Source organism: Peromyscus eremicus, chromosome 3, assembly GCF_949786415.1.
Source record: "Peromyscus eremicus chromosome 3, PerEre_H2_v1, whole genome shotgun sequence".
In the NCBI taxonomy this organism is placed as follows: Eukaryota; Metazoa; Chordata; class Mammalia; order Rodentia; family Cricetidae; genus Peromyscus; species Peromyscus eremicus.
This window is the reverse complement of record NC_081418.1, coordinates 145,952,206-146,096,384: the sequence shown is the minus strand read 5'-3', so window position 1 is coordinate 146,096,384 and position 144,179 is coordinate 145,952,206. Positions and strand designations below refer to the sequence as shown.

General features: G+C 41.4%; 1 protein-coding gene across 1 annotated transcript; it reads left to right on the top strand.

The window, feature by feature from the left end:
- The first annotated feature begins 41,183 nt into the window (after positions 1 to 41,183).
- Slc15a5 (solute carrier family 15 member 5) lies at positions 41,184 to 141,974 on the top strand. Its single transcript, XM_059256983.1, has 9 exons — positions 41,184 to 41,557; positions 47,042 to 47,264; positions 60,458 to 60,627; positions 75,006 to 75,229; positions 82,327 to 82,513; positions 92,796 to 92,978; positions 102,222 to 102,353; positions 137,698 to 137,806; positions 141,682 to 141,974. The coding sequence occupies exons 1-9, from the start codon at positions 41,224 to 41,226 to the stop codon at positions 141,824 to 141,826; spliced, it is 1,707 nt and encodes a 568-aa protein (XP_059112966.1). The 5' UTR covers positions 41,184 to 41,223; the 3' UTR covers positions 141,827 to 141,974.
- The last annotated feature ends 2,205 nt before the right edge of the window (positions 141,975 to 144,179 follow it).

The following is a 144,179-nucleotide window of genomic DNA, read 5'->3' as shown; positions in this document are numbered from 1 at the left end:
CATGGAGTAAGAGGCAGGTTGCAGAAGAGAGCCTTCCACTCAGAGGTTGTAGTTCCCGGTCCCATCCCCACATTTGGAATGACCAGAAAGCCCTGTTTTCTACTTGCCTCAAGCCAGCCTTCTTGCTACAATTATTTCTGGATCCCACAGAAGGCAGCAGAAAACAATCAATACTGCTGTGAGTTATAAAACACAAAATATTTTCAAATTTGGCCCTGGTAGCTCTCGGTTTCCTCCAGAGGTGTCAGCACCTGGATTCCTCTTCCTTCTGGCAGTGACCCAATGGCAAGCTGACCGACTATACTCCTAACACTACTTAAGAGCCTTTCCTGCAAAGTGCAGTTTTCTGCAATTACTTTTGTTTCCATTGACTAAGTGTAGATAATCTTTTCCCGGGGCAATGTGGAGATGCTTCCACACAGTTACATTACAGGGGAGACGGCAGTTGATGAGAGACGAATCAGCAAAAGTCAGAGAGAAACAGCAGTGGGAAAGACACTGGCACATCCCCAGGGGGTCATTTTCCCAAGGCTGCCCCCGACTCCTGCCGCCCAGACCTGCCTTCCCACTACATATCATTACGTGGCTCTCTCACCTAATCTTCTCCCATTATCTCTAGAGTTTGTTTGGCTTCTCCCACACAGATTGAAGAACAGGTTAGAGACATGACATGGGTCCTCATCTGTAGGCTAATACTTGTCCCATGCAATAAAAGCAGCCAGCACCAGTGTACATATTTAAGAAGTTCCATCTCCATTTAACTCTATGAGTTTGTCACCATGACACTTGACCCATGTACCAATTTCCCCCAAGGCTTGGTTCCTAGTCCTAACTCTCTTTTATTATCTAGGATCACACAGTGTGCCATGCACTGTTCGTTTCTCACCATAATTCATATGTTCAAACTTTATCCTCAATGTGATTGCATTTGGGGTGGACATAATTAGGTAAAGATGGAATTTGTGCCCACATTAGAAGAGATATAAGACACAATTTCTCAACACACTGTAAAGATCTAGCAAGAAAATATCTGTGAGTGCATGAAGAGGAGGTGCCTAGCCATGAACCCAATCAGCTTGCACCTTCCCCTTGGACTTCCCAACCTCTAAAACTGTGAGAAATAAAGGTCCATTGCCCACATTCCCAAGTCTACATTGGCTATAGTAACCCATACTTGTATCACACCCACACCTAGTTTCTTGACATCAATTTCTGACCACATGACTATACACCTCTTTAGCTCTCTGGATGTAACATTTATCTTTAACCTTGGGCTACATACTACCTCTTCTCCCCTTTGAATAATCTTCTGATTTCAGATTCCTTTCTAAATGCATTCCCTGTTCTCCCAGCGCTGAAGCTGGATTAACGCTCTGTTTACGATGACTTTTCTATATGAATTCCTTTGTTCTCCCAGTGCTGAAGCTAGATTAATTCTATCTTAGAAGTTCTGATGAATATTTAAAAGAAAATTGAAAAGGTGACTTTACTTTCCTAGGAGTTGTTTAGGGGGCTCAGACTTTTACTGTTCCTCTTTGTCACCCATTAGAACTAGATGATGAGCCCTTATTGCTGAAGATACCACACATTAAGATATGGAGAAACCAAGCATGAACTGAATTGGAAGCTTCCTTCCTGCTGGTGGCCTTTTCTAGTGCCGAAATGTACTGTGCGGGCCACTGGAGGAGAAAAAGCATCAACAATTTTACAAAGTTCTATGCCCTATGAACTCAATGCCAACCTGCTGAGCAAGATGTGACCACTGGTGCAACCATGGCACAATTGTTGTGGAAATAACCAACTGCTCTTCGAGTGAAGTTGAGGCTTGCCCCATAGGAAGGAATACATGCCTTTCAGAACCCATGTCTGGAGAAATCACAGGCCCTGAAAAAAACTTGTTACTGTTTATTTATTTATTTTTAATTATGCACATCTATGTGTGTGAATATGTACACATATGTACACAGAGAAAGGTGCCCTTGGAGGCCAGAGGCATTGAACTCCCCTGGACCTGGAGCTATAGGCAGTTGTGAGCTGCTTGACATAGTTGCTGGGAGTTGAACTCAGGTCCTCTGTAGCAGCAGGAAGTACTCTTAATTGATGAGCCATCTCTCCCACCCACCCACCCCCGAAGACATTTATACCATCCCTCTAAGGCTTAGGGAACATTGGAGAAAAGATAGCAGAAAGAAGAATGTAAGAGCTAGAAGAAGTAGGGAAGGTTTGAGAAATGTTATCGTTTCAGGGCATGATACAATTATTGCAAATATGATCTTATAGCAGCTGTAATTGGCTGGATTTGGCCTGCACAAGAATGGATTTACCACAGTCAATCATGGATTGGGGAGGAGTTCATCCTCTCCCTGAAGAACAACTATTGGCTAATGATGGATTCTGGGGGGAGTGATGGTCATGGTCTTCAGTTGTGTAGACATGTTGAGCCCACCAGACTCCAATAGAAGGTTCCAAACCAGTGGTCACACAGACAGTCCTGGATAAAATTAGTGGGTCGCAAAGCAAAACAAAGACATCTATGTGGGGAAATGTCTTGGTGGGATGGAGATGAGAAAGTGACAAGAATGCATTTTATACATTATGAACTTGTCAACAAACAAAGTTCAAAAGAATGTTTCAAAACAAAAAGACGAGGTCTGAGGTGTAGCTCGGTGACACAGCACTCACCTGGCATTTCTGCAGTATGGCCTTGGGTTTTATCCCCAGCAATAAAACAAAATATTAAACAATAATAATAATAATAAAGTCTACTTTACTATTGTTGAATAACCATCAGGTGTTAGGCACTGTGTTTTCAGTCATTATTCAAATGCTGGGAAGAGAAAAATTATTTTGTTTAGCATGGGCTGATAGTAAGTCAATTCACGAAATACCTGAGTTGTGCAAACACTATCACACTTATTTATTCGTTGCTTGGGGAGCCACCACTGATCCAACATTCCAAATGCCCTTCCTCTCACCCCCAGGGTTCTAAGGCTGTCTTCTTGCCCCCACCCTTTTCCTCCCCATGACAAAGGGAATCAAAGCTTGATGCTGGCAGTATGTGGCCAGTATTGATTCTTGGTTCCTGGTGTACCACATGGCCTGCCAATTATTCTTCAATGCAAGCCTCAGCCTGTCAGTGTCGTCTCTCATGTACAATCAGATAACTGAAGCTCTGGGACATTTCCTTATGCAAAGTCACAGTCACATAATCAGTAGATGACAGAGAATCAAAGCCATTTCTTTCTGCCTTCATAGACCATTGTTTGTCCTCACATAGACAAGCCGTTAGGAACAGAGGTATTTCCAAACCTTGTCTGATAAGAAAAGAAAGAGTTTGGTCAAAATTACCCATTCCTGTGTCCCTGCCCCTAGAGATTCTGATTCAAATCCACCACATTCATGGCTACAATCACTTCCTTCAAGAAGGTAGGTCCCATGGTTAGACAAGCTTTGGTAACACTACACTGGGATTCCTCTTTCCCAACAACAGTAATTTGAAACACACTAGCTAACAAACATCTCCATGTTTTAAAAGGACAAGTAAAGACTGTCACAATACTGGGATTACAGGAAGCATTTTTGAGCAGAAGAGAATATGTGTTTCAGAAGTTAGGCTCCTTGTACCTATTTCAGGGGTACAGGTGCAATCAAAAGTAGAATGGTTCTCTGGTTGGTCTCAAAGTATCATTCATGGCGGAAACCACCAGAATGAAGCATCAGTTTCGGTGGTTCACAAAGGGAGAGGACAGACTGGAAGCTAAACTAAGAATAATTCTGTGAAATGGAGGAAGGGGATCCTGCATTGATGGTGGAAAGTCTTCAGACTCTAAAAACTGTGAGTTGACCCAAGTAAGGCTTTAAGGTATGCTTTGCAGGACAATAACCCATAAGAAAAGAACCTAAAAGGAGTTAAGTGTGCAGTATCACCTGGGAGAGGGGACCCCTCCCTGTGCTGTCTACTCCTCCAGTCGCGCTGATCTGTAATGTTCTTTTCTACCCAGGTTTGGCAATTTGGCCTGTCACATGGGTTCTCTCAGCGGCAGCTTCTCCTTCCTGACATTTCTCTCCCACTTCTGATGTTAGCAAGAGCTAATCATGGAACATTAAAAAAATGTGTCCAGGAAAAGGCAAGCATCACTTATTAATTGCACACAGCAGGTTTATGAAGCAATTCTCTTCCACATGAAAGACCTTGGGGAGAAACTAGAGAGGGGAAGTATAAGAAGAAAATAGAAAAGCGATTGTCTCCAGTCTGGTCTTTTAATGGGAACTGATTCATTAAATATTTCTGAGACCATCAGAGTCATCTGACTCAATAGAACCTTCTAGATGTTCCTCCTGACTTGTAAATCATCAATGAGCAGGAGAAACTACGGGCGGGAGGGGGGGGGGCACTGAGATTTACTACCACAGGACATGGCCCAAGCTGGGTTGATCCTCTTCCAAGTGACAAGCCCTGCCAAAGGCTTAAACACCTGCTACATCTCTCTGCACATGTATTCCCTTAGACAACTGAGAAATGTCTCGCTGGATAAACCAGTAAGTAAAATAAACTGCCAAACACAGCTTCAGCAGAGGCTGATAAAATAAAACATTTAAATGGATTTAGCCGAATACGTCCAAACGGTACATCTGATGATGCAGGAAAGGCATGGCGGCAGGAGCCTTAGAGAGATGGACAATAGAAGGCCCCCCCCCCACTCCTCTTATTCCGAGGCCAGCGCCTTCTCCAGTGGCATCCTCACCACCCACAAACAGATGACTTCTTACCCCGAGGTGAAGGAAAATAAAGCAAAATAATAAATAATAACAGCGAAGATAAGCCTTAAAGTCACCCAGAACAACGGACTCAGAATGTGAATTCATTTTTGTGAATGCTGAAGCTTTTCTCCAATTGTTCGCCTGTTTATTTTCATTTCCTTGCAGTGCTTAACACCTGTATGAAAGTCCCTGACTGAAGAGGTCGGGCTCAGCTAATGAGGTGTGTCAACACAATTGGAAGCCCATTTCTAAATGAAAATTGCCCGACAAGGAGAGCACAATTGAGTCAGACTAAAGAGAGCATTTGGAAGGCAGCAGGGGTGGGAACCAGTGATTTTTCTTTAAGAAGGGGCCTGGAAGGTTAGCGCTGGCTAGGGGAGCAAGGGGCTGGCCTGGAGCTATGGGCTAACATGGTAATTCCCCTCCAAATTAGTCATCTTTCTCCAGGTTACCTTGGTAGATAGCGAGTAACGGCTGATATAATCCCTTTCCTAATTGTAAACCAGCACCAGCCTAATTATATTCCCATTTACCCCAGATACTCTAAAATCATAGGCTTTCTATTTGCTAATTCCTCTTATTCATGGTTTTATGACTCCGGAGGAGGCTTTGGGGAGTATGAATTGAAAACCAGTGCAGTGAGTTCGTTCTGTGTAGGCATTAACTGTGAAAAGGCAATGGCATGGGGGAGGGAGGGGATGGGAAGAAAAGGCTGCCTGTTTATTCTAGGCTGATTTCAGTCTGGACTGGAGGAGTATTAGAAGCCTTGCCAAGCAAGCTCAGGGGTCAAAGTCTGAGTTACAAGTTTACACAGCAGGGTGACAACCGCTGAGCCTCTATTTCCTCTCTAGTACTTGGAGTCACTCTGCATCAACTCTCTGCCCTTTACTCTGCATCAACTCTCTGCCCTTTGTTTTAGGATGTATCTTATCTTTTCCATCATTGATATGTAAGATCCATGCAATTTTTGAGAACTTATAAGTCATTTCTCTTTAACGGGGTCTCACTACATAACCCTGTCCTGCCTGGAACTCACTGCATAGCCCAAGTTGGCCTTGAACTCATGACCCTCCTACCTCAGCCTTCTAAGTATTGGAATTACAGGCATGTGCCACCATACCTAGATGATTCTATATCATCTTAAAACTAACACAAGGAGATACCATACACCAAAGCTTATTGGGTAATGCTAAAGGATCTCTGGCGTTAAGAGCTAATAAGTAAGCCAAATAATTCAGGCAGAAACAAGTTCATTTACATTTTTTTAATCATATTAACTTCATATTTTTTCCACCCATCCTCACTCCAGACAATATAAATGACTCTAGTCTTTGACTGGAGAAAGAAAACTTAGAAAAGTAAGGAGTGGTGTATAGAAGAAGGAAGTGTGTGTGTGTGTGTGTGTGTGTGTGTGAGAGAGAGAGAGAGAGAGAGAGAGAGAGAGAGAGAGAGAGAGAGAGAGAGAGAGAGAGAGAGAGAGAGAGAGAGAAAGAGAAGAGACCAGAGTTTGGTTCCCAGCACCTATGTAGGCAGTTCACAACCACCTGGAAGTCCAATTCTAGGAGATTTGATGGCCTCTTCTGGCTTACATGGGTGTCTTTACACATGCTGCGTATACACACACTGAGATAGGTAGATGATAGATGATAGATAGATAGATAGATAGATAGATAGATAGATAGATAGATAGATATACAATTTTTAATTTGTAAATTCTAGAGGTCAACATTAGGTGACATTATCATAGGCCAGGCATTCTCAGTCCTTCGGAGACTCACCAAGGTCAATGCTATCTCACTGGACAGAGAGGTGGGAACAAGACGAAGGGTGCCAGCGAGCGGTGCTCTACGAGAGTTCATCTCTTCCTGGTGGTCTGTAGAGGACTAGCAAGCGATCGACGGTCAGCTCTTGCTGGTGAGATTTGTGCTCGACTAGAACAAAACTGTTTACCTCAGAACGTTGGACGCAACTGAGAATAGCCATGTTATTTCACTCACTTTTTGTGCTACAGAGCCAGGAAGGGCTCCTGCCCAGCATGGATCCCCATTCGGCGTTACTTAAATCAGCAAAGAGAACAAATTTAATGGTTTCCTATGAAAATAATTGCTTTAAAGCAGTCAGGTTATCTGTATTTTTGTGAGTTTTTTGTTCTGTTTTGTTTTTCCTGATTCCTTATCCAGGTCAGGGAACATTAAGAAATTGAATTTAAATTTGAAGGCTGCTTGGTAAATATGGAATCAGAGAAATGGAAATTGCGTGGCCTCAAGAGAGGCTCCTCTCATGCAGCTGCAAAGCTTGGTGAGTCATTCCTCTTCAGTGAAGGGTTATGTTTGCCAGTTTAATCATATATTTGTACTCCCTTGTCAAATGACCCTCTTGCTTTTGAATGCCACTCCTTCTCTGTAAACACATTCATTCATACCCTACTTTTTATTTTTATGGATTAAAAATACTACTTCTCTAATTTATCAGTGAACTCCATATTTGCATTTAATTTCCATGATTATTTCCCTTGCTAATCTCTAAACTATCCTCTCAGCTAACTAGCTGATTTTACTGCTTAGCCTAGAACCTTCCTTTCATCAACTGCCTTGTTCAGATTCTCAATATCATACTTCAGTATCATATGACTTGGTACACCATGGTCATAAGGCAAGTGGGTACAGACATGTAAAACATATGGTCAGTACTAAATGAGATCACATACAGAGTAAAAAAGAAATTGAATAAAAAATATTGTTCTTGTTTTACTCATTGATGAATAGGGCTAATCTGGAGTAGGGTGGAAGGCAGTCACATGCACAGGCTCTGAGACAAGACCCTGGGGCTCCTACTCACCCAGAAATTTGCAAGCCATGTGGTCCTAAGCAACAACTTGCTCATCTCCTTGGTGATGAATTCCTCCTGTATGAATTGTGATGTTAGTAATTGCGTCTATTTTGTAGTGTTGTGCTAAGAATCAGATGAACTGATATATTGAAATAATCCTGGGCAACATTGTTTCCACTATTATTATACACTGCTTATTCAGTTGGTAGGATACATTGAGGCTGGGGATGTAGCTCACTTAGCATCACAAAGTCCTGAGTTCAAGCCCCAGCGCTGTATAAATGAAGTCTGGTGACACATATCTGCAATCCCAGCACTCAGAAGGTGAGAGCAAGAGGATCAGGAGCTGAGGATCATCCTTGGCTACATAGAGAACTTGAGACTAGCCTGAAATACAAGAGACCCAGCCACAAACAAAACAAAATAAAACACCTTTAAAATAAATATATGGGGCTCAGAAATGTCTCAGTGGTTAAGAGACCTTGCTGATCTATCATGAGGACCAGAGATCAGATTCCAGCACCCACGTCAGGCAACCCTCTGAAATTCTATTTCCAAGGGATCTAATGCCCTCATCTGGCCTCTATAGGTATCTGCTCACACCCTTACATATACATTCACACAGATACACATGCATATAAATAATACTTTTATTGAAAAAGAAAAGTAAATAAACCAACAAAAAGTAGTTTAGATTGACTTTTTATTCCATTTCCTGGAAGTACGCACAACTTGCATATAGTCCTTATACAGATGATCTTAGTCACCTTACCCTCTGACTATTAATCATGGATAAGTAGATGTACAGTTGTCATTGACTATAATATGCATTCTTATTTATTTATTCCTATTCGTTCACTCACTCAATAAACAAATACTCACTGAGTGCCTCCTCTGTGATGGTTCTTTACCGCTTGGAATATAAATATAGTAAGATAGAAATATAGTATTTGACATCATGAAGCTTGCAGAAGAGGTAACATACAAATACAACAACAAAATGGTAACTAAAATTATGCTGCCACAAGTAAAGTATATTTCATTCATTTTCTCATTTCTTCCACACAGCCAATCTGGAGGCATCTGCTGTGTTCCTGCTAGATTTCATATATGTAATAAGATAGAATATTAATGAACTAGATTTTCAAAGACAATGAAGGCGAACCAGGGAGCACATGGCAGGTCACAAATCAACATGGTGAACACAGAACCTGAACTGCAACCCCTGCTCAGAAGCTCAGAATATTCTCTCTCTCTCTCTCTCTCTCTCTCTCTCTCTCTCTCTCTCTCTCTCTCCCTCTCTCTCCCCACTCTCCTTTCTTCTCTCGCCCTTCTTCTTCCTTCTCTCTCCTTTTTCTCCCTTCTCCTCTCTTTTCCCTGCTTCTGTCTGTGCCCCCCTCCCTTTTCCCACTGTCTGTCACTTCTTGCTTCCCTCTCAGTCCTTTCTCCTCTCTCCTCTTCCTTTCTCCGCCTTTCACTCCCTCTTTCTCATCCATCACTTCTTTTACTCTGTATCTAGCTTCACTTCTCCCTCTTGTGTTAATGATCCACAGAATTCCAGAGGCACACATCTTCTACTCAACAACAGAAATGCTCGTTTTGAACACTGAGCTTAGACAAGGCAGTATGGACCCTTCAGGACCCAAGGCTGCTGCACTGTTGCTTCTGATGGCATATCACAGCCATGCCTGTGAATAAATGTGGCCTCAGCCAGGAGAGGATAAATGATAGATGATCTGGAAGAAATAAATGACAGGGTTGTTAAAATGTTTTAGGGCAAGGGACATTCAAATAAATGCTACCAGGTGATTTATTCTCTAAAAGGTGTTCTGTTCACTGTTGAAACACACCTATGCGTCTGCCAGAAACATGGCTGTAAACAATCTGTGTATAAAAAATTTACACAGCAGCAAGCTGACCTAAGCCTTTCATTTACTAATGCCACCACCTCAGCTGCAAGGGCAACTTTGCACATCCTTTCAGTAGTTCAGTGCCTGGACAGCCAGAACTACCCGAATTAGGAAGTACTCAGTGTCTACAGCCTTCCCTCTGCTGGCCAGGTTGGTCAATCAAATCTCCACTGGCCATCATCTCAGCAGGTGTGGGGATACCCTATGATTGCCTGTCTTATCCTTACTTAGCTCTCCTATTCTAATCCTCCTCAAAATCAAATATGAAAATCTTCTCCCAGAGAATATCATATACCTACCAATCACTTTTTCCTGTCTACATGAGGACTCCCATAGTCAACCTTCAACAAGACTCAACTAGAATTTAACGTAAAGTGTAAGTTCTAACACCTTGTGGAGAAGAGTGAGTGGGAGTAAAATGGAGTCAGGGAGGGAGGAACGAAGTATAAGAACATCTGTTACTGAACTGGCCCCAGCTTTGCAAGGAAGCCCAGGTAATGACTCTTATTCACAAGACAGAGTGGACATTCTGCTGGGAAAAAGACAGGAGAAGACACAGCTCTGATGAAAGTGTCCATTGTCTGTCACTAGTACTGTAAATCCCCATGTCCGTCCTGGTTTCCTCTCCCCACTCCATTGCCAATGGAGAAGATGGAGGCTTTACCTACCCACTCAAACCTGCCATCAGCACCGAGCTTCTGTGGCTTCCTATGGAATTCCAGCTCTGAGGTAAAAACTATTCTGATGCCCAGAACTATACTCCTGGGGAAAACTTAAACAACTAGAAGTGTGAGGAGACAGGTGACATGCAGAGGCCAGCATGCAGGAAGCCCTTGCTTGTTGCAGGTGGACATGAAAAGTAAGACAAACAGGTGAGCATCGTATGCGGAGGCAAGAAAGACAGGATGGTGTGGGACGACGCATACACTGAGTCCAATACAGTTTACTCAGTGCCATTCAGATATGTTCATGCCCCCCAACAATAAAAGACATTTTATATGATTAATATATCCACACATCTTGCACAGAGGAGAGCTACTTGTCCAGTCTCCCCAACTGAATGAAAAAAGAAGAGAAAACAAGAACTCAGCCCTCTCTGCTTAGTGACAGTAGATGCCATAAGAGCAACTACCTGAAGCTCAGGCTGCATTCCCTCCTTACATAATAAACTGTATCCCTCAACCTAGAGGCTAAAAGGAATCACTCTTGAGTTGCTTTTGTCGGGTATCTTGAAACATCAGCAAAAAAAAGCAGCTAATGAAGTACCAATCGCCGTGATGCCTTTTGGGATGCAACATTCCTGCTGACTCACTCTATTATCCAAATAATGTGGGTAGATACACACATTTCCACTGAGTCTCTCCTGTCCTAATAGACTTTACCCCACAGGTCATAGAACCAGCAACCGGCCTTTACCAACATTGAAACCTATCTCTATATCTCAGATATGCTTCAGGAGACTTGACAGGTAATCACGGGTTGGCTCCATGAACCCACATGACCCTCCGTGAGTCAGCATTTGCCCAGGAAGACTCTTTCTTCCACCTGTCTTCTGTACACCTTCCCTCTGACCTGAATGATTTGCCTTTAACTTCACATATGCTCAGACTTCATATAGTTCGGCAGCCTTTAGTAGTTCCCTTTCACTGAGCTCTGGAGAAGAAGTATATGCCCTATATTGGGTTTTTAAAGTGATATTCACTGTGCATCATTGTGGTGAATTCTTAGTGTCATTCATTGACTTTCTGCCTAATGCAGCTGTGATAAATGAGAGTCTACTATTTAGAATCCTCTTGCCTCCACTGTTTTGTTATAGCAAACTGAATGGATGAGGACATCAGTTGAATTGAGAGTATTCTTCTTTGACAAAGAAAGAATGGGGCTCTTCTGCCAACGAGGAAAACCAGAAGAACATTGGGACTTTAGATTCTCCAACCTGTGTGCTCCAGCGCATGGGGTCCTGCTTTAACCTATGAGTCATCTAACTGGTGGAGGACACCTGACCCAGCTGAGCAGCTAGTCTTCTCTGCTGGGTTACTCTGTAATGAGATCTTGGCCTGACTTCCGGGACAGTCTTCATGTGAGTGAAGGAGATGAGAATCTCCCTTTCCAAACAGCTTGAAAACCAGAGTTCCCCACATATGGTTGGTTCTCACTATGTAGATGTGGGAAAGTTGGGTCCCAGGACATACTTCCTGCTCCTGACAAGACTAATCCTACTAGAAGCACTATTAGACCAGAGGACTGGCTGTGGGAGAAGTTTATGACCAGCTGGGATATTGCTGAGTTTTCTCTGGCCAGGAAGAAAGACAAATAGGTGAGAATGGGGTTGGCACAGAACAACTGAAGCAAGCATGGGCTGATACATAACCCTGGCTATTAGAATAACCATCACCATGGAAACTGTCCTATAGCTTCAAGCCTGTTCAGTTGTCAGATGGTTGGTTGGTTGTTGCCATTTTTCTCTTTAAACACTTCCTTGTGGTTGAGCAGGAGATAGTTTGATAGATAGATAGATAGATAGATAGATAGATAGATAGATAGATAGATAGATAGATAGATAGATGGCAGGCGGACAGACAGAGAAAGAGAGACAGTTAGACAAACAAATAGGCAGAAAGACAGACAGATAGACAGACAGACAGATAGAGATAGAAAGACAGGCAGATAGACAGACAAAGACATACAGACAGACAGATAGATTAATAGATACATAGATGCCATTACTTAGGCAGCATGTGATAGGATCTTCATATGGAAGGAATTGGACAGATAAAAGATAATGGGGAAAATAACGTAACAAGATTACATTTTAATTCCATTTTTAATCAAAAAATCATAGAATATAACAAAGATCTCTTAATCAAAATAACCAAGAGAGGCTTAGAACTCAATCAGGACCAGTAGAAAATGTTATGATGGATGGAAAGCACACAGAAATCTTGTCCACAGCCTCTCTGTAGCCTACATAGAGGAAAGCAACCTGAATGGCATGCAGAATATTTGGTAGAAGGAGAGTGATTGACTGCGCAAAACCTAAAGATGATGGCAACTTTCAGGCATGGCTTGCCAATCTGTGCCAGTTCAGCATTAACCTGAATAGTGAAATTGGGCTCCTGTAGCTGTGTCAAGAAGGAGGAGGAGTGGCAGTTCATCATTACTGTTTGGAAGTACACAGCAATGGCTGAGTTTAATCTGAAACAAAGCATCATTCACCAGGAGTGAACCTGGAGTCTCTGGAGCAGTTTCTGCCCCTCCACAGAGCCAGCACTTAAGCAGCTGGTTCTGTCTGCTGGGCTCAAGAGGGGTGCTGTGTTCTGCTGCCCAAGTACACAGCATGTTTCATGACCACATATGAACCAGAATCAGAGCTGTGTGAAATGGTCCTAATCAAGGGTCCGCAGAATGCATGTATCATGCAACACTGGAAATATCCCTTGCCAGAAAATACATCCCTGCCAGTAGAGCAATCACAGACGGATGATAATAACTCAGAGCTCAAGGCCTTCTGGGCTCTGGCTGGACCACACGGGAGTACCACTGCCCCACTGCAGGAAGAGGTTCTTGGTTTTGCTACAAATGGAGAAAATAGGTAAAGGACTTACTGAACTTTTACAGATGTTGTTTGTAAGGTATCTCTCTGCAGAAGGTAGAACCATCTTCCATCCTTCCTTCCTCCTTTCTTCCTTGTCTCCTTTCTTCTGTTGCCTTTTTTCCTAGAAAAGGACTCAAGAATCCCAAGCAGGCCTCAATCTCACTGTGTATAGGAAAATAACATTGAATTTCTGATCCCAATCTCAACTTCCAGTTTACTGTGTTTATAGGTCACCGGAACAAGTTATTCTGAGTCTTATATATTATACTCCATGCTATACAGTTTTGTTCATGTCCCTAACAATAAAAGGCATTTTATATGATTAAGATATCTGCACATTGTCCCCAGAGGAGAGCTACTTGTCCAGTCTCCCAAATCCTGCCTATCACTTAGCTGTGGTACCTGGACACCTGAAAAGACAGTCTAAGAGAGGAAAGATACATTTTAGCTCACAATTTCACAGGGTTCAGATCCAGCTTACCTGGCCTAGAAGCTTGAGCAGAACACCATGACAACAGAAGCATGTAGTGACAGAGGTTCGCACCTTAGAGCAGCCAGAAGGACAGAGCAAGCAAGGATTGGGTGGACACCACTCTGGTGGCCCCTCTCATCCCAGTGGTCCCAGCCTCCTAAAGTTTTCATCACCATCATAGTGCCACCAGTTGGGACCAAACAGTAATGCATGCCTGTGTGTGTGCGTGTGTGTGTGTGTGTGTGTGTGTGTGTGTGTGTGTGTGTGTGTGTGCCTTTGGTGGGAATTCCAGGTTCAAAATATTTCAGAGATCCCTCTGCATTAACTGACCCTGTGATCATACTGAAATTTGTATCTCTTTCTTCACTCTCCCATTCTAATTTCCCTGGGCCAAAACCCAACTGAACAGTGTTTTTGCCCTCATGGGATACCTCAGACCAAAGTGGTGGCTAAGGTTTCTTATTTAAGTTGCCACAGCACACCAAAGACCAAAGAGTAGACAAAGAATCTCCTTCTTTCAGGACATGCTTCTTTTCCTGTTCAGGAACCCGAGTTCCTGAGAGTCTTCTGAGTAACATCCCGCCCCTGCCGCCACATCCTTTAGAGTAACTCCTTCTTGCCTGATGACCTGCTGGTGTAGTAATCCAGTTCTGAATGGCAGCCACAAAGGTTCTTGCAGCCTCTACAGAATCAGATGCTTCCTGGTGACCTCACACACGAGAAACAAAGGTGTGTTCACTTTGTACCACTCTCAGGCATCTGTCCCAGATGGCCTTTCCTCATTTTTCTACTATTATGCCCTGGTTCACAGCTTCTGGTGTAGTGTACAAACCCAATGGTTGTTGGCTTGGAGACAGTCTGCACAAGTCACATACATGGGCACTGGGACTTTGAATGTGCAGTGATCCTGTGAGGTCATCTGTCTACAGAGGGTGTATGGGCAAGCTGAACAGGGCAAGAATGGAAAGCAGTAACCCTATTACCTTTAAGTCTTTATTAAGTTTAATATGTGTTGTGATTTAAAAAAAATTGTCCACACAAGCTCATAGAGACTGTCACCTGAGAGGCAGAAGGATTTCTGCATTCAAGGCCAGCCTGCTCTACAGAACGAGTTCCAAGATGATCAGGGCTACACAGAGAAACACATCTGAGTGTCTGGGTCACAATCGTCATGGCTGCTTAATTGCTTCTCAGGAACTCAAAGGGAGTTCAAACTGATTTGAAACCACAAACCCACCTCCTGGGTCTGTACAAGTGTCCAGTAACCGACATTTGGATGCTGAAGACCAAAACGTCATCTACAGAATATGCTACCTCAGGGCTTTCAAAGCATGGATATTGTGAAGTGTCACAGAGACCATTCCCAAGGCTGACATCAATTCCTGATTTCTGTCACTTGTAAGTACCTTTCCCCATGCCTCATCCCACCTTTTTTCTTTATCCCACAAACACCATTAAACCCCATCCTCAGGAAGGTGGAGTGGAGACTTGCTCTCTCATCTGCACATGACTAAGTTCTCTCTCCTCTGCGTGTCTCACTGTTCTGTGATTGGCTTTCTTGGGCAAAACAGACCTGGTGCTGTAACAGCAATCACCCCTGGAAATACTGCATTTCCCTAGACTAATCATGAGATGCCTACTATGTACACCAAGGGACCCAAATGCTTTGGATAAGATGAGGGGTGTATCAGAATCCAAAAGAAGTGGCTACTGCATTTGCTCATTTGCGTACCCAAATAAAACATTAAAATTGACCTGATGAGGTGATCTTATATGTTTCTTTAGGCTCATCATTTTCCAAGGCTCGTTATATAATTTCACTTTAGTCTCCAGCTCTTTCAATCAAAAAGTAATAGGCCAAAAACAAACTAAGAATATAAGCAATATTTAGATCACTGTAGAGAGACTTGTCTCCCCTCCCAGTTAATCGACTGAGCCAGGAAACCTAATTAGTGCTCCAATCACTTCACACTTAAAAGCGTCCACTGTACATTAGGACAACCTCATGGTAACTAACACTGTGCATTAAACCTACATCTTGTTCACTAGCAAGGAAATCATTTTTAATGGAAAGAATTCCATTTTAATGTTCTGTAAATGAGGCATTTATTGGTATACAAGAGGGTCAGAGGCCGGGCGGTGGTGGCGCACGCCTTTAATCCCAGCACTCGGGAGGCAGAGCCAGGCGGATCTCTGTGAGTTCAAGGCCAGCCTGGGCTACCAAGTGAGTTCCAGGAAAGGCGCAAAGCTACACAGAAAAACCCTGTCTTGAAAAACCAAAAAAAAAAAAAAAAAAAAAAAAAAAAGAGGGTCAGAAGAACTAATTAGGGACTCCTTAATCACGTGTAAGTGATGTGGTTTTCCCAGGTCAGCAATTGTGATCCCTAATCCCCAAGTAGAAAACTAAGATGCAGATGAATACCAGAAACCTGAAAGCCTGTGGGATTATCCAAGTGTCCCTGAGCTCAACTTAAATGCCAGGCTGTGAAAACTGCCTCCAGCAAAGCAAGTGTAGGTCATATTTGTCCTTTTGAGTTTTATGGGATCCCAGCAGCTGAAAGCCTGCTTAGTTTTTCTTAAAAATAAGCTCCCCAGTAGTCTTTATTTACTTTATGAACTTCTATATAAATACCAAAAAGCAGCCAGGCGATGGTGTCACTTGGCTTTAATCCCAGCATTCGGCAGGCAGAGGCAGGTAGATCTCTGTGAGTTCAAGGCCAGCCTGGTCTACAGAGAGAAAGAGAGTTCCAGGACAGGCTCCAAAGCTACACAAAGAAACCCTGTCTCAAAAAACAAAAAACAAAAAATTCTATATGTATACCACAAAGCAAAATCTTTCCTCTTTAAAAAACAAACAAGCCAAACTTTATCCAGCCTTCATGGATACTAATTACCCAGCGTGATCAATTGCTGCTTTCTTCTTGTTTATACATAGCACACTTTATCAAATGTTCCTCAACACAAGACCATCCTACCCATTTATTTTATTCCCTGTCCCCAGTGATGTGAGAAAAGGGAGTAATTTTGGAACCTGATAGCAAAGCCCCTGAAGATATGAAAACTAGTTCAACAATCACTGTACAATTGCTTCAGGCAAGTAAGATTTACCCCAGCTATGAACATCTGGCATGCAACTTTATTTACATAATGAACTCATCCTCAGTATTTACTTCAAGATCCCCCTTCTCTCTCCCTCAGGGAGGTTCCAGAGTGTAGGTGAGCCATGGAAAGCCGATCCGAGCCAGACGGCGGTAACCCCTTCAACCTCAGTCACTCTTGCTGCAAATGCTCCGCAAATCAATCTACCACAGCTGTCACTTCCATTGTTTCAATCTGAGGTTACTTCTTTCCCACAATGCATAGAGTGTGAACACATATTCTTTAAGGACTACGGTCATGTTCATCACAGAAACACCCCCGCTTATGGCATCATTCTCTGTTTCCCTCTCTGTTGCTGTGATCGGACACTTTGACCAAAAGCAACTGAGATGAAAAGAGGATTTATTCCACCTTACACTTCCATGTCACAGTCCCTCATTGAGGAAAGTCAAGGCAGAGCTCAAGAAGGAGCCCAAAGGCAGAAATCATGAAGGACCACTGCTGGGTGGCTGACTCTCAGGCTCACGCTCAGCTAGTGCTCTTATATAGCCCAGGCCTACCTGTGTAAGAACAGTGCTTCCCACCATGGCCAGGGCCCCTCCCACATCAATTATCAACCAGTCCAATTTCTCACAGACTTGTCATCTAGACAGCAGCTTCACTGAGGCTCTCTCTTCCCAGGGGACTCTGGCTTGTGTCAGGTTGACAACTACTAACCAACACCATGAGCGGAGGTACTGGTGGAGGTGGAATGAAGAGCTGATGCTCTGTTTGTTTTGCTTTAAAAAGCACAAGGCTGAGAACACAGCTCACTTGCTTGGCAGACACCAGGGCCAGGACTGTGGCAAGCGTGAAGCAGGAGCTGGCCTGAGCCTATGGGATGCATTTCATGATCTGTGGATGACAAGACTAGAGAGATGAGCCTGCTCAAGCCCTCTGGAGCTCAGAAAATCAAAAGTGAGTTCGAGATAGTGAGCATGAATCTACATAATGTGAATTTACATTGCTTAAGTCTGATTGTTTTCATGCCCTCGTTCTTCTTTTGGAATATGAAAGTATATGTCTTTTTTTATTTTATTTTATTTTATAGGAGCCCACAGTTAAGAGACTTTGGAGCTTTTAAAAAGATCTTTGGCTTTTAAAGTGTTGTAAATAAACACTGTGAGACTTTTAAAAGTTGGACAGTATTTTATATGGTAGTATTAACTTGAGATCTTAGAACAAGAAGGAAAAGGTTACAGTTTAACAAGGATGTGTTTATTTGTCAAGTCGACAAGAGTTGGATAGTGTGGTTAGCTATTGTCAGCTTGACACAACCTAGAGGTGCCTGAGAGAGGAAACTTCAGGTGAGTAATTGTCCAGATCATATTGGATGACCCCCAAGGTTGACCTTCTTCTTCTATATGAATACAGATACCCATGGACACACTTGCACCCATACCCACATGAGCCCTACATGCATTTATGCACACACACACACACACACACACACTCATATACACACTTGTGCACATGCGTGCACGTGCACATGTTGTAAAGAGACTGTGTTATTGGCATTACATAGGAAGAATAATGGACGAAATTTGAACTCTAAAATAGTCTCATATAAATAATTTGAAGCAGAAATTAGAGATCAGTGGAAGGGTCATGACAGTTCAACCTTGGTCTCCCTGTTCCCTGCCCTTCTACTCTGAAGAATATAATTGGGTTATCTACAAGACAAGAAATAGGTTTAATACTTAACCCTTATCATATACAAAAAATCAGTTACTGCTTTTAGATTTAAGACAAATATGAAAGTTCAAATTATAGAAACTGTAGGATAAGATATAGAATGCCTTTAAGCCTCAAAGTACAGAAAATTTCCTTAACAATAAAACCCCATAATATGAAGGTGTGTTATCATATTAAATTAAAAACTGACTTCGGCTTCCAGACACAGCAGACCTGATGTACATATGAACTCACAGAGACTGTCAGCACACACAAGACCTGCATAGGTTCAAACCAGATGAAACACCAGCACTAAAAGGGGAAATGGGCACAAAATCCTACTCACATTCACATGCTCAAACACACACAACTTTGAAAAAGGGGAAAATATGGACATTTCATAGAGAAGGTGCCACAAGCGACCTAGTTTATGTGAAAAGCTGTCTATCCTTATGGTGATCAGAAAAAGGGATACAAAACACAAATTAAAACCACAGTGAGAAACAAGTTTATAAAAACTTAAATGACAGTACTACAATTTCAGCAAAGCCAAGGTGCTGACCCTTACACCCTGCTGGTAATGGTCTAAAGACATCCAGCCTCCTGATGAGAAGTTAGCTTAATGTATGTTAGGAAGCAAGACTGTACAGAGATTGGTCCTATGATGCCACAGCTCTGTCCATGACCACCTCCTAAATATCCAAGAGAAAGTCTAGCCTATGAGGGAAATGATCTTATACAAGGTTGCTCCTCACAGCCTTAAAACAGAAAATGACCTCACTGGCCCTTAGCAGAGCAATAAATAAACTGCAATATACTTGTGCTAGCTAGTTTTTTTTTTATTAAGAGATTTTCTTTTCATTTTACATACCAACCACAGATTCCCCTGTCCTCCCTCCTACTGCCCCTGAACCTTTCTCCCGAGACCACCTTCCATTCCTACCTCCTCCAAGGCAAGGTCTCCCATGGGGAGTCAGCAGAGCCTGGTACATTCAGTCAAAGCCCTTCCTCCCTGCACCAAGGATGTGCAAAGTGTCTCACCATAAGCTAGCTTTATGTCAACTTGGCACAAGCCAGGGTCATCTGAGAAGAGCAAACCTCAGTTGAGAAAAGGCCTCCATAGTAGTGGCCTGTAAGCAACTCTGTGGCATATTTTCTTTTTTTTTTTTTTCTTTTCTTTTCTTTTTTTTTTTTTTTTTTTTTTTTTGGTTTTTCGAGACAGGGTTTCCTTGTGTAGCTTTGCGCCTTTTCCTGGAACTCACTTGGTAGCCCAGGCTGGCCTCGAACTCACAGAGATCCGCCTGGCTCTGCCTCCCGAGTGCTGGGATTAAAGGCATGCGCCACCACCGCTCGGCCGGCATATTTTCTTGATTGATGATTGATGTGAGAGGGTCCAGTCTACTTTTGATGGTGTTGTCCTGGCCTGGTCATCCTGAGTTGTGGAAGAAAGAAGACTGAACAAGCTATGAGGAGCATGTGGAGGCCCATAGAGGCTCCCTAGTAAGACTTTACTCAAGGTCAGAGAATCTGAGCTCACTTTACCCAACAGGGCTGCAAAATGGGAAGATTTGGCCGTGGACATGGTTACCAGGTGTTTTGAAGGGTCTACACTTGACTATACATTGTGCTTTGATATTGAAAGGGGGAGGTCTTTTGCCTTGCCCCTTGGCATTGTATAAAAAGCCCTTTAGAATAAACCTTGAAGCAACTAGGTATTGACCCAGGGCCCTCCCGAACTGTCCTGTGTCTCTCTGTCTTTCTTACCATCTCCTCCTATATTTCTATCTAATACTTCCTAATTCCTCTCTCCTCCCCCCAAGAACCCTTCAAAAGGTGGAATCTGGTCTCCAACAGGAGCAAGCCAGTAAGCAGCACTCTTCCATGGCTCCTGCCTCCAAGTTCCTGCCTTGGTTATTGCACTGACTTCTCTCAGTGATAGAGTGCTATCAAGACAGGTAAGCTGAAACAAACCCCTTCTTCCGTAGGTTGCTTTTGGTCATGGTGTTTATCACAGCAATAGAAACCCTAAGACAATGTTCATCTGATTAAAATAAAACATAAGAGTGAAAATTAATTGGTTGCTACTACATAAATCAACACATGCACCTGATGGTGTAGATGACTGCGGTGGTACATGAGAGATGCGAGCTAAGTCTTGCATCTGATAAAGATGAGTCTCTCAGAACTGGTCACTTCCTACTCTTCCATGGGCTCAGTACTGTTCATTTTTCTTATTCTTTTTTATTCAGATGAGTTTTACTCATTTTTGTGTGTTATGTAGTTCTTAATAATCAAATACCTTCTTAAAGAATAAGACCAAACTTTAAAACTCTTTAAAAAAATCCCAAAAGTCCTCCTCAAAAACCTCGGTCTGAATTGTTTTAATTGGGGTGAACCACTGAAAATCAGTGCCCCTCGGCAGTGTTCTTTCAACCAAAGGTAAGTACAGAATAAAAATAGAAACTGGGCTGGGGAAAGGCTCAGTGGTTAAGTCCTGCCAAGTGTGAGGACAGTAGTTGGAATTCCCAGAATGCATATAAATACCAACTGGGTGAGGCAGCTAGCCTGTAACTCCAGCCTCTCAAGGTGAAACTCTGAGACAAGAAATCCCAAGAGGAAGCAGGCTAGTGAAATTAGCTGCATCGGTGAGCCCTGGGTTTGTCTGAGAGATCTTGCCTTCTGTTTGAATATGGTAGGAGGGCAATGGAGAATGATTCTGGCATCAACCTCAGGCCTCCACATATATGTGCACCCACATGCATTCATACCCACACACTGTTTGCCTACACACATGCAAGCACACATGCATACCCACCCCACACACATGCATACACACAAACACACATACACACACACACACACACACACACACACACACACACACACACGCTGGGAAGGGACACAGAGGCTGCTCATTGGCAAGTTCAGATGCAGGGATTTCAGGAGCAAATGCATGTTCCATCAAGACCACTACCACATCAGCTTGCTTAACACCATGTCCCTAATACCTCATGTAGGTTACAGCAAATAGTACATGTAGTCGGAAGATTTCCTGTGTCCCATCCTGGACGGGACAAATCTCTCCCATTTGCATCCCCCAAGTAAACACACAGAGGCTTATATTAATTTTAACTACATGGCCATGGCTTAAGCCTTTTGCTAGCAAGCTCTTATATCTTAAATTAGCCCATAACTATTAATTTATGTATTGCCACATGTTCCATGGCTTTACCTGCATCCCATTGCATGTTGCTCCTTCGGTGGCTTGCTGGCATCTCTCCCCACCTTCTTCCTGTCTCTCTCTTTGAATTTCTTGCCTGCCTCTAAACTCCTTGCCATGGGCCAAACGCCTTTATTTATCAACCAATCAGAACAACACATATTTGCAGCATGCAGAATGTACAGCATACATTGCCCCATCCAGTACATATTCAATAAATATTTGCTGAGTGAACTGATGAGAGAGACAAACCATGGGACTATAGGCTAAACTCTTAAATTCCATTTAGATAACCTTTGTGGGCTGAGAGTTGAGAGTGGACTACCATCCGTTCATCCATATTTTAGCACATGGGAGAAGGGATAGAGAACTAAAAATAATTTCCTCTAAAAAAATGGAGCATTTTAATCACATTACCTTTGCAAAGATTTGGTCATGTGACCATGCGTAACTGCAAGGGAAGCTAGAAAAAAAATTACATCTTTAGGTAGCCATGAGTCCTTTTAAATTGCTGTGAAATTTTCTGTTTCTAACAGAAGAAAGGCAGTAATACAAAACTGCAAATAAAAATGTCTCCTCTTCCACCCAGTTGCAATCTTCTTACTATCTCCTTAAAGATACTCTATAACATGAATTTGCTATTTAGGGTTTTTCATGAAAAAGTATTAACTTCAGATTTTAATCATTTAGTGCATGACATCGTTTCAGATTCTGCATCAGTTTGAAGGATTTTTTTTTTCCCATTAAACGTTTCTGAACTTTTTTCTCTTGTTAATACACTCATCTACTTCACTTTATTTAACTGCTACTGGACAGTGCTTATCATGTGGGTGTCATGCAAGCTGCTTATTAATTGCTTCCAAGTTTTTTCTGAAATTCTGAGCTCAGAAAACAGAGAAGTCTAGGACAGAGGGACCCTTTCTCTGAGCTGAGATTTGTAAAGAAACAGCAGATTTGGGAGAAGGGAAACTTATTTTTAAACTCCTTTATAGACATTTCTTCCTATTAAATTTCATTTTCCACCAAAGTGTTTTCTTCCTTGTTTTGCACTTCCTCTCTATGTATGTATTATCATTACTCCAGAGGATGAATGTGCGTGGCCAGCCATGGTAGTAGCAATCTGCAATTCAAACCCCTGTTTCCCTCACTGCTCACAATTCCTGTTCCCCCTTCTTCCTGTCCTCTTTTATTCTTTTTGGTGGCTCTCTTACACAACAAAACCCACCAACCACCATTGACTATTCCTATTCCTTGCCTCCACATTGAATTGTGCATCTTGTTTTTTAAGATTGGGACATATCTGAAAATATGGCTATAATTTTGAAAAAAAAAATTCTCTGGAAGTGTGACTGAGCTCTGTACTTCAAGCCTCTGTGGTTTGCTGCTATCTGTAACAGGGTGCTTTTTGCATGGGGAGTAAGGGTGGGTTTGGGGAGGGATAAACCCAGGAATGGCCGTGTTTCCTGTTTGAAATATAAAGAAGTCTATAGCTGACATTCTCCTTTGTGTATGAGGTTCTGAAACTTCCCTGATGCATCTCCTCTAAGCATGGATAAGCACTGATTGACTCACATACTTCATGTGTTTCAGCCACTTTCATACTTTCCATCTCAAGCTTGAATATAGTTGACAGAGGGAGCACTAATTAGTTAATGATATTTAATTTTGCATATCTAGAGAAGGGCTTCGTGGATATTGATGCAAATATATGTAAATATATGTAAAAGTAACCAAATTAATACTGCTGTTGTACTTCTTTCAAAGGGATCAGAGCCTGTTCTGGATAGAAACAAGTTAAAATACCCACCTGCCTGCAGAAAAAACCTCCCTCCACCCCAGTTAACTTTGCTCTGTCTTACTGGGATGGGGCACTCTTGTGATCCTAGCATGTGGGAGACTGAGGCAGTAAGATTGCCATGAGTTTGATGGTCCCCTAGGTTACATGGTGACATCCCTGAAAATAATAATAGTTAGTTTTTTATCTTTTATGTAGAGCTGTTAAAAGAATTCCATATATGTATAACAATAAGCAAAGAAAAAGAAGCTATCAACTTGAGAGTGGGGGTATGGGAGAGGTTAGACAGAGGAGAGGAAAGGAAGAAAGTGATGTAATTCTATTTCAATTAAAAACATATGTTTTAAAAAAGAGAATCAGGATATGTTAGAATATGACGCACAATAAAGACACCAAGCCAAAGTATTTTTTACAGAACAGATTAGTGAAGAGGGCAAGTTCTTTACTCAGAATCACAACGTGGCTTGGGGCACATCGAGGAGTGAACTGCAGGACCTCTGTGCAGAAAGCACTTCCTGCCCTGGGTTTCCACAGGGACATGATCGGTCCGACTTTTTGCAGACCTGAAATACACCAGGTTATGTGCACTAGACCTTCCTGCCCACACCATATACCCTGTCTAAACCCTAAATCCTCAGACTCTGTTGCCTTTGGTGAGTTTCACAACAAAGAGAGGTATAAAGCAGTATAAACCAAATAATGAAGCTTCAGAGTTCTCAAAATGCAGCTTGGATAATTTATGATTTGTATGGTAATTTATTTAAACATATCCTTCTTGCTAGACAAATAAATTGTTTTCGGAATGGTTTCTATTACAAAAATAATACAGTGTGCTTATGTAAGCATGTATGTTTATCTAAAAAATATTTTTTTAAACTGGGAGAAAATATCCTGGGGAATAATGGAAGTTTGAGGAACTGGATGCAGGCAGATGGCATTACACTTTTACAGACTTTTGCTCAGCACTTAACATCCCTTCCACACGCATGCACTTTGCTTGCTCTGAAAACTTAATTAATGTTGTTGATCAATTAATTGCAAGCAAGAGGGGAGGTGAAAGCCTCAAGAAGACCTGTAATATGGCTCTAGTATGCCACATTTACATATTATTCACACAGCGGGCACAGTTGAGGTGCCTCAAGTAATGTTCAAGAATATAGTTTTGTATATTAGAAGAAAAAAGTTTAAAGGACTTTATAGGTCAAGAGGAGGCTGTTGAAAGGATTTAACAGATTAATAAGCAACAGTATTAGTAGTAGCAGATGTATATTGAACTTATATGGAACTTCTTATTTAATGTCATTTATAGTAATTTATTGAAAATTAAATAAATATAATGTGTACTTTGGCTTCCTATCTCCATGAAAGGCATATTAAATATGTCTTAGGTGTTCACATACGTTTGCCAGTCTGTCCACATCTACTTGGACAATACAGTAGTCTTCTTGGTAAAAAGAAAAAAGAAATGTAAATTGTTTTGGTAGTGCAGTGCACCAAGACATACCACATATTACATTAATTAATCCCCCTGCAACAACCATGTGAGTATCACATTACTGTTTCCCATAAATAAATGAGAAATTGAGATTTGGAAATGCCAAACATCTTTGATATTTCAAAAGTGGAAAGCTGGAGATTGGGTTTTCGAATTATAGTCCAATTGGCTTCATCTTCCAGAAGTCTTCTTTCCTTGGTGCTAAAAACCGTCCCTGTTGCATGGTGAATGAACTATGGGAAGGTAAAGTGAGGCAAACAGTTCCTTAGGTTGGGCCTCCAGTACAACTCTGAGGGTTATCTTAATGGAGAATACCAACATCAACCCAGATAGCAATAGCAATCCCTCTAAGTAGCCAGGTAACACCCTTTGCTTCCTCCTATGAAATCACTCCCAGGCAAAGCCTTTCACTGGAATGCTGCAAACTACAAATGACTGCCAAATCCAAACAAATATTTTAAGTGTGTTTAATAGATCAACACAGTATACAGTAATTTGCTCCCAGACCCCAGAAATCATTTGTTTGAATCTGATGTCTATATAGTCAGATTGAGGTGTACACATGAACTTGGGCAGGAAATGGCACACACACATACACACACACACACACACATACACACACACACACACACACACGCACACACAAAACAACGTGCATTAAAGATGTTAAACCAACTTCAATTGTGTGAGGAAAGGAACAACTCATTCTCCAATCACTATTCCTAACTGGGTTATTATAAAGGCTACATCTTCAAGGATCTTCACAGAGGAAAATAACCCTTCCCTCCACAGAATACACCCAGTATGTGTAGGCACTTCAGGATTCAGCTAAGCAGGGACTATGAGGAAAACGTAATATAAACTGAAGGAAGACTTTTCCTCTTCTAAAAATCACTTCTATTTGACAACAAAAGAGTCTCCCAAAGGAAATAGCAGAGAACCTGTTGGTTCTTCATTTAAAGTCAGTGGAGGAAATGCCCAAAGGGAACAATTTTGCCCCAGCTCCCAAGAGGAACAGACTCAATGTGAAACCAATAATTATTTTCCATCTCTAACTTTGATGGCACAAAAACCAGAGTTATATACTTATTTGATCCATTGTTGAATAGGATTCTACAGCAACATTTCATACCGACTGATCTGCTAATTACATGTGCTGGGGCAGCAGCCAAGAGTCCATTACTGTGGTCCAAAGGGAATTTTAAAAAAAAGGAGGTTTTAGCTTGGATCCTCAGGAGCATGGCCTTGGCACTATATGGAAATTTTCATTATACCTGAGGAGTGTGTTGAAGTTCTGAAGTACAAGATTTTCCACTTGAGAAGAGGAAAAAAGAAGGAAGGTGGGTGTGTCTGCTGATGTAATGCTGATCACAGTGAAGCCCTGCAGTCATTCAAGTTCATGTAATCAACCATTCAACCAACAAGTCCCTTCTTCCATGCTGTCTATCCAGAGAGAAGTAAGGCTAAGGCTGTATAAAAAACAGAAGGAAGAGAAAGACACACAAGTAGATCATAACGAAGCACCAAAGACCTCCACCACAGTGTTACCGAAGGACAATCGAGGCACACTTCACCTGCCTCTGACTGGGGCATCCAGACACCTTTTCTGGGAGACAAGACACTGGAAATAAATAAGGTTTATATTCCAAGATATTTAGTGAGCTGGAGAGGGCAGTATTCATGAAGTAGTAGATGAAATAAGGAAAGGAAGGAAACACTGGTGCTCCCACACAGACTCTAAGTTCACATTGCTAGAGCTCTGGACACTGAGAAACAGGGAGAAGACAAATGAGGAGGGCAAGGTGGGTCTTCTCCGGGAGCACGGACTTTGTTATGGAGAGTGGCGTAGTACACAAGAGGCCATGCAACTGACTAGAGAAGGGACCATGACAAGAAAAGGTGGAGCAGATGAGCAGATTTATAACTACAGAAAGATATCAAGTATGGATGAGGCGAGAAGGGTAGAAAAGAGGCCATGGTCTATAAAGTATTTAAGAATAAAATGGATAGGGCCTGATGATTGGTTGAATGTAGAAGATGGTATGGGAGAGATATCTGAAAATTAAATTAGAAAGACAGAAGGGAATTATAAAAGGTAACCCTTGGCCTTAGGGCTGGGACCTGACTTAAAAGAAACTGGAGCTGAGACAACCGCTTAGACTATCAAGTGCTTGCCTTGCTGTGTAAGCATGGGGACTTTAGTTAACTCCCAAGACACAAGTGAAATCGCCAGGCATGCATGGTGACACATGCCTGTGATTTCATTACCAGGGCAGTGGGGCAGGAAGATCTCTGAGGCTTATTGTCCAGCCAGACAGACAGAATTGCTGAGTTCCAGCTTCAGTGAGGGACCCTGTCTCAGAAAAATATGGTGATGAGTAATTGAGGAAGATACAGGACACACATGCACAACACACACATACACACACACACACACACATGCACACACACACCACAAACACACAACACAACACACACAAACACACATGCATACATCATACACACACCACATACACACGAATACCACAGGTGCAACACATACACACCACACACACACATACAAACACACACTATATACACACACACCACACCAACATACATACCATACACTAACACACACACACAAACACATACAAAACAACACACACATAGCACATATACACACACAGACACATATACCATACCCACACACACATACATACACACATACACCACACACAAACACACAACACAACACACACATACACACCACACACAAACACACTGCACATACCATATGCACACACACACCACGTATACACACATACCAAAGATGCAACACACACACAACATATACAAACACACACACATACAAACACATGCACAACACATATACACACATACACACTACACACACACACACACACACACACACACCATACCTACATACACACTTAAAAAATAACCAACAATAAGAAGAACGGACAACATGAAAACACAACTGTGGTCATGACACACGAGCGTGACAAGCACTACATGATGACTCCAGGTAAATCGCTCAATTTGTCCAGTAACCTCTCCAGTCTGTTGTATTGCTTCTCTGCTGCTGGCTTTTCCACTAGATAGCTCATACCCATATGCTCTAAGGAGAAATGTCTGAGCACAGTTTGGCCAACTGCGTTTAAATCTCCATCCACAGGTGCTTCCTGGGCTGTGCCTCCTTTAAAGCCAGATGTTACATCAGTCCCATCACACTTTCAGGCCCATCATTCCTGTTCTTATGTTTCTATCAGTGTCTCCAACAGCCTGCAGCAGAACGGAAAGAGCCCATCCAATCTGATCATCCTGCAGGACACTTCTGATACAAATCAGCATTTTCATTACCTAAATCTCAATTTTCAGTTCAAAGTGCTTGTGTATAAGACATCGCACTTGCTGCCGTTCAGAATCTCCGACTCATGCAGGTTTCCTGTGAGTGTAAGTTGTGAAGATGATAAGGATCAAGACATAATTTTGGTAGCTATTTGGACAGACGGGCAATGTCAACATGGCCTTTCTATTCTCATTTTTACTAATCTGCCCTGACATATAGATTTTTTTTCATTCATTTAACAAATACTCGTTGAGATTTATTTGGAGGCCCTAGGAATGCTGCTATGGGGATAGGGGAATACAGAAGAAAAAAAAGCCTACTGTTGTGGGAAGTAATTCAGTTCAATTAAATAAAGGGGGTGGGCAGATGAGTGGGCAGGTGATAGATAGATAGACAGACAGACAGACAGATAGATAGATAGACAGATAGACAGATAGATGACAGAGTATGTGTGCATGGGTGCATATATGGATGGATAGGTAGATAGGTGAATGGATTGATGATAGGTAGAATTGGGACCACTGTGAGACTGTATCCAATGCCATTCATGGGGTGTGGAATTTTCAATATCAAAATAAGAAGAGTCCCAGCAAGTTAGGGCAAATTGGTCACCGTTGAGTAGCAAGTGGGAAAGTGGTCCGCTTTTTTAAGGAAATTCAGTGTAAAGCCAATTGAGAAAGTGGTCTCTCAATAAAAGCTTGATGGAAACTAAAATGCTAGGCATGTGGATATCTGGGAGTGAAGCATTCTAGAGAGGGAAATTCAAAGGAAAAGACCACAGTCAACATGCTGGGCTTGTAGATTCAAGGTGAAGACATGTATTACAGGTGGACTCTACTTGTAAGGCACAAGGTACAGAGTGATATACGTGCAACCTGCAGAACCATGGTTAGTTAACACAGTTGTTGTTCAGCTGTTCATCCAAATAAGTGCCCCTCTGCTTCCCAACTGTCTTTTATGGGGCCTCTACAAACTCCCCACGGACATAGAGACATATGATGAGGAAAAACTTAAAATAAGAGGCTCAAAATATGAACCAAAGGAGATTAAATAAAATTATATTTGTAGTGAACATCTAGAAAAACAGCAGTAAAAGATCACATCAGAACTCAGACTGAAAATTTATTGTAGTTTTCCTTCCATATTCTTTGAGCCATTTCAGCATTGGTAATAATCACAAACCCAACATGAAACCAACCAGCATGGTTTCCCTCATACATAGTTCTGGCACTTACAGGCTTAAAGAAGACTAGAACATTCAGTGAATGCTTGGTATGACCTGAGTAAGTCCTGATTTAATCTGTATCAAGATTAAGTCAGCATTTCTCATGAAAAATAAAAATGAGCGTTTTTCTCATTATTTTCAAACTTGTTGACAGCTAGCTGGATAATTCACACCAATGAAAATCTTTAGTCCAAAAAGAAAGGCTCTGTTTGAATTAATAGAATTGTTGTTTTAATAAGCTATGCAATCATACCAAATTTCATATTCATTTTACACAATGAAAATAGAATCTACATATTTGGTTGGTGTGAATTCTTTAACTAAAGCTGGACAAGGTCAGGTCTTCTTTTTCTTGGTCATTTTTCTACTCAAGGATACAGTGTGGCCTAACATGCACCAAGTTTCAACAAAAGTCCCTTTTCTCTCTTTCTTTTCTTTTTAAATCCTATCCTAAGCAAATTCCTCCAAGGACTTCTTCAGAGTTATCTGTAGATGGGAAAGGCAATTCACAATGCAATAAAATTTATAGCTCATAAAATTATGAATAAGCCGAACGTAAAAAAAGAAAAGTTAAACTAGGTTTAAAATGATTTTTATAATATCAACCACATGAATTGACACAGAAAATGAATCGCAAATGTGAGAAATGCAACAGCCAAATGCTATGTGCTGTCTGCGTGTTAAATGGGGACAGTCAGCACAGCACAGAGAGAAGCTTGGGAAATACTCACTGATTTCTCTCAGCAGAAATGGCCAAAGTGAGGTCAGGGTATTTTGTTTTTTTGTTGTTTTGTTTCTTAAGCATATTAACTAGATATGCCTGCAAATATACAAGCAAACATTCTTTTTAAAAAAGAAGTATCTGTAAACTGGGAGGTGAAATTATATGAGTCAGCCCAATTACTGCTGGTTTCATATCAGAAAAATAAAAATACAAGAAATAAAGAATTAGACATCATATAGGCTGGAGAGATGGGACGTGGTTAAAAGTCCTTGTGATTCTTCTAGAGAACAGAGTTCAATTCCAAACACTCAGGCTTTGGAACCCACAACCTCCTATAACTTGAGCACCAACAGCCCAACACCTTCTTTCCACCTCTGTGGGCGCTCATACAGCATGTGGTACTTACTCACACAGACGCATACATATAAGCATACATACACACATACACACACACACACACACACACACACACACACGCACGCACACGCATGCACACACACACACACACACACACACACACACACACACACACACACACTAAAAACAAACCTTAAAGGGAATTAAACCAAAAAATTGAACCTCACTGGCAGGGAATTCACCTAATAGGCTAAGCAGGATGACCAGAAAGCCCTTGTCTCTGCTTGGATTTCAAACTCATGCCACCACACCTGACTTTTCCTCACATGGGTTCTAGGGTCAACTCAGATTCTCCAGCTTATAAGGCAAGCACTTAACCCACGGAGTTATGGCCCTAACCTCATAATGTTCTTTCTTAAAAGAAGTTCTAGTGCTTAGCTATATAAAAGAGCTTCTGGGTTTCCATTTTACTTACCTACTCACACTATGTCTGAATTAGTTAGCTTTCCATCACCATGACTATATTTTTAGAAAAACAATCTAAAGAACAGTAATTGTGATTCTTCTGTCCTTATGAAAAAAATACCCTGACAAAAAATAACGTAGAGGAGAAAGGATTTATTAGGCTTACAGTTCCAGAGGGCTAGAGCCTATCACAGTGGGAAGGACATGGCAACAGCCAGAGGAAACATGGCAACAGGCACAGGTGGTGGCGCACGCCTTTAATCCCAGCACTCGGGAGGCAGAGCCAGGCGGATCTCTGTGAGTTCGAGGCCAGCCTGGGCTACCAAGTGAGTTCCAGGAAAGGCGCAAAGCTACACAGAGAAACCCTGTCTCGAAAAAACAAAAACAAAACAAAACAAAACAAAGGAAGTCACATTTTCACACACACAGAAAGCAGGGGTACAAAAGAGGATGCTGGGTGAGGCTATGGAACCACAAAGACCCCCACTGATGCATTTTCTCCAATATGGCTCCACCTCTTAAAGCTTCTGTAACCTCTACAAATGCTGCCACCTACTGAGGACAAAGTGGTTAAACACATGTGCCTGTGGGGGACATTTCTCATTCAAACCCACACAACAAGGAAAATTTATTTTGTCTCATGATCCAGGTTTCCATTGACAGCTGGTTCCACTGCTTTTGACTGAAATGAAAGAAAACACTGTGGGACTAAGAACATGTGGCATAAGAGGCTGCCAACCTCAGGGCAGGCAAGAGATCCAATAAGAAAGAGGAAAGGGCTAGAGACAAGCTGTACCCTTGAGAGATATTCTTCCTGTGACCCACTTCCTCTAACTAAGCTCCAACTCCTAAAAATATCTTCCCCTGTGAACATCAGTGGAGTTTGGGAGATTGGCAGCTATGATCCAATCACATCTCAACACTACCAGCTAGGGGGAAACTCTTCAACACACGACCTTGTGGGGATACTTCATATCCAAACAAAAGAACCATGGAACGGTTAGCCACAGCTCCCTCAGAATATAGAAGGGGGTCTTAGTCAGTGTTCTATTGCTCTGAAGAGACACTATAACCTCAGCAATTCTTATAAAGGAAAGCATTTAATTGAGGCTTGCTTACAGTTTCTGAGGATTAGTCCACATTCATTACAGCATGAAGCGTGGTGGTGCACAGGCAGACATGAAGCTAGAGAAGTAGCTGAGAATTCTACATCCACAAGCTGCAGGCATAGAGAGCCACTAGGCCTGGCTTGGGTCTTTGAAAGCCTCAAAGCCCACCCCCAATAGCACACTTCCTCCAACAAGGCTATACCTATTCAAACAAGGCCATGCCTCCCAATCCTTTCAAATAGTGCCACTCCCAGGTAACAAAGTATTCAAATATATGAGCCTAAGGGACCATTCTTATTCAAACCACCACAAAGGGTAAGGAATATAGATATCCTAGCCAGAACTTTTGATCTCCATTGGGTTTTGTCCTGGGTAACATTCTTGTCTGATTGACTACACATAACTTTTTCAAGACAACCTCAACTGTTCCATTGGCTTTAATGATCATCTGTATATTAATGATTCCAAATGAAGATCATTATCATTCATATTCTTGTGCCCCAGGCCAATATATTTATCATTATCTCATTTTCCCTCTGGAAACTTTGAATAGAACATCCAAATTCAAAGTAAATATTCATCTATAACCTGCTTTTTCTTCTAGATTCTCCAAACCTGTTAAATATCCCTCATACAAATCTATGTGGGCTGAGGGTCAGGCAGCAGGAAAATGAAGTCAACATCTGTAAATCATCTGTTCCCATGCCAATGGACTGACAGATTCAGACATCAGTGCCTATAATATGTCTACTGAGCTTCTGTCATTCTGATTTTAGTATTTCTGGGTCTCAAGTCTGTTGCTGTCATTTCCTCCATTTTCTTCTCTTTGTTTGAACTGTGAACCCTGTTTATGAAGCCCTTTGAAGAAGAAATTAATGGGTAAAAGGACTTCAGGAGCCCATTCATTTCTTCTTCATTCTGATCAACAAATACACAGGGAGGAAATCCACAACCTGGAGGAACAGAGGGACTCTATAAGTCATTCCCAGTCACAGAGCAAGCCTAGCATCCTATGCTTATTAACTTCTCGGTTTAGTTCTTGATGTCTCTCTGAGTGGGAATCATGGTGTAACCTTTCCCACATGACAGACACTTTCTTTAGGCCCCAAACTGTGTTCTCAGTCTCAGAAGATATCCTTTCCCATTTCTGAGCACTTTGAAAACACCTTCAGCACAGGATTGAATGTCAGGGAAACATCCTCTCATTAAAGATATCAGAACCATGGTTAGGACCAAGTCAAGTCACTACACTTGAGTCTTACCAACTTGACATATTGACTACTTAGTCCTTTCAATTTCAAAATCCCATCCACAACACTTTCATTTCTCCCACACTCTGAAAGCAACTCTGTTTTCTGTCTTAAATATCAAAATCCTTCAATTTGCCCTTTTTCACACCTCACTGAGTGGCCTCAACCATTCTTTCAGTTCCTTGTACAGTGCATAACAGTAACTGGCTGTGCTTCCCTGGCCCAGCTGCATCTCCTCATCAGAAGTGAGTTGTCAAGGTGTCTCTTTTTGCCCCATTGTTACTCTAAGGCTAGCCGCATGATGCCTCTTCTGAGCCTCTTACATACATTTCCAGAGTGACGGATTACATGAATGTGTCACCACACCTGGTTTATGTGACACTTTGTACATACTAGGTAAGCACTCCACCAAGTGAGCTGCATCCCTCACCCTGGAGGTAATCTTATCACGACTATTCGTGCATATATGGCATATCTAACATATCTGATCCACTTACTATAGGAAGGGGAAGGTTGGCTTCTTACTATCTGGCAGAGTGCCTGGCAGAGAGCAGATGCTCTATGTGTGTTGAATTTTGATTGGTTCTAAATGGTCTAAATTGAATGATTTGTTACCTAAGTTTATGATGTATATATGCCAGCCTTATGCTGTCTTGTCTTATACCAAATTATTATGTAAGTCACAATCTATTTTATGGAAAGCAACTATGAAATGCTTAAATTCTGCATTTTGACCAGTTGTGGAACTCTGTAATAGTCTCGAAGACAGAAATAAGCTTACAACTAAGGGTCAGGGCAAACCATGGAAGAGGGATCAGGAAGACTGTAAAAGCTAGGGGTTCAGGAAACTTGTTGCTAGGTAGTGTCTACTTGACAGGGAAGATGCACGATGAAACCTCAACAGTATGGTTGTCTGAACACGACCAGCATAACAACAATATCAGTTGACATGCTAACATGGACAGAGGAAGTTCCACATGTTCCCTCCCCTAGAAGAAGAGCAGCAGGTGGTCAGAGGCAGCTGAGAGAGGGAGAATCAGTTTTCTCCAGGGATGTGTTTCCACGCAGGCTGTCCAACCTCAAGTGGTCAGCCCTGGAAACATGTATATACCAACAATGCTAAGTAGACACAGTGGACTGCATATACATGCATTGTGGAAGGAGAGGACTTAAAATTCTTTTAGAATTGTGTGATCTAAATATACACATAAATATCTATGCAAACTTGCTATGAGACTCATCATATGGACCAGACAAACAAGACCTTACCAGTCCTATGAAACAGTTCACTATTCCTCTCACAGTCCCCCAGTTGTAGAGAAGGCATTGTGCCTATTTGTACATTTTGCTTCCCAGTACAAAAGTCTTTTTCTGAAATCTGTGTCAGGAGCTAGGAAACGAGTTAGCAAGAGACGCCTCACTCTCTGAGATAACTTGTTCTAATTTTCTCATTAGTAAAGACGACATCATCATAAAGAATATCTGCCAACAATCTGATATAAAAATGTACATGTGTCGTGAAAAATAATTGCTCTTCAATTACCACTGAATTATAAAGCCGCTACACAGGTGCAATAATACATGGGCCCTGCAAGTATGAAAAACTGCGAAGCTTAGGTAATTATGTGTATTTCAGTGAAGACCCTAGAATAAAATTTTCAGTTTAAAGAAAGAACAAAGCCAGAACCAAAGAGCTATTTATAACCATATATTTTTAAGTTTTCTATTCTTTCTTCTCTCTATATTTTGAAAAGCCAGGGATAATTTTTTTTAACTCTGACCTCCAGAAAGATAGGGAAATAATATCTCGTCCTCTGCTTCCAACTGTACCCACAGGGACAGTATTGAAAAGATAGAAATCTAGACAGAACTATGATAATTGCATTTTTAAAAAATAGGTAAATCTTACTTATGCCCTGTGCTTAGTTTATGAATATGAAGAGTAGAATTTATAGGCAGATGGCTCTATCACGACTGTGGGAAATATTTCTTATAAATGACTAGTCTTTAGCAAGGGAAATTAGACTCAGACAGCAACAGTCTTAAATACCATCCAGTGCACAGTCTTTACTGCAGGGAAGAGAATACAGCCGTATAAAATGAGGTTCACCACTCTGACTGTAGTTACTGCAGAACAGTCTACGGCCCTACAAAATGAGCTTCACAACTCTGACTGTAGTTACTACGGAACAGTCTACAGCCCTACAAAATGAGCTTCACAACTCTGATTGTAGTTACTGCAGAGCAGTTTACAGCTGGATTCCTACAACACTGCAGATTTGAGTAGTTATGCGTGTGGATGTTTAACTACATCTTTTACTTTCTAAGTCAAATGGCAAAGTTCTGTGATGGACTTTTACTCGGTTACTGATGAAATAAAGGCTGTTGAAATAAAATTGGACTCACAGCGAAGGGGCATGTATTTTGTTGTTTTTAAGAAAAGTTATTAATTAGTTCAATTTGTTTAGACCCACCACTGATGACTGTAGCAGTTTTAGTTCTTTCACTGTGACTAAAACCTTTTACCAACAGCAACTCAGGGAAGGGAAGATTTCTTTTGCTTATACTTCCTGGTTAGTCCATCCTTGAGGGAAATCAGGCTAGGAACTTCCAGCAGAAACTTGATTTTACTTTTTATTTTGAGACAGAGTCTCACTATGTTGCCCATGTTGGCATTCAACTCATTCTGGAGATGGGGCAGAACATATAATCCTCCTGCCTCAGCCTCCTAAGTAGATTAGATTACAGGTTGCAACACCAGGCATATCAGTATGCTAAATTTTCAAGTGTCTGGTATGTCCCATGAGGCCACCACTGTAAGGCACTGGGCATAGACTAGTAAGACCCAGGCACTATCCAAAGCAGAGGACAAGCAAAGGTAAGTATGAAATTGTCCCAAGTTTCAAAGAACTCATGGTTAGCAAAAAGAAAAAAAGGCATGCAGACTAATATACAGTAATATACCATTATTGAGATAGAGCTGTGCACAATACCTTACGAATATGGAAAGGGTCCCCAGTGCCATTAGGACGGGGCAGGTGAAGGACACCTGCTTGGGGCCACTTGCCCTGGACAGGTAGAAGAAACCACAGGCTTGCCCAGTGCCATTATGGTGGGCAAATATATGATGGGGTATGGGAGACAGAGAGAGGCAGAATGGTTCATGTTCTATGGAGAGAAGCAGAGCTGAAGAGGCAAAGGTGGTGAGGAACCGGCTGATGTGGGTGGCCTACTTGCTACCCGGGGCTGTGGTGATGTCCAGGCCTGGGCCATGGGCCATGTCTCCATGGACTTGCTGCAACCACAATCTGTGTTGATGTCTCTGGTTCCTATTACCACCAAAGGCCATTAGAATAGGGCTGCACAGAGTTGGCCCTGCCCCTCACTGGCTGCAGCACTCAGGAGAGCAGGTCCTGCACCTCGCCTGGGCAGCACATAGAGCTGACCCTGTCAGAGGGTGTTTGAGCTGGCTGTGAGGGCAGGAGAATGGGAGAGATGGCCCCACCCCTTTCCTTTGCATGTAGTGGCATGGCCAAGGGAAAGATATCCTCCCCGGCCCCTCACCACCTATAGCAGGCAGGAGAACTGGCCTCAGGGGCATGAGAACAGGAGAGCAGGACCTGCCCTCAACAGCTGCAGCACTCTGGAGAACAGGCCCTGCACCTCACCTGGGCAACACAGTTGCACTGACACTGGTGGTATGGGTGTGGGTGAGCTAGCCCTGGTGGTGAGCATAAGAGAGAACTGGCAGGCTCACCAACCCAGCTATCACCCAGGCCCAGAACCAGGGCTATGAGTTGACTCACCCCAATATCCACTCCATCTATAAACTACTGGAGCACATGAAGGGGTGGATCTTGCAAGCACAAAGCTACAGGATCTCCATGACACAGGGCAACAACAGGATATCCAAGAGGAGCCCAGTGAGAGCCCAGTATTGATAGTGGAGCAGAAGCCAGAGGCCTCGAACCAGACCAATGTCTCATTGCAATGAATGAAAATTTGCAAGTAAAGATGTATGGACTAAAAGGTATGTTGTGTGACTCACTGTGTCACATTACAGCTTCCATGATGAGATTTTTCTTTTTCTATTCTTTTAGATTTTATTTTATTTTTTGGTGGGGTGAGTTGCAAGGGTAGAGGACAGATACAAAGGAATGGAGAGATGAATGGGATTGGGATGCACGATGGGAAATCCACAAGGAATCAATAAAAACTTTAAAAAAACAAAGGAACATGGAAAGGATAGATTCTTCCTCCTCCAGAAGCTATCAGTTGTCAACAGTTCCTCAGCTGGGGGTGGGACATCATCGCCCCTCTTCTCTCTTTGCTGGGATCTTGCCTTGCTTGAGCTCACGCCAGTCTTGTGCATGCCGTCACAACTCCCATGAATTCGTATGTACAGTTGTCCTGTTGTGTCCAGAAAACACTGCTTCCTTGTAGTCATCCAATACCTCTGGCTCTTAAAATCTTTCTGTGCCCTCTTCTTCAGCGATCACTGAGCCTTGGAAAGGAGAGGGTGTGATACAGAGTCCCATTTAGGGCTGAGCACTCTACAGTATGTAGATCCTGGTGGGTCAACTAAGCTACAGTTGGCGGCCACACACCCAAGCAGAACTGTACTTATTGGTGATTTTTGTTTCTGCCCTTAGGAAAAGAAAGAAGGGCAGGGAGAGGGGACACAAGGTTGGGAGGAAAGCAAAGAGAGGTGGAGCTAGAAGATTTGGGAAAGTGGGGGTGAATATGATCAAAACACATTGTCTGAAATTCTCAATAATAAAATAAGTAAAAATTAAAAACATGGATAGGATCTTATGAAAACTCATAGGAACACTGTGATTATGCACACAGCTGTGAGTATTAATAAAACCATAAAAGACGAACAGTGATTTCATAGCCTTCTTAAAATCTACAAATCCCCACTCTACATGTTTATTTTTGTGTATATGTAGATGATGGTGTGTGTGTGTGTGTGTGTGGGTGCCCATGTCATGCCACGGATATGGAGGTCAGAGGACAACCTCGGGCATTAGACCTTGCTCTCCACCTTGTGGCTACTACACAGGCTTCAAAAACCAACACTCAGGTCCCAGACTTGTGTGGTAAGGGACCTTACACACGGAGCCATGTCTCCAATGTTCAGGAACAGTTTTATTAATAAAAAGGATGACATTGAAAATTTCCTGCTAAGGTCACTCTCAAGAGCACCTGACACTTGCGATTGAGTGTGCTCTGTATTTGTCACTGGGACTTGGTAGAAAGGGCTAGAGAGACAGTTCAGTGGTTAAGAGCACTTTCTGCTCCTGCAGAAGACCCAGGTTTTGTTCCCAGTATCCATAATGAAACGTCAACCATCTTGAATTCCAGTCCTGGGGGACCTAATGCTCTCTTCTGGACTCCATGGACAATAGAAATGCACGTGGTGCAAATATATGTAGGAAAAATACTCATACACATAAAATAAGCAAACTAATTAATTAATTAATTAGCAGGGTGGTAGGAAAGGGAAAAATAAGGTGTTTTCCATTGCTTCTGTTCTAGATATATATAGTATGTATATATATAAAATGTATATGTATAATCTAGCCTTCTGACTTCTCTCTTCTGCACAAACAGGACCTGGAAGATGGCTCTATATTTCCCAAAGATTCACTGCTTCAAGTAGCTGAGAAATACAAATATAAAGGGACAAGCAATAACAGGCATTTTTGTGTGAGATCTGTGACATTTCCTCAGTCGTCTCCACTAAGCTTCCTCTGTGACTTTCTGATACAGGCTTTGTACACAGTTGGTGTACCAGATACACAGTCGAAGGGAAAGAGCAGGGCTACCGCTTGATTCTTCTCCCAATTCAGTGAAATGTCCTTTTACTAATTACCTTGTCCTTATCACAATACTATCGGACTTTCCCTCTGCACCAGAAACTCCAGGAAGCCTCGCTTCACAATAAGTGGTCCTCTGCCCTCTTGAGGGTTGCTGAAGCAGGCATCCTCCATAGTTCTCACGGATGAAAGTTTTCCAAAGCACAAGTTCCCAAGGAAGAATTCGAGCATGCTCAGCAGAGGTCCGTGCCAGGAGCAGAACTACTTTGCTTGAGAAAGGACACCACTGAAAAACCTTCTTGGGAGGCAGATTATATCCGCAGTGAATGGCTCCTCACGTGTGGGGCAAACACAAGAGACAAAAGCTCTTGGCTGGTAGTAAGGTTAACTTTCTGTGGTTTCTGTGGTTTACAAAAACCACAGTGGTTTTTTAACTTAATCAAACTAAAGATTGGAAGTCCTGAGTCTTTTACAAAAGGCGGGGAACCAGGAGGGTCTACATTTTCACCAGGGCCTCATTGAAGGCCTCTTCTCTGTCCTGTCATCTGGGTGATTCAGATTCCATATGTCGTTCTTGGATCATTCTACCCATGAATTTTAAAACTTTGATTATTATTATTATTATTATTATTATTATTATTATTGTGAGTGTGTGTCTCTGTCTGTCTGTCTGTCTCTGTGTGTGTGTGTGTGTGTGTATGTGTGTGTGTGTGTGATGTGAAGCATATGTGTAGTCATTCATGCCAAGGTACACATGTGGAGGTCAGAGGACAACTTTTTGTGAAATCAGCTACTTCCTCCCACTTTTATGTCAGTTCTAGGAATTGAACTCAGGCCCCTAGGCCTGCAAGGCGTCTTCATACTCACTGAGCCATCTCACCAACTAATGGTGTGGGAACCCAGAGAAGTTCACATCATGGAGGCCAGGAAGCATAGAAAGTTAAATACAGGAAGGGACCTGGACAATATACAGCCCTCAAAATCTTTGAGGGCTGTATATTGTTTCTTTGGTTTCATACCCCAACATGAAAATAAGTCTTGTTTGTTAAAGTTTTACAAGTTACCCAGTAGTTCCAGCCACTTATCTCCCTGCATCCCAGCAGCTAAACCCCAAATGGTGAGATGTTCTCATCCACTGCTGCTTTTGTTAGCCTGGTTGGTGCTCTCTTGCTTTCCAAAGTAGAATGCTTGCCTCCATTCGCTCGATGGAAGGGTTAGGATACTAGATTCAATATTCCCCGAAGCATGTGTAGGCTGGTTGCTGACTGCTGATTAATAACCAGTGAGCCAAATGGCACCTTTTGATTCTGATTTCCTTGGAGAGACTGTTCTACAAGCAAGGGGTCAACCTAAAGGAAGTGGAGTTTATTTAATATTTTCCCCTTTCATTAGTGAGCTTAAATGACTTCCTTGTAAACTCTGCTCGTTACCTAAATGTACTAGCACTTTTGTTTCCTAATTAACTTTCTTATCAGAATCCCAAGCAAAAATAACAAGAAATGTAATCATGATAAGGTACCCTGCCTCCTCAAAACAGATTTCCTTTTGCACTTTATCTCTTGGCACTGTTCTGGCTTGTTTAATTAAAATATCAGAAATTATTAGACTCAAATTATTTCTTGATCTGGTGCTCAAATTCCCCTGAAAAACTGTTTCTTTTGCCTCCATATTTAAACCTTTATCTGTGTGAGGCAGATGAGCTTTCATATGTATGCAACTGGATTCACGTAATTCAATATAATTTTGGAAGAAACATCTAATTTAGTCTCTAAGTAATTAAACAAACAAATCAGATTTGGCTATGCTGAGCCTTGGGTGTTTAAATGTTCCGATCTTCTTTCTTGGGCTTGTAGATTGCCAAGAAGAATAGCATTAATGTGCAAAAAACCTGAAGAAATTTTAGCATGGAGCTGTGAAATTCAAGAAAGCCATCTTATTTTTTTTTTCATTAGAGGAATGGGGTAAAAAAAAAAAAAAAAAGCCACCAAGGCCAAGCAACTCACATAAGTAGGATTCAAGGGAAAGTAGTCATGCCCGTTACAGACTTCATCATCGCTGATGAAGAACTAGCCTTACACGGAGGCCCTGAGCAGCAGAAGACAGTGAGACCTTTTGGGTGTTTCCAAGATGGAGTTTGCTTGCTTCTGGTGGAGCTGTGCGAGAAGTTTGCCTTCTTTGAAGTCGTCTGCAACATGATCCCCTTTTGCACGGGGAAACTCGGCTACTACAGCCACCAGGCAGCCATGCTCAACTTGTGCTTTATCGGAGCCTCGGTCCTCACCCCCCTGTTTGTGGGGTGGCTTGCTGATAACTACTTCGGGAGGAACAAACTGGTGTACATATCCTTATTGCTACATTTTCTAGGTGAGTGTCCCCTGCTAACTGGATTTATTTATTTTTTAAATCACAGAGCTTAATGTTTTTGTTAGAACTTTTAGGTTATTTTATTCCCACTCTGCTCTTAGTATAAAATATAATAAGTGAAGTATATTGTTTCAATTTATTTCACTCTGTATATTATTTAGGCTTAGTAGATGTCTGTATGCTGTGTTTTCCAGGATTTTTAATACCTAGAGCATTCTGATTACTACATTTTTGTTAATTATATCTTTGCACGTCAATCTGCTGTACACCTTTGAATGCCCTTGCTTCCCTCTTTGTGCTCCAACTGAAATTTGTGACAGATCCTATATGAAATATGAAATTCATTTGCTTCACAACTAGATGAAATATGCTAAAAAGGTCATGGAAGTTCATGTAGAATAACTAAGAAGTGTTTGGGTTTTATAATTAATCATATAGTAATTAGATTTCATATAAATGTATTCAGCTACAGTAATACGATTTAAAGATAAGTGAATTCATTCAGGGCATTATGATTGTTTACATAAAGAAAAATAAACATACTCCAGAAGGTTGGGAATACTTAATGAGGCATAAAGAGCAAGCTGGTGATAGCCTACAAGTGTGGGAGGTGTGGGGGGTCAGAGGACAACTTTTGGGAGTAGGTTTTTACTTTCCATCCTGTTTGAGGCAGAGTCTCCTTGTTTCTGCTGGAGAGACATGTCTGCCAGAGTAGCTGGCCTGTGAGCTTCCAGTCAATTCTCCCACCTCTGTCCCCTAGCTTAATATAGGAGCACGGAGATTAAAGATGTGTGCTATCACATCCAGCATTTCCCATGGGTTCGGGGACTGTGAGGTTGCATGGCTAGCCCTTTTACCCACTGACCCGTCTTCCTGGCCCTGGCTCACAATTCAGTGATTCTTCCTGGAAAAGCAGGAGGAGGTGAGGATGGACACAGCAGCTGTGAAATGGTTTCCTTCCACAAACAGCACACACAGCCACACACAGGAGGCTGATTAAATGGAGACTCAGAAAGTCTCTGCACGGTGGTCTAAGCAAGAGTGAGGCACAAGACATGAGACCCTGGCGGCCATTCCCAAACGGCATGAATGTGGTGATGAAGGACCTGAGACAGTCTCCCAGGTTCTGAGCTGAAGACCCTGGCAGGTGTTATACTGATGATGGGGAGTGAGTAGGGCAGTCAAAGTGGATGGTGGCTGGCGGCTGGTGAGGAAACAGTGGATGGTAGACAGCAGGTTCTAGAAGCCCTGGATTTCGAGCAGGAGTAAACAGTCATTCAGGAGATTGATGACAGTGTGGCTTGGACTTGTGTTCATCGCTACTCAAGTTATGTGAAATAAAGACTGATCTAGGTGACAAGTATTCCTCCAAGCTTCAGGAAACGTCTCTTGCTACCTCCTCTGTGGCCATGTGTTGTTCTGAGGTCTGGGAAGCAAGCGAATGGAAAACAATGAATTCCTTCTGACCTTGACTTTCAAGTGAGGAAAGAGAGAGAATCTCCTGGTGAAGAGGTTCTCTGTCAGTGTGAAAAGAGTGGAAGACCTGGGTGAGGGGACAGTGGCAGGCCTGCTATTGTGTATCAGGGAATGCTTTCTGTTAAGTAGGTAAGCCAAGGTGGGAAAGATAAATTCTTGACTAAACAGAACATCACACCACAAGCGTTCAGTCACTTTCTTGTCTAATGTTATTTTGATCAGTCTGGACTCCTGTGTAAGTCACCACACTAGGACAGAAAAGGGAGATCTTAACTTTGGAATTTTCCAAGCAAAAAGAACTAGATTAACTCCCTATGTGCTATTGCTGTTGTTTGGTTATTTTTCCTCTCTCTCTCTCTCTCTCTCCCTCCCTCCCTCCCTCCTTTCCTCCCTCCCTCCCTCCCCCATATTGGGTATGGAAGCCAGGATTCACACATGCTCAGCAAGCGCTCCACCAATGAGCTACATCCCCATCCCTTTTTACCTTTTTATTTTGAGTCAGGGTCTCTCTAAGTTGCGCAGACGGTCTTGGAAAATGCTGTGCAGCTCTATTGGGTCTTGGAACTAGTCCTCCTACCTAAGCCTCCCAGGAAGATGGATTACGAGCCTGTGGTGCTGAGCTTGGCTTCGCTTTCTTCTGTAAGTTATGTCCCAAAGTTTTCCACTCACAGCTGCCAGGACATGATAACCTGTTACTAAATAGTAAGGATTCTAACCAAAGTAAGCCCTCTTTCTGAAGTGATACCAATTTAGATAAAAAATGCAGCCTTCTCCTTAACCATAGACTATCTACTGAGCTACCAGTAATCTGTCCAATTCCAACTCACATATCATTTTATCAATATGACTTCCTGAAAAAGAATGAATTCATATAGTTTCTATTGTCTAAAAAATAAACTCAAAATTTAGTTTATCAGACTTTTATAATTTATATGAAATTTAATCCCCTATAATGATCTATGCCAGCTTCCAATGACATTGAGATCCTTGCTACATCCTACTTTTCTCTCTTCCATTCATTTTCCTCTCTGTCTGAAAGAGTTAACTGCCTCAAGTTTCCATTATGTACCTGAGATTTTGAAAACTCTTGCTCTTTTGTCAAGACCCATGTTTATTGTTGCTCTCTCCATGTTTAACTATGCTGTTATGAAATACAGAGGATTGCATGGGTTGGAGAGACTCATAGCTCAGTTAGTAAGTGCTTACCTGCAAGCGTGGAGACCCCAGTTCATCCCAGAACCAAAGTTCAAATGCATGATGTGGTGGTACCCAATTGTAGTTCAACACTGGGAGATAGATACAGGCTGCCTGCTCTTGTGTAAGAGGCTTTTCCTAGGAAGCACACACAGACATACACACACACACACACACACACACACACACACACACACACCTATTCACCCAAGATATAGAACCTATCACAATCAAAGTAATAATTACATCAAAATTCAATTCAGTGAACTAGTGCATCTTTATTTGTGGTTACTAATAGGATTATAGGTGCAAGGTGATTTATAGGAGCAGGAATGACTCAAACGTAGGGGTACTATCAGCATACAGCCCACTTCAACCTGTGTGATGACATGAAACACACATCCCTAGGGCTCTTTACATGACTTAGACAGTTCCCGGGTCAGGGACTCTTCTCTCTACATCTCAGCCTGCTCCCCAAGCACTTGATCACTGCCTCTATGTCTCTGGAGAGGCGACTTGGTGAATCTTGCAAATTTCATTTTTCCCTGGACATGTGAATTTAGTTCACCTCCTGGGTCTCCTGACCTCCTCTCTCTCTCTCTCTCTCTCTCTCTCTCTCTCTCTCTCTCTCTCTCTCTCTCTCTCCTAGAAAGAGTGTTTCAATTCAGAAGAAACCATTACACACCACTAGCCTACTTGGCAAGTGCTGAGATGCCCCCATCTCCAAAAACAAAGCAGGTAGCTCCTGAAGGATAACACCCCCCAAATCCCCTGGCTTCCACAAACATTTACACACATGTGCCAGGGCACATCCATGCACACAATCTATATGACTTCACTCATACTTCTGCCGTGCACCTGTTCTCTGCATAAGTGCTTTTTCTGATGTACCCGCTCACTCCTGAACTGCTCCCCACCACCTCACATAAGATATGACAGCACTTTTCACAGGGCTTACAGATATAGGCAGATGACTTATGCAGGACACAATGGCACACATCAAAGAGAGAAATTCTTATCAAACATATCACAGATTTGTATTTTTATCACATCAGTTTTACTGAAGATGAAAATGAAGTCTTGATCTAATGAAATCAGAGTGTTGTGACATTTTCTCGAAGGACAGAAATAGAGCATATTTTGGCTTACACAGAGGTATCATATGGTCTAGAAGTAGATTGTCCTTAAATAGGTGGTCACTGCATGGACCAGCTGAACTGAACATGCTGTTGGACAGCCCTTGGTACTGCCAAACTTCACATCACACTTCTAGAGAAGAAGATTAAGTAGTAGAGAAACATGTTGCTTCACATCTGGCTGACCTTGAAAGAAAACACTACTTCAAACTTTGAGGGTCCACTCTTAAGGTAAATTAGCCCATTGGCTCAATGACAATCAAATGAATGTATTCTACACATGGTAAAGACATGTAGAAAAGATGTTAAATGCTGTTCCCAACTTATATTTCTTTATAAACTTCAGAACCACTTTATAAAAATTCATACTAAAAATGGTAATGTCAAAGTAGTTGAACAGAAAACAAAAAGTAGTCAAATGGACAAAGTAACATTAACAGTGCTGGGGATGTAGCCCAGCAACAGATTGAATGCCTAATGTGTGTGAGAATTTGGGGTCCAGCCCTGGTACCACAGGAAAGGAGGAAGGAAGGAGGGAGAGAGGGAAAAAGGGAGGGAAGAAGGGATAGAGGGAGGAGGGAAGGGAAGAAGGGATAGAGGGAGGAGGGAAGGGAAGAAGGGATAGAGGGAGGAGGGAAGGGAAGAAGGGATAGAGGGAGGAGGGAAGACGGGGAAGAGAAGGGGGCAGTACAGGAAGAGAGCTCTAACAACTGACATCTCATGTTAGGTTCAAGAGTAAACAACCTAGCATACGAAAATGCTTGACAGGGAAGGGACAGGTTAGCAAATAATGGGGCTGCACAGTAACTTCCATTTGATGAGTAGAATCTTCAAGTGAGGGCCCACAAGGTAAAAGTGGGAAGGATGCTCAAGCTTCTCTTACCACTCTGTATCCTACCTCTGACTGGTCTACATGGTCCAGGACACATTCCTGTACCCCTGCTCCAGCTTCTCACCTCTCTGTGTATGCCAGGAAGGCTCCATGAAGCTGTGTAAGAAATGAGAGAAACAAGGACATACATGGCCAAAAAATGACCTTAAACTGCTGACCTTTCCACCTTCACCTCCTGAGAACTAGGACCACAAGAATACTCTGCCAGACACAGCAAATGTCTTGTTTCCCATGATATAGTTCTGAGCCATTTTAGTGTTGTTAAAAATTATCATCATTTGTTCATACATTCATAGAGAAAAGATGGTTTAAGCTGGAAGGGAAAAAATAGAACCTTGGATTAGTTAAAACACACAAAAAGAACTTTCTTTTTTATATAATTTCTTTGTATGTATAAACTATAAGTGAATGAAAATTTTATGAGTTTGTTATTTTTAATTATGTGTGTGAGAGAGTGGAGGATGTGCATGTAAGTGCAGCCCACGAAGGACAGAGGGGCCTCTGATACCGGACAGAGGGGCGTCTGATACCTAAACCGCACAGAACTGAACTCGGTCCTCAGCAAGAGCAGTACAAGCTCTTAACCACTGAGCCATCTCTCCAGCCACAGAATTTTCACACTCAGGAAATCCAAGCCATCCCTGAAATTGCAATGATCAGCATACATATGCGAGTAAGGCATTCATACAAGCATGAACCTTTCAGAGGAAAACGCTTACTTATGACGTGCTCCGGTGAGTCTGCGGGTCCGTGCCATTCACATTCTCCTTTTCTCTCTGCCAACAGGCACTGCTTTGTTATCCGTGCTTGCTTTTCCCTTGGAAGATTTCTACGGAGGCTCTTACCCTGTGGTTAAGAACGTGCCCGTGGAGGAGCGGGCTGGGCTGTTTCACACAGCACTGCTGACCCTCTGCCTGGGCACAGGAGGAATAAGAGCTGTCGTTCGTCCACTGGATGCTTATGGCCTTCAGGAACATGAATCGAAGAAGCCGATGTCTTTTTTTAACTGGTAAGTGACACTGATTAGGAGAAAAACCAGAATAATAGTATCCTCTCCTTGTTTGGGTTTTCTCACTGTGCGGTCTTTCTCATTAGTGGGGCTGGGTAAGTGAAAGTGTGGTGACATCTGTGACAATGGTTCAGTCAACAGTCATGGTCAGGGCTGGACACGTGGCTCAACAGCTAAGAACACTGGATGCTCTTCCACAGGACAGCAGTTTGGTTCCCAGCACCCAAGTCGAGTGATTCACAGATGCCTGTAACTCCAGCTCCAGGGAATCCAGTGCCCCCTTCTGGCCTCTGCAGGCACATACACACACACACACACACACACACACACACACACACACACACACACAGGCATACCGACACATACACAAACACATAAATAGAGAATAAAATAAATCCGAAAAAATAATAATGATCAGGTATAAATCAGAACCAGCAACTTCTCAAGAAAAACTGATTAATTCATCCTCCAAGTAAAAAGACATACATATAGTGGTTTGTCACAACGAACAAAATGTAGCCACTGAGCCACATGCCATTTGCAAGTCTCACCTCTACTTACCACAAGCACCTGCCCATTTCTCTCTGGCATATTCACATCTGAAGACAGCACTAGGACTTTCTCAGACATAACTGCTGCAGACAGAGACCTTGGAGCGTGGTTGCAGATGCCCTCCCCAAAAAAACAGGAGGGGTAGCTGTAGTAGTTATGTTGACTTGCAGCTGAGGAGACTGTCAAGGCTGGTAAGTCCACAGGTCAGGGTGAAGAGGGGTACAGTGAAAAGGAGTATTTCAGAACATGTTGGACATCTGCCAGTATCCTTGTTTCTCATCAGCATCACCACAACACCTGGAGGACTTGATGTGTTATGACAACTGAACTATCATTCTCTGACTCTTTGTACCTGGCCTGGGGAATACGAGGGTATGTGCCCACAAGTACGTGTGTGTGCAGGTTTGCACATGCACATGTGTCCCTACAGGGACCTGAAGTTAGGCTCTGGTGTCATTCCTCAGAAGCTATCAAGTTTTTTCAGAAAGGGTCTCTCAGTGGCCCTCTGGAGCTTTCCAATCAGGCTAAGATGGATGGCCAGTAAGTTCCAGGGACCCGCCTATCTTCACATCCTTAGAGCTGTGATTACAAGTGTGCATCGCCACACCTGGTTTTTTTACATGGGTGCTGGGAACTGAACCCAGGTCCTCATGATCACACAGTAGGCACTTTACCTCCTGAGCCATCGCCTCAGGCTCCATGTTTTTTAAAAAAGAACTAGTTTATATATTGTGAAACAGAAATTCTAGAAAACAATTGAGATTTTGAAGTTAATGAAGTGTTGTTGGTTGTTTTTGCTCTTTTGGCAGGGGGGGCCGCCACCCAGCTCCCAAATAAATCACACACAGAGGTTTATTCTTAAATATGAATGCCCAGCCTTAGCTTCGCTTAGTTTCTAACCAGCTTTCCTTAACTTATCCATCTGCTTTTTGCCTCTGGGCTTTTCCCATTCTCTTACGCTGTAAATCTTACTCTTACTCCCTCCCTGGCTTGCTGAGTAGCTGGGTGACTGTCCCCTGGAGTCCTTCTCCTTCTCTAGCTCATCGATCTTTCCTTCCAGATTTCTCCTTCTATATATTCTCTCTGCCTGCCAGCCCCACCTATCCTTTGTCCTGCCTTGCTATTGGCCAGTTCTTTATTAGACCATCAAGTGTTTTACACAGGCACAGTAACACAGCTTTACAGAGTTAAACAAATGCAACATAAACAAAAGTAACACACCTTAAAATAATATTCCCAACAATGAAGAGTGACAGTTCCTAGCTTAGTGTGGTATTTCTTTTAGGTGCTCTCTACTCATTAGTGGGTATCAAACAGGTATGAGCCACTATTAAAGTCTACATGACAGCCATTTCACACTTTTCAGCCAGAGGATAGATCAGTTACTGTTTCAGGGAAGTTCTATTTAGATCCAAAATGTCTCCCCAAAGGCCCATGTACTGAAGGGTTAGTCCCTGGCCTATGGTACCACGGAGAGGTTGTAGGACCTCTGCATAGTGGAGTCTCATAAAAACACAAGTGAGAGTTTTGAAGGAGATGCTGGAATTCTGGCCCTTTCCTCTTGTTCTGCTTGCTTCTTGGTTCTTCACAACGAGGGGAGCATCTGTTTGATCATTGGGCTCCAGCCACAGCCACAAGGTACTGCATTGTCACAGACTCCCCAGCAACGTTCAGCCCACCAAGGACTCAGTGAAATCTCAGGAGCTGTGACATCACACTTTCCTGCTTTTAGGCTGATTGCTGCGTCCATGTTTGTCATAACGGCTGAAAGAGTAACCCGGAAGCGTTGCTTCCACACTGGCTTTGGTTGTCCGTTGGGGTTTTTGTTTTGTTGTTGCTTTATTTGGGGTTTTTCTTTGGTTTGGTTTGGTTTGGTTTGGCTTGTTCTTTTGGTGTGTCTGGGTATTCCTCTGTGTGTGTGTGTGTGTGTGTGTGTGTGTGTGTGTGTGTGTGTGTGTTGTGTAAAATGGGTTCCCAACATTGTCTAGAATAGCTATATCTCCACCACTGTTATCTCTGGATAAATCCAGGCAGACAGCACCAGACAAAAATGTTGAAAAAAATTGATCTTGAAAACATTAAATGAGAGCTGGAGAGATGCTCAGTAGTTAGAAGTACCTGCTGCTCCTCAGAGGACCCAGGTTCAGTTGTTACTAACAACCACCTGTGACCAAAAGCCACCAATAACTCCAGTTCCAGGGCATCTGACACCCTCTTCTGACCAAGGAAGAAACCAGGCAGGCACCTGGTTTGCATACACATGTGGAGGCAAAGCATTCCCACCCACTTAAAAAATTCAAAAATGCATTGAGTGAAAAATGTTTAGAGTCAATGTTATCTATGTTTATGCAGCGAATCCTCCTCTTCCTCATTCTTCTTTCCTGCCCCCTCTGTCTCATATTAATATTACAAAACACTCAAGCCTATTTTGGATTAAGTCCTAATGTAAGGGAAGGATGCTGTCTATCAAAGGGAAAGGGATGTTGACTTCCTCGTGGCAAATTCTGCCTCCTTGACCTGCCCAAAGGAGAAGGAAATCCTTCTTTTTCATTCTAGTCGGAGGTTCTAATCCTTAATTAGCAACATCATTTTGATTAAATAAGACTCTGGAGGATTCCGACTGGAGAACCATCAGTTGTTCTGAAAGATAGCTCCAGGGACTTTATTGGACTGTGGGTTTAGTCATTCAGAGTTGTGTTTAATCAAAGTGACATTTCTCGGTGTTGATTACAAAAGGGACATTATATGAATGAACTTCTTCCTTTGGGAAACAGAAAGGACTCTCCGTGGGTTTGTGCTTTAGGGATTTGAGTAGTATGATGGGAAGTGGAGCACAATGAATCGGAGGAGCTGGGAGAAGCCAGGCCAAATTCTGAAAGAACACAGTTAGCAAATACTTTTTATTATTGTCTAATTTCATAATTTTAAAATCTCTGCTGAGAATAACCATGTGGTGTCTTTGAAGCCTGACAATATAAGTGTCTAGAAAAGTAGACGAAGAACCACAGCATTATTGTTTTTGGTTTGCTTGATTTCTTAGTTTAAACACTAACTTACAGAACAAATTTTATCAGCATCTACTTACTAAAGTTGGTAGAAATAAATAACATGAATGAAATACCTGTTCTAGAACATTCTGAATGGGTTGGCAGCAAGATTGACAGACTCCAGCTGGCAGAATCTTGTATCGGTCACTGGAGAGGGCTATGACGTCCAGCAAGGTCGGTAGCTTGCAAAAATCTTGGTTTACCAGTCACAATGGGGGAATTCCTCAGAGGGATGTATTGCTGCTACTTGTTCAGAGTATCCTAACATACCACGGGCATTTGAATTTTAATAGCTGTTATTATTATTGAACAATGAGCAAGTCATAGCTAAAAATCTTTATCTTATTACAGGGAAAGAGAAAACCCGTTTAATAGGCAGCCATCTTTAAAACTGGCTGTCCGTTAACTCAATTGTTTTCTCAAAGTCCAAAAACCCCCTAATGGGCTGAGGTTATAGTTCAGTGGTAGAATGGTTGCCTCGCGTTCATGAGGCCCCAGGTTCAATTACCAGTGCCACAAAAGAAAAATAAAATCCTAAAAGTTGCAAGCGCGGAAAATGTAATTGATTTCAGCAGTACCTCTCAAGTGACAGCACACCACTTAGATCAACTGAGGTCTGCGTTTAGCCCTGCTTTCGGCGCAGATGTCGGATGTGCGCAGCTGCGAGACCTTTAATGAGATGTGTCGTTCCCTCTATTCCACCCAAAGCTTTCCAGCGATCCTGTTGAGTAGTGTAGACTGGAAGTTTTAGGAATTGAAAACATCGATTCTGAGTAAGGTTGCCAAATGGAGAGGAGACAGCCACTGCTAGCCAACGGTGCCATCTGGAACGGAGTCTCGGCTGCTGTGGACCTCATGGGAAGCATAAAGTTAAAGCTCTCTGAAAAGGAGCTCCTGCCAACAGCCGGGTGTACGGACCCAGATCTGAACCCCGCTCTTTCAGGGATTTCCAGGTTCCTAGGCGTGCAGTTATGAGCCCCCACACTGGAGATAATGGAAGCAAGCACACCTGAGCAGGTTCTTTCCTGGAAGCCAAAGGATGGTGGAAAATTAAATCTGTCCATGGCCATGATTTTAAAGCCTACCACCGTCAGCTTCAAATTGCTCTTTGCATTTTTTTCTACTTACTTTACCTGATAATTTACATTCTATCTCTATTTCACAGTGTGCTGCATTAGGCAGAATCGAAGTCCCAAGTAAAATATTGACTAGATTCTTGAAAGGGGCAGAAGATGAATTTATTCCATCCCCCGCATTTCAGATATGTGTACCTAAATTGATCCTGCGCTATGTCTGTCACATACAAAAATGCTCTCTGTTGAGTATTGTGGTGGTTTGAAAGAAAATGGCCCCCAAAGGGAGTAGCACTATTAGGAGGTGTGGCCTTGCTGGAGTAGGTGTGGTCTTTATAGCAATGGAAACCCTGACTAAGACAAATATGTACTCAAATGCAGAGTCTTTATTTCAGGGAAACACTGGCATGAAAAAGTGACTGTTCCACCAGTTTTTCTGGAAGCTGAACCCAGAGGACAATGAGTTTCAACTCCAGATGCACACTAAAGCTATCAAAGCAGCCTCACAAATAGACCAATTCCTGGACCCCAAGAGTCTTGGTTACTTTGGTTTGACACAGGACACAGGGAAGAGAAATTGTTTACTGCATTTTTTGAGCTGACAGAATAGAGTTAAAAACCACTGTTCTCAAATAGTGTTACTCGACTTTAATATTCTACAAAGCAGGTAGGGTGCTTGTGAGGTAGATATCCAGGAGTCCAAGGCACTCCTCAGCTACATGACAAGTTTGAGGCCAGCTTGGGCATATAGAGATCTTGTCTCAAAGAAAGCAACAAATAAATAAGCAAAACTCAAGTTTTATCTGTATTGTTTGGAGGAACTATGTACATTTTACGGTAGAGAAAATGATGATTTACAAATGAATTAAATAAACATATATACATATAATATAATAATATAAATATAATATACATATACAATATAATATACATATATTGAAAAAGAGGCAGAAGGGCCAGGAGTTCAAGGACTGCCTTGGCTATGTACCAAGTGTGAGGTGATTCTGGGCTACACCTGCAACCTTGCTGTGGTCTCCTACTACCCCTTAAAAACAATAATTCTCAAATATGACCCCAAACATCATTCATTAGAAATTACTGAAAGGAGTCCTTAGTATTGGGAAAAGAAGGTGGAAAGAGTGGGAAACTGGCTGTGAGAAAATAGAGAGTAGCATCAGTATCTGGGGAAAGAGGGAGAAGCAGCTGTTGGTCAATTAAAACTACAACTTCTCCTTGGCCCCTGAGATCAACTCATGAAGATTAGCAATCATTCGTCAGCATCTTGGCTGAGAAAAACAATTTCAGAAACAAGGAAGAACTATAACATTTCTGTTTGCTCCTTGCCTCTCCAAATGCACCCTTGCCAGAATATTCTTTCAAATATTTCAGTAGACTCATGGTCATACTAGGAGAATGGTAGCACCTACCATGAAATCAGTGTTCCTGTTTCAGTGGCCCTTCTAAATGTCTCTGTTCTACTCAACAGTCACAAATCTGCTAAATATCATTGCATCTTTCAGGGAAGAATAAAATATTCTCTCCTGAGGGTCCCTAAGTTGTCCACTCACATTAGCAAAACTAGAAACTTCTAGAATTTGCCTCCCCTTGGGCATATCTTCTCAGGTTAGTCAAGAACTCCTCTAGTCATTTCTGTTAAAAAAAAAAAATCACTTAAAATAAATCTGGCCATCTAGGAAATAACAAAGTAATGATGTGACTTTCAAGTTATCACTAAATAAATTAAGCAAATATTTAAAACAAAGCCAAAATGACGGCTGAGATTGGTGAGAAATCCCGGGGATCATACAATTTTTAAAATCGCCTTCACGGGTCCAGTTGTTTGCAGTTTCATGCCCACACTTAAAAGAAGACTAAATTGTGTTCCTACGGCTGCTTTCAATTTCCCTTAATCACTGGTATTTGTTTTGCTTTAGTGCTTTGCTCTCTGACTTTCTGTGTGAGAGGTGTTTTATACGTACAATTTACTGGTGAACTCTGAGATGAAAGGAGTCTTAATGGTAAGCTCTAAGACTATGGGTTTTTCTTTTATTTATTTATTTTTTTGCAGATAATACATACATAATTTCACCCTTAATTATCTGTGGCTTGTCCTGCCCATAGAACAGCAAAGACGAATGTAGAGTGTGTCTGTGCTAAGTAATTTTTTCAGAAAATTACACAATCAAATAGGTGGGATGGCATTTGTTAAACTACATTTAGTGCTTTATGTGAAATTCCCGCCTGCACATAGATAATTCAGCACTGCAGTTCTTTGGGTTTCAAACTAGCTTTCCCAAGATTTAAATGGTGGAGTATTTTTCATTTTCCTTGACCTTCTTTGGAGCAAGTTCGGGGTGTATCACCTTGTGGTACACTGAAGAGTCACAGAGGGTCTTCTTGTATTTTCTCAATACTGCTTGCTTATCATTGAGAGAGGAGAAGGAATTCTAAAGAGTGAAAGTAATGCAATATTGCTTTTGGTTCCCACCTCTCAGTTGCTACAGCCATGGTACAAGAGGACAGTTTGCCATAGCACGAAAGGTTAAGCCCAGGCTGAGCCTCAGAACTCTACCTGGTTATGCTAGAAAACTCTAATGGGGTACCCCACCTGTACAAATAAATTCTTGTTCATGGGTTATAACAAATCAATTTGTTTATCATGATCTTATTTGGCTTTCTGTTAGCCCCTACCCCAACCCCATGTTAATTATTAGGAACCTTTAATGGCCTATGTATTTCTTATAATATGTCATATCCTTAATCATTTTGTCATATACTGTCCATTCACTGTGGCTCTAGTTCTGTGCTAGGTCCATGAGGATAGAGAAGTAGAGATGCAGAGTAAGATGATGCTGGTGAGAAGTTTGACCATCTACACACAAGAAGTTCACCTGACAAAGATGAACTCACTGTTTCCTTTAAAAGTTCAGTGTGAGAATGACAGAATATTTCAGAGTACTGAAGAAGAGACCTGATGTGAACTTTGAGAGCAAGACATGGCAAGCCGAGGGGGATAAAAAGTCCCAGAGACAAAAATGAGTGGGTATGTTTCAGAGACAGTGCCATCCAGTGGCATACCCCTTTCCACACATACCTCTTACACATGTCACTTTACCCCTTTCCTATGGCACCCCTGGCCAGCTCTCTCTCATCCTTGATCCAGACCATCACAGTGGTTATGACTCCATGCCAGGCTTTGCCTATAATCACAGAGCTACTATGATCACTTCATTCTTTTTCACTTGAAGTCAGATTTGATCAGTCCCATGTTCTCTTTCCTTCCACAGACCCCTCAGTTATCTAAGATTAAAACCCCATCCCTTTACCTTGGCCAACCAAGCCCTGCATGATGCGCACACCAAATATATCTGTTTGATCTCCAAACACTGCACCCCTTTTCCTCGGCTTCATGTCACGGGTCTTGTTTCTTAAGTCAGGATTGGAAGAAAAAAATGCAACAGAGACATTTGCTTAGCACCACACAGCTAATATCTAGTTTTCTTTGTCTGGAAGGTATGATCTCTATTTTAAAAATTACACTGAATTCCAGAGAATGGCAGGTCAGGGAGGGCATGGATGATTGTAAGAGTTTAGCTCCAATTCATGTCTTCCGAGCACCAATTCAAAGAGGAAGGACAATATTTATAGTTAATGATAGATGAAACACGTTGATCAAATGTCAAAGCCCGGATGAATAAGGAAATAATGGTGTCATAAAACTGATAACTGCAGAGTCCAGGAAAGAGGCACAAAAAGATCGCCGAGCCTATGGCTCTGCTTGTAGGCTGTACGGTGACAAATGGCTCTGGCTTACGGGCCTGCAGCACAGCTAGATCAAACCAGATGAGTCACCTCAATTCTCCAAGTCTCAGATTCTTTTCCTGAAGAAAAAGTGGGAGAAAAGTTCTATGAGCCTGTGTTTGGCAAAGAATTCTTAGAAACTGCACTGAAAGCCTAAAAAAAGAAAATAAATCTGGTAAGTGGATGCCATCAATACCTCGTTAAGATAATTAAAATACAAGTCCCAGGCTGAAAGGGAAGACCTGTAAAACTATGTAATTGATAATGCACTCATTTATAGACATATAAAGATTTTTAAATTAAATATTAAGGAAACAAGCAACCTTTTAATTTGTGTGTGTGTGTGTGTGTGTGTGTGTGCAGGTGCACACACTCATGCACACACACATGTGGAAGTGAGGGGTCAATGTTGTCTGTCTTCCTCTATTATTCTCCACGTTATTCTTATTGAACATGACATCTACCAATCGGCTAGATGAGCTAGCCGGTCAACCCCTTGGATCCTCCGGCCGAGGCCTCCCAGTACTGGAATTACAGGGATTGCTGTGCCTGGCTTTTTCTGTGGGTGCTGTGACTCAGTCCTCAGGTCTGCAGGGCAAGCGCTTCACCCACTGAACATCTTCCCAGCACTAACTTTCTTTTAAAGTGGGAGACATATTTACCTGAAAGCTTTCTCAAAGAAGATAGAGAAAACCCAAACTCATTAGAGGAAGCTGGATATAATTAGTACTCAGGGAAATGCAAAACCAACAACAATGAGACATTGATACAAATCTACCATCCGCAGTGCTGACCATGGTAAATGGTTTAGAGCATTCACAGACGTGCGATCACAATGCAAAATGTCACAAAATGTGAAGGTCTCCAAAAACATTTGTAAATTTCGTATAATATTAGATGTATGCATATCATACACCCAAGCCATTTCACTTCTAGACTTTTACCAATAGAAAGTGAATGCCCATATCTGTACAAATACTTGAACACTAATGTTTGTATTAGCTATGAGCTAGAAAAAGTCTATTGACAGGAAAAATGAATGAATAAATAGTAAATGTTTATATAATGGACCCTACTTGGTAGTAAGAAGGAATGTCCTGATGGGGCAGGATGTGGATGGGAATGAATGAGGAGAGGATGATGGTAGATGGGGAGTGAATGGGTGTGAATAGAGGGTGGATGGAAAGTGGATTAGAGAAGTGAGGGGAACTGAATAGGAGGGGCATGGCAACAGTGGTTGGATAAGAATTTGGTACAGTGTAGATGAGGATGTACTGGGAGTGTGCTGTGGATATAGATAAGATGCGTAAGGACCGGGTGAGAAGTGATGGGGTAAATGAGGTCAGATAGCAGTTGGAAAAGGGTAGCAGAGATGTACGAGTACGGATGTGGTAATGGATATGGCTGGATGGGAAGCAGATGTAAGGTTGGATGGAGGTGGATGAAGGTATATAGGGGAGTGGATGGGAGGTAGATGGGGAGTGGCTGCTGGTGGATAGTGTATGAATGGGGTGGATGGAAGCTGGATGGATGGTGGATATCAGCGAATGATGATAGATTGGTATGAATGAAGGTGTATAGGGAATGGATAAGGGCAAGTGAAGTTGGATAAGGTGTGGATTATGGCCAGTTTAGGTGGATAAGGATGGATGGGATACATGAAGAATTGGTGAAGACGGACAGAGGATAGATGGAATTTTAAAGGGGTGGATGCAGGTGGATGATGGGTGGATGTGGGTTTGATAAGGCATGGTTGCATGGGGTAAATGGGATATTGGGGTATGTTGGTGGTGGATAGACAGTGGAGTTGGGTGTGTGGAAGGGAGTGTAGATGTCGGTGTGGAGGTGTAGCTAGAGTTTTCCTGCCTGGCCCACAGTCAGGACAAATCTCTCTCACCTGCCAGTCCCACAGCCACTCAGACCCAACCAAGTAAACACAGAGACTTATATTGCTTACAAACTGTATGGCCGTGGCAGGCTTCTTGCTAACTGTTCTTACAGCTTAAATTAATCCATTTCTATTAATCTATACCTTGCCACGTGGCTCGTGGCTTACCGGCATCTTCACATGCTGTTTCTCATTGTAGCAGCTGGCAGTGTCTCTCTGACTCAGCCTTTATTCTCCTCCTTGTCCCACCTATACTTCCTGCCTGGCCACTGGCCAATCAGTGGTTTATTTATTGACCAATCAGCAACACATTTGACATACAGAACATCTCACAACATGGAGGGGTACTGAGGGATATACAAGACAGATGGAGGAGTGTAGTGGGTAGCCATTCCAGCTTTGATCTGGAAGTTCCACCCCCCATTGAGGCTTCAGTAACTGTCATGCCTACAAGGCAGAACCAAGAGAGCACAGCGCTTCTGGATCTTGGGTCTTCAGGGCCCTCTGGATAATGATGGATAGTGAAAGAGAAATTGAAGGTGTGTGTGTGTGTGTGTGTGTGTGTGTGTGTGTGTGTGTGTGGTGTGGTGTGGACTAGAGTCAGGAGGGTGTGGAGGGGCAGTGAATGGAGAGAGTGGAAGCACAGTGGATTGGCAGGTGAAGAGTGGAGGAGCTGTGGAGTGGGGTAGAGGAGGGAGGTGTGGATGAATGTGATGGAGAGTATGGAGGAGTGTGGGTGGGAGAATATGGAAGAGGCTGGCTAGTAAGTGAATGGTAGAGCAGTATATGCATAGGGGTTATGGAGGGGCAGTAGATGAAGTGGGTTGAGGGAGTGGCATATGGGAGGTTAGAAGGACTGTGGGTATAGGATATGAATGGAGTCCACAGGGGTTTGTGAAGGAGAATGGTGGGAGTATGAAATGTGTAGAGGGAGTGAGCAGGGAGGATAGATGTGGATAGCAGGTTGATGGGCCGGTGGTTTGCTGATAGGAGTGACAGGGTATGGAAGTGGTGGAGAAGCGGGTGTAGGATATATTAGAAAGTGGTAGTAGATAACAGATGGAAGGTGAAGGGAGGCCTTGGAGTAGAGGTGAACCAGGTTGTTGGGGTGGTGACAGGAAGGTGATAGGAAGGGTGTGGGTAGGAGATGGTGAAAGTGCTGGATGTGTGTGGTTGAGGAGCTATGGTGGAAAAGGGGAGTCAATGGGTGATGAGGGTGGTAGAGGGTGTATGAAGATCATGTTGTGTATGGGAATGTTGTGGGGGGGATATAGAAGGAAGTAGCAGGGGTCTATAGAGAGAAATGGGTGGAGATTCGTGAAGAGGGGGGAGGAGTCCGCAGCTCACAGAGAGAAGCGGAAGTGTAGAAATGGAAGATAAAGGAAAGAGAGTTGTGAAGAGATATAGGGGTAGTGCAAAGGAGGAAAATGAGGGAAAGGAAGGAAAGGAGGGATGAGGAAGAAGGGAGAAAGGGAGGGACAGGAAGGGGAAAAGGAGATGGGGAAATAAAGGGAGGATATAGGGGGATATGAAGAGAGGAGCCAGGGATGGATGGAAAGTGGGCAGGGGAGGTAGAGGAAGGGAGAGGCAGAGGGAAAGGAAAAGAAGAGTAGAAGGGGAGGAGAAGAAAGGGAGGGAGGGAGGGAGGGAGGGAGAGAAAGGTGGTTGGAAGTTGTGGTAGGTGTGCCATGAGGAACTCCCATGGACTGACCACACTTCTGCATAGACACATCCTGCAGAGCACAAGAACAACCTGTGACTTTCACAAAGATGAGAGGCCATAGCTCCCCTAACTAGACCATAGAGCAAAGGGAAAAGGATTCTGCAGAGTTCACTGGAGTCCCTAATCAGTTGGTACTGAGTTAATCAAGGGGGAATTTAGTCATATAAACCCTTTAAACTTCTACTCACAAAGCAAGTATATGAAAACGTAATTCTATTAGAATTTGCACAACCAAAATATAAATACTCACATAACAAAACTTCATATACACGGAGAGCATCTGTACTTAAGTGAGTAAACTGCATCATATTGTGTCGTGTTGTGTTGTGTTGCGTTTCATTGCATTATATTGTACTGTATTGTATTATATTGTACTGTATTGTATTATATTGTGCTGTATTGTATTGTATTGAACCTCAACAACAGATTTTTAACTTGACATGGTAGGATTATGCCACTGAATTCTAAGCCAGTATGTTCTGATGCTAAATGCAGATCCAGTGAAAGGTTAGGAGGTGAGAGTATCTCCTCAGAAATAATTTGCATACTAGACTCTGGGGTAGGTAGCTTTTTCATGATGCTGGTCATTAGAAAGGGAGAAGGTTTTGTTTAAACCTCACCCATTCCTTTGGCTTAATGCCTAACCTGAGGTGTAACTGGGTAATCCTTAGGTTTCTGTGTTTATCTGTACTTTGGGATATTTTGTTCTTAAATGACAGACATTTTCCAGGTTCACGGGGTGGGGGTGGGGGTAGACCCCTGCTTAGGTATAGTCCTCAACTTCACCTTCTTCAGTTGCTGCTGAAAAAAAAAATATGCTGAACCTGCCTAGCCTGACCTTTATTACATAAGGCTCCTAACAGAAAAAGCATGCTGACCTGTTAAGGTAAAAGAATCTTCTCTCACTGAACCTATTCTAAGCAGAACAAGGACAAAGAAAGTAATAAGGTGGTGGTGTTCCTACACTTAAGAGGAAACACTATTGTAAAGTCTGGATTGGGTACCTGGCACCTGTTCTTAATCCATATATGAAATAAAACACCCACAACCTGAGACTTAGGTAAAGTAACTGCTGGGAATTTTCTTGTCTTTCTCTGTGTGTACTCCAGGGCCTCCTGGTCCATGAACCTGAATGCAGCTGCTGTCTTTCTGGGAATCTCATGCATCCAGCACTCAGGAGCCGGGGCCATTGTGGTTCTGCTTCCTTCTCTGTCTGTGTTCACGGCCCTAGTAGTTATTTACATGAGGCACTGCGACATGATCTATCAGCCAGAGAAACGTGAGTCACACCTTACCTTAGGTTTGGTGGGGAGAGGAGGGTGGTTTCTTACCTCCTTCTTAAATTGCTTACAGCGTCTCTGAACTCACAGAACTGCGGGAGTCTGCAGCGGGAGAATGTCCAGGTCTGCCTTTACCTCCCTCCCCCGTGCAGACCCAGCTCCAGCTCTCAGACACTCTATCCTACTCCGGGAGCCACTAAACACAAATGTTCTAGAATCTCATTCATCTGTGTCATGAGAAACATTGACATGCATAATACACACACACAATATTGCATACATAATACACATTACACACTGTGTGAATACTTATGTTAAACACTTTTTTAAAAACGTGTTCTCAGTGTCAGCATTGTTCACCAGTAGAGACAAGTGTTTTTAGAGAGAAAGTGAATTGCTTCATCTTAATTTAAATTTGTTTCTTTTTGCTTTGTTTTTTGAGACAAGATCTCATTGTGGATAGCAATTTGGCCTTGAATTCTCCCGTGTTCCACCCTAGTCTTAAACTCAAGATCCTCATGCCTCTACCTCCTGAGAGCTGGACCTGCAGGTACATGTCACTGTGCCTGAATCCTAAATTTATTTATTTTTAAAAATCTTTTAAATATATGTATAATTTTTATATTTTAAAATATATAATTTTTATTTTTTTAAATTTATATATGTATATTCAGTTTTTTTAAATGGTACCATGTAAGTGCAGTAGTCCCAAGAGGCCAGAAGAGGGCATCAGCTATCAGATCACCTTGGAGCTAGATTTACAGGCAGTTTTGAACCACCATGGAGGCTGGGTACTGAACTCTGATTCCCTGCGAAAGCAGCAAGTGCTCTTAATCTCTAAACTATCTCTCAGCTTCTAAATTTACTTTTAATGGATACATAAAAACATAAGACATGCATATTGTTGAGGTATTATGTGATGTTTCAATATAAATATACATGTCTTCTATAATGTTTAAATTAGATTAAACATACATCATTTCATTATGGTAAAACATTCAAAATATTTTTTCCTATTTTTTTAAATACATAGACTTCGACTGGACTGGTGGTACATACTTGTAATTTTGTCATTTGAGAGGTGTAGGCAGAATCAAGAGTTCAAGGCCAGCCTCACCTCAGTCACATTCGCAAGTTTGAGGCCAGAGGTACATGAGACCCTATCACACTAAAACAAAACAAAATAAATAAAACAGACAACACACTGCCGTTATCTATAGCCACCCTGCATTACAAAAGCACACCAGAACTTCCAGAATGTGTCTAACTGTAACTCGGCGCCCACAGACCAGTCTTCCCCATCCTCCCTCTGTTAATCAAATTCTCCAAAGGAACAGAATTGATGGACTATGATATTTACTTGAATTAAGAAGTGTAATGTCGGGCTGGGCGGTGGTGACACACGCCTTTAATCCCAGCACTCGGGAGGCAGAGCCAGGCGGATCTCTGTGAGTTCGAGGCCAGCCTGGGCTACCAAGTGAGTCCCAGGAAAGGCGCAAAGCTACACAGAGAAACCCTGTCTCGAAAAACCAAAAAAAAAAAAAAAAAAAGTGTAATGTCTTGGCTTTTGTAGTCACAGTATCTACTGATTTCTTTTACATACATCTAATATTCCCCACTAAGGAGAAAAAATTAGACCTGCCCTATGTTCAGATGCGTCCTTCATGCCACATTCCTGAACAGTATAGCAAAGCGGATTTCCATACTGCTTTTTCTTCTCAAAATATGCTTCTGTATTCACTGACTGCTAATTCCTCCATTGCTCCTCAAAGATGCAGGAACTGGCTTTCTACTTTCGGTTTCGTTTCTGGGTCTTAATTTACTTATTAGTGTTTTTATGTGGTTTTAAAAGTTTAATGTAAACCTATATCTTTATTTTTTTTTTAATTTTGTTACCTGTGGCTTAGTATCACATCAATGTACAGTATTTGCCTCTTTATGAATTAGTCCCTTTAAACAGATCCCCTCGAGTGTCACACACGTGGTAGCATGACAGCATTTTTCTTCATTTTCAAAACTGCATGATGCTCCAGAGCATCTAACATATCCTTGTTGTAGACAGATGACACTGGCTTAGAACTCACTATGTGCTCAAGGATGATCTTGAACTACTGATCCTGAATCACCCAAATGTTTGTGGCTCAACCCAGACCACATTTTTTATCCACTCATCTGTTACTGGACAGTTAAACAGCATACATCTCTTACCTAATGTAAATACTGCTGTTATGAACATATGTGTGCAGACAGCTCTAGAGTCCAACCCCTTGGAATCAGATGCCCAGATGCAGATCTCATCCTCTTTTAATGTCGGGGGGCACTTCCTCTGCTTTCCTCAACACCTGCATGTCCTCCACTCCCATCCCCAGTACCCAGGAATTCCTCACACACTCTCCGTATTTTATCAGCACTAATTTTCTTCTTTTACTTTTGATTGTGGCCAAGTTGATGGAAGTGATGTCTTGTCATGATTTTGATTGGCGTTTCCAAATGATGAATGACACAATCTTGTCAATGTTTATCAGCCACTTTTATATACTGTTTGATAAATTATCTATTCAAGTCCTCTGTTCATTTTTAAAACTGGGATCATTTGCTTCTGGTTCTCTCTCTCTCTCTTTCTCTCTCTCTCTCTCTCTCTCTCTCTCTCTCTCTCTCTCTCTCTCTCTCTTCTTCTTCTTCTTCTTCTTCTTCTTCTTCTTCTTCTTCTTCCTCCTCTCTCTCTCTCTCTCTCTCTCTCTCTCTCTCTCTCTCTCTCTCTCTCTCTCTCTCTCCCTCTCATGAGCTGTGATTTGGATGTCTTATCCAAAAGTGCAAAGCCACAAAGACTTTTCTTGTTTTTTCTGAGGATTTGATGGTTTTAGGTCTTTAATCTATTTTAGGTTAACGTCTTGCCTATAGTATGAAGTAAAGTCCAGCCTCATTCTTTTGCATATGGATATTCATTTTCCTCATCTCACTTTCCTTCTGTGGAATATCTGTACCTTGTTGAAGGTCACTTAGTGACCTTCATCATCCAGATCCTTTATTTGGTTCCAGGGACTTATATTTCTGTCTTTGTACCAGAGTTACACATTTTCTTTTCTTACTTACCTTCTTTCTTTCTTTTGTCTGTCTGGGTTTTGTTTCTGTTTGTTTTTTGATTTTTCGAGAGCAGATTTCTCTGTGTAATAGCCCTGGTTGTCCTGGGACTCGCTTTGTAGACCAGGCTGGCCTCAAACTCACAGAGATCCTCATGCCTCTGCCTCCCGAGTGTTGAGATTAAAGACATGTTCCATCATACCTGGCGTTGAGAACTACACATTTTCTATCACCATTGTTTTGTAATGTGCTTTGAAATCAGAGAATATTAGATATTCAAATTTGTTTTCCTTTCTCCAGATTATTTTGACTATTCAAGGGGACTTGAGATCCCATACAAGTTTAAGGACTTTTTCCCTGTTCTACACACACACACACACACACACACACACACACACACACACACACACACACACAGTGTTGCTATGATCTCTTTGACTTGAGTTAACATTTTAACACATATACTCACACTGATACTGCCTCAATTTTTTTTGAAGAACCATCATTGTGAGGATCAAAGTTCACAATCAGGTTTTGATCATTAGTTCTGCTTTCTTATCTATTTAATTTTATTATTTATTTAGGGTTGTACCACTGTGCGTGTATGTGCAATTGTGTGCAGACACCAACAAAGGTCAGAAGAGGGCACTGAATCCTCTAAAGCTGGAGTCAGAGGTGGTACAAATATGGAGGCTCACAACAGAACCCAGATCCTCCACGAGAGTAGCAAGCATTCTCAACTGCTGAACCATGTCTTCATCCCTGTCCGGCCTGCCGACAGTCAGCTGGGTAGCTGGGTAGAGGCGGGCAGATTGAAGAGACAATGAAGAAGACAGAAAAGAGTCGAGAGGTCTGCTGGTCAATGCTGGACAGCCCTGAGTTTATTTCACAGCCAGTTTACATACAGTCTTCAAGGACAGAGGTAGAACAATGCACAGCACAGGCATTCAACCACTATCTATCCTGCCTTGCGTCAAGGAGCAGGGAGTTTCATTTTCTATCTCAATGTACCTGTGGCTGGCATAAGCAGCCTCCATCTAGCTAGATAATGTATTCCTTCTTGTGGGCTAATCAGGACTTTCTTATAGCCCTTCAAGGAGACTCTGTAGGCTAATCAGGACTTTCTCACAGCCCTTCAAGGAGACTCTGTGAGCTAATCAGAACTTTCTCACAGCCTTGGAGCAAACAAGCTTGAACTCTATTGACTCAGAATAGACTTCAGATTCAAACTGGGAAACTGAGTCAGTTGTGGGCTCCCACACATCCCCATTATTTTGAATCCTGGAATTTTGCTAAATTTACTAATTAATTCTCACAGGTGGGTGTGTGGCTGGCTGGCTGGCTGGCTATCTGTCTGTCTGTGTCTGTGTCTGTATGTGTTATTGGTGCATTTAGGACCTTTTCATCTGAGAATAGTGATATTTTTACTTGTTTCTCTCTCTCTCTCTCTCTCTCTCTCTCTCTCTCTCTCTCTCTCTCTCTCTCTCTCTCTTTCTTCTTTGTCCAATGGCTCAAAGCTAGAGTTTCTCCACTGTGTTCAGTAATAACGGCAACATGGGCATCTTTACCCTGTTTCTGACCTAAGGAAGAGTCTTCACTCTTTCTCATTGATGCTTAACTGTAGGTTTTTGACATATAGTTTTTATTATGTTGTGGTTGTTTTCTGCTATTCCCAGATTTTCAAGTGTTTTTATCATTCAAGAACATTGCATTTTGTCAAAAGCTTTTCTGTATCATCGAAATGATCATTGAAATGACCAAGTCTTTCCTTCATTCCTTTCTTTTTCCCTTTTCTTTCCTATTTATTTATTTATTTATTTATTTATTTATTTATTTATTTATTTATTTATTTATTTATTTGGTCCTTCATCTTGTTAAAGCGATGTGTAGTTTTTTTGGATGCTGAACCATCCTTGCATTATAGATATGAATTTCCTTTGTTGTGGTATACAGTCCTCTTATTATGTTCTTCAGTTTGGCTTCTTGTTATTTTTCTTAGGTTTTTGCATCAATATTCAACAGTAGTTTGGTTTTCTTGTTGCACCTTTACATGGTTTTAGTATCAGGTTAGCTTGGCACCTCACAGAACATTTTGACATTCTCTCTCCTTTAAATTCCTCTATCGAGTTCGTAAAGATTGGCATTAATTTCCTATTAATTCTTCTTCAAGTGCTTGGTAGAGCCTCCAGTCCTGGGTTTTTCTTTACTGTGAGATTTCTGATTCATCCTCAAACTCCTTCCTAGTTACAGGACATTCCAGGTTTATCTCTTTATGATTCGGTCCTAACAGCTTGTGTGTTTCTAAGAACTTGAGCCATTTCTTCTCGGTTATACAATCTGTTGTCACTCAGTTGCTTACGGCATTCTCTATCTTATTTCTGTGACATCCATTTCAGTATGGTTTTACTCTGTCTTTCACTTCCAATTTTGGCTGTCACTATTTTCTCTCCCACCCCTTCATGATGCATAAAGATTTGTCAATTTTTCTGCTATTTACAAAAGCAAAACTTAGTTTCCTTGGTTTTTGTTTGGTTGGTGGGGGTTTGTTTTGTTTTGTTTTCTCATTTTTCTGTTCTGCTGTCTCTGCTTCCTTCCTTCACCTGACATTAGGTTTAATTTGTTCTTATTTCTCAAGATCCTTGAAGTGCCAGCTCAGGTTATGATGTGAGAGATTTCTTCCTTTTCGGTGGCCATAGGCTTTATCCTCAGCTCTCTGTTGGTTGCCATTTGTATTCAAACATTTTTTACAGTCTTTTATTTCTTTTCTAACTGGTTGCTTAAGAGAGGCTAGTCTTGCAGGCCTTCCTCATCAATGTTAAGAGTTTAATCTGTAGTACATATATTGACCCATTATCTATGACAAAAATTTTACATATTATTTCTAATACACAGTATGTATTTTAATCTAGGTTCATGTGTTATTTTCTATGCACAGGTTTTTGTTTTCCTTAACATGGTTGTATTATCTTTTCTTGGATTTAATATTTATATCAAATTTATCTACCCTTGCCTTTGTTTCTTGTAGATTCTGAGCTATGGTGGAATAGTTTTACTTTGGATTGTAAAATCCATCCATGTTTTCTTTTAGTTTATATATATATATATATATATATATATATATATATATATATATATATATATATATATTATTTTATACCTCTGATCCACTGGAAATTATATTCAGATAGATTTTAAGAATAAACACATTACTGTCGAGTTATTCCAGTCTCACTTATTAGAAAGTCCCTGTCTGCGACCTTGATTTGCTATGGCACCTTCATTGCATCTTGAATTGTGGGAATTTTATATTGTGTACTCTGATAAAATTTGCCTGAAGATCAGATGACAGAACAAGCCACTAGATTAAACATAGAAGCCGGGTGGTGGTGGCACACACCTTTAATCCTAGCACTTGGGAGGCAGAGATCTGTCTGGATCTCGGTGAGTTCAAAGCCACCCTGGATTACATGAGATTGATTCAGTCTAGGATAGAAACAGACCCAGGCAGTGGTGGCATACACCTTTAATCTCAGTACTTGGGAATCACATTCCTTTAATCCTAGCACTTGAGACCTCACACCTTTAATCCCAGTATTTGGGAAGCACACACACCATTAATCCCAGCACTAGGAAGGAAGTGATGGCTGGGCTGAGAAAGGTATATAAGGTGTGAGGAGACAGGAACTAGAGTTTGTTCAGGCTGAGGAGTCCTAGAGGTAAAACATGGCAGTGGCTTGCTCCTTTGTCTCTCTGCTTTTTCAGCATTTACCCCCATATCTAGCTCTGGGTTTTTTTTATTAAAAGACCATTTTATAATTTGTGTTACCGGAATTTCTTTCTTTCTTTTTTTTTTTTTTTTTTGGTTTTTCGAGACAGGGTTTCTCTGTGTAGCTTTGCGCCTTTCCTGGATCTTGCTTTGTAGACCAGGCTGGCCTCGAACTCAGAGAGATCCACCTGCCACTGCCTCCCAAGTGCTGGGATTAAAGGTGTGTACCAGTTGTTCCCTTGATCAGTGTTTCTATTCACGTTGCTTAACTGTGCCTTCTTTCTGACATGTTTCCTGCCTCTCCTGTTCAACTGCATGGTCATCAGCAACAGAAATATCATGAGTTGTACTACTTCCTAATGTCACTCACCAGCGTCACTCAGCCATGTCACTTTATTTCTACCATGTGCCTGTGAGGCAGGTGGGAAAGGCAGCATTACCGCTTTGCAGACTAGGCTCCATGCACTGCATCTCTGCTCCTGGCATACCCTAAGCTTAACATTTTCATTGTACTTACCAACTTGTTCAAACTGTCCTTTCAGGGCCATAATTATATGGAAAAGGCTCAGTGTTTGTTATTCAACAGAGTACAGAACAAAGATGCAGAAGGCAGAGATGACTTTCTTATGACTAAAACCCCACAGAGGTTAGCAGAAGTGAGGCCAAAGCCCTGTGTCTCAGAGCTCTGGAGTCTGTGGTCAATCACTTCATGGTACATGCCCTCTTGGTAACAGATAATGGAGTCCATACTCAAAAAAAAGTCACTGTTGGTCCCAAATACCAACAAAAGAAAGAACGCAAAGGAGGGGCTTTTGATGTGGAAACTATCGTGGCATTTTCTGGAATTACCAAACAATCTCATGGTTTTTATTGATATGCACATACACACAAACACATACATAGGGGGAGGGGCTATTTTGGTGGAATTTCTAATTGCCTAAAATATACAAAGCCCTGAGTTCAATCCTCAAGCACTATGAGAGAGAGAGAGAGAGAGAGAGAGAGAGAGAGAGAGAGAGAGAGCGCACTAATATGGGATATATATATACAATCCCAAGATTTCAAATTCTAGGCTAGCCTGGTTACAGGATGATACTCTGTCTTAAACACACAAACAAGAAAAATGTGAAAATTAAGCACACATATATCTAACACTGCATTTTCACATTTTTCAAAGAACAATTCAACATATGTCCATTTACTTCTCAATACCCTATTTGAAAATGTGTTTATCTGAATAAAGAAATACATTCCTTCAAGCCATATATATCCATACAATCAGCTGCTATTCTTGCCTACATAGTTTTATCATATGTTAAGATGTTTCTTTTTCTTTGCTTATTAATAAAAAAAACAATTTCGTATGTTGCAAGAATACAATTAGCCTAGAAGATACTCCTCAGTGGCTTATTCTCAAAAGTCTCTCTACACAATGACTATGTGGGAGTGGATGCTTTTGTTTTTCCTTTGATGGTTTTGTTTGTGGTTTCTGCTTTGCTGGATCACCCAATGACTGTGAAGTAAAACTCCATCTTTCCCCAGCAAAGGATATAATCCTTATTTTGGCTTCTTCCTCTCTGATGACTAAATTGAAAATCTCTCCAAGCTATAATTCAAAGCCATAGGTGACCTTAAAGAAATGATTTTTTTTCTATGCTACCTTTTATCTTAAGGTAACTTTTCAAATGTAGACCATGCATTCCATTATGTTTAGCTGTCAAGCAGGCCCTTCATTTGCATTTCTTCCCACTGCTATAATTTTGAGAACTGGCAGGTGACCAAAGGAGAAAAAATATGCCTCTACCATGGAGAGTGCAATGTAGGCGGTTTTTTTTTATTATAATTAAGTACCATAGATATTCATGATTAGATCAAGGTCAGAGGAGCAGAACGTAAGAGCCAAGGACTTAAAGGTACAAAGAATAGGAAAATGGCTTCCTAAAAGTTTTTTTTTTAAATAGTAATAGCTGTAATCCCTGGGTTTTGCAATAAAACATTGAAAATGGCTCATCTGTTTTATTTTAGAATGTGCACACCTGCTGTGTGTGTCCTGGGCATTTAAGCCAGAACTTCACATCTCAGCTGAATTTTCACTCCAGACTGAGGTTTTTGCTGTTGTTGATTTTTTTGTTCTGTTTTTTGTTATGTTTTTTATTTTCTTTTTCTTCACTTCTCCTTTCTGCTCTGGGTGTGCAAAGACAATTTGAGAATTACAATGTCAATGGAATTTTCTTAAAGGCTGAATCTCCATGACACTCACAATTATTTGGATAACACATGTGAGCTTTCTATTAAGCCTACTGGATTAATCCATAGAGTTGATGCAGCATGTATGTGTAGGTTATTTCAACAGTGGGAACTCCAGTGATGGCAGCAGTTGCCACACCCCAGCAGACTCACTGTCTACCAACTTCTTTCTCAGAACGGCTTCTTGAGACCACCCAGCTGATCAGGTTCCCTCTTGCTGTATTCCTTCCCTCTTTGACCGACAGCACATCCCTGTCTTTGGCACTCCCCTTCAATTCTTCCACCCATTTCCCTGCTTTGATGGCCTGATGATGACTGAGGTCCAGGATTCTTTTCAGGAACCATGACTCTTCTCTATCCATGCCTTTCTCTTCCAGTGTCCCTCAGCCCAAGCCTTTAGTGGTACCTCCAGGCCTCCACATCCACCTTTCTTCCAGCCTTGAAAAGCTCATCTTCACTTTTGATTTGACTTTTAGACTTAGTTATCTAGCAATGTCTCAAATGTGACCCCAACACAACTCCTAGTTCACCCAGCTGCAGATGTACCATTCTCTCCCTCCTTCTCTGTCTCTTCCTCTGTCTCTCTGTCTCTGTCTCTGCCTCTGTCTCTGTCTTTTTCTTTCTCTCTCATCTTACTATGTAGCCCTGGTTGGCCTAGAACTCACTATGTAGACCAGAGTGCCCTTGAACTCACACGGATTCGCCTTCCTTTGCCTTCCAAGTGCTGGAATTAAAGGTGTGAACCATCATGCCCAGCTCATGCAAAGCTCTTGTATCCTTCATGATATCTTCATGATATGTCACTGACACCCAGCTGTTGAAGGGGACATGTGGCCATCTACTCATTTCTCCAGCTTCCTTACCTTCAGACATCAGAAGATTCTGTTGATTGCTGAAAACATAGTCCATTCTATTGGTCTCTTCCCTGCCACTACTGTTCTGACTACATCACCGCTATCTCCTCTCTGGATTCTGCTTTCCAGTCTCATCCCTGGAAATCTATCAGGCATCAAGTTAGAGGGTTTCTTTTACTATTTATTTTTCAGTTCTAAGAACCAAGCTCAAATCCTCATACATGTTAGGTGAGCCTTCTATGAATGAGTCACAAACCAGGCCCCAGGGTAGCTTTTTTTTAAATTAATTCATTAAAATATAATAAGATAAAACAAAAACCATTACATTGACATCGGACAAGATAGAGAAAAAAAAAAAAAAAACTCCCAAAGAAGGCAAAAGGATCAGAGACCCACTCATTCACAGCACACTCAGGGATCCCATAAAACATTAAACTAGAAGCCATAATATACATGCAGAGGAGCTGCTGCAGACCTGTGCAGGCCCTGTGCATGCTGCCTCAGTCTCTGTGACTTCATACGAGCTTTGCTCAGTTGATTCTGAGGGCTTGTTCTCCCAGTGTCCTCCATCCCCTCTGGCTCTTCCACTCTTTCTGCCTCCTCTTCCACTGGGTTCCCTGAGCTCTAAGGAGAGGGATTTGATGGAGACATCCCATTTAGGGCAGAGTGTTCCAAGGTTTCAGGGTAGCTTTTTAAAAATGTGAACTATATGCTGTCTCTCTTCTACTTACAACCCCTTCATGGTTTCCAACACTTCTGAGGGTGGACTGCGCATTCCTCCCACCATCTAGTCTCCTCTAACAAGCATTGGACTTTACCTTCTCACCATGTTCTTCTCATCAGATCCTCCTACCTCAGAGCCTTCACTACTGCTCACATTGTCCCAGCACACTTCCACTTCATCATCTGCCCGGTCTGTTTCCTCCAGGTGACGCTGTTCACTCCCAGTCCTCAGTCTTCAGTTCATACATCAACACCTTAGGAAACCTCTGAGTGCTATCCCTTAGTAGGTGTCTCATATCTATCCATTTCATAGACATGCAAGGATATTCCTGCTTACAATGTTGTTGGGACCACAAAGAAGACTTGTGGATTTGTGAGCCTTGCTCACTGCCATAACGGCAGAGACGGAGACAGCCCCTGGTTCACAGTAAATGAGCTGACTAAATCAATGATTTTATCCTCACTTCATGAGCATGCATTGGGTATTTTTCTGTGCCACCAGGAATTTTAGAAATTACCATCATTTATTCATTCCCTGGTTTTTGGCCACTTTGGTTTTTTTGTTTTGTTTTATTTTGTCTCATTGTATCAGATACAATTTTCTTTCACTGAATTTATTTTCCAAAGTACTATTATAACCTGGTCCTGGTTCACAGAGCAGAGCTGCTGGCCTGAGATTCATCACTGCTATGAAATAATAGAAATACAGTGGAAGATTCATAGATATGCTTGTGGAAAGTTACATTTGATGTCTGATAGATCAAGCAATATGCTATCAGGGCATATCTTCTTATGTCTTTTTATATTTAATTTTTTAGTGTATTTCACAAATATACTAGCAATCAGACATGAGATCTTTCTTTGTTTTCTAAGTTAGGGTCTCATAATCCTTCTGCTTCCACCTTCCAAGTAAAGGGATGGCAGGCATCTGGGAGAATCTTTTTAACTGATTTATTTTGCAAAGATTAGTTTATTTTTAGTTTTGTCTATATATGTGTGGGATAGGGTTTGTGCACATGAGTGCAGGTGCCCTTGGAGGCCAGAAAAAGGCATCAGATCCCCTGGAGCTGGAGTAACAGGCAGTTCTGAGTCACCTGGGGGTACTGAGGACATAACTTGGGTCCTCTGGAAGAACAGTAAATGCTGTTAACCACAGAGACATCTCTCCATCTCCAAAACTGATTTTTAGCCAAGTTTAATAAGCACCAATCTAAGCTATCTTTCTTTAGAAATAATATGATAGTAATATTTAATTGTTTAAGGAGATTTCAGGTATCTATATATCATATATTAGAAGTAAATTCAATTTTTATCTCACAATAAAGTATGCATGCTTTATAATAAAGTCATGGTGCATTTAAACACATATTCAACACAAACCCCTGGATTTTTAAACTTGGGAGAAAAGTAAAGAAAATATCTTTAGGAGAAAAGAAAAACAATAATTATTTGTCTCCTACAAATAATTACCATTTAATGATAAAGACTGTCTGAAAACCTAGAGTCACTTGGATCAAAGTGAATCATCATAACCTGCTGTCTACACAGCAATATTTTTTTCAAGAATTGATCAGTATTTTAGTTACTGTTCCTATTTCTGTGAGAAAACACCATGACCAAAAGCAAATTGGGGAAGCAAGGGTTTATATCAACTTACACGTCCCCATAACACTCTGTCACTGAGAGAATTCAGGGCAGGAGTCTGGAAGCAGGAACTGAAGCAGAGACATGGAAGAATGCTGCTTACTACATTGCTCCTGATGGTTTCCCCAGGCTGCTTTCTTACAGCACTCAGGATCACAAGGCCCGGGGTGATACCACCCACAGTGAACTATGCTCTCCTACATCAATCATCACCCCACAGTGACCTGGGCTCTCCCCCCACCTCAATCATCAATCAAGTAAATGTTCCACAGGTCAGTCTAGTGGGGGAATTATCTCAGTTGAGGTTCCCTCTTCCCAAATGACTCTAGTTTGTGTCAGGTTGACATAAAACTAACCAGCACAGCCTGATAGAGTATGAGTTGAGGAACAACACAAGCAAAGCTGTAAGAAAACGTCAAGGTTAAGTAACTTAGACCAGGCCTGCCCATGTCCAACCTCTAGACTTCACCATCACACACCCACTTCTCATTTTCCTTAAACCTTAAGTAAACTCACTGAAATGGCTACAAACCCCTCAGGGTGGAGCAGTTCATGCTGTGACAATGAAGCACTTTCCTTATTACTTCTTCTCTCAGGAACACAAGTCTAGCAACACCTACATGCTTCCGTCTCCTTAGGCCAATCCTGAGCTTTCCTCTGTGCTTGGGAACAGTGGTCAGGAAGAGGTGACAAGGACCATGGAGCTGAGCGTCTCTCCTGTCAGCAATTATCCCGACGCTCTTCCATGTGACCTAAAGATACTTCACAGAGGCCACCAGAGAGCCACAAGTATAATCATTCTTGGTCACTACCAATTTGGGCTGGATTTGATTCAGTGACTTGAGGTGAAAGGGTGCATATTCAATTACCAGGCCCCCAGCTCCTCAATTAATCAAAGGCTGACATAATCAGCCTATTACAAGTCTTACAGAAAAGATCAGATGGAATCAATATAGCCAACTTTATAGCCATAAAAAGAAATATTGATAGATATTCCTTATTTAAATATAACAGCCAATACTTCATGGCATCTAAATGAATCTGGCTAGAATTCATCTTACAAAGGATTTTCTTATGGGAAATTTGGACACAATAAGATGGCACTCAAACTGAACTTTGAGTGCCTCTGGTTGTCTTGCTGAGAGAAACTCAGATGTTTTTGTGTGTATTGTACCATTTCTCCTGTGACCAAAATTTGGTGTCTATAATTTGTGGAAGGATTTGTCTGGGAAAGTGAGTATTATGGGGGAAAAAAATGTCACAATCAAGATTTTCCTTGTCATGGTAGCAGGAAGTCCTAAGTGAGAGAAAGAAAGTATACATTCTAAAAATCATAAAAGAAGCAACAATGAGGTTCAAATGCCTGGGACTAGGTAAGTGCTAACAGCTCAGGCAATGCAACATTTCTGATGCTAAGGCATCCTCCGTACCAATTTGGAGGAAAATCCTGGAAAAGCCAACTAATACAGCCTGTTTTTGGTTTGGTTTTTTTTGTTTGTTTGTTTGTTTGGATTTTTTTAGTAACATTGTCAACACTCATAAAGGCATTTAAAGAGTTCAGCATTGAATTTTATGTCTGAAATTCAAGAGTAAAGTCAAAGAAAAGAATACATTTGCCTTCATCTCTGTGTCAGAATAGAAAAGCCAACCGCTACCTGCCAAGTAAAATAAGGGTTATTTATATTTTACAAAATAGTCCTGGTTCCTGAGTAAAAGATGTAAAAGAAAGCCCGGGTTCTCTTATTCATTAATGAGCAGAGTTAGAGACTTCTTAGAGACTCTGAAATTCTGTTCTCTGCCGTTGTATTTTGTCACTCCTTTTCTAATGTGTCCCCATTGATCTTCCCTTCTTCATTTTTGACATCGGCTGTCAGGCACCACCTGCGCTGGCCATCAGGAAGCTATCCTGTCAGCAGCATCTTTGAATCCAATCCTGGGGTGTGGAAACCTTCTATGCCATTTTACCACCTTTTGTCCTTGGGAGTGGCGGTTCTTGATTCATGTCTGAGAGGGCTGAAGGGCCGTCTCTGGGCTAACATATGCTATCTCCAATGCTTTGCAGATTGCTCGCTTCTGACCATCTCTGGTGTGATTGTTAAGGCCCTGAAGAAATGCTGCCTGCCATACTGCCACCTTGGGCGAGATGGAACAAGTTGGTCAGACCATGCCATGGAAAAACGCGGTGGACACCACAATGAACTCCAGGAGGAAGGCACAGAAATTGTCTTCTCCACCCTCTTGCCTCTCTTCAGTTTCCAGCTCGTACACAGAATGTGCCTGATGCAGGTGAGGACAGCCGACACACACCAGCGACAACAAAGCAATGTCGTGTATTTTCATCCTGCATTTGTCACTTTTTTTTCATTGCTGTGACAAAAGCAACTGCGCTCAGTTTGAGGGGACACTGTCTGTTGCAGTGGGGAAAGACCAAGGGCATTGGGCCGTCACAGTCCCCAGACAGGAAGTGAGGCTGGCTGGCTCTAGGAAACCATGAAGCCTCCTCCCAAGACCCACTTCCTCCTGGCTGCAGGACTCCTAAAGTTTCCATAACCTTCGCAAACAGCACCACCATCTGGAGACCAAGAGTTCAAACACATGAGACTTTAGGGGAGACATCCCACATTGAAACCACAACACCCCAGTAGGCACTTTCAAGAGTAAACTTTCAAACACTTCCTGAGCCTCTGTCTTACTTTCTGAACAATGGTTTTAAGAGCTCAGCAGGATCAAGCTGAAACTCAGTTGAAATGTCCTTGGGTGGAATTATCTCTGTAGGGATTGTCCATGTCTGGCCAAAGGTGCAGACAGTATCTCAGAGTGCACAGCCCTGAGGTTTAGAATCTCAAGACCCAGAGGCAATTTCTGAACTCCCTTTAACCAAAGATTTCACCCCCCCCCTCTTCTCATCCAACCTTTAGAAAGCATCCAGAAGGAGCTGACTGACTTCCACCGTCACTAACTCTTACTAATGAGTAAACAGTTCTCTCCCCACTCGCATATTACTCTTTAGGAAACCAGTCCTTATGCTGGGAGGTAATCAAAACACTAAGTGTCTTTTGTAGATATATGTAATTTTAAACAAATTAATGTTAACTGTGGTCAAAGACCAAGTTATAAATGGAGCAGAAGGAGATGACTACAAAAGTCTTTGAACAAGCTCAGGACTTTCTTGATGGCTTCCCCAACCCCAACTTAGAGCTTAGAAAGTTAATGCCTGAGTTGTATGTGGCAACCACAGAACGATAGAAATGGGGGCGGGCAGTTTGCCTAACTCCAGCTCCATTTGCTAAAGAGATCTGCACAGAGAAAGTTAAGCAATTCAATGTTGAGAGATAGCCTGTCTCAACAGCAGTGAAGGAGAAAAAACATGAAGGAGTCAGTGACTCTCAGAACAGCCCGTGAGTAGCTGGGCTACACCCGTGCCTGCTCCTATAATCCCAGGATGAAGCTTTCAATGGGAAAAGTCCCCCATAGGCTTGTGTGTTTGAAGATTTGGCCCCCGAACGGCTGACAGTGTTTGAGGAGGCAGAACCCTTGCTGGGGGAATTCCATCACTTGGGGCGGACTCTGAGAGTTCATAGCCTCGCTCCATTTTCCAGTCTTTCTCCATTTCTGGTTTGTAGGTCAAACTGTAGTTAGCCAGCTTCCTGCTTTTGCCACCATGCCCAGAGTCTTCCCCACTGTTCACAGGCACTTCCTCTGGAGCCCTGAGTTAAAATAAACCTTCTCTTTCTAAAGTAGCTTTTGGTTGTAGTGTTTTATCCCAGCACAGAAACAGTAAAGAATACACCTAGCAAACTAGTACCGCCAAGCTAAACAGTGCATGAGCTGTTCTTAAAATACTTATTATTACATGAGCCTAGGCGCATGGGGTGGAAGCAGATGCAAACATGGCTTGGGGCTCATATAGAGGGCAGAGGACAGCAGAAGTTGGTTTTCTTCTCCCACCTTTATGTGGGTTCTGGGGATTGAACTCAGATCACCAGATCAGTGTAGCAAGGGCCTCTGTCCTTGGAGCTATCTCTTGGTTCTCTTTTTCATTTTTGTATATAGTGAAAGTTATGATGGCTTTAATATTTTACATCATTGGGAAAAAAAACAAAAGAGTAGTCTGTGGTGCTTAAAAATTATATGGAAGTTACATTTCACTGTCTACAAATAAAGTTTTATCAGAACAGTGCCATGCCCGTTGGTTTGTTAGACCTGTGGCTGCTCATGCCCAAAGGTGGCAGAGCTGAAAAGCTGCCAAAGAACACCTGTGTGGACATCGTCATCACCTGATCCCTCACAGAAAGCTTTGCTAACCCCTGGCCCAAACAGTGCACGGGAGCGATGCAGATTGGGAGAGTCCTCCTGATTGTACAAGTAGTAGCAGGTATCAAAACAAGACACAGCAGAAGCCCTCTCCACTTACATGGGCATTGCTAGAAAAGCCTGAGAAAATAATGATGAGTACCGAACTACTAAGCAACCCATAGCTAGCCGTAAAGCCTTCTGTGCCAAGAGCACAAATTACTAACTCCTGGTCTTCATGGGAAAGGAGCAACTTACATTTCTCTACACTCAGTTTGAGCCTTTTCTATGAAAGGTTCTGTATTTTGTATTTTGATGTAAGTACAATACATTCTGGTAAATTTGGTTTTAGTCCCTCCCACAGTCTCTGTCCCTTTCCTCTTCCCATCTAGTGCCTATCTACTTTTCTCTCTGTTCTTTCTCTCTCTGTGTGTACACACACACACACACCAGTGAACTATCTTTTTCATGGGTGAGGTGTTATTTACAGGAACATGGGTGGGCTGTACAAGTAACGGAAAAGTTGGTAAACTAAATTTTAAGGAAATAAATGCCCAGTTAACTGAAGAAAAATTGCATGTATTTATTGATCATTTACTATTCAGCACAGCTTCTTAAAGATGGCTTCCAAATATTTACATTTACTTGATGGAGGAGGTGTATGCCTGCCATGGCCTGTGGGGGGTTGGGAGTCAAAGACAACATGCAGAAGTTAGTTCTCACCTGTTACCTTGTAGGTTACTGAGATCAAACTCAGCTTGTTGGGCTCAATGGCATGTGCCCTGACCAGCTGAGCCATCTCACCACCTTGACTTCTGAATGACTAATTTTATCCTCACAGGAAGTCTACACAACCACTGTGATTATCACACATCGGAGACTTAGCAGCTAGTGTAATGACTCATGTGGCTAACCACTCTGCATTAGGGAGGCTGAAACAGGAGGATCGCTGTGGGATATCTCAGCCTGGAATACATAGTGAGTTCAAGGCTACCCTGGATACCCGGCTGTACACTGAGACCTTGTCTTTAAAATAAATGTATAAGGTTCCAGTGAATAGAAAGATTAAATATCCTTGAACTTGTTAGCATATGTCAGGATGGTTACCCTAACTCAAGGCTGATATCAAAGCCTATTATTATTACCCACAACTGTTGGGGTTATTTGGATTTTTTGGGGGGCCCGCCACACAGCTCCCAAATAAATCACACATGGAGGCTTAGTCTTACTTATAAATGCCGGCCTTAGCCTGGCTTAGTTTCTAGCCAGCTTTCCTTAACTTAAATTATCCCATCTACCCTTTGCCTCTTGGTTTTTCCTTTTCTATTCCTGTATACCTTCCTTTGTTTCTTACTCCGTGGCTTACTGTGTAGCTGGGTGGCTGGCCCTTGCAGTCCTCCTCCTTCTCTGGCTACTTCTCTCATTTCCAGATTTCTTCCTCTGTATATTCCCTCTGCCTGCCAGCCCCACCTATCCTTTCTTCTGCCTTGCCATTGGCCAGTTCTTTATTAGACCATCAGGTGTTTTACACAGGCACAGTAACACAGCTTCACAGAGTTAAACAAATGCAACATAAACAAAAATAACACACCTTAAAATAATATTCCCCAACACATAACACCTCTCTGATGCTTCACTAAATACCCCTGATACAAACTATATAGGTACCAACATTGTATAGAGTGATGTTTTGCTAGAAATTGAAAGAAAATGTTAGAGCATCCTTCTCCAGGTTGGAACTTCCATCAGGACAGGTTAAGACTAGATTTTTGCCTCCAGATAAAATAATCACTGGCACAAAGGCAATCAAAGTACCAGGAATAAAACATCTCAGAATTCCATATTTTAAATTTAGTAGCAATTATTGACCTTCAGGTCCAAGACATATATTTAAAATATGTTGATATTAAGGCCGACAAGGTTGCCATTTGACATTAGGGCCACTCAAAGGTGAAAATGAATCTCTATTGACAGCAATTACTTCTGAATACTCAGAGGCCTGTGTGAAATAAAAGTATTTAAAATTTTAAAAGGGGGAGGATTTCAGAACTTGAGGCAGAAGCAGAAATGATTTCAAGCTTTCAAGACACCACAGCCCTTTTTCTTGGATTAGGCAATATATTAATATCGCTTCACTAAAGATTAATGACACATTTGCAACATTATTAAGTTAACAGGTTTCAGTGTCTGTGATTCATGCCGATAATAACTTTATTCCTATTAACAATAATTCTCATTTGAAATCAGTAACAGAAACTTGCTCTGATGCTAGGAGCCGCTCAGTCTTAAACTTATTCAGCTGCCAACACTTTTTAAACCTCACATCCATCGCTCGTGTTCCTCAGACTGGGGTATGTGTGTGTCATAATTTTATGGAAGCAGAGCAGAAATAGCTAACACACCCTTCACTCTTGCCGTCTGTCCCCAACCAAAGCAGCCCCTGTTTATTATCCCAAATATCAAAGACTTGGAGATAAACTATCACCAGCATGTGTTTTATGCAGACAGGGAGAAGCTGTATGGAAATGTGGTCCAGCCCTATGTCTGGGCACAGCAAGAGCTACCTTTTATCATTGGTCAGTTTGTTAACAGCGGCACTGACTGTTGGCACTGTTTACAAACCCCAGTTTGTACACCTGTCTAGGGAGAAGGGTCAGTGAGGAATTCAGTGAGACTCTATGATGCGGAGGTTTGAGCAGAGCGGCTCTCCTGGGGTCATGGGAAGGCAGGACTGTCCCTTCGGTTCTAGTACTGTATAAGAAGCCGTTTGTCACAGCCGTTCCTCGAGGAAGGGGCATGCAGGCCTTTCCTCTGTGCCTCTCAGTGGCTTTGTGTGATGCTGGAGATCAAAGACATCTTATGTGCCACTAATGACTCTTAGAAAGTGTGAAGCAGTGCCCATGTCATGTGTCATGTGTCTTGTTTCTGATATTGTGACTCCTCAGAGCTTGGCATATAGAAAGAGACCAGAAGCTGGTGTTATGGATTAGTTAGCACAGGGGTTTCCAGGTAGCATGAGGGTTTCCTTAAATATGAAAAAGTTTTTGTGGTCAGTTGAGACTATGAAGTGCAGCAAAGGAAATTTAAAGATTCTGTCATCTTTTGTATTAATACACAGACCTGTTCTGCACAGCTTCTGTCAAGGTTGACTAGTGTATCAGTCACCTTTTTTTCTTCCTTTCTTTCTTTCTTTTCTTTCTTTCCCTTTTTTAAAGATTCACTTATTTATTTCATGTGCATTGGTGTAACCATGTGGGTGCTGGGAATTGACCCTGGGTCCTCTGGAAGAGTAGTCAGTGCTCTTAACCACTGAGCCATCTCTCCAGCCCCTCAGTCACCTTTCGTTTTGCTGTGATAGAATTCCTGACATAACTCAACAGAGGAAGGGCTCGTGTTGGCTCCCAGTTCAAGAAGGGCCAGAGAGTTATGACAAAGAAGACGTGAAACAGTTGGCCACATTGCGTCTGCAGTCAGAAAACTTAGACCAGACAGGAAGTGGAGACAGAGTATCGAACCTCAAAGCCCGTCCCATGTTGTGCACTCTCTCCTGTTAGGGTTCCACTCTTCAGGGTGTCACAACCTCCCAAAATAGCACCTTGCTCTGGGGACCAACTGTCCAAGCACATATTCCTTTGGAGGACGGGACATTTCATATGAAAACCACAACGATTTGCATACCAGAATCGTTTTCAAAATGAGTAAGAGTGCTGAAGAGAGATGGACAAGACATAAGGAACATTTGTTCCTCTTGCAGAGGACCTAGGTTCGACTTTCCGCACCCATGTGGCACCTCACAATCTTCTGTAATTCCAGTTCCAGAGGGATCCAGTGCCCTCTCTGGCCTCTGTCGGTACTGCATGTACATGGTACACAGACAAACACGAAGGCAAAGAGCCCATACACATAAAATAAAGCCTTATAAATTAATAAACAAATACATAAATAAATAAAATAAGGCATTAAATAAAAACAATTAAAAGGAATCCACAAGCACAGAGAAGTTGGTCTTGTTTTCCTTCTTGTTGCTTAGCTGAGGCTAGAAGCAAAGCCCTTCTGGGAAGCTCACAGAGATAGTACACAGTGAGCAATGTGCCTCCTCACTGTCCCTGCTCGGAAAATATCATTAACTAAATGCTAACTATTTTGCTGCCAACCTAGATGTCATTTAGAAATTCTGTTCTAGGCCCTCCTGTTTGTTTCATCAGACACCCTTCACACTTTCTGGTGCTTTTGCTTTAATGTTCATGAAAACTTAGTCAATTTGAGTTTGTGTGGTGATATATTGTGCACCCCAATATATTGTATACCCTAATAGTGTACCCTAATAAACTTATCTGGGGATCAAAGGACAGAGCCAGCCACTAGATTAGACATAGAGGCCAGACAGTGGTGGCACACATGCCCTTAATCCTATCACTCAGGAAGCAGAGATCTGTCTGGATCTATGTGAGTTCAAGGCCACACTGGGAACAGAGCCAGGCATGATGACACATACCTTTAATCTCAGTACTTGAGATCTCATGTCCTTGCTTGGGAAGAACACACACCTTTACTCCTAGGAAGTAATGGCAGGAAGCAGAAAGGTATATAAGGTGTGAGGAAACAGCAACTAGAGGCTTTTTAGCAGCAGTTCAGCTGAGAGCCATTGGGATGAGGACTCAGAGGCTTTCAGTCTGAGGAAACAAGATCAGCTGAGGAGTTGACGAGGTGAGGTTGGCTGTGACTTGTTCTGTTTCTCTGATCTTTCAGATTTCACCCTAATATCTGGCTCTGATGTTTTTTTTTGTTAATAAGACTATTTAACAATTCGTCTTACAAGTTTGAAAGATTTGTGTGACTTGATTCCTTACTTGTGGCCTTGACAGCAAAGTTATAAAGGTGAACTAAATGACAAAACAAAGTTCTTAGAATCAGTGACAATGCCACATGACTGAACATGGTCTCTGGGATCACAGATCTTTACTGGGTCTTGAAAAACTAAGGGACATCCATGTCTCTTGTCATAGAGTATGCATGAGGGGAGACATCTGACAGAGTACCCTCCCTTCAAAGGAAAGCCACTGGCTAACTCGTCTCTTCTTCGAATGCAGATTCCTTCAGGATACTATCTTCAGACCATGAATTCCAACCGGAACTTGGGGGGATTCCCTCTGCCCATTGCATTAATGAATGCCATCAGCATCCTGCCATTATTAATTCTGGCTCCCTTTGTGGATTACTGCAGCAACCATCTACTTCCCTCTAAGAGAGACGGACCGCTCCTGTCAGCATACATTAGTAAGTACAACATAGAATTCTGAGAAAATTGTTTGCAACTTAGAAATAAAAAAGACCCTAGCTACATGCTCTTGAACAGACACACAACTTTCAGAAATTTCAAAAATGAATAAATAAATTTATGAATGGTAGCATCCAGGTCCCTGAATCCTTACCCAGACATCAACATAACATCTTCAATCCATCCTTTTATGCTCCCTCAGAAGTCACAGCCGATATAAAGAGACAGTGAAACCCTGAACACCACTAAATGGACTTTCCTTCAGTACACCATCCTCAATCCTAAGTTAGTCCCTAATGTGTTCTTAAAAAGAGAAGGTGCTTAGTGAATCTCAAAAAAAAAATTAATAGTTTTAATTTCTGAACCAGTAACAAAGTTTATTAAAAATTAGTACTGTGAACATGGAGATATGGCTCTAACATGCTTGCCTAACATGAATAAAGCCACACGTTCTGTCTCCAGTCCCGAAAGAGAAAATTAATTCCCTGATTCACAGCCTCTATATAGGAATTCTTCAGATAGTATGGGGTACAGCAATGATTTTCAAAGGGTTTTCAAAGTAGAACAATTTAAGATAGCTTCCCTAGGACACATACATAAGCTGTAAAATAAAATTCATCTGGTTAATGGAGGGAAACCACAGAATCCATTCTGATGGGTGTGTCCTTCCAGCCATGTTCAGTAAGGCATTGTCAGGGAGCCACAGGGCAAGTGGACAGTGAAGCCAGTGTGCTCTGCCACTGAACAGCTACTATGTGACATTGAAACAAACACCTAAGCTCTCCTGTCTGCACTTGGCTTGTTTTGGATTTTTGGAGGGGCACAAATCACATAAATCGTGGGTCACTTTGTTCTGTGAGACTTGGAAGCACTCGGCACACCATGGGTGCCCAGAACACAGCCCTGATACTCAGCAAAGGTGTTACAAACATTGGTGGTTACGAGCCACCATTTGCAGGGGACACGTTTGTCCTTTGATAGAAAAAAAAAGAAAAACTGTTGCTGGAGAGCTTCTCTCCAGGTCCCACCAAGCACTTGGGATGTTCTGTACGGCAAATGTGTTGCTCTGATTGGTTAATAAATAAAACACTGATTGGCCAGTAGCCAGGCAGGAAGTATAGGCAGGACTAACAGAGAGGAGAACTGAAGGAACAGGAAGGCAGAGAGAGAGACCTGCCAGCCGCCGCCATGACAAGTGAGATGTAAGGTATTGGTAAGCCACGAGCCATGTGGCAACTTATAGATTAATAGAAATGGGTTAATTTAAGATAGAAGAAGTAGATAACAAGAAGCCTGCCATGGCCATACATTTTATAAGTAATATAAGCGTCTGAGTGATTATTTTATAAGTGAGCTGTGGGACTGCGGGGGGGGGGGGGGGAGGGGGGAGCGGGGGGGGACATTTGTAGCAAGAGTTTTCTCTCCTGGCCCCGCCAAGCCCTGCCAGTCCCGGAGCCCACTTATAAAATAAACACATAGACTCATTTTATTTAAACTGTTTGGTCTAATGGGCCAGGCTTCTAGCTATCTAGTTCTTACGTCTTAAATTAACCCATTTCTATTAATCTATAAGTTGCCACGTGGCTCGTGGCTTACCGATACCTTACATCTCACTTGTCATGGCGGCGGCTGGCAGGTCTCTCTCTCTGCCTTCCTGTTCCCTCAATTCTCCTCTCTGTTAGTCCTGCCTATACTTCCTGCCTGGCTACTGGCCAATCAGTGTTTTATTTATTAACCAATCAGAGCAACACATTTGCCATACAGAATATCCCACAGCAAAAAAACAAACTGGAAACTCCTGGGAAACGTCACACAGGGCAAACGAATATGGTAGTCGATAGTTGAGACACGATTCCTTTGCAAGAGTCAAGGACAGACTTCAGATTTCTTCTTCTGGCTAGTTGACTTTTTCTGTCTCTCCTTAAAGACCAGAGGCTGTGGTCTTCCAGCCACACACACTTCCTGTTGTTTCTCTGTTCAGGAGTCACAGTTTCTTGTGTGTTTCCTATGTTCCTCAAACCTGTGAGTATGAATCTGCTAATCAGAGCACAGGGTGTTTGGTTTTGGTTAGAACTCAAGTTGACTAAAATCATCATAGTGACTATGGTCATCCACACAGAGATCTTTAGCACACAAGTTTCCAGAATTTACTTCTCACCAGGAAGGCCTGTCATTATTGTAAATAGCATTTAGTAAAATATAAATCTTAATTTTTTTTACAATCTCTGAGTTTTAAATATGCTTTTTACGTCTGCTAATGAAGAAATTCAAGAAAAACAGTATTATTTAGAGAAGACCCAGGATTCTTTCCTGAACTTTGAAGACACAAATGAAAGTAGATAAAACCTTGTATGTTTGACTTCTGTGAACTCACTATTGAAACAGAATAGAAGGAGCGTACGGCGAGGGAAGAGTCCATTGATGTTACAAAATGTTGAAGAACTTGGCAGTCTTACACAAGTATCATGAAACTTACAGACAGAGCTACCAAATTTATGCATGAAAATTTTAAATCTGGCCCACTTTAAGGAAACAGACCAACAACACAGCTACAAGAGCTTAATTAGAAATCCTCCTTAGAATAAAGCATCTTAAGTTCAGTTTAAATTTGATCAACTTTCTCTATGACATATTTGAAATCATGGCTATTCTGCTAGATATGCTCTCATGAATAAAGGTAGCAGAATTATCTAGTACATCATTTGATGTTATTGATGAACTAAATTATCGCCCACAAAAATCAGTAACAAGACCTGTTGGGCAAGAGACAAGAAAGCTAGACTCACTTCAAAAGAAATGAAGCTTTACTCCACTGGGTATGCAATAGTGAATTCAGTTGTTTCTAAGCCAGACTCCATTCATTCATTCATTTGCATACATGTTCATTCATTTGCATACTTGTTCATTTATTTGCATAATGTTTTGCTATGGGAATATAAAAGTATGATGATATGCATCTTTTAAACTAGATATTTGGGTAGGTTTTCCATATTCTGGTTATGATTATGGAAGATTAACAAGTTTCACCAGGACATGAAAGCCAAACCAAGGGTACTTTCTGATACCAATTTACATAATTGAGTGAGTCTAATACTAAAATTTCCTTCCACTTTGAACTCAAATGCCTGAAAATATGAGTGAGGCATATAGGTATATAAATTATGGATGGGCATATATTTATGAGTTCCTAGTTTGAACATGGGCATCATCATATATATATTATTTTTAGATGCATGATAATCCATAATTTAATATACTAAAGCTCATCAAGACAGTGTCATTTAAATTCAGGTTCTTCATTTTGTGGCCATTATACCATTATTATTATTGTTATCAATAGAATTATTAGTATTATTCCATTATTCAACTATATGTAGTTATTAGAGTATAGAAGTTAAAATTATCAACATTAACTTGAAATCTTTACTGCTGATTTCAGTTAGCAGTGGAAAGTAAATTAAGTGCCCCTCCACTGGCTACTTTCCTTAAAGGTGTGACTGAGTACCTGATGACAGCAGCCCATAAAATGAAAGGCCTATTTTGGCTCATGCATTGAGGGGATGCACTCCATTATTATGGGGAAAGGTACCATGAGAGGAGAATGAGGCGCTGGGTCACATTGTATCACAAAGAAGCAGGAAGAGGGAATGTTAACAGTCAGCTCAATTTCTTCTTACTCAGCCTGGGACTTCAGCCCATGGACTGGTGTTGCCCACATTAGGGGTGTGTCCTAGTTACTTCAACCACCATCTTGCCACAGCCTAGAGCTGAGAGAAGAAGACTTCCTTGAGAAATCGCCTGATCATATTTGGCTTCTGGCATGTCTATAGGGGATTGTCTCGACTACTAATTGGTGTAGGAGGGCTTAGTCCCCTGTGGACAAAAGCATCCTTAGATAGGTGGTCCTATAAAAAAGCTAGCAAGTGGGAGCCTTGAGTGAGTCAGCAAGCAACATTTCCCTTGGTTTCTGCTTCAAGTTCCTGCTCCAGTTTCCCCCTGTAATAAACTGGGACATGGAGTATCAGCCAAACAAATCCTTTCCTCCCCCCACCCCCAGTTGCTTTTGGTCACATTGCTTGTCACAGCAAAATAATGAAACTAGAATAGGGTGGGTCTAGAATATCCCCCATCGACATGCCCAGAGATTTGTTTCCAGTAAGATTCTAGGTATTGGAGAGCTGACAGAGAACATTGTCCAACAGCTCCTCTTGTTGCTATAGGAAGCAACTATTTCATGCGTTATCCCACTCCTAACGATATCCAGTTGCTCTCCCTTCAGGAACCGTCATATTCAGTGAAGTAGGTGATGACGACAATGATAGTGTTTGAGAGGCAGAATCACAGCCCAGACTCCTGGGAGACAGAGAAATCTCACCTAGTTGGTCAAACTTGAAATTTAATGAATCATTTAATTTACCTAGCTCATAATCAATGCAATGAGAAGGATTTCTCATTCACTATATAAACTGCTGAGTTCATCACTAAATAAAATCATGAAGTCTGTCAGTCATTAAAAGCATCTTTAGAGTCTGGGGCTATGGTTCAGTTGGGAGAGGGCTTGTCTACCATGCTTTGATCCTCAGCACATCATAAACCAGGCATGTGGATGCCTGCCTGCAATCCTAGCACTCAAAAGGTGAAGGCAAAAAAAGGAGTTCAAGGTCATCCTCAGCTACAGAGTGAATTTGAGGCCAGCCTGGGATACATGAGAGACCATCAAAAAAGAAAAATAAACCTCTACACCTTCCAAACCTATGCCAGGCAAAGGCTTGATGTGCTGATAGTACTTATCAAGATTACATCCCCTCATAAAAAAGGTCAACCTTAATTTACCAAAATTCTAAAGTTGCTAATATCATTGTGATTCATCCTGTTATAACTAGCCATACTTTGTTTCAGACTTTCATAGTGCAAAATTGTTTGCACCATGAGTATTTCTTTCCTTAGCACTGATTACAATCATGTAATGTGGTATTCAGTAGTGAGTGCTGACATAGGCCAGTATTAATCTGACTAAAATGAGCCCAATTAAGATTACTAATAAGTGCCATACAAAGCCTGAGAATACAATTCTCTTGGCTTTGAAGTACCATTTAAATCAAAATGCAGACAAAATATATTCAAATACCTGTAAGATCTACTTTACAGTAACCTGAAAATTCTGATTGTGACAGAAAGCCTGCTGTAATACATTTCAAGCAAAGTCTTGGCCCCCTTTATGCATAACCAGTACCTTCTGCTACTTCACATAATTGGCTGTCATAGGAAGTTCCCATTTGGGTTGGAAAAGAAGTGATGGCTAGCCTAAAACCAAAGGCCTGGCTCAGTCCCGTTGACTGAAAGTAGGGTTCACCCTTTTTTCTCTTCTCTCTCTTCTGCTTTTTGAAAGCTTCATGCTATTACAGTCCTGGACCACCTTGAGTTTGCAACTACAGCAGCTCTCCTGTCTCAACCACCACAGCACTGAGATTACAGGCATGGAGGCTATGCCTGATTGCAATTACTGTTTTCTGTGAGGTTTACAAGTTGATGAATTTTCCCAAGAAACATGCTATATGCCCATTATAAAACATTTAATTGAAAGAACTGTGTAAACAGGTAAAGGAGTCACTTTTATAGGTATCAACTGCAGTAAGAAAGCTTTCTTTTTTTAATTAAGAAGTTTTTTATTCATTTTATATACCAATAACAGATCCCTCTCTTTCTTCCCTCCTCCTGCCCTCCTCCAGCCTCCCACACACACACAATCCATCTTCCAGTCCCGCCTCTAAAGAGGTAAGGCCTCTCATGGGGAGTCAGCAAGGCCTGGTACATTCAGTTGAGGCAGGTCCAGGCCCCTCCCCCTGCATCAAGGCTGTTCAGGGTGTCCCACCATAGGTAATGGGATCTAAAAAGCTAGTTCAAGTACCAGGGATAGATCCTATCCAACTGCCAGTAGCCCCTTAAACAGACCAAGCTACACAACTATCTTGCTTATGCAGAGAGCCTAGTCCAATCCCATGCAAGCTCTACAGCTGTTGGTCTAAAGTTCATGAGTTCCCACTACCTTGGTTTGGTTGTCTCTGTAGGTTTCCCCATCATAATCTTGATGCCTCTTGCTCATGGAATCCCTCTTCCCTCTCTTTGACTGGACTCCTGGAGTTCGGCCTGGTGCATGGTTGTGGATCACTGCATCTGTTTCCATCAGTTACTGGATGAAGGCTCTATGATGGCAGTTAGGGTATTCATCAATCTGATTACTGGGGTAAGCCAGCTCAGGCACCCTCTCCACTATTGCTGGTAGTCTAAGCTAGGGTCATCCTTGTGGATTCCTGGGAACTTCCCTAGCACCAGGTTTCTCCCTATTATTGGTGAAATTATTAAGGCCACTCCATGTAGTTAAAAGGGAGATTTAATGGAGTAACTTACAAATGAAGGGATAGGTAGGTTGCGGGTTCTGTGAAAGATGCAGCTCAGTCCCGCGGTGTTCTCTGGAGAACTCTCTTCGGTCAACCTCTAGCATCCCCGGTCCAAGAAGGAAGAGAGCACGGCACATTCTGATCTCGGGTCTCCCGGTGCCTCCCTTGGCCCCACCTTGTAGGCGTGATAGTTACCGAAGCCTCAATGGGGTTGAAACTTCTAGACCAAAGCTGGAATGGCTACCCACTACACCCTATCCCCATGATGTCTCCCTCTATCATGGTATCTCTTTCATTGTTCTCCCACTCTGTCCCTCCCCCAACTCAATCATCTCGTCCCTTCATGTTCTCATCCCCCATCCCCTACCCTCTATTGCCCCCTAACCCCCAGTTTACTCAGGAGGTCTCATCTATTTCCCCTTCCCAGGGCAGTCCATGCATCCTCTTAGGGTCCTCCTTGTTTCCTAGTTTCTCTGGAGCTGTGAGTTGCAGTCTGGTTATCCTTTGCTTTACAACTAGTATCCACTGATGAGTGAGTACATGCCATGTTTGTCTTTCTGAGTCTGGGTCGCCTCATAAGTTTTCTTCTTAGTTGTTCATTTACTTAACAAAGGCACATTGATATCCTCAGGTCTTTGAGTTAACATAAAATTGGAACATAATTGGAATTAAGTTTGGAGTGAAGTAGATGGATCTAGTGCACCATCTGAAGCAGTATTTGATGCCTTATAGAGAGCAATACTTGGATCTGATTGTGTCAAATGAATGATCTGTTCCACATTCAAAAACTGAGAGAGACTGAGTCCCATCTCCTGAAATGAGATCAGTGGTCCAAAGAGAAACAATACAGAGATGGAGTGAAGTTCACCTAAACACAGAAGCATGCAACTAAGAACAAAACCAATTAAAATATTTTAAAACACAGGGCAGTTTTTGAGAGTTTATTTTTACTTTATGTGCACGGGTATTTTATTTTATCTGCATTTATATCTGTGCACCACCTGCTTGTAGCACCCTTGGAGGCCTGAAGAGGGTATTAGATGCCCTAGAACAGATAGTTATGAGGCGCCATGTTGGTGCTGGGAATCACATCCCAACCATCTGCAGATCAATGAGCTCTGTTAAATGCTCTGCTGTCTCTCTAGCCTGACACACTGCATTTCCATAGTGGGAAGTATCTTCCCCACAAGGCAGCAACACATGGTAATAAAGTCATTGCCAAGTTCATTTTCTGTTCTGGAAAGCTGCTAAATGAAGGATCCAAGGAAAATATCCTAACCCCTCAAGAGAAGTTTATAGCAATGGTAGGACACTGACACACTGGACTCCATACATCAAACTATCCATGAAAAGTCTATAGTCATCCTAATGGATAAGCTTACCTTATTATATACTTTATACTTATTATTATATAACAGTAAAGGAAGGGTTAATTCTAGAACAAAGTCCAATTTCTCTTATTTCGTTGTGCTCTAATTTTGAAAAGTACTACATAGAGTATAATAATATAAATTATGAGAGCTTTGGGACTCTTACTGGCTTGTCTGCAGTCATAGAGCCAATATTAAAGCATATATTATTTGATATCTCCTCTGGAACCATTGTGATCTATCTTATTAGTACAGATCTACAGGAACTTAAAATTTGTGCATTCTGATCAATGGCACTCTGCTTTGGGTATGCTGTGATCTCACCTCAGTTAAATTGTTTTAATGGAGTAGATTAAATTTAGATTGGAATCAATTTCACTGGCCTAAGGTTGTAGTAGCAAACACAGGCATTTAGATCCTTCTTATACAATAAACTCTGTCCCAGATCATCTAAGTAATGTGTGCTATAATTTAAATGATCTCATCTTCTCTGAAAGTCACATTGAAATTTAATGTCCAATGGGACAGTAGTGGGATGTTTGGACTGCAAGAGGTGCCTGGCCATGAATGGGATTCCATGCTCTTCAAAAAGGGCTTGATGGAAAAAGTATGTTCTTTTTGCCCTCTGACTCCACTCTGTGAGGTCACAGCATTCATCTTCTTTGGAGGCGCCAACATAGACCAAACGTCAGCCTGCACCAAGCAAGTGAAGTTGCTGAGCCCTGATCATGGACTTCCCAACCTGTAAAACTGAGAAAATAAATCCTTGTTCTTTGTAAATGATCCTATTGCAGGTGTTGGTTTCAGCAATGTAAGAGGACCTTTTGAAACAATTAATTAAATGTGTGCTTTGTCCGAATTTGTGTGGAGAAGGACCCTTGGTATTGAGCTAGATTAGGTTGGATGAACTTTTGGTTGGATTGAGCTAGATCAGGTTGAATATTCTATGATAATGCAGAGCTTCTCAGAGTTTGACATGGATAAGAACCATCTGAAGATGTAGTTTAGTGCAAGTTCTGATTCTGTTGCTGGGTGTATGCCTGAGAGTCTCCACAGCTAACAAGTTCCCAATGACAGCGACAGTGCTGGCTGGTCACACAGGGGAATGTCAAGAACAGAAGGGGCCCAGGACAGCTGTGGAAGAGTCCATGAAGACGTGTCAAATGGTAGCAGTGGCCCAGAAAAAAGCCAGTTTGTTATCAAGCCAAAAATAAAATTAAAAACAAACAGCAAATGCTGGTTACTAAACAAATGCCTCACTATAGCTCTGGACTAAATCTGGTCCCAGATATGTCTGTGGATGTATAAACTATGAGATACTTGCACAGATAAATGTTTCAAGTTATTTAATCATAAGAAATGTTAACTTTGAGCCCCAGCTGAGTGAAATTACACAACTCCCTCACAGATTGTCATTTTGAATGTGAATCATTAAAAGCTGGTTAAAATAATTCCTATTGTTACACACATACTTGTATTTTCTTTTTTACCTTTTTCCTTTTGCCTACAGGAACTGTATTTATTACTGACCATTTATAGAAAACCCAAACCACAGACCCTAGTCTAAAAAATTAGCAGACATATTATAAACTTTCTCAGACAGATTGTAAACCTTCTGACCTACAGACCATCACTTGATGGTCTCTCATCCAAGCACTAACAACCCCTGCTTGACCTCTGAAAGGAGAAGAGGTCAGATGAGATGGGATGGGATGGTCATAGACCAAGTGATGTCAATGCTCCAAGTGTGTGTAGTCTTTGTCTAGTTACATAACATGAAAGGCATCTTAGAAGACACTCCTAGAAGTCAAATTCTAAATTAGGTACCTTTCTGTGGTGGGGTTGAACCAGGACCTCACACACACTAAGCAAATATTCTACCACCAGTAAACTGTGTCTTCAGGATGCAAATTACAATGAGAAATCCTAAGAAATCAACTTGACGCTCATTCTGGTTTTATGACTTGTCTTCCTAATGAGGAAATCTTTCTAAGATGTTAAAACTACGTTATTACATGTTGGTAAACAACCTTTCAACCATTGTGAAGTTGATCTGTGTAAAATCTTTCAATCATGAAAAAAATCTATTATATCTTCCTTTTTTACCTCTTATTGAAGGTAGATTTTTTTCTCACATAGTATTTCCTGATTATGGTTCCCCTCCCTCTGTTCCTCCCAGTTTCTCTCCATCTCCTCTCCCATCTGGATATACTCAGTTTCTGATTCTCATTAGAAAACAAACAGGCTTCAAAGGGATAATAAAAAAATAATGGTTTCAGTTCTCAGCTCCAGAAAAAATAAAAAAATAAAACAAAAAAAGCATGATAAGATAAAACAAAAACTATCATGATGGAGCTGGATAAGACGAACAAACAGAAGGAAAAGGGCAGGGGTGTCTGCTCTCTGTGCATCAGAAGGATGTTCCAGAAGCATCCCCCAAGTCAAGGAATAAGGAACCTCGAGGCTTGTTAGCATGCTTCCCAGCTCTCTTTTCCTTGTGTTTTCTCCTGCAGTTGCTGGTAACGGTTGTGCCGTCTTGTCTGTGGCAATAGCTGGCTTCCTAGAAATACACAGAAAACTCACCCAGGAGCAGTCTCCTCCAGGCAAAGGTTTCTCTGTTTCCTCCCTGGCCTATGGCTCTCTGGTTCCTCAGTATGTGTTGCTTGGAGTGTCTGAAGCCCTGGTCAACCCAGCAGGTGAGTAATGCTGTGAGTGCTTTGAGAGGAGCGTGCCCCCATGGCCTGCACACCCAGCGATGCTTCTAGCAAGCCTGTTTTCGCCCTCATTTGAAACAACGTCTCGATTTTCCTCACTCGGCTATCTATAACCAACTGTTAACTCTATTAGGGTATAGATAAAGGGACTCGCTAACCTGATTAGAGCCAAGACCATTTGGTCAGACAGAAATGGGCAGAAATAAACCTGGAAGACAATGTACTGCAGCATACTGAGTTAACGTCTGTCCTCCACCCTCTGACTTCCCTCCCTCTGACTCAGAGGCACTCACACCCATACCCTCCCAAAAGTGGGGCATGGACTTACAGAGTATATAAACATGCAAATGAGATGAAAATTTGATGCAATTTACCTAATAACTCAATGTCTTCAAATTAAATTACCCTAGATTAAGTGTAATCACCAGTATTTCATAAGACATGTTCAAATTATGTTTATTAAATATCAGAATTTTCTAGATTATCTCGATTGCTTATATTGATTAGACTAGCCACTTTATACTTTACCACGAAATTTCGAGAACTTCCTGCAATGTTTTCATGTGTGTGTTTGTGTATATGCACACTTATCAAAATAACCTAGCAAGCATATCTTGGGTTTTAACCCTCCTCATGGTTACCTGAAATGTGACTACACTTAACTCAACCCATATTACACACTTTAGTGAGAATATTTTACATGATTAACTAAAAAAATATGTATTTATTGCTATTTTCCATGTATGAGTATTTTGCCTGCATGTATTGTGCATGCAGTGCCTTTGGAGACCAGAAGAGAGTATCTGATCCCCTAGAACTGGAGTTAGAAATGGCTGTGAGCCACAATGTGGGTGCGGGAATCTAACCTGGGTCTTCTAGAAAAACAGCTAGTGCTGTTAACCGTTGAACCCTCCAGTCCCTTTAACTGTGTATATATCCAATGTCCCCTCTTTTCCACAACTTTTGCATAATCATCTTAAATGAAAATTCTCATTTCATTTGTGTCTAAAATCTCTAATGAGTCTATTATAGTCTGAGTTATTTCAAACTTCTTTATGTCTATATTTAATAAATTTGTGTCCACACATACAATGTGCACATATATAAAACTGGAGAAATTAATTTAAAAAGTTGAAATAAATTAATGGAATTTTTCTAATGATAGTCACAAACATATTCACATTTCTTCTTGTTCTGTTAAAACATGTCATTTATATGTTTTATATGAATCAGTTACTAGATTCTGTGATGGGAAGGCCACTGTGTATTACAGCAAAGAGTAAATAAGAAGTGTGAACAAATGCTGCCACAGTGGCATTTGTGATCGGCCCGTTGTTGTTTGTAGGAACTTCTTGAAAACAGGTAAAATTCTTTGGGTTTCCTGTAGAAGAATGATTACATGGTAGAAATTCCTAACCTTCTGAGCAAAGTGATTTCAACATTTAGAAGCCAAAGAGGTCATTAAAACCATGAACTATTAAAAACAGTGGCTCATGTAATGTAATCACTAATCTAACCTTTTAGAATACCTATCAGGAAACTGAGTTCCACTAAGTAAGCTTTTATCTACAATAGAGTCTGTAGATCAGAGACCAGAGACTTTGGTTCCATGCCCAGCCTTCTACTTGCTACATGAGGGTCTTTGGGACTCATTTAATCTCTAAGCTTTAACTTTCTGACCTTAAAAATAGAAAGAATTCTCGCTCATATAAACCCTCCTCATTCTCGCTAATTGGACTCCCAGAGATCCACCCGGGGCCTAGTCATGGATCTCTGCATCCAGATCCCTCAGTAGTTGGATGAGGTTTCTAGCATGACAATTAGGGTGTTTGGCCATCCCATCACCAGAGTAGGTCAGTTCAGACTGTCTCTCGACCATTGCCAGCAGTCTGTTGTGGGGGTATCTTTGTGGATTTCTGTGGGCCTCTCTAGCACTTTGTTTCTTCCTATTCTCATGTGGTCTTCATTTACCATGGTCTCCTATTCCTTGTTCGCCCTCTCTGTTGTTGATCCAGCTGGGATCTCCCACATGAGCGAGAATTGTTGAGACCAAGGTTGGATAAAGCACAGAGACAAATAGCCAAATGAACCGAAACACATGAAATATGAACCAATGGCTGAGGGGTCACCAACTGGATCAGGCCCTCTGAGTGGGTGAGACAGTTGATTGGCCTGATCTGTTTGGGAGGCATCCAGGCAGTGGCACCGGGTCCTGTGCTCATTGCATGAGTTGGCTGTTTGAAACCTGGGGCCTATGCAGGGTCCCTTGGCTCGGCCTGGGAGGAGGGGACTGGACCTACCTGGACTGAGTCCACCAGGTTGATCTCAGTCTGTGGGGAAGGCTTTGCCCTGGAGGAGATTGGAATGGGGGGCAGACTGGGGGGAAGGTGAGGGGGGCGGGAGGGGGAAGAACAAGGGAATCTGTGGCTGATATGTAGAACTGAATTGTATTGCAAAATAAAAATTAAAAAAAATAAAATAAATAAAATAAAATAAAATAAAAAATAGAAAGAATAATCATTATTCTTATATCGTAGCATTAGGGGGAATGGGAATGGGAGGTCATTCTTTGAAAACCAACTGGTGTAAAGCTTGAATGGCAATGTTGATCTGTAAAATCAAGTAATACCAGGGAAGCAGTGCAGCATGACCATTCAGCTTTCTGATCTTAAACTTGGACTGACCTGAGTTCACACCCTGTTCTGCCACTGACTACCAGTGCCAAGCAACGCTGGGCTTCTCTCATCATCTAGAGGAGTTATCCCAAGAACCGAGGAAAGTATTTTGTGCAAAGCAAAATGCCGACTGTTTTGTGCATAGACAGTGCTTTGCAATCAACAGCATTGCATGAGTTTAAATTCCTCACTGCTGTTTGCATGAAATTAGTAGTGCCATACTCGAGACTCAGCACAGCTCTGTGAGTCACAGACAAATTAAACACCTAATGAAGTGAGTAGAACTGCCTTTCTCCCACGAGCCACCTAGGATCCCTCTCTATTCCTTCCTTACATGTTGCCTGCAACCCAACAGCAAGAATTAGAATGCTTGGAAACGTGACCTTGCTCTGGCCACACCTGTTTCATCCAGAGTCTCTGAACTTATACCCCCTCCTTCTCCTGCCACATTAGCCCATTCTTTCTCTCCCTTTTTAATTTCTTTAAATTATTGTTATTTTATTTTATGTGCATGATTGTCTGCCTTCGTGTATGTCTGGGCATTGTATGTATCTGGTGTCCCTGGAAGCCAGAAGAGGGCATGAGAATCAGATCTCCTTGGACTTAAAAACTGTTGTGAGCTGCCACGTGGGTACTAGAATTCTACCCAGTTCCTCTGGAAGAGCAGCCAGTGTCCTTAACCACTGAGCCATCTCTCTGGCTCCAAGTCCATTCTTTTGAGAGCAGCTATGGTAGCCTTTCCTAGACATCAATCCCAGCATCCTGGGCTAACCATTTCCCAGTAGACATAGTGGTAAGCAGTCTCACTCCCCTTGCCCTGACTTGGCATCGGTGTCGTGTCCCCACCAAATGTTATAATGTCCTGACCCTTCACCCCTCACTACAAGTCTGCGTGTTTCTAGGTCATCCAGTGTGATCCCGTTTCCAAGGCCTGTGCACTGACTTGGTGTTCATAGTACCTTTTCCTTCGTTTTGAAATGGTGGCTTCTTTTCACTGAGTTTTCTCAAAAGTCATCCACTCATCTTATTACTCTTATTTGTTACTTCCCATCCTGTCTCTATAACAACCTCCCTCCTCCTACTCCACCTCACACATACACACTCCTTTTTTTTTTTAAATAACATTTACAAAAATCTTGAATTGCCTTCTATACTGTCTGCCTCTTGGCAGAAGAATACATGTTCTCTAAAGCAAGAGCTTTTGTGCCTGCAGTTTATCCTCATAGTCCTCTGAGTTCAGTCTTCCATAAATGTGTATATACACACTATGCTATAAACAAATGTGTTCTTAATTGAGTAAACACATGAATGAGCCGGGCTGTGGTAGTGCACGCCTTTAATCCCGGCACTTGGGAGGCAGAGCCAAGCAGATCTCTGTGAGTTCGAGGCCAGCCTGGCCTACAGAGTGAGATCCAGGACAGGCACCAAAACTACACACACAAAAAAAATGCATGAATGAGGAAAATCAACTATTTTATGTCCTACCTTGACGACAGTGGACAAGGAGACATAGTGGCTCACTCCAAAGATATCTGGGGATGTCTTCTGCCCTACAATGACATGTGGTACACTGGAGATGTGCTACCACTCCAAGTGGGGAAACAAAGACTTTCAAACCAGGCTTAATTGCAGCAGTATCTTATCCAGCTATTTATAGACCTCGAAGCTTTGGACTTACCCCCAATAACAAAAACACAAGAAAAAGTCAAGACGAAAATACATCAAAACTGTGTCTTTGGGCAACTTACAGCTTTGTAGGTGTCAAGAGGTAGAAACAAAGTAGTAAAGACAGAAGGTGAGAGGGGGACACAGAGGCAATCAGAGCACAGAGAGAGCCACTTACTAAGTCAGGCCAAGGTTAGTTTTACAAAGCGGCCAATAAGAGATAGACTGTGTAGTTCCGTCTCTATTTTGGTTGCTTAACTATGGCACTGTGGTACAAACCAAGCTGTAGACAATGTATAATGCAGGGTATGGCCATGCTCTAGTATGACTTCATGCACAAGGGTTCTGGCCTGGTCACTTTCCCACCACAGCTGCCTTATCCCTAGGTGGGTAAAAGATATAGTGACTACAGGTGTAAATGGATTGAAAATTAAGGTAGCATGGAAGACATCAGAGGTAAATGGACAGAGAAACCAAGACTTGGTTGAATATAAGGATGGGCTATACGATATTAAAGGTGCACAAAGCTAACCCGAGTGACTCTGCAGACTGAGAGGGTGAGAAGAATTTGTTAGTTTTGAGAATAGTGAACATGATCAGCAGGTGACAATATACAAGAGAAGTAGTGGATAATGTGATATCATGAGATTCCAGGCTGATGTCTTCAGGGATAGGACAGAACGGTGCTCTCCAGGTCCAATGGTGGAAGCTCCATTTCTGGGATTATGCTCCTTTCCGTGTTCTAAACTGCTTCTCGTCAAACATAACAAACGCATTTTCAACTGTTCAAGAACAACTGGAGTGAAAAAGAATTCCAGCAATGAATTCCCCATCACAGGTGCCTTAGGAAGGTGGTTATGTCTCCATATGCTACAGACTCGGCACATGCTGCAAATGGCATCCTCACAAACCGTAGCCTGCTGCTCTCGGGGGGCACGTTTTCAGCTCTCGTTGGCAAGAAGACCAGTTTTCAGAGACACTTTGAATTTTTTTTTTGTGCTGAGTCTCCATAGTATAGTGGTTATTTTAGAGTAGTGACTGACTTGTTGGTAATATCTGCACCATAATGGGCTACAGGAAGCATCTTGGAACCTGAATGCACAAGTTGATGATCACTAAAGTTGAACAAGATCAGAACATGCAATTAGGCACCCGAGATTTGGAGATCTGAAGGCTTGAAAAGCTAAGTCCTATAAAAGGGAACTGGAGGCTTTCAAAAAATGACTAAAATGACACCAAAGAAAGATTAACCAGCAGGCAGATAGCTGGCAAAGTGTATTCATGAATTATACACTGCACCAGAAGTTCTAGCAAGAGAAAAGCATGGGATTAATAATTAAGGAGCAGAGTAATCATGGTCTCATGCATTGTGCTTCTTCCCAGGGAAAGGAATCAGCCCACTTAGTCTTCCTGTCCATTATTTGTCTTACTGTGTTTATGGTGAGCAGGACTCATAAGTCAAATCCATTGTAACTGGAATCAATTCTTCCCAGAGCCTCATACATGCATGTGAACCTTCCTGAAAGTACTGGGAGGCTTGACCTCGGGATTCTGTTGGAGATTTCTACTATGCAGAAGAGCTGTAGAACCTGGCCACCAACATTAGATGCTTTTCTTTGCAGTATGTTATTTACTGCTGTCATTGTCCTCACACACAGCCAGTGTTTATTCAGCTGAGAGCCTGTGTAGCACTGTGCACTCCTCTGTCAGCCCTTCCAGAGTCTAAAATCAGAGAAGGAAAGAACACCTCTACCCATCTCCAGCCCTGCTCTCAGCAGCTTTCCTGGAGCATAGACAGGGATGCCCTGAAGTAAAAACAAGTGGAAGACACACTGAAATATAAACCAGAAATGTTGTACAGTTATAGGAAAGAGCATTAATATGTATTTGTATTGTGTATTAGTAAGTTCATTTAAAGCACTTGTCATTTAAAGTAAGTAATTTATAGTTAGAGTTTCTGTTGCTGTGAAGAGACACCATGACCACAGCAATTCTTATAAAGGAAAACATTTCATTGAGGTGGCTGGCTTACAGTTTCAGAGGTTTAGTCCATTATCATCATGGCAGGGAACATGGCACCTGGGAGTATGGTGGTGTGCAGGCAGACATAGTGCTGGAGAATTCTACATCTTGATCCAAAGGCAACAGGAAGTGAACTGAGACACTGAGTGTGACTCGAGCATATATGAGAATTCAGAGCCTGCCTCCACAGTGACACACTTCCTCCAACAAGGCCACATTCACTCCAACAAAGCCACACCTCCTAATAGTGCCACTCCTTTGGGAGGGTCATTTTCCTTTAAGACACCACAGTGCTGGACGAGAGCTGGCGAGACGGCTCTGCGATGAACGTGCTTGTCCTCAAGCCTGATGACCAGAGTTCAGTCTTTGGGGTTCTGGGGTAGAAGGAAAGAACTGACCCCAGAAAGCTGTCCTCTGACCTCCACACAAACGCTATGGCCCCTGCGACCACACATTCACATTAATGATAATAACGGAGTTGGGGGACTATATGGACAGATGCAGAGGTTTTCTAGGAGAAATACAAGTAAGCTGAGTGTGACCAATTCCCAAGAAGCAAGAGAGGCAATAAAAACATTTCTTTATTCTTATAGAAAAGACAAGGAAATGTTTAATGTTTCAAGTTCATCTGTTTTCTATTATCTTTTCTTTTTAAAAATGAATCTTCATATTAATTTACAATCTCATTGTGGAAATTTTTCAAAGCACAAAAGAAGAAGAAAATTAGAAACGAAATAATTCAACCACTCAGAATTAAAATGGTTCATGGTATTTTATGTACTTATTTATTTGCTAAATAAAAACAATAGACATTAGTGAGATGAACTCCATGCATCCATTTTTCAGCGGCAGCCAAGTGTAATTCAGGGTAAAATGTGTCATATCTGGTCTCATTTCCATTCTTCTCCCCCTCTGGGATGTAATTTTGAAGCAACTCTCAGATACCATTCTACAATAAATATCAAATGTTTTAACAAGAATAGTTTAATATAGCTATGCTAGTGTGACATAAACATAATCCCGTATACTTACTCTAATCCATTTCTAATTTCAGAAAAGATTACTTCTAGCTAATTTTTCAAGTTTCTTCATGGCTGTATCTCACCTCGTTGCCACCATCATGACCAGGGAAAAAAGAGTTAATTGTTTCAGATGGCCAGTGCTTAAACTATTCCCTCTTTCTGAATACCTCCCCTTTAATGGGGTATTCTAGTTTCCTTTCAGTTGCTGTGATGAAACACTCTGACCAAAACTAACTTTGGGGATAAAAAGATACCTTTTGGTTTACAGTCCATCTTGAGGGCAATCAGAGCAATAACTCAAGGCAAGAAAGTAAAAGGAGAGGAACCAGAGAGGAATGTTGTCAGCCAGCTCATTCCTTATGAGCTTATGCTTGTCAGCTTTCTTACACAGCCTAGAACCACCTGTTAGGGATGGTCCCACCCACAGTGTGCCGAGTCCTTCTATAACAATTAATAATCAAGTGTTTCCCACCCACCAATCTGCTTTAGGGAATTCTTCGGTTGAGGCTCCTCCTCTAAGATGACTTTAGCCTGTGCTAAGTTGACAATTTAGGCTAACCAGAACATGGGCAATGTATACAAAGGGTTTTGTACAATGCCTTGCACAGACAGAATAAATACTGTCTAAATTGACTAACCTTAACACAAAAACTCACAGTTAGTCAAAGTGAAGAGAACAACAGCAATCAGTCATCTGCTCAGCCACAAAGGAGACATCTATACCACACCCATTCCAGAGACCGCTGCTGAAGCAGATGTGGAAAGATTATAAGAGCCAGAAGTTGGGTAGGACCAGAAGGAAAGTGTCTTCTAGACATGACAGGACCACTGCACTCATGAATTCACTGCAGCTGGGATTGCCTGCACAAGACCAAGCCCGTCAACATTACCGCATTGAGTGGGAAGGAATTCATGAATCTAAGTCCCCACCCCTAACTGAGAATGGCTTCTAGGGGATGGAGCCTTAATCTTCTTTAAAGGTGTGGTTCCTGGTGGGTCCACATGCAGAGATGCGGGTCACACAAACTGGAGTCCATGAGTTACTAAAAAACAAACCAAAAAGAAGAAGCTAGGATGTTGCAGGGGTGGGTGGCTAAGTAAGTGGGTTAGATCTGGAAGAAGTTATGAGGAGAACTTGAGGGTGAATATGATCAAAATACATTATATGAAATTCTCACAGAGTTAATAAAAATATTAAAAAGAAAAAATAAATAAAAGTAGCTAGACTTACTTAATACATGCAAATCAGCATTAAACTTAGCAGTTTATTGGTAGTACATCAGGTATCACTGTATCCCTCTGTATGTGAGTAATGATAATATTCCCATTTCAAACAGCAAGATGTTGAGACTTAGATTAATAAACTCACATATGGTCACAGGGTCAATAAACGATTGTCGTGAGATTTTAGAGCATTCTTGTTTAACTCCAAAATCCTTGTGCAAATTTTCTATGATAAATTCAAGTTTTCCATAGGTCATGGAACCACAGGCAGAGTTCTCATGACAGAAGTGATATCCCGAACAGCTTGCACTTTGATACAAATGCATCAGAAATATTAAAAAATGGGTGAAATTTGGTGAAGACATTACAGCACTCAATTGCCTGCCGAGCAATCAGTTCCTCCTGGCAGCTGTCTGAGGCTGCATGCTGTCATACTTTATTCCTTGAAGTTATCTGTAAATTGCATCATAGTCTACCTGTGCACTAACTTTAACAAAGTCCAACCCATACATTTTGCTCATTGCTAAATTTGATGCATGATCAGCTTTCATCAGGTTGTGGTTTATGCAAGTGATTTAGGTGAAGTCCTAAATTCTGGCCTCTTCTTGTTTTCCCAGTCTCCATGGTGATACACAGATTCATTCCAAGCACCTTCAGAGGAACTTCCATGAATATTTTGACACTGTTCCATGGATTCGCCTGTTTCTCAGGGGCGCTGCTGGTGGAGTTGGTTTATCTCATCTCAGAAGGTAAGAATTCACTCATCATATGCTTATATACATTGAACTGATGACTAGGGAGCTGGGAGACAGAACCATAAGAGAGGGTCTTTGCAAGCATAGTCTTTTTTTTTAATTGATCCACTTTTGCAATTAAGATAGAATTAAGATAGGAAGTAGACTCTTGCTGTATTCATTAATTTCTGGGAATTGTTTTTCTTTTGATAGGAGGAGGTAATTACAGAATGTCACTTCCCATGAGACAGTGTAGACCGTCTTTTGAAAGTGCATTTCAAAGAGAACTGGTCATCATATTCGCATTAGGTCTTGTGATGAGGCTGTGTTCAATAATGGCTGGTAGCTATTGAAGACAATGCAGAAGAGTTAGCACCTGCAGACATGTAAGATTGCAGGGCACCCTGTGGCCTACTTTGCTCTCGATTGGCCCCCAAATGTTGTCTATACAATCAAAGACAAATCCTAAGGTAGCTAACAAATGATCTGAAAATTTTTCCCAGTAGAAATTTTGGACAGAGAAATAAGAAATATGAAAAATTGAGATGCAAATGTTAAAATATAATCTTAAGTTGGCTTATGAGTGGAAAAGGCAGGAAGCATGGAAGTCATAATTAATGGCTACAGGGACATGCCTTTGACTGTATTTTTAAATTGACCTAGCTTAAAATATTATTTTTAAATGTCATTGTACCTTAAATTTTATTTAAAATTTAAAGAAAATACTATAGACTTATTCTCTACTTTCAAAAATATTTATGGTTGTACACTTAAAACAATATAAAGAAGGGATGATTTGTATTCTCTTAAACAAACAGCTTTGGTTTACTTGCTTTCCAACTATGAAGAAAATAGCCCCTCAGAGACAAATTCAACCCAAAGTTCAAAAAGTACTTATCAAGAACGCACTGTGTTCTGGGCACTGTATGGGGTATTGTCGTGCCAGGACTAGCAAAATAAACACTCCCCAAACCCCTAGGAGATTCCCAGTGATCCGGGGAAGCACTAACATGGTTAACATAACAGGTTTGGTAAAATCTGCCAATTTTAATCCACTGGGTGACAAGGATAAACCTTCCCTTCAAGTATCTGAGAAAGTTAAGCAAAAGCATGTGTGGGGCACTCACTCATTGTGTCTCAAGACCTGTGCCACACAGAATGGTATGCAATATTGTGATTCTCAGAGAACTCAAATCCAAATTGGCAACATTAGCTCCAGAACTTAGAGTGTTTGACCTCTGATGGCTAGTTTAACTATAATAAAGTATTCCTTTCATCATTTTATAATGACCTGAAGAAGTCTCACCTAAACTTGCATCTAAACACTTCACATGCTAAACATGTTTCCTCATTTCATATTGCTTAATGAAAATAATCCTGAAATTCGTTGGCTTTAAAAGATTTCTACAAGGCTAGTACGATGGTTCAGTGGGTGAAGGGGCTTGCTGCCAATCCTGACGATCTGAATGCCATCCTTGGAGCACACATGGCACAAGGTAAGAATGGGACAGACTGAATAGGAGCACTAAGAGAGACACAGAATAAATAAACATACAGATAAATGTACAAAGAGCGTTTCTACAATCAAATCTCATATGATACACACCAGACGAACTGCAAAGTCAAATATTATTAAATATTAGCAGCTTGTGTCTTACATAAATTGAAGCTGACTTACTGTCTTAAGCGTCTTGCCCAGAGCAAGATCAACCTTCCTCAGTTGTCCTCCCAATTCTTGCATGTTATCCACCAGCCACAACTTGATGCCAGCTATCACTGAACCCAAATTCATTCAATTACTACTACTCAAAGGGGGCTCAGTGAACAGGAGCAATGGGAAAAACTGTCTCCACAGGCCAGGAAAACGGAGCCTAATGGAGCAGCATCTCCAAAGACTGCCTTAACAGAGAGCTGAATTCCATAGGAGCTGATGACAGCTCAGATGCACCCACACTATTGTTGCCTTTTGCTAGGAGAAGCCTGCCTCAGCCTCCTGTGTGCTGGGATGACAGACAGGCACCACCACCACACCCAGTTTAGGCACTGCTGTGGATTGAACCCAGGATTGTCCACCAGGCAAGCCCTCTGCCAACTACTGCATCCTCAGGCCTGTACTTTAAGTTTTCTTGTGCATTTATTTTGTATTTGTGCATATGTATGAGGATGAGGTTGTGTGCCATAGTATAAGTGTTATGGGTAGAGGAACGCCCGCAGGAGTCAGTTCTCTCTACCACGTGGATTCTGAAAATCAAACTTGAGTCTTGGACTTAGTGGCGAGTGCCTTTACCCACTGAGCCCTCTCACAGGCCCCCACCTTCAGCCTTTTTGATTACTGCTTTATTATAAAAGAAGATGCATTCAAATGTACCATAAGGAGAAGCACAAAGTACAAGCCTGAGATGCCCTACAACTGAAGATGTTTTATTTAAAAGGACTCAATACCTGCCCAGCCCATCAGTGTATCATCAGATGAAGAATTCTCCCAGCTCCAAAACTCATGAGACCAAGTTCTCACCATTTTTACTGGGGCTCTGTTAGGCAGACAAGGTTGGCCAAAGCATTGTTAGATACCGTCGCCTTTCTCCTTCCCTTCACCCCAATTTGGACATCTAAAACTTGGCTCCAAGTCTGTGATTCATGTTTTTGGTTTGTCAGTTCCATTCTGAGTCATTTCGTTCACACAAACTGTAACACCTGCCCCCCCCCATCAAGAGTCATCTGTTACCATAAATTAATATGTAGGATATGAGTCACCCACCATGAAAAACAAAGATTCTCTACTCTCTCAAGAAATGTAGAGACAAAAATGTCTCCCAGGAAGCAGAGCTGTCAAAATCTTCAACATGGTTGTTCCCGCAAACATTTATATTGTGTGTGTGTGTGTGTGTGTGTGTGTGTGTGTGTGTAGTATTAATTAAAAAAAAGAAAACCTCCTGAATAGACATTGTGTATTACATATACACTCCCATCCCTGCCTTTTCTTACCCCTCCCCCTTCTCTTTTGTGCATTCACAAGAAGTTTGCTTAATTAGCTTAATTTGCTTAATATGATAATCTTCAGTCACAAACAATCCCCAGCAGATGACTCCATTCTTCTTTATGGCTGGCAAGCATCCCGCTGTGTACATACACCACGTTTTCTTCATCCATTCCCCTGTTGTACACCTAGCTTGTTTACATAACTTGGCTGTTCTGAGCCTGCAATAAACATTGATGTGCAAGTGTCTCTGTCGTATGTTAATTTGGAGTCCTTTGGGTGAATACTCGGGAGTGATAGAGCTAGGTCACATGGTTGATCTATTTTCAGGTTTTTGAGAAACTTCCATACCGGTTTCCATTGAGAGCAGACTCATCTATCTTCCCACTAGCAGTGTACAGGATTTCCTGTTTCCCACTGTGGTGGTTTGAATAAGAATGCCCCCCATTGGCTTATATATTTGAATGATTGGTCATCAGAGAATGGCACTGTTTGAGAAATATTGGGAGGTGTGGCTTTGTTGGAGAAAGGGTGTCCCTGGGGGTGAGCTTTGAGGTTTCAAAAGCCTACACCAGGCCATCCTCTCTCTCTCAGCCTTTAGAGTAGTATGTAGCTCTTAGCTACTGCTCCAGCACCATGTGTGCCGCCATGCTTCCCACCGTGATAATACTGGATATGGTGGTTTGAATAGGAATGGCCCTCACAGCCTCAAAAGTGTTTGAGTGGTTGGCCCATAGGGAGTGGCACTATTAAGAGGTATGGCCTCGTTGGGGTGGTATGGTCTTGTTGGAGAAAGTGTGTCACTATGGAGGCAGTCTTTGAGGTCTCATATACACTCAAGCTACTTCCAGTGCAGCACATAGTTGTTTCTGTTGCCTGTGAATCAAGATGTAAAGCTTTCAGCTCCTTCTCCAGCACTATGTCTGCCTGAAGGCTGCCAAGAAGACAATGAACTAAACCTCTGAAACTATAAGCCAGCCCCAATTAAATGTTTTCCTTTATAAGCATGGTGTCTCTTCACAGCAATAGAAACCCTAACCCTAAGAAAATAGACCAAACCTCTGAAACTTTCAGCAAGTTCCCAATTAAATACTTTCTTGTAAAAGAGTTGCTTGGTCAGAGTGTCGATTCACAGCAACAGAACAGTGACTGAGACACCCACATCCTCAGTTACAGTGTGTGTTGTTAGTTCTCAGTGACTGATATTCTGAATCTCAACAAAGTTTATATTTATACTTCTTCAGTAGCTAGTGAGGTTAAATGTTTCTTCCTTATGTTTCTCAGTTGCTTGGAGTTCATCTTTGCAAACTGTCTGTTTATTTCATTAGTCCATTTTTATTGGATTATTTGTTTTCTTGTTTATTTTTTTTAATTCTTTGCAAATTCTGGATATCAATCTTCTGTCAGATATGTAGCTGCCAAAGATCCTCTCTCACTTTATAGGCTGCCTCTTAGCACATTAAACTGCATCCTTTCTGTAGAAAGATTTCATTGACAATCAAAATTGTCATTGATAATTTGCATTGCATAGTAGATTTTACTTTTTTATATATTTCTAAAAGATTTATTTACTTATTTTAGTCTTCTCTCATATATTACATCCTGACTGCCGTTTTCTCTCCCTCCTCTCCTTCTAGTCCCTCTGCCCATTCCCCTCTGTTCCCACACCCCCAATTAACTCATCTTCTTTTTCTGTTTAAGAAAGGGTAGGTATCCCATGAGTATCAACAAAACATGGCATGCATATCAAGTTGCAATAAGACTAAGCACCTCCCGATGTATTAAGGCTGGGTAAGGCAACCCAGTGTGAGGAGCAGGGTCCCAAAAGCCAGTAAGAGAGTTGGAGGCAGCCCCTGTTCCACAGTTAAGAGTCCCACAAGAGAACCAAGCTACACAACTGTAACATATATGTAGAGGGCCTAGGTCAGTCCTGTTCAGGCTCCCTGGTTGTCAGTTCAGTCTCTTCAAGCCCCTATGAGCCCAGGTTAGTTGATTCTGTGAGTTTTATTGTGATGTTCTAGACCCCTCTTGTAGTTGTGGGGTTTTTTGTTTGTTTTGTTTTGTTTACTCTTTTCTCTTTTGGAGGCCTGCCATCCAGCTCCCAAATAAACACACAGAGACTTATTCTTTCTTATATATGCCTGGCCTTAGCTTGGCTTGTTTCTAGCCAGATTGTCTTAATTTAAATTATTCCACCTACCTTTTGCCTTTGAGCTTTTCTCTGTTTCTGTACATCTTTTCTTTCTTTCTTATTCTGTGTCTGGCTGTGTGGCTGTGTGGCTGACCCCCGGCATCCTCTCCTTCTCCTTTTCTTGCTCCTCTATCTTCTTTTTTCTCCTTCTATGCATTCTCTCTGCCTGGCAGCCCTGCCTATCTCTCTCCTGCCTATCTATTGGCCATTCCACTCTTTATTAGACCAATCAGATGTTTGAGACAGGCAACACAGCTTCACAGAGTTAAACAAATGCCACATAAAAGAATGCAACACATCTTTGCATCATTAAACAAATATTCCACAGCATAAACAAATGTAACACATTTTAAAATAGTAGTCCACAACACCCTCTGGCTCCTACAATCTTTTCTACCCCTCTTTTCTGGATTTCCCAAACTCTGCCTAATGTTTGGCTGCGGGGCTGCATCTGTTTCCATCAGTTACTGGATGAAGCCTCTCTTCATTGGGGTAGGCACCAATGACAATTGGGCTAGGCACCAATCTGGCAACAGGAAATGGCCAGTTCAGGCTATACATTTGCCATTGCTAGGAGTCTTAGCTGGGGTAGATGCTTTTACTTTCATTGTTAGCTTTATTATAAAACTTGGTGAAGGTCATAGCATTATCTTTGTTTTTTAATGGCATAATTAAGGTAGAAAAAAATAACAAAGTGCTCTGGGCATTTCAGCTTGTGTCTGAAAGAGATCTGATTCCCCCAGCATGCCCAAATCATCTAACATACTAAGCAATGTAGAAGTGCCCAAGCATGAGGACTTTCTAAAGACATATTTAATTCTTACTGTGTAACCTCTCTCTGCCAGTGTCCACATGAGGTAATATTGATCCTATTCTAGACAGAGTAGAAAATAGAGAAACACAGTTTATATAATGGGCAAAGTTTTGATGACCTTAAAAGAAAGGTTACCAAAGACACTTACCAAATTGGATTGTGAGGTCAGACATTCTAAACATGTACTGACGTTACCACCATTTAAACTGGCAATTAATTAACTTACTTTCTTCTTTTCAAGGCTCTTATTTTCTGTTCATAATAAAACTGAGTAACATCAAATCATATCTCAAGAAACTAGAATCTTTCATTTGGATAGTGCCTCACATCACATCGAATCTAACCTTGTGCCAGAAATAGAAGCTGAGTCACCCCTTAGCATACAGAAAATGTCTCTGCTTGGCAATGGACTCTGACTGCCTTCTGTTGATAAGTGTATTGCATGGAATAAACCTGACTTCTTACCATACGTGTTGGTAAATATGCAGAGAAATAGCGTGTTATACATTCTTGGGTCAGGCCACCTTAGTCTGAATCAAGACAGTCTCCCTTCATGTTCTGTGTCCACGTCCATCATCATCATAATAAATAATACGTTGTATTGTTCTGAGAACGAAGTAATTAATACCCACAGCTACTGCTCAATAACAATTGCAGTCTCAACCCCTTGTTTTGTAGAGGAGCTGCCTTTCTTTCTCTTCATTCGCACAGTTCCTGCTCTTGCCCTGCCACTCTGCATCCATTAAACAACCATTTGTCAACATCTTCCAAACATGGCTTCCAAATCCAAGCACACTGCTCAAAATAGACACATACAGGCTGTTTATCGGCCTGCTCTGTCTGCCTTCCTCTCATCTCCACCCCCTGCACGGAGATTGTGTTGAGTTGTTCAGTAGTGACATCATGCTTGTGGTCAATTAAAACCTAAAACTCCCTCTCCTTGTTTTGGCAGTTGCTCCCGCATTAAGCTGCACTCATCGGGTGTTTTTCCCTAATTAAATATAGGATGTTATCCTTCTCCTTAATAAGTGTCAACCCATCATGCTGAAAAATAGACATTTTTGGAACTTGATTCTGTCACCCAGTGAATTGCTGATCTTTCTTGTGTTGTCTGCAGGTTCAGTAAGCAAGCCCCTCGACTTCTCCCAGGTAATTGACACAGTTGTTGAATTGGACAGACCTGAAAATAGAGTCCTATGGAAAATTCCCACAGACCTCACGGCAAGTTAATGACAACCAACTTAATCCTCCCCTTGTGGGTCTAATCAGTTCCCAGTTCACCTAATTACTCTCATTCCGCCCAAATACTTCCTCTTCCCTCCCTAAATGATATCACAGGAGGTTTTGTCATGCTTTCCTGGGAGTGGGCTTTTTCTGTGTTTGTGACAACCCCCTTACCCATTAGAACATAATTCAAGAAAGGAAATGAGTTTCATTTAAATGATCTGTTCTTGTGATCCTATGCTGGCTTTCAGTGACTAATTAGTGTCCCCTAAAGAGAATGGGCCTTTGACTACAAACATCACTTTGGGTAAGTCATTATCCCTCTAAGACTATTTTCTCTTAATTAAAAACGGGGCAATGCTTTTCATTTTCCCCAGAGATGATTAGAGGATAAAATTAAATAAAGCCTTTCAAAATTCCAATGCCAGGGTTTAGTTTTAAATATAAAACTGTCACACATTATAACGGTGCAGTCTCCTGAAAATCAGGTACGCCAAGTCAGTCACATGACCAGATGACTGTGGAACAGGATTGACCAGAATAAAACCAACTTTAGAATGGGTTTTAGGTACTTGACACCCCCCCCCTCCAGGGTTCCAAGCAGCATTTATGGTATTTTCAGTCTTTAAGAATCCATGTCAGCAGTGTGTGTGTGTGTGTGTGTGTGTGTGTGTGTGTGTATGGGGGTTGGCAATCAGCTATCACAGTCTCACTGGCTCCAAGCTACATTAGTCATTTTTAGCACAGTGAGAGAGAAATGGTGTGAACGCGGTAAATTCAAAGGATTTCTCAAAACTCAACTGTGCACGAGATAACTGTTAGAGTGACATTTTCAGTACAAGTGAGAAATCTGATCCTTCTGGGATCGCTCACTCGGAGCGTTCTAAAGGAGAAGACACGAGACTAAACCCGTCCTCCTACACTAATCACTTCAGGAATGGTTTCTCTAAAAGTAGCGATGCTAATATAAGGCAGCCGAGAAGCCAGTGAAACCGCCTGTGCCGACTCCATCCCATTAGGAGCAAGATCAATTTCCTCACACTCGTGACTCCAAACTCACCTTTTGACAAAAATAACAAAATAGAAATTCAGGAAGAAATGACATCTCAGTTACAGACTTGCAGGTGATGGAAATGCCTGAAGGAAAGGGGAAAATTGGTCAGAGGGAAGGGGTCAAGCTTTGTGTCCCCTGTCCCCTCGGTCTCACCTACTCCAGTTTCAAGGAAAAGTACAAAGAATTTAGCTGTTTAATTCAAATCAAGACCATTTTAAATTAAAAATGAGATCTTTTAAAATTCTCATTTAAATATCTCCAGGAATTGAGGGCACTGACAGCCATGTCAGCGTGAATCACAGAGTTGCTCTTGAAACAGGAATTTGCAGTTACAGGGAACTTGAAAGGGGAAAATACTTTCTCCGTGTGGAAAAGTAGTCAACTGAATTTCATAGGTCTGTGTCTTTTTTCTAAATGTGTTTCTTCCAGTCCACATCTATGACTGGGCTTTTAATTACGTATGTGTTTTAAGATAATGGAGTCATAGACCTTGAGGTGGGAAAATGGTACCCTACTGCCCCCTCCTCAGCCAGCTGTGGTCAGCACCATGTCTGAGTGGACAGGCCCTCTGCAGCCTCTATAGGTAAACTCTGCTCATGCGTCTCAGTCAAATTAGGTACAGGGTCCCCCTGATATGACATGTTATAAATCCCAGATACAGTTTTTCCTATATCCTCAACCTTTGCCCCCCCAAAAAATCTGTCTTACTACCCAGGAATATTTAAGTTGATAAAAGTAGCAAGAAAGAACCCAAATTGCCCATTAGGCTTTAGGCAGTTATTAACCATTGCTATTGGCTCACAAAATGTGGAAAAGGGTGTATAATATCCTATTATTTTTTAAATTTTGTGACATGGTGTGTGTGTGTGTGTATGTGTGTGCATGCGTATGTGTGTGTATATGTGTGTGTATGTGTATGTATGTGTGTGTGTGTGTATATATGTGTGTATGTGTATGTGTGTGTGTGTGTATGTATGTGTGTGTGTGTGTGTGTGTGTGTGTGTGTGTGTATGTGTGTATGTGTATGTGTGCGGGCGTGCATGTATGCAGAAGTCAGAGGACAACCTGAAGGGTTGGTCCTTATCATCAACCTTGTTTGAGGTAGGGTCTCTTTGTTGTTTAACACTATGTTTGCCATGCCAGCTTCCTGCAATTCTGTCTCCAAGTCCCATCACCCCACAGGTGCACTGGGGATACAGTCGAGCACTGCAGTGCCTAGACTTTATGTGTGTTCTTGGGATTTGAACTCAGGTCCTCACACTTGCACAACAAATTCTTATCCGCTCCATCTCCATAGCCTTAAGTTTTGTTTTTCATTTTTTTCTGAGCTTGAGCGATTCCTCTACAATGGCTTTATAATAACTTTTCTTCCAAGACTTTTATAAGAACTATAGGGAATAAAGTAGAATGGCTTACAAGGTAATACACACACAGTGTAGATACGCAAAGATAATGACTTGTGTTGTTAAGGTTGCTATAATTTGAATGAGGTTCCAATGTCTTCCAGGTCAGTGAGGTGTATGTTAGATGTGGCTGGCTGTAGTGTTTCAATAATTCTTTAGGAAAGAAAACATCCATGACGCAAAATTTTGTTCTCATAGTCTACCTCTGTCTCAGACCCAGCTCTAAATAAGGTGACATAAAACAGTGCCTGGGGATCTTCTTGGCTTCATGGATTTATATCATGAATGACACCTTTTCTTCATGGCCAATGTATAGAGTGAGATAGAGTCAGAGACACGAGCATCTTCGTGCAAAAAGTATCTGGAAATTATACTGAAGCCAAGACTAGAAGGTCATGTGGTTTTCTACATGGTGAGCCTATCCCTGACCTACTAAAGAGTTCCCATGACAGGGCCTAGAAGTAGAGAATCATTAGTTGTATGAAAGGAGCCCATAAAATGCTAGTAAACTAAAAATACACAGCAACAAAGAGACTGGCATTACGTTGTGGAGTTATACAGGGGTAAAATAATATGGGACCTTTGACTTACAGTGAGTCATTAAGACATTGCAGTGAATCATAAAGATACTGGGTGAGTGATGCTTTCTACCGGTATTTAAAGGTAGGTTTCTGTGGATAGTATGATTTGGAAGAGAGAAAAAAGGGAGGAAGGACACAAAAATAATACAGGCAAATGAAGTTATGAATGAAGCAGAGGAATAGGGAGGGAAGGAGATGTAGATGACATAGCTCTGCCTCAGAGGTGACACCAACACAGCTTTGGGATGGTTTTGAAAATCAGTAGGTGCAGGAGGGAGGAGGTGGAACTACAGAAACACCAGCTGCCTAAGAACGCTCTGGGTAGGAAAAGATTCTGTTTACAAAATGAAAAAGACTTGGAAGGAGAATACGCTGTGACACTTAACACATTAAGTTTGCCATACTGGAAAGTCATCTAGATAGAAACACCCAAAGCTTAAAAAAGGAAGACTTTGACTAGGTAGAGAAATACAAAAATATTTGGCACAAAAATAACATTTGAAGCCATAAGACTGAATGAAATTACCAAGTGTGAACACTAAAAATGAAGAGAAAAAAAATCCCTGGGCTCAAAGTTTAGATCTGAGTGTTCAAGAAGATGATGAGATAGGAAAGTCTGCTGAAGAAAGCTGAAGAAAGATAGCCTTCACCAGGGTGTTTGGGGGAGTACAGTGTATATGTGTGTGTGTGTGTGTGTGTGTGTGTGTGTGTGATGTGTATTATATTATATTATTATATTATATTACATTATATTATATATATGGTATAGATAGATATACACACACCTAAGTATGTATGTGTACATGTATGGATTGTATAGATACATATGTAGTGAATGTGTACATGTGTATATATGTGTGCATTTTTTTCACTAAACCCAAGAAGTTGTTTCAAGTGTATTAGGGCATCAAATGCTACTGTGAAAGCAAACAGGATGAAGAAGGAGCTCATAGCATCCATAGGAGCCATCTCCATGTTGAAGCGGGAGTGGGAACTAGACAGAAGGGGGCTGCAGAGTAACTAAGTAAGCAAGGAAATAATGGGGCTCTTTTGAAGAATTTAGGACTGAGAAGATTTGAGAGATAAGTGGCATCTGGAAGGGGATGTGGGTGAAGTTGTCAAATTTAGCAAATCAAAATACTGTGTATGCAGTTAAATTTTAATTTCAGATACAAAGTGAATGAATTATTCAGTATTTTAATATGTCCCATACACTACTGGAGACATAAATATGCAAAGAATGACCTGTGCAATACTGAAGACATACTTACCTTAAAATAAAAGACTCACTGTCCCAAAACTCAACCGAGAAGTCTGAGTTTATCAGGGAACCTCAGGTACAGACTCAAGCTACTTTTATTCTATGTTTGAGTGTACTCGAATGATGAGCACACCCAGTGGAGGTAGAGAAGAAACATGTTGCCAGAAAAAGGAGGGAATGTGGGGAATGATGGAGCTGAAGCATTGATGAAGATGGAATGGAGGCTCAGCCAGGGGCCAACACGCAGAGCTGGACTTCTGGAAGGAAGGCTCAGAAGAGAGTGGAGAAGCCAGGCATGAATGAAAGCGGGTGTGCCGCCTCCTTTGGGGCACCACCCTATTTTCTTTATGAAGCACACAGTGAGCCTCCTACAGCGGACTCAGGATGAAAGGGCCTCCACACTCCAATTAATGTGGAGGAAAATAACTTTTCCTCTAAAATATGCTGAAGAAGAAGAGAAAGTCTCTCTTCTAAAATTTAAAATTTGTAGACTCTACTCTCAGTTGAATTGAGTTGCAAATGAAAGACTTTAAAAACAAGCAGCTGCTGGACAAAAGAAACACTTCTGGAGTGGGGACATGGATGAATGGTTAAGAGCATGCACTGCTCTTGCAGAGGACCAAGTTTCAATCCCAACGGTGAAGTCAGGTTACTCACACCTGGCTGTAACTCTAGTCTTAGTTGTCTGATGGTGTGCACTCATGTGCACTTACCCACACATAGACACATAATTAAAAATAGTACAAATAAATCTTTAAACGTTCTTGTTGTACCCATGAAAGTACTAGAATTTTTAACATTTTGTTATTTTTAGTAACTCCACTTAAGGACTGATTTATTAATTCAGTCCACAAATACATATTGGGTGCCTACTGTGTGCAAAGACTGGATAGATGGTGAATTAATAATGCCCAGGCTGATGTTTAATTAACAAGAAGAACCTTACAGAAATATTTGACACTCAAATTAATATCAGATATATTCATTTGACTAATGCTATTACAATTACAGTTCATAGCTAATGGCATTATCGGGCTATTATCACAAAGCATTACCTCTCTTCTGAAACTCATTTCCATGATAATTCATTGAAATCATCAAGAGAACACACTATCTTGATGGGTTTTCCCTCCCAACGCTGTTCAAAAGAATGAGCTCACCCTTACAAGAAAGTCTGCTGTGTCAAATACCATCCAGGCTCTTCTCCCCGCCTGTTCAGGTGAACAATGCCTTGTGATTTTTCGAACAATTCTGAAAGACACGGTGTCCCTTCCTGGAAACAGCAACTTGAGTTCATTTTTATCCACAATTCCCAAGAACTGGAAATGCAAATTGAAGTGGAAATGCAGAAGATGTAGAGAGCAGGGTTGAGCTGTGCGTGGAGCTGAGGCCGATTTCAGTTCATCTGTTCACTCAACAAATATTGATTCTGGCTCCTTTATTTGACTTTAGGCACACAGCTCAGCCCTTCTGTGCCTCTGTTTCCTTGTCAGTAAATTAAAGGAAATAATAATTTGAGCTTTTTATTAGATAACTATGAAAAAATGATAGAAAAGTCAAAGTTAGAATACAGTTGTTAGGTATTATTTCCTTCAGGTATCATGAAAATTAATGTGTTTTAAAAATTAACTCAGGTAGGCGAGCTATGAATCTCAAATGAAGCATTTAAATCAGGTTACTGAAAGGAGAAAGGAAAGAAATTAGCATTTATTAAGTGTCAGTTATGTGCAGGCCTTGCTGTACGCATTCCACAAAGATATTATTTCACTAAATCTTCACAGGCCTTTGGAGGCAGATATTTGTAGCCCCAACATATATAAGAAGAAAATGAGCTCAGAAAACATATGAGTTACCATGATCATATAGCCATGGGGGATTTCCGGTTCCAACGCTCTCCTCTCTGCCCTGGGTTTATTTCCCAGAGTGCAGAAGCTGGTCCACCCTGGAGAATAGCTAGTACGTCTCTTTAATTGTGCATTTCTTAAAATCACACACACACACACACACACACACACACACACAGAGAGAGAGAGAGAGAGAGAGAGAGAGAGAGAGAGAGAGAGAGAACATTGTACCTCAAATATAGCAGAGTATACAATCCATTTAATTTTATCTCTACAGTCTTAGACACCTGCTAAGTTACCAGTTCTACTAAATAACTTTTAAAAAGTAATAATGATGTCTAAGAAAAGTAGTTGCTCAGGATCCAGCCGCCTTCCAAAGGCATTCCAAAATGTGAATACCAAGAGTTTTCAGTTCCTTTGCATTCCAAATGAACCAGTAGCTAATAAAAGGGGGATCACAATATCATCCCCCAGAAAGGACAGAGATCCATTTAGAATCGAAAGAAATGGGAGGGAGCATGTAGAATAACACCATACATGTCTGAGGTATCTAAGAAGTTTCTGTGGAGTGATACCTCACTGGAGGTAGGCCTTGGGACCATCTCATTCTCCTTAACAGGGTACTGGGATTCTGTACCAATATCTCAGGGAAATTTTGTAATTAACATGTGCCTTCTAAGGTGCAATTTCAAGGCTGCTAATGACCAGCTAATGGAGAGGTGTGGGTGGTAAAAACCCAGCACTGGATCATTTTATAATCAGTCACAAGATTTTTCCAGTCTTTTGCTGTAAAAGTAGTATATGTATAAATAAATCCAATTATAAAGAGGTAGGGGGTTGAGTTTGAAAAGATGGTGGACAACAGGGCTGGAGGGATGGCTCAGCAGTTAACAACACTTGCTACTCTTCCAGAGGACCTGAATTTAGTTCTCAGCACCCTGTCACAACTGCCCATGACTCCAGCTCCAAAGAATCTGCTGCCCTCTCTGATCCCTGTGAATACTACACACACACACACACACACACACACACACATACATACACACACATACACACACACACATACACACACACATACATACACACATACATACACACACATACACACACATACACATGCACACATACACACGCACACATACACACACATACATACATACAAACACACACATACACACACACATACATGAAGAAAAATATTTTACAAATAAAGTTGATAGACAAATGATATGGATAAATTTTCTTCCAATAGTTTTCTATTTGTGCACATGAGTAGTTATTAAAGTTTATGTTTGTGTAGATAGTCAGAAAATAGGATTATAGAAACTCTGTTCATGGCCAAATCAACACACATATGTCAAGTCCTATCTTCTCTTCCCCATAAATAATATTATGAGTGTCTGTGTCATTTGCAGTCACAATTGCAAAAATGAAAGAAAAATTTAAAAACCCACGTTTAACCACTAGGTGGACAGAATATTCTATAGTGTGTCTGATATGCATACATACCTTTTCTTTCTTACAGAATGCTTAGACTGGCTCCCGATTTTCAGGGTTACAGATATTATCGAGGGGAACCTGTTTGTGTGTTGCTTGAGAACATCTCTTATTATCTTCTAAGAATGGAATCCTGGAAATGGGATTGTTCATCAGTGAAGCCAAAGGTCTTAGACTTCTCAGAAATAAGACTGTCTCCGATGGCTACATGGATTGGTTGTGATGATGTTTGATGATACCTGTTGTCAGTCAGGGACACATGATTTTGCAAAGCTCCTCTACTGACTTCTCTTTGCAGATTCTTGCTTTCTCCACCTTCCTAGCTGATTCCCCAGCTGGGCCCCAAGCTAACAGATTCTTTTCCTCACTTCTCCTAGAAATCAGTCATCCCAAGCACAAGCAGGTCCTAGGGCCCAGCTGTCAATCACATGGCATAAACTTTCTGCTTCCGGTAAAATGTATAGAAAAGGACACCTCTAACCTGTGCACCTGATCCCTCCTCAGAGCTCTTGTCATGTTGCTGTCTGTCTGTCCCTGTATGACACTAATAAGTCTTTTAATAAATCTCTTACCCAAATAGCAATCCACCTCAGTGTCCCGGTAAAACCTCAAAGCTGAAACCCTTTCCTCCATTGATTTCACACAGCCACAATTGATCTTTGCCAACCCAATTGGCAAAAACTAACTTCCATTGTTACTTTATATTATTGGGGTTGTGAAATTGAGGCTTTTAGTATTCTTAGAACATTAATATTGTGTTTCTTTGACACGAAGTTTTTAGTCATGCCCCTTGCTCATTTTTCTAGTTTCATTTTTACTGCTTTCCTTAAATAACTATAAAGGCCAATTTTTTATACTCTTTATATTATCATTTAGTCATATTCATCCCTAAGATTTTCCTAGTTTTGACTGAATATTTTGCTTTTAGAGATGAGTTTGTTTAACTTGTCTACTGACCTACATACTCAAATCCATCGAGCCATTTCCATGGTGATTATTAGTATTGCATTCATCTTCGGTTGTGGAGTTTTCGTAGCTGAACTTTTTTTGTTGCTGTTGTTTTTTGCTTTATTTTGTTTTAGTGTATATGTGCACATGTGGAGACCAACAGCCTTCTAGAATCTCTTCTCACCTTCCACCTTTGAGCAGAGTGTCTCTCTGCCCTACTGAACACTCTAGATGGCCCACAAGCTTCCAGGAGACTCTCCTGCCTCTGCCTCCCTTCTCACCTGTATTAATGGTGGGATTATGGCGGCATGTCGCCACACCAAGCTTTTTTATTTGGGGTCCTTGGCTGGAACTCTAGCATCCTGATTGCTAGACTCCCCATAAATAATATTATGAGTGTCTGTGTCATTTGCAGTCACAATTGCATATACATCATGATGAATGTCCTGTTGTGTTCTGGATGAATCCAGAGAAATGCTCCAGTTTTTCCATGACAATTTGGAAGTTCAATCAGAACCCTACTGCTTCCCCATCTTATTTTTGATTGGTAGTGAATCATGGTATACATCTATGGAGTATGATGAGTATTACACGCCAACATGACAGGATGTTTAAGACAAGTTCATCAACATGCCCAACCCCTCATATACTTATATCTTTGTGGCAGAACACTGGAAATCCACACATTTAACAATTTTGAACTATATAACTCATTATTACTAAGTACAGTAGTATGCTGTGCAATCCATCTCTGACTGATCCTTTCAAACTGAAATTCTTCCTTCTTGACCAACATCTTCCCTTTCTTTGCCTTCTCTTTCCCCACCAAAACCTTTGGTAATCATGCTATTCCCTACCTCAACAACTTGATTTTTTGTGGGAGGGTTCCATATATAAGGTTGTGAAATATATATCTCTCTGTCCTTGGCTTATTTTACTTGGTACAATACCCTTTAGATTCATCTCTATTGTTAAAAATAACAGAACTATTTTTCCTTTTTAAAGGTTGAATAGTATTTCATTGTGAATCCATTTTCAAATTCTTTCATTCATTATGGGTACTTTGGTGGATTTTATGTCTTGGAAATCATGAATAGTTCTGCAATGATCAGGACAGTATAGATGTCACTTCAACATACTAATTTCAGTTGCTAGGATACATACCCAAGTGAGATCAACACATGGGAATCCTGTTGTTAGTGTTTTAATGAACTTCATATGCTGTCCATAACAGTTGTACTAGTTCACATTCCCACCAACAGTATACAAGTCCCCATTCCTCAGATCACCAACATGTGTGATCATCCCTCTTTTTCATGCAGTTGTTCTCATAGACAAGAAGTAATATCCAATTTTGTGTTTAATTTTCATTTTCATGGTCATTAGTAATTTAAGGTATTTCTTTTTTCAAATATCTGTTGGCCATTATGTCTTCTATTGGGAAAAAATGTTTACCACCTTTGTCCATTTCAAACAAGTTGTTTTCTCTTTAGTCAGTGCTTTTATTCCTTATAAATTCTGAATATCAATTCCTTATCTGATATAGTGTTTAGGGATTTTCCCCTTCTAGTTTGAAGATTTTCACTTCATTTTGGTTATTATTTTTGTTGTTTTGATGTTTTTAATGTTTCATGGACTTTTTCTCTTATAGTCGTGTTTTATTCATTTTATAACTTAAGGACTACTGTTTAATTCCTTGACTCCTTTTTACCTGATTTTGTATACAGCATAATTTAAGTCTAACTTCATTCTTCTGTGTTATGTTGTTTAGTTTCTCGGAATGCATTGATTCCATTCCCTATTACTTTGTTCTTGACACCTTTATCGAAAATCAGTTGATTATAAATGTGTAAATTTTTTCTGCCTCTCTATTTTTTCCACTGGTCATACATTGTATGTATCTACTTACATGACAGCACCATTCTGTTTTGATTACTTAGCTTTGTAGCATAGTTTAAAATCAGGTATTGTAATGTATTCAGCTTTGCTCTTTGTATTTAAGATTGCATTAGCTACTGAAGGTTTTCTGTCATTCCATACTAATTTTAGGATGTTATTTTTTTCCCATTTTTGTGAGAAACATCATTGAAATTTTGTAGGTGGAAATTTCTGTCCTGCAAACTGGTCCCAAGTAACCACACAGAGGCTTAATATTAATTATAAATGCCCAGCCAATAGCTCAGGCTTGTTACTAGCTAACTCTTACAATTAAATTAACACATATTTCTTATCTATGCTTTGTCACATGGCTTAGTACCTTTTCTGAATACAGCATGCCCGTCTTTTTTCTCTCTGCATCTGCTCTCTATTCCTCTGACTCCTTCCTTCTTTTTCCCAGCATTCTTTGTTTGGCTCTCCCCCAACCTTATCCTGTCCAACTATTGACAAGTCAGCTACTTTACTAAACAAATCACAGTGATATACATTCACACAGTGTAAAAGAATATTCTATATTTCCCACTTTTTGTCTAATTAAAAAGGAAGGTTTTAACTTTAACATAGTAAAATTATATACAACAGAACAATTATTAGTAAGAATTACAGTTAAAATATCCAGTCCACTTGTATCTGGCAAATTTAGATGAAATATTATTTACCTTATCTTTGTGACTCCAAAGTTTTATACCTAATTTGCCTTTTATCACAACTAAGGAAAACTTTAATTATGACTATCTAGTCCTCAACTCCATCAAAGACCCCAGAAGGATAAAATGTTACCTAACGATAGGAACATATGGCTGCCTGGTCCATCACACTAGATTCTTCTATAACATTGGAGCATTCAATTTTGACCTATAGGCCTAGTATATGTGATAGACATTTCTGGGAAGCAGGGAATTTTGAAGGACTGTCCTACCTTGTCTTGGCAAGGTTTGGTAGTTGCCTTTGTTTTGCATCCTGCTGGTCCAGTTTGGACACTATACTGTCAGCAATTGAGGCAAGGGCAGTTTCTTTGCCCAAATGGCTAGCTTTTACCATAAAGAAAACAAACTCCATATGGAGTTTCTTCAATGCCCATCAACTTCTCTGATGTAGATTGGTGCTGTCAGGAGCAGACATGTCTCACTGTCATAAAAAGCCTTAGATTATTAAACATATTAAATGCCATATTCTATAGGTCTTTGAAGTGTTTGAAGACCATCCACCTATCTAAATATATCTGTTTGTGACCTTGAAAACATACCTAACATGACTATAAGTTTGATTATTATAGATGACTATTAATCTGTATTTCTTAATTATCTATTAAATTTTTAAATGTGCTTCATAATCACAATACTCTACCTAAATAACAGTAGAAACATACATATAGTATAACAAAATTAACTTTAAATTTGTATCAATAAACCAAAATCCATACCAATATAAAATATTTTCAAATTAATAGTTGTTTTTTTGGATTAACATAAATTTAATAATCTACCCTTTTATTTTATCATTTCTAAATTTTATCCATCTTTTTTTGTTCAAAAGAGATTTTTGAATTTAACTCTTTTGTTTAGTCTTTTTTTGTTTTACTAACACCAATAACAATTTGTAACCAACCCCTCTTAAATGATAGTAAACATATATAACCCATCTTTTGGGAATATGAACATTGTTCTCTAGACTATTTCCTGTTGGCATCTCTGGGAAAACCTTGAGAAAAATCAGGATAATTGTGTTGCTGGAGTAATCTGTGAGGCTGGATCATCTCAGTCATCAGCCTTGAAGCTGTTCTGGATGCTATATCACCTAGGCCATTCATTTTTATTGGTGTCTGATCCCTTTGTTCTGAAAATACATAAACTTTTAATGGTAAATACATATCTATATCAACACAAGTATAGGATGTGCATTGTAAACAAGTCAGCTAAAGATGGCTTTTTGTTTTATGTTTGAGCAGGTAAAATACACATCATGTGTCTTGTAGTTCTTCTAGGTTTATTTCTTTATGTTTGTAGTCAGGGTTTTCAGGAGGTTTTCCTCAATCAAACCTGATCATTTTTAACTTTGAACAAATCCATAGCCTTTAATTTCCTGTGGAAATAAAAGCATAACCTCTTCTCCAAAATAACTTATCTTTTGACTTCCATTTTGAAGTCAAGGCATTTTTTAAATATATAGCTTGGTTTAATCCAGCAGTTTTCATAAAACAATGTCTTAGCAGCTGTTATTTCTTTATTAGCAATCAGAAAATCTTTAGATTTTCTTTAGACAACACAGTAACATACAGAATCCAGACTCTCTGTGTATTTTCCATCTTTACATGGCTTATTATTATTTTTATTACTCTTTTTTAAGGACTTTATTTTTTAAACTATTTTTTAATCTGAGATTGTTTTTACTCTTTCTCTCCCAAGCCTATGTACATTTTTAAACACACTATAACCCACTTAGTGGGTTTTTTTCAGTCTGAATCTGTCTTTATTACCTATTTGTAATCTTTTTCTGACCACATGAGCCTTTAACCTGCTAAATGGCATGGCTAGGACCTCTGCCTCTGTTTTGGTTGCTGACTCTATCCCACTTGGTTCTCCGAGAGCCTGGCTTCATGGTGGAGGTACCAGCATGGGAGCCACATGTACTGCCCAACTCTAGGAGTTTTGGGGTCCAAGATGCCACCAAGTGGTGCACCACATGCTGCTCATAAACCCAATTAAGTGTTCAGTGGGAGGGCCTCTTAAAAGATCCATGCCCTTTTTGCCACTAGCACCAACTCAGGAAGCCAAGCCTCTGCTTGCTGCTAGCAAACAGAAAAGGCATTTACCAAGAAGCCACACTTGACTCTGTTTTTGTGTATTTAGAATCCATTTTAACTGCTCTCTCACTTCATCCCTTCCCCAGCTCAACTGTCTTGTTCCCTCATGTTCTCATCCCCCACCCCCTCCCCTCTATTGCCCCTCTTGCCCCCTGTTTACTCATGGAGATCTCATCTACTTCCCCTTCCCAAGGCAACCCATGCATTTCTCTCCATGTTCTCCTTGTTACCTAGCTTCTCTGGAGCTGTAGGTTGTAGTCTGGTTACTCTTGCATTACATCTTGATAGAGGGAGCCATTATGGGGCTAGGGAGAACCCTGGTGTGAGGGAAATTCCCAGAAATCCACAAGGACCACTCCAGCCTAGACTACTAGCTATAGCGGAGAGGGTGCCTGAACTGGCCTGTCCCGGTAATCAGATTGATGAATACCCTAACTGTCATCATAGAGCCTCATCTAGCAACTGATGGAAGCAGATGCAGAAATCCACAACCATGCACCAGGCTGAGCTCTGGAAGTCTAGTTGAAGAAAGGGAAGGGGGATTATATATGACCAGGGGGTTCAAGATCATGATGGGGAAATCTACAGAGACAACTGAACCAAGCTCATAGGAACTCACAAACTTTAGACCAACAGCTGTGTAACATTCATGGGACAGGACTAGGCCCTCTGCATACAGGAGACAGTTGTGTAACTTGGCCTGTTTGAGGGGCCCCTGGCAATGGATTCAGGATCTATCCCTGGTGCATGAGCTGGTTTTTTGGAGCCCATTATCTATGGTGGGATGTCCTGCTCAGCCTAGATGCATCAAGGAGGGGCTTGGTCCTACCTTAACTAAATGTACCAGCCTTTGGTGACTCCCCATGGGAGTCCTTACACTTTTGGAGGAAGGGATAGAGCATTGGTTTGGCGAGGGGAGGTTGAAGGGGAGTGGGAGGAGGGATGAATGGGGGATTTGTGGTTGGTATGTAAAATGAATAAAAAAATTCTTAAATTAAAAGAAAGAAAGAAAAGAAAAGAATTCTTTTTTAAGCTTTGTCAGGTCTTATGTGGAAATTCTGGCCCCATATTGGAAAAACATTTGTAGGCAGAAGTTTCTGTTCTGCAAGCCACTCCCAAGTAACCACACAAAGGCTTAATATTAATTATAAATTCTTGGCCAATAGCTCAGGCTTGTTACTAGATAACTTATATTTAAATAAGCTCATATTTCTTATCTACACTTTGTCACATGGCTTGGTACCTTTTCTCAGTACGGCATACCCATCTTGCCTCTCTCTGTTCTGCCCTCTATTCCTCTGACTCTGCCCTTCTTCTTCCCAGCATTCTCTGTTTTGCTCTCCTCCTTACCTTATCCTGACCAGCTATTGGCCAGTCAGCCTCTTTATTAAACCAATCACAGTGACATATATTCACACAGTGTAAATTAATATTCCACAAAATATTGATGGGGATTCTGGTGTGTTTCTTGAATACTGTTCCTCATAGCCTTGTCTCAATGCTGTTGGCCATTAACAATTTCTCCTTGATTCAATTTTGGCAAAAAAGATTTTCTAAAGTTATCACCCCATCTCCACAAGAGTTCTGATACCAGCAGAGCACACTTGGGTACCACTAACCTCCCTGTGCTCTCTGCATCCCTGTTACAGATCCTGACATGGTGCCAGTCTTCTCTATCCTAATATGCTTTCCCTCATGTGTCGTCAGCCTTTAGAAATATTAAACTGAACATTTTTCTCCTGCGTTGATTTCTTGCTCTCATCTTCATCTAACCCCTTCTAGTTTCCTTGCATTGTTCTACCCATTCTCCAATTTTAATCTTGCATGGTTAGTTCATTTTTTTTCTTTTTTACATTAAAAATGAAAACATGTATGACTTTTAAAGTGCCATCCCAGGTTTCATACCCATATCCCTAATTTATAGATGCATTGTTCTATACTTTCTTTCAATGTTCTGTGGTTGTAGGTTTGATTTGCCTGAACCTTTTGGCTATTTGAGAGCAGTATCTTGAGTTTCTAGGTATGCTTTGTAATTATTTTTGGTTAAATCACTATAAATGGTATATTCCTTGAGTCAAACACATTAAAATATTTATTAAACATTATCAAGGCAGAACCTCTTGTCCTCCATCAAGGCAGGGTCTCTTGTCCTCCATCAAGGCAGGGTCTCTTGTCCTCCATCAAGGCAGGGCCTCCCATCCTCCATCAAGGCAAGGCCTCCTGTCCTCCATCAAGGCAGGGCCTCCAGTCCTCCATCAAGGCAAGGCCTCCAGTCCTCCATCAAGGCAGGGCCTCCAGTCCTCCACTCTGTGCACAAGGACAGATGGCCACAGCTTCTGGGGCTTCTTCTGTCTCCACTTCTCTTCTCACTGTAGGAGTTAGAGGGCATGATGTCCACGACAGCACCCAGGTTTACATGGGTGATGGCACTGGAATTCGGTTGCTTACATACCAAGCACTTCTCCCACTGAGTCATCTCCCAGCCCACATTGGGATTTTTATCAGTGCAAAAAGTCCTCCCAAATCCCTCTGGATGATTTTCACTGTCAGTTCGTGTTTGCCTCCAATCAATGTTTCTTTTTTTATTTCCATCTGAAGACTTCCTCTTTATTTACATTATTTTCATTTTAAGCTATTACATCCTGTCCCTTGTAAACAACAGTCATAATACTTATTGTACCAACATTTCTTTTCCATATTGTGTCTTTTTTCTATTTGCTCATCTTCAAAAGCAGAGACTCACAGAGACAGATGGTTTTCCAGTTGAGAGTATGTGCCGATATTTTTATTAGAGTCTACAGTTAAAGCACCTCCATTGAAACCCTAGTTATGGCAAAAATTTGGCTGCTGGGCTTAAGGGAGATCCTTATGTGCACTTATCTTGAGCTTACAGATCCCATCCTCATCAGAAGGGATGGTCGTAGCCTGTAGATTGAAATATACATGGTGATCTGGGCCACAAAGAACCCGTACTTCATTGGATGGCACTTCCTGGATGCCATGTACCCTTCATGTGTTCCATCCCATTGCCTCTTGTTCTATTGCTTGTGGGTTTGCTCTTCCCAGTGTAGCTCAGAAGCAGACAACTTACTACTGAATAGCACTGTTGTGGAATATCCACCAGGGCCCCTTGTCTTTCCAAGAATGAGAGGGGATGGGGGGTAGGGGAGAAAGGAAGGGTCTTAGTTTGCTTCATTGTTTCTGTGATAAAAACGTGACCAAAAACAGCTTGGGAAAGGAAAGTTTATTTCAGCTTTCAGGTCACATCCATCAGTGAGAGAAACCAGTGCAGGAACCTGGAGGCAGGAACTGAAGTAAAGACCATGGGAGAACAATGGGTACCCACTTGTTCAGTTGCTTTTCTTATGTAGTGCAGACCATGTAGCTCAGAGATGGCACTACCCCCAGTGGGCTTTACATCAATTGGCAATTAAGAGAATGCCTCACAGACAAGCCCACAGGAGATGAATCCTCAGTTGACTTCCTCTCTTGCCAGGTGACCAATTTGCATCAAGTTGATAGAAACTAACCAGCACACAAAGAAAGGAAGGGAGGGAGGGGGGAGGAGAGGGAGGGAAGGATGGAGGAAGGGAGGGAGGGAGGGAGGGAGGAAAGGAAAGAGAGAAGATAGGAAGGAAAGATGAAGGAAAGGAGGGAAGAATGGATGGTGGGAGGGAGGAAGGGATGGTGGGAGGGATGGAGGGAAGGAGGGAGGGAGGGGTACCAATAATCCAATATTTATATGAGATTGTAACATATTCTGTCTCAAAGTGACCTTGTTCTCTGCGGTGACAGCTCATTCTGTTTCTTTCTACTTATCCCATTGATGAGGAAGACTTCCCACTCTTCCCCAAATAGAAGACGACGGCTAAAAACAAGCACTTTACACTGTGCCTGCAGTAATGGCAGCAGTTTTCAATCTCATGTACTCAGAACATGGGAGAGAAGCCAGGCGGTGGTGGCGCACGCCTTTAATCCCAGCACTTGGGAGGCAGAGGCAGGCGGATCTCTGTGAGTTTGAGGCCAGCCTGGTCTACAGAGTAAGATCCAGGAAAGGCGCAAAGCTACACAGAGAAGCCCTGTCTCAAAAAAAAAAAAAAAAAAAAAAAAAAAAAAAAACAGAACATGGGAGAGGAGGACACAGCTTCCCAGACTCAGCTCGCCATGCAAGGCTGTGTGGGGCTGGGGTTGCGCTCAGAAATAGCTTGAATCAGCTAGGCCTTTGGGTGCAGGCTAGTAGTAGCAAAGAGGTACCCCTGGTTTCTGAAGGAGGAGATGGTTGGTTTCTTGAAGTCATCTTTTTTTCTTTTATTCTTCTCTCATACATTACATCCTGACAGCAGTTTCTCCTCCCTCCAAGTCTCCCAACCCCTCCACTTCCTCTTTCCTCCAAATCCACTCCTTCTCCATTTTCTTCCAAAAAATAAATAAATAAAAAGCAGGCTTCCCAGGGACATCAATTGAACATGGCATAACAAGTTACAATAAGGCCAGGCACAAATCCTCATATCAAGGCTGAAAGAGGCAACCCAGTAGAAGGAAAAGGGTCACAAGTGCAGGCAAAAGAGATCTTCTCCTCCCACTGTTGGGAGCCCCACAAGAACACCAAGCTATACAAACATAACATATATGCAGAGGACTTAGCTCAGACCCATACAGGGTCAGTGTTTGTTACTTTAGTCTCTGTGGGTCTCTGTGACCCCTGCTTAGTTGATTCTGTGGGCCATGTTCTTGTGGTGTCCTCTATCCCTCTGGCTCCTACAGTCCTGCCTCCCCCTCTTCCATGGGTTCCTCTGGCTCTGCCTTGTGTTTGGCTGTGGGTCTCTGCATCTGCTGCCATCAGTTGCTGGATGACACCCCTCTGATGACCCTTGGGTGAGACATTGATCTACGAGTATAGCAATATATCATTAGGAGTCATTCTGTTGACTTTTTTTCCCAGTTGTGTCTGGTTCTCTCCTGTCTCTGGCTCCTGGCCATCCTGGCAGTGTCAGGCATGGGCTCCCTCCTCAAGCTGGACCAGTTATGGGTTGGCGACTCCCACAGGTTCTGCACCACCATTACCTCAGCACATTTGCAGGCAGGACAGACTGTAGGTCAAAGATTTTGTGGCTGGGTTGATATCCCAGAGCCACTGTTAGGAGTCTTGACTGGTTATAAAAGATGGCCAGTCTGGGACCCACATATCCCCCATTACTAGGAGACTTTGCTAGTGTCACTCTTATAAATTCCAGAAAGTTTCCACTGCACTAGGTTTCTATATCACTCCCCAAATGCCCCCTCCTTCCAGTCATCTCTCCAAGTACTCTCTCCCTCTGTCCCTCCCATTACTCACCTGACCCTTCCTATTCCCATACCCACCTACCCCCAGTCCACCTACAAAAGCTATTCTATTTCCCCTTCCCAGTGAGATTCATGCATCCCTCCTTAAGCCTTCCTTGTTACTTAATCTCTCTGGGTCTGTGGATTGTAGCATGGTTATCCTTTACTTAATACTAATGTCCACTTATAAGTGAGTACATACCATGTTTGTCTTTCTGGGTCTGGGTTGTTGTTTAAATTTCTAATGGTCTTATAATAAAAAACAAGGTACCAGATATTGGGGTAAAAGCTGAAAGATCCTGGGATTAAATGTGTGTGTGCTTCCCAGTACTGGGATTAAGGGCATGTGCCACCACTGCCTGGCTCTGTTTCCAATGTGGCCTTGAACTCACAGAGATCCAGATGGATCTCTGCCTCCTGAGTAATAGAATTAATGGTGTGTGCCACCACTGCCTGACCTCTATGTCTAATCTAGTGGCTGGCTCTGTCCTCTGATCCTCAGGCAAGTTTATTAGGGTACACAATATATCACTACATTGGTTACCTCACTCAGAATGATCTTTTCTAGTTCCATCCATTTACCTGCAAATTTTATGATGTCATCATTTTTAACAGCTGGGTAATAATCCATTAAGTAAATATACCACATTTTCCTTAGCCATTCTTCAGTTGAGGGACACCTAGGTTATTTCCAGTTTCTGGTTATTATGAATAAAGTTGCAATGAACATGATTGAGCAAATGTCCTTGTGGTATGGTGGAGCATCCTTTGAGCATATGCCCAATCGTGGTTTAGCTGGGTCTCGAGGTAGATGGATTCCCACTTTTCTGAGGAGTCATTGTATTGATTTCCATAGTGACTGTACTAGTTTGCACTCCCACCAGCAATGGAGGAGTGTTTGCCTTGCTCCACATCCTCCCCAGCATGAGCTGTCACTTGTGGTTTTTATCTTAACCATTCTGATAGGTGTTGATTTGCATTTTCATGATGGCTAAGAATGTTGAATATTTTTTTGTTTCTCAGCCATTTGAGATTCCTCTACTGAGAATTCTCTGTTTAGATCTATACCACATTTTTTAATTAGGTTATTTGGTTTATTCATGTCTAGTTTCTTGAATTCTTTATATATTTTGGTTATTACCCCTCTGTTGAATGTGGAGTTGGATGAAAATCCTTTCCCATTCCATAGGCTGCTGTTTTGTCCTATTGACAGTGTACTTTGCCTTACAGGAGCTTTTTAGTTTCTTGAGGGCCCTTTATTGATTGTTGTTCTTAGTGCCTGGGCTATCAGTGTTCTGTTCAGGACGTTGTCTCCCGTGTCAGTGCATTCAAGGCTATTCCTCTACTTTCTCTTCTATGAGTTCACTGTAACTGGATTTATGTTGAGGTCTTTGATCCACTTGGACTTGAGTTTTCTTCAGGGTGATAGATATGGATCTATCTGCATTCCTCTACATGCTGATATCTAGTAAAACCGGCACCATTTTTTGAAGATGCTTTCTTTTTCACTGTGTATTTCTGGCTTCTTTATCAAAAATCAGGTGTCCATAAGTGTGTGAATTTATTTCTGGGTCTTCAATTTCAATCTATTGATCAACCTATCTGTTTTTATGCCAATACCATACAGTTTTTATAGCTCTGAGTACAGCTTGAAATAAGGGATGGAGATACTTCTGGAAGTTCTTTTATTGTACAGGATTGTTTTAGCTATTGTGGGTTTTCTATTTTTTCATATAAAGTTGAGTATTGTCCTTTCAAGGTCTGTAAAGAATTGTGTTGGGATTTTGATGCGGATTTCATTGAATCTGCAGATTGCTTTTGGTAAGATGGCCACTTTTACTATCTTAATCCTACCAATCCATGAGCATGGGAGATCTTTCCATCTTCTGATATCTTCTTCAAAGTCTTGAAGTTTTTGTCATACAACTGTTTCACTTGCTTTATTAGAGTTACTCCAAGATATTTTATATTATTTATGGCTCTTGTGAAAGATGTTGTTTCCCTGATTTCTTTCTCAGCCCATTTGTCATTTGTATATAGGAGGGCTACTGATTTTTTTTTTTAGTTAATCTTGTATCCTGCCATTTTACTAAAGGTGTTTATTAGCTAGAGTTTTCTGGTAGAATTTTTGGGGTCTCTTATGTATACTATCATATCATCTGTAAATAATAATACTTTGACTTCTTCCTTTCCAATTTGTATCCCCTTGATCTCTTGGAGTCGCCTTGATCATTGGCAAGAAAGTGAAATCTGTTAGTCAAGGCTGAGGCAGAAGGTAGCAAGTTCATCTAGTCAGAGAGCCTGTCATGTGAGCATTTATGCTTTCCCTGCAGGTGGAGAACGTGTCTAACAAGAACCAGAAAATGCACAGGTCAGCCTCTGGAGCCCTGTGAAGCCGAAAGACAAGGCAAAACATGAAATTTTGGACCTTTTGATACAGAGCCTATGATTGGAGAGGAATAAGTGTATTTTTCTGTCTTATTAGAAGTCTTGCTGTTTGGAGTGTTAAGTGTGTCTCCCTATATGTTTCTCATTCAGGTTTCAAAGCTTTATATTTTGCTGAAAATTATTCCTAGAACCTCGTGTTGCCTTGAGAATGAGTCTCAGTAATTGGGTAGGGTCCTTGTAGGAATAATATGTTTGGGGAGGAATTTGAATCAAGTTATTTCAGACAGCTACCCAGAAGCTTTTCAAGTTATCAGTTGAATAATAATGGTAGTAGTGCATTTGGCATCAACAAGGGGCAATCAGCATGCTCAGGTAAGAATGGAACAGGAGCTTCCTGCTCAGTGGTGCCTTGCTTTTCCGCCCAGGGTCTCCACACTCTGATCTGTAGCGTAGAGGAACCGTCTACAAGAGTCTACAGTCCTTTGTCTCTGAAATGGCCATGATAACTTCAGATGAACAGAGACATTTTAATGAGTGTGTATAAAGTCCAATACTCCAGAATAACTTCCATTTGCACTTTTCCTCACTAATTTCGGAACTTCTTTTAAGCAACTTGGAGTGACCACTTCTTGGTACCCAAAAGTTTCTTTAAAATCAGTTTCAATGAGTAAATAAATTGAAGTTAGTAAGTGCCCTCTATGGAAATGCTGAACATTGCTAAATATTCCAAAGGTTCTCTTACCTCAGCAGTGCAACAGTCTCTGTTAACCAGCTTGATATATCACTGAAGCAAGTACCTAGGGTTTCCTGTGAGGGTTTACAAATACCATGTAATAAAGGGGCTGTCAGTGGCAGGCTTCCTCCTGCTAACTTCCTGCTCTCCTGCGCTGAGTTCTGGAGAAGTTTCCTTGGCCTCCTTCTCGACCTAAAGTCTTCACTTTGTCTCCTTTTGCAAGGATGCTCCCAACTTCAATCAGCTCCTAGAAATGTCAGATGAAAAATGGTCCAAATGTGAATTACGACAATAAAAGTTTATAAGCTACTAAAATAAAGTTATAGCACTAAGAGCTGAGTCAACCGACGATGTTAAATGGAACATTTTACAGCTGGTCCTGAGATAATGATAAAAAAAAAAAAATGACGCACAGAGCATGAAGAAATAACTGACAGGAAACAAGCCCCAAATCAAGTCCAGGGTACCTGACTGCTGTGTGAGCTCTCCCTCAAGGGGGCGGGGAAGGTGATGGCCTGATGTTTATGGGAGGCCTTTTTGTGCCCAACCTTTCCCAGCCATTATCTCTTTGATTCCCAGAAGAGTGCAGAGAGGAAGGTATTACTGTCATTGTTCTCAAGTGGAGAAACTGAGGCTGAAGCCATCTAGTTATTTGCTCAAAAGCAAAAGGTATTCAATAATAGAGATGAGAGTTGACTTTGAAAGTTTGCCTCAAGCCCAGGTACTTTGGATGCCTCCCTATACCCAATGTGCCTTCTGCTATTGAAAGACAACTATTAAATAAAGCAATCTTTTGGTTTTATGAAGACTCTGTCTAACCTGAGGCTTGATTTTTGTCCCAAGCTGGCAATCCAAGCAAGGGTTCTGTTTACCGTGGCTCTCACCACAAAAGCAAGCTTTATCCAGAAAGTTAAATCAGAATGCATTGAAAATCTGTGGGGCTTATGTGAAGATCAGCATTATTTTAAAAAGCTAGGTGTTCAAAACATTTAAGAAGGAATACAGAGCAAGGCCTAGGGATGTAAGTCTCCAAGGCCAGCTACCCACGAAGGGCAAAGCAGGAGGACTGAGCATTCAAGGACTGTGAGGGCCACACAGCAGATTCAAGGCTAGCCCAGAAATTTGTCAGAACCAGAAACTCAAAATAAAAGTAAATTAATTTAAAAAAAATATGGAAAAACAGTTACTGGTAGAGAACTTGCTTAGCATGTGCAAGGTCCTAAGTTCAATCCCCAGAACCAGATGATAGATAGATAGATAGATAGATAGATAGATAGATAGATAGATAGATAGATAGATGATAGCTAGAGAGAGAGAGAGAGAGAGAGAGAGAGAGAGAGAGAGAGAGAGAGAATATTAGGAATTAGAATGTGGCAATTTGGTACTTTATTTTTTAAGTAATCCTACTTACAAAATGTTTAAGGAGGAGCTTGACAAATAGTTGACATTTCCACTTACTTCCTCTAACTTCTTGGGACAGTGTCCTCCCATCTGGCTCCTCCACATTCCTATATACCAAGTCACAGTGATTTTTATTCATGCCCGCTGTGTCCCCAGTGACAGATGGAAGTGTGCTGCCATGCCCGGGGACTTGGTACTGCCTCCTGAAAGGCTAGTATTTGCTGTAATTGCAAAATCTCTTAGAAATATGATGTTTTACCTCCAAAGATATTTCAGAATTTATATTCTTCTACCTCATTTGACTTTGTTATAATATAAAGATAGTCTTTTCAATTACTTATTACAGACTGAAATTCATGCTCCAAGAAGAATTAATGTCATGTTAATTCTCAGGCCTCACGTGCTCCTTGAAAACCTCTTACCCAAGCCAGAGTAACACGATGATAAAAATGGTATAATCCACATGACATGCGAAGTGCTGAAGTGAAATGGAAAGGACAGAAATATGACTGGGATATTAATTCAAGAGAAAAAGAAAATAGCACCATTTGAATGGGCTGAGTGGGACAGCTCTTTCTGAAAATAAGAGAGATGTTCGCTCACCTTTCCTTGACCTACACTCCAACTCCCTCACTTAAGTACAGCTTTAGTCACTACGCATGCATGGGGGGCAAGGGACAGAGGGACAGACACAGACACAGAAATGCAGAGAAAGAAGAAAAAGAGAGAAACAGGGCTACAGTTTTCATTCATAGATGTACAGGAAGACGCTCAGTGCAACCAGTCATCTAAACACTAGATGAAGGCATCATCATGTCACTATAGCAACAGAATCAGGCATTTCCTTTACAATGGTACACAAATTAATAACATGGAGAAAGGCTGGAGAGAGGGCTCAGTGGGTAAGAGCACTGGCTGCTCTTCCAGAGGATCTGGGTTTGATTCCCAGAGGCACAGAGCAGCTCCCAACTGTTTGTAACTCCAGTCCCAGGGGATACAATGCTCTCCACTGGCATTCTAGAGTACTGAATGCACACACACACACACACACACACATATATGGGCAAAATACCCATACACACACAATCTAAATAATAATGATTAACTAATTAATTAAATGTGGTAGTATAACCTACAAAACAGCCCTAAACTGAATTCTTTTCTTTTAAGATAGCACTGAGGCCCAGACTGGCCTCAGACTCCTGGTAAGCCTGCTGCCTCAGCCCCATAAACACTGGGATTTCAGGTGTGTGCCATTTCAGCATCAGCTTTGTTTATGGGGTTCAAGAAGGTAACGGACACATGATAATTCCATGGTTGAGACACAAATACGTCCTGCTGGGAAGTGAAATGACAGCAGCATTTGTTTTCTAACAGTTTTATTAGTGATCAAACCTCTTTGTGATTGTTAATCTTTTAAAATGTATTTTGATTAATTCTTTGAGAATTCCATACAATGTATTTTGAGCATTTTCGTCTCCCATTCCTTCTCCCAGCTCCCCTCAGATCCATCCTCGCCTCCCCAGCTCTCAACTACACGTTCTTTTCTTTTGTTTTCCTTTTATTTTGGTTTGGTCTGTGTTTCAACAAACTGAGATCACTACAGAAAACTGCAGCTGGTCAGAATGCAGAGATCAACTGACTATTCAGAGCCCGATTCCAATTCATACATTTACAACATAACGTGTACACCGGAGGCTCAGGAAAGACTGTGAAAGAGAGGGCAGACAGGATTGTAAGAGCCAAAGGACCAAGACGTTTGTTGTTAGATATTCTCTTTTAGGAAGGAGAGAGAAAGAGAGAGAGAGAGTGAGAGCAAAGAGGAGTGGGAGGGAAGGAGAGAGAGAGAGAGAGAGAGAGAGAGAGAGAGAGAGAGAGAGAGAGACTAAACAGGAAGTGGCATACTCAATCACAGCTGTCTTACTTAGGTTATTAACTTAGCAGAACATGTAATCCAAATCCAAGTTGAAAGTGTATACTTCCCAGGAAGAGGCCAAGAGAGACCTTCTAGTTCAGAAGCATCCTGTAGTATGTGCAAAGCGCAGAACTGAAGGTCAAGGCCTTCGGCACAAAGACAAGTTACTATAGTCCCAGACCCCCTTCACTAACAGCTTAGAAGCTGTGGCTCTAAGGGGATAGAGGACTCAGACACTGGCATTGGAACCTTCAAAGAGGATGGACTCCTATTCACAGTGTCAAACTGTTTCAGTTATTCTAGTCACTCAGAACTGCAGTTGGACCTTTCCTGTAAAGATAGATTCTCCTTTTCCACAATGCTGGGCTGTATTGCTAGTTTTAGAGTATTGACTAAAACTGGGTATTGTGTTTATGACTATGCTGTATTTTATGTAGTATGTTGAATAGCAAGTATACATCAAAATCCATTGAGGAAGCTGGGGAGACAGCTCAGGTGGTGAAGCACTTGCCTACAGAGGTGAGGACCTGAGTTCAGGGCTCTAGAACCTACACAAAAAGGCAGACATGGTGCTGGTGCATGCCTATCCTCCCAGAAGTGGTGAGATGATAAGCACACACACAGACTCCAGTGTCCAGGCCCAATATCAGCACAGAGGGGGATGTACCCATTATCTCCTTTCTAAAGGGACAAGTGGCATGCAGCATTAGCGTTCTCATATGCCAGTTGCTTAACAGTAAGTATTCCTGCCTCTCCATCAGCCATAAGACAATTGACCACCTGTAAAAGACGAGCAACAAAATCCTGATATGGCTCATCAGGCCCCATCTAATTTTAGAAAGTTCCTCTGTTTCTTTTTCCAAAATCCGGTAATTTATGCCATATGTCCTCACTCCCAGAAAACAAAGGTGCTCCCTTCCAGAAAGGCAGCATAATCCCCCCTCCTCTATCCATTCCAACCATCATTATAGTCCTCAGGTAGAGGAAGTTGTAATATTGGCAGGGGAGGTGTGTTTAGACGGCCAGGGGCGCTCATCCTTGATCCCTTGAGCGGAACTGATATTTTTACTTTCAGTTTTGCTCACTTGGTCCCTTCTGACCTTGTGCTAGAAAAAGCCCCCTATTAGCTTGGAAGACTTTTTTCTTGTGTTTACTTATGTACAGAATCTGTCATGGTATTTTCTAGATCCTTTGGCTCGTCCCCACTTGCTATTTGTATCATGATGTGGATGAATGTCCAAGTTACCCAGAAGTACATTACACTACTTTCTGCTTGTCTGTGGGTTTTCACTGTATTTCATTAACTTGACCCCATACTCCGGAATCTAGAGTGCCCTCTTCAAGAAACCAAGGATTATATTCTGTTGTTAGATCCCAACATTGGTACAGCTGGGCTTTAGTCACTGAAGCCCCACTCTTACTTAAGAAATGATGTATCAACTCAGTATATGATACTGGTTTCCCTATTTTAGGCCCATATTAATCCCTCCTTGCCTTCTGCTACAGGGGTCCTCAGGTTCTCTCTTAGCTTTTCATGCAGGTCCCTGATTCTGGTGCCACTTGTCAACGTTTGCCAACCTATGCAGATCTGTGACTGTGAGACCCAGGATCTGAGGATCTGAAAGATGAAGGGTGGGAGACACTACAGTGTAATAATTCTGAGACACCCTTACTTCAGTTTCAGTGGACTTTTATATACAAATATAACCAAAAATAAGAGCAATTATCCAAGGAAGGTTGTTTGACTTCAGAAAAACATATAAATAAATATCAGTAAGCACATACTAGATATTAACAGAGCAGCCTTTCCCAGAACCTTCTCAGGACAGACCAGTTTAAACACAATTGCCTGGCACATACTGTAGATTATATCTGGGAAAGCATGGAAGCAAGGCAGAGGGCATATCCAGATTCAGAGTACACTGACCAGATTGGATTCTATAGCTACATTCTGACATCTAACAAAAATAAACACGTCTTATAAATGAATGTATTGTCACAGGAGGCACAGAATAACATCCAAGAACAATCCAGGCAACACAATGCACTTGAGATAAGAGGCCCTCTGCTTTTTCCCCTGAAGCTTCTCTCACAGTTCTCCAAGGCATTGTTCACCATGCTTTTTTTTTTTCACCCTTTTTTTACTGTTTTGACACTGGAAGCTCTTGAGCAAGCCTGGCCTACATGGCAGAGTTCCAGACCAATAAGACCCTGTTTTGAACAAAAACTGGAAGAAGCCTAGAGACTGGCATCCATTACACATACTCTACATATATGTATCTGCACCCAACACACAAGAACATGCACATATATACGTGCATGCAGAAAGCGTACATTGAATAAAGATTGATTCAGATTTAGAAAGAGGAAAAAAAATCATAGCAAAGACCAAAACCAAAAGTTAAAACTTAAGAACAAATTAATTACCTTGAATCCTGAGTGATATCATAAATACTCAGTTTGATGCTATAATGAAGTGAAGATTCTTTGTTGCATTTTTTTTAACTAGAATATTTATTGATCAGGTCCAAAGAAATCTCTGCATCAATCGGAGTTCATGTTTTCTGCCCAACACGTGCAGTGACTTCACCATAAGAGAACCCTGGATTCACTCCGTTTGTTAAAATGTGTGACACCCATCATCCACATGTGTCATGTGACTTACAATTAGATATGCAGAAGACAATCTGATCATAGAAAAGGGTTTTCATTCATTCAATATGTATTTATTCCATATGTTAGGCACAGCACTAAACAAAGGGATCGCAGGATAAATGAGACAGTATAGACGACAGATTAATTTTAATATCGTAATCAAGATTACCCTTACCACTCAGAGAAAGGTGCTGCTGCCTTTTAAGCCTGACATGTTGGGGTGCGCTGCTTATCATTTTTCTATTAATTCCAGAATTAAATGAATTTTGGCAATGAAGTTTCAGATGAGCTTTCTTATGTTGGCAATATTACTGAGGCGAACAATACTCTATGAATCGCAGGATAATAAAATATTCACAGAAACTTGCAACTCTGCAACTGAATAACAATTACACATTTGCTCCAAACAGGCAATTGGTTTCCAAACACATTAAACAAAGGCAATTTAGAAGGCTTCTTCTTCGTGCTGGCATCCTTGACGCTGCTGAACGTCCTGGGATTCTGGAGGGCTTCGCGGAGGTAAGTGTGTGGGAAGAGGAACGATTTCTGACTCCGTGAAATATTGGTCTGAGACTCAGGAATGAGCCAATGGGATCCCATATGCCATGACAAGACAAATTAGCATCCTGCAGAAATTTAATGGATTATTCTGAGGAAAACCTTCACTTTAGCCTTCCTTTATCCACCAGTTCTCATAATAAATTCTCACCATTCTAAAGCATGCTGTGACGCCAATGTGGTTTTCTTTATCCACTGTGGTACTATTTCAGAGTTACAGGTGGTCATATGGGTAAGTCATTACTATTGAAAAAAATATCATTAAACAAACAGCTAAGAATTTAATGACCCTAGAGATTTGGGTTCCATTCAAGCCTTAAATCAGCAGTGGCCATTTCAAGGTCAATAGGTGAAAATCCATTAGACCAGTGGCTCTCAACCTTGCTAACATTGCGACCCTTTAATACAGTTCCACATGTTGTGGTGACCCCCAACCATAAAATTATTTCACTGCTACTTCATAACTGTAATTTTGTTACTGTTATGAATTATAATATAAATATCTAATACACAGGATATCTGATATGTGTCCCCCAAGGGGTCATGACCCACAAGTTGAGAACCATGGTTTTAGAGACTCACCTAAGTTGTCAAAATAATGTGATATTATCATCCTTGTGCACAATCTTATTGTCTGACAATTAACATGTGCAAAATACCATCTAATTACAGAAATATTTTTCATCCATTCAATGCCTATTTGCCAAAGAACCTCCATGAATCAGGCAGCTGTGCATCATCTGCTATTCATTGTTGGAGCCCATTGTTACATTTACCCAGCAGGTCTGCATAGAGAGGATGATTGGACTACGGTCCTGAGGACAGGTCTCTTGAGATGGTCTACACTTGCCTGTGCTGGGGGGGAGGTCTTTTGTTCTACTCCTTGGCATTCCTTTAAATACCCTAGGGCAGAGACAGTTGAGGCCCGATGGATTAGGATCTAAACCCTCCCAAGGCTATCCTGTATTTTCTGTTTCTCTCTCCTCTATCCTTCCTTCTAACTAATATTTCCTGCTGCTTCTACTCAAGAGTACTCTGGGGAAATGTGGGGATGAGGGATGCCCCCCACAATCCATCTATCTATTGATTGCCCCAACTCTCTCTCTCTCCCTCTGTCTTTCTGACATATTCTAGCTGTGTTCAGGGAGCAAGTTGTCTAACCTGTTGGAGCCTTTACACATGTACATTACGTCAATATACAGACTGCTGGTTTTTAGGGAGAGAACTCTGTAAATAGCTAAGTTCCGTGCGTAACATCGCAGGAGCTTAAGTTTCATTGTCCTCACTTGCCCCCATTTATCTATTGTAGACATTTCCCCACAAATCTTCCCACTTGTCGCTACCTCTTCCTTGCCCAAATCAGTCTTTTATTCTTCTACTAAATGTCTTTTGAATCAGCATCCAGGTGACAGATGGATGCAGCAAACCAGAAGTTTGCCGAGTCAAAAGTCAACAGATGCTCAGTGTCATCTACAGCCCTGATCTCCCTGTGCTGATGGTCCATTATGGGAGACACTGAAACCCTACAAGGAGGGGTAGGAACCAGACCTAAAATTGAATAGCCCTATTAGTATGAATACTTCTTGCCGTCCAAAGCACACAAGCTCCACCTCTCTCCCCCAGTATGGAATTTTTCTAAATGCCAGGCTCTTAGATTGCAAATGAAACTAGAAAATCAGAGTTTCACAGGAAACTCCAACAAGGGTTTGTAGCTATGTAGGAAAACAGATTCTGTTGTGAAAACAGAAGCTGAAGACACGTGCTTTTCCCCTTTAGCCGCTGTCTCCATCTGCCAGTGTACAGTCCAATACCACCTCTCCATTTTTTTTTTATTTCATAGTCTTTTTGTAAGAATTTTCCTTTGGCCAGGCAGTGGTGGCTCACACCTTTAATCCCAGTACTTGGGAGGCAGTGGCAGGTGGATTTCTGTGTTAGAAGCCAGCCTGAACTATAAAGTGAATTCCAGGACAGCCAGAGCTACACAAAGAAATCCTGTCTCCAAAAACAAACAAACAAACAAAAAAACAAAAACAAAAAAAACAAAAAAACTGTTGTTGGTTGTTTTTGCTCTTTCAAAGGGCCTGCCACTGAGCTCCCAAATAAATCACACGTGGAGATTTATTCTTAATTATAAATGCCAGGCCTTAGCTTGGCTTGTTGCTAGCCAGCTTTACTTAACTTATCCCATCTAGCTTTTGCCTTTGGGCTTTTACCTTCCTCTGTTTCTGTATGCCTTTCATTATTTCTTTCTCAGTGGCTGGCTGTGTAGCTGGATGTCTGTCCCCTGATGTCCTCCTCCTTCTCTGGCTACTCTTCTTTCCCAGATTTCTCCTTCTTTATCTTCTCTCTGCCTGGCAGCCCCGCCTTCCTTTCTCCTGCCTCACTATTGGCCTTTCAGCTCTTTATTAGACCATCAAGTGTTTTACACAGGCAAAGTAGCACAGCTTCACAGAGTTAAACAAATGTGACATAAACAAAAGTAACACACCTTAAAATAATATTCCCCAACAACAACAACAAAAAAAAAGAATTTGCCTTTGTCTTTCATAGAAGCAGCCTCCAGAGTCAGAGATGTCAAGGTCTGTTCCACAGTGTATGAGCAATATAAACACCAACACACTCCTTAACCTGGCTGGGCCTTGGTTTCTCCACCTCTTATTGTGTCTCAGGGTTGAAGTTGAGTAAATACTCAAAAATATTAGCAATACTAAAGTGCCTACCAATTTGACCTTATACATTCCCTTTCTTCTGCTTTATTCTTTTCATTATGCTGAGATATGGTTTAGTTGACCATGAATATGATTGCATTCAAATAAGTCTTACTTGTGAATACAAATTTATCAGCTCTTCATGCATGCATGCATTCAGTCAACCTGTAAAGCACTGTCCCAGGCACTAAAGAGACAATGTTGAACCAAGGAAATGCCGTTAGTACAAAGGGGATGAGATTGGTGTCCAATCTAAAACATTCAAATATCTGTGGTTATCGAGTGGGAGCTTGAGGTGGATGAAAAGAGAGGTAAGAATGAAAATGTCCAACACCAGGGATTAGAACAAGATGCACTAAAGCAGATTTGGTTCAGAAATGAGTCTAAGTCTGTCCAAGTCTTATGTCAACATAAGGAAGTTGTTTTACACTTGAACTTTAGTTTTCTAGTGTATTAAATGGGAACAATCCCTCCTTCCCAGAATAGTATTGTCGGAGAAGATATTCAGGAAAGGTAAGTTTCTCTGATGTCAGGGTGGACAGTGGACGTTTTTAAAATGTGGTCACAGACTCCTTCTTTGACAATGGTCTCAGCACCAAATTCATGGTACGTCTGATCAATACAATACAATTTACAGCATATCTGATGAGCCGTTAGAGTCCAAGCAGCCATGAAATCCACTGCCAATAAAATTTCCAGGTTTCTCTCCCTGACAGTACAGAAGAGACTCACAGATGGTTGTAAAAGAACACCATCCTGCTGCTCATGATGGTGTGTGCTACCCTAAAATCCCAGCATTTAAGAAGCTAAGGCAAGAGGATTGCCCCAGTTCCAACAAGCCTAGATGTCATAGCAAGTCCCAAGAGAGCTTAGGCTACATGGCAATACCTTGTCTCAATATTAAGAGAGTGCTATCTAAAGGTCCTTATGGGAGCCTTACTATGTACTAAATAGAACTCTCCTGTCCCTGTACAAAGACTGCCTCTTAAATAATGAGCCCTGCGGTGCCAACATAAAGGTAGGCAAGCGCAGGAGGGAGGCTGATGATTTATCAAGTGATCTACATCTGCTCCTAAGGAAAGCTTTCTTTCTTTCTTTTTCTTTTCTTTTCTTTTTTTTTTTTTTTAGATATTGTAATCTAAATCATTTTAATGCCCAGAGCATCAGTGGAAGAAATCGTGAAGAAACTCTTCTTTGTGAAAAGTCTCTGAAGTTTTATGGCAGTATACATGAAACATCGTCAAGTATTGATCTTTTGGAGACAGCCCTGTGAAACTGGATCTGACTCTGTCCTGTGAGCACCACTATCCATTATTTTCTTCTTCAGTCGAACACTTTATGCATTTTACTGGGAAAGTCAACATAAAGGAAAGTGACTATGAATGTTATCTATGTACTTTATTTACAAAAAGCAATTATGATCCTCTAATAAACTATTATACTTTTGTATTGATATATTATGCTCTTGAACTAATTAAGTGATTTCAAAGTCTTGGTGATTACTTTCTGATCAGAAAATGATCATTTTCTGTGTTAACATGTCAATCACATTGTATAACCTTTACAATGGTTCATTAATTGAAAGTGATGTACAATATTTACTTATAATTTTAATGTCATTAGAAGCTAAGAAACATTATGTTTCTATTTTTTCTTCCTGTATATTTACTAAGTCTTTATTGCATTCTAGGTAGTATGACCATAGATAATATAAGTCTAGATAGATAATAAATGTATATATAATTCTGCTATATTGACCTTGTTATTGCACTATAATATATCAAAAATATTGGTTTGGTTTCATTTGGTCTTGTTAGGTTTGAGACAAAGTCTCATGTAGCCCAGGCTGGCCTCAAACTTAACTGTGTAGCTGAGGATGACCAATGAACTGAAATTACAGGCCAGGTGCCTCCATTCCAGTCTTCTTTTATTATTACTATTAATTATTACTTCTATGAATGAAATTAATGCCCTGTCCCTTTGTTGAAGTTTGTCTCAGTATCTGACAAAATTTGATTTTGAGTCTCCTGATTCAGGTGACTCTTTCTTGCCCCCACACTGCCTATCTTGATGAGCCTAATGTGAATTCTTCCATACTTGTACCCAGACATTGAAGGTTCTCACAGCGCCTCCCATCTGCTTCCCCCCTGGGACTATGCTGGAATGGGCAAGAGCATTTACAGGTTCATTGTTCACTGTGGCTGAGCACCCCTCTTGCTGATGCAGCCAATGCTTAAAGCTGTGGAATAAAAGATGTAGCCAACTTGACTGGGTTTCAATATGCATTTTTAAATGCTCTTACAGCTGTAAAACACCAGGTGTTTTTCTTATTCCAGCTATTTGCTATTTGCTTGTTTGTTTGGAAGACATGCTAAAAAGACTAGCTCTTACAGGCAACACTTCTTCCCCACAACTTTTTCAAATCCTTTGTTTTGCATAAATCCCTGGCAAAGCAGTGGGGTAGAGCCTGATAGTCTCACAACTTTCCTTGCTGTGAAAGGTTAAATGCCAAGCTTGCAATTTTGGGCTTAATGAACACCCCAAAGGAGCCTCGTTAGTGCAGTATCTAGTGCATTGGTCTCGTAATGAACACCCTGAAGATCAAGAAAGCTCCAAACGCCTCGTCTTGGTGTAAATGAAAAGCCATAGCCCGCTCTTGCTGCTAGAAAAAGGCCTGTCGTGGCTTTGGCCCTTCCCCAACTTTCCCTTCATCTCCTTCATTTCTACATTGTAACAGGAAAAAGAGGATGTTCTTTGCATTTTCACTCTTCCTTTGCGATGAAAGATCTGCAGAAATTAGAAAATTGACCCAAGCAAGCAGCAGAAGAGCTGAGAACTCGCACGTTGGCGTTGACACTTGTGATTAGCTAAATTGCAATAACTACACGCGCTTCCATTCGGAACAGGGTGCATTCACATGGCAGTTTCTTCTCTAGTGCCTGGCGACATTATCGCTGAGCACCTGGAATAGTTTAGGCATTAAGTGTAATTGGTTTTGCTTTACATAAATCTGGAGCTTTGTAAATAAGCGGAGCGTTTCAGCTTCTATATAACACCAATTAACTTAAAGGGATGCCTTGTTTGCAGAAGCCTGCTGTGTTCCGTACTGTATTTCTCCCATAATGTGCTCAATGGCAGCAAAGTCCTGTGTCTCTGCAGTGTTCCATGGGCTCCAGCCACTTCCACCAAGGGTCTCCCAGCCACTCACTTACTACAGTTCACAAAAGCTGAAGGAAACTAGTCTTCCCTAAGAAATGCCCTCAATGCTGGATTTTTGCTCAAGATTTGAGACTTGAAAGAAAAGCACTAGAAAATGTTTCTGTGGCCCACAGAGCACATAGGTCTGGCCCCATCTGGTTCTGTCCGCAAATGACAGAGATATCTCTTTCCTCCTTTTTCTCTCAGAATATTCGGTACAGCCACAAGTCAGACATTGCGCCTATACACAAAATTTTTTGAATGTGTTCTTATTGTATGAAGCTACCAGTAAAAACATTTGCATCATAGTGCCTCATTTCTTACCATGGAAAAGGCAAACAAACAAACAAACAACAACAACAAAACAAACAAACTCTGAGAACTGGAAGCAGATGGATTTTTCTCCCAAGCTCTTTGGCCATTTCCCC

What these genes read in the sequence shown, in the direction of transcription:
- Slc15a5 (XM_059256983.1), top strand. Translation starts at nt 41,224, where the DNA reads ATGCCCGTTACAGACTTCATCATCGCTGATGAAGAACTAGCCTTACAC. An exon ending in CTTATTGCTACATTTTCTAG is followed by an intron (nt 41,558 to 47,041) that starts GTGAGTGTCCCC and finishes CTCTGCCAACAG; the next exon opens with GCACTGCTTTGTTATCCGTG. An exon ending in GATCTATCAGCCAGAGAAAC is followed by an intron (nt 60,628 to 75,005) that starts GTGAGTCACACC and finishes AATGCTTTGCAG; the next exon opens with ATTGCTCGCTTCTGACCATC.